This window comes from Molothrus aeneus, chromosome 2 (assembly GCF_037042795.1).
Source record: "Molothrus aeneus isolate 106 chromosome 2, BPBGC_Maene_1.0, whole genome shotgun sequence".
NCBI classification, from domain to species: domain Eukaryota; kingdom Metazoa; phylum Chordata; class Aves; order Passeriformes; family Icteridae; genus Molothrus; species Molothrus aeneus.
The window spans coordinates 24,292,695-24,436,873 of NC_089647.1; positions in this window are offsets into that span (position 1 = coordinate 24,292,695).

Consider the following 144,179-nt stretch of genomic DNA (forward strand, 5'->3'; position numbering starts at 1 on the left):
GGGAAGCCATTCTAAGCTTCCCTTGTAAGTCAGTAAAGCTCTAATCAATATAACTAATGCTGTTTAGGGTGCAGTTCATCTCATCCTAAAACAAACACCTATGTTTTATCTGCTGAGGCACTCTCCTCTGTATCCATTAACAATAATGGCATTCAGATGCCTAGCAGGGGTAAATCTAGGACATAGATACCCATCCCTCAGTGAGACAAGTCTTCCCCTGCATCCCTTTCCAAGCTATAAATGGGGCCCTGGTAGGCAGCAAGGAACAGGCTTGCATTATCTGTGCACAATTTGTTGGGGAATTTGCTTCTATATCCTCTTGTAGCTAATGGTCTGTTCCATTAATTCTTAAGGTTAAGGTGACCTTGCAAAGCTAAATAAGTGCATTTCTCAAATAGCACACAGCAAATATATGTATGCACACATTTAGATAGTCGTGAAGGAAATTAACCCTACCTCTCTAACTCATTTCCCACTTTCCTTTCAGTGGCAAGATAATCCACTTAAATAGAGTTCTCAACCTTTTTACAGGCATAAAATAACATGAAAAAGATGGAAAAGCCCAATTGGTTGGTTCCTTTCCTGTTCATGGAATTAAAAGTATAATTATTTCCTTATTAAAACAAAAATTAAATACTTTCTGAGCTTTCACCCTTTTTTTAATTCATTATGTCACCTCTTAAAATAAAAAAAAGAAACATGAAACTTAATAAAAATAAACCAAAATTGATGCAAGCAGAATAATTGGCAAGGCATGAAAATACTGCTTGTATCCTGGAGACAGACGACATTGTCGGTCGTTTCTTAATTTTCACTCTATTAAGGTAATTTCCTGTGACTGTAGCTTTTTTTCCGGCAGCCATTCTCACACACTGTCGTCTTCACATGCTGGGTGGGGGTCTGTAGTTTTGGGTTTTCTTTTCTTGGTCTGGAAAGAAAAATACACGTGTCAGATCAATTTTCCAAGAACTCTGGAGGCAGATGTGCTTGTCTCTGACTCCAGGTGCTTGGAAGGCAGCAGGGAAAGTAAATTTCCAAATGCAGCATTCACATCACTGTAATATCTGCTCAACAGCACCTTCACTGGATGTCTTCCACAAGAAAACAATGTTCAGGGCAACGCTGGACTCCAAAAACACTCTACCCAGAATAATGTGTCCACCACTGATGCACCCTAACTTGGACACGGGTCTGGTACTGAATGTACAGCGGACTGAGAGCAATTTGGAACTGGTCTAAATCTGGATGTGTATGGTCAGTCAGTGGCCACCATGACTGACAGCCACATGTTGGAGTCCTCTGTCTCTTCCCTTGCTGGTGGCACTTCTCCCATGCTCCTCCTTATGAGCAGGAGATTTTGGTATAATCCATCCAGGCTATCAGATGTACCTGCCTTAAGATATAAACACCCTAAGGAAGTTTATAACTAAATCTAAATTTTGCAGAGAGCTGTCCCAGCTTGAAATGAACAGCACGTCTTCAAACGTGTCAGGAGTAACATAAGGCCAAATTAAACTGATTTTAGAACCACAATGAAATTCTCATATTAAAAAATATTAAAACTTTGTCTAAGACTTCTCCACTATAATTTTAGTAAGCTTTGGAAGTCTGGGAGTGGAAAATGTCTTTCACCTTTTTCATTCTTCTTGCTTCCAGCCAGAACAAATACACTATTTCCAATAGTGTGGAAAAGTTTTGTCTGGAAAAAAGAATTATCAGATGCTCTCAAACTAAAATTGCTGCCTGTGATGAGAACCTGGCATAGCTGAGCAGGCAAAGTGCTTCTTCTGCTCATCCCTCCACCTGTGATACTTTCTATTCCTCTGTTTGCATTCATTTGCATGTGTGCCTAACTTTCCAATTACTTTGAAAATCCAAAATAATTTTGCTATCATTATGTAGATATCTTGTGTATATCTCACAAAAGTATGTTGGAGGCTGTACACAAAGCTCCCGGAAAATGCCATATTTTTCACAATACTTGTCTTGTGTTCATCTGTGCACAGAATTGAATCACAACCTGGTATTAAGGTGTAAACTTTGGGCCATCAAGTAAAACACACTATTCTTTCCTTTGTTCTTTGGTAATCTCTCTGAGTTTGAGTCTTGTATCAGTGACATCAATAGCTCACGTTCTTGTCTGAACCACTGGCAAGCATAAAATAGCCAGGCTGGCACTGCGAAATTTGATTTCTGTTTCAGAAGCATTTGACCATAAGAGACAGTTGTTTTACTATTTGCTGCATGTCATTAGGAGCAGGTGTGGTCTGGATGATGGCCCCAGATTCCACAAGCAGCTCTTGCCATGGGAGATGAGATCCAGCCTTGCTGAAGGTATTTCATCTCTGCCTCCTTTCTTCCCAGCATGGCCGTCCCAAGTGATAGCTCACCTGTTTCTGCATTTTCAGTTTTGTCAGAAACTGAAATACTACATGAAAAGCACATGTCTGCTTACAGTACTGCTCAGTTCTCTCTGTTCTTGATCTTCAGAGGAGACAAATCACTTCCACATTCAGGATTTTACACAAATGAGAGATTAATGCCATAGTTGTGTCTACAACATACAGAAACACAGATTTACACAGAGCAGCTTGAAAGGAATTGGTATAGGTTAGAGAAGAAAGTTTTACCTTGATAGTGAGTGGAATAAACAAACCACTGAGGAGGCAGGTTCTTTCCATTCCCAGAGTCTTAGAGGCAGCACAGAGCAGACCTCATTATCTTCAACATCCTCACCAGGGGAAACAGAGAACAGGAAGAGACCTCTTCATTCTTGTGAAGTGGCAGGTGGTCACTGGCAACCAGTGACACTTCTTGTGAAGTGGCATAAAGCTGAGTCAGGAAAAGTTTGGATTGTATACCAGGAGGAAGTTTTTCACCTAGACTGTGACTGAGCACTGGAACAGGCTCCCCAGAGAAGTGGTCTCAGCACCAAGCCTGACAGAGTTCAAGAAGGATCCTCAAGTGCATGGTGTGACTCTTGGTATATGCTGTGTAGGGCCAGGACTTGGACTCAATCACCCATATGGGCCCCTTCAAACTCAGCACATTCTATGATTCTATGATAGTATGATGTCTTTTACTGCAGGTCTATCACTTACCTTCAGCCATTCCTCCAGGGTCCCCCTCTCTGTGAGGTCCCATGTGTTTTGCTCATTTTTGGCAGTGAGGACTAAAGTCATTGGAGGGAACAAGCAAGGCTTTAGTAGGAGGACTTGTGTTAGCATCTTAATGAAGTGCAGAAGAAAGAGCAAAGGCAGAAAGATGAGGTGAAAGGAGAAGACAAGGTAGAAGGGAAGAAAACTGGCAAGCAGAATGAAGGCTAGAAATACCTCAAATGGGTTGGGGCAGACTACCATACAGCACCAAGTTTTTCAAATGTCCTAGGGCAAGAAGAAGCAGATAGGCACAGAAGACTGAAAGACTGGACCTAAAGAACTGACAAAGCTGCTGCACTCACTGCAAAGCCTGTGACAAATGGCCAGGATGGGTGGCTCCAGAGAATGTCTACTTCAGTCTCATGTCTTTCTACTGTGTTTCTGCTCCTCCAGCACCAACAGCCTCCAAACTCTCCAGAAGAATATACTAGATAGAAGACCAACCGTACCAAAGATCAAACCACACCAACTGCAGACAGTTCCAAGCTGAGAGTTGAAAAGATTGAGAGCATTACCCAAGTGGTAAATCCCAAAGGAAACTCAGCATAGAAGTCAGGAGACACTCAGATGGTTCTCAGACTGAGACCCTGACTCCTCATATTATAGGAGAACAAGAAGCATACCCAAGGGCAACTAAAAAAGCCTTTTCTTGTGTTTAGGTAGCCATAGGTCCCTAACCTTCTATAGATATATTGCCTATAGTCTGCTGATGCATTGTCTATTTTTCCTTTTTATTTTCCCTCTTCCCATTTCTGTCCCATATTTCACATTCATTCTAGCTTATTCCCAGCTGCCTGTGCACCTCACTTTTTTTTCAATAGCTGTTTTTTTCCTTCTCACCAGTCTCTCTGCTTTTCTCTTTCCTAAGGGGAGTGTGGACTGGGAAACACCTGAATTAAAATGTGTGCACATCTGACGCATGAAACAGCATAATATGAGGCATGAGAAGTTTGCCATATCCCCAGTGATTAGCTCTTTGACTGCCATCTTCCCAGTAGCAGAATTTTCTTCAAGAGGAAGTACATGGTACAATCAGCTCAGTTAAGGGAAATTAAATGAATTTGGGATTGATAAAAAACACACACAATCAAATTCTGAAAGAGTGAAAGGAGACATATCTTCGGTATCTGTCCTGACTCAAATTGTTTTTCAGCAGTGAACGTAAAACATATCCTGTTTACAAAACACAGGGGGAAAAAACTCAGAGCATGATGCATCCTGACAACTAACGTTTAAAGACACAAACATGTAACTAATGCAAATTCAAAAGAGTTCTCTTATTTCATACAAAGTTCATTGGCACTTTTAGAGAGTATACCAAACAGCACAGAAATCATCTACTTATTGAAATTAACTGAAGTGTAAGGAAAACAAAGAGTGGGAGAGAAAGAGACCCCAAAAAATATTCATTTTAATTCCTGATAATGGATGGAATGCTGTAAATTAGAGACAAAGAACCCTGTTCTGACAAGAAATACACCAGTGTGTAACAGGGGACATAGCTGGACCAAATTCTTGCTGCGGGGATTTTTGCTGACCCCCCCTGTAAAGTGGAATCACTGCCATTCATTTTGTTTTCCCCTCCCTTGTGCTCCCCTAAGGCAAAAATCCCTGAATCTGCGGGATGTGATCAAGGCACTTTGCCACTGTACAAGCAAAATGGGGAACTCTTGAACACTCTCATGGCAGACATCCCACACACTGCTAACATATTTTAACTGTCAGGTGGATTAAATGTCTCCCTTTAAACAAACTCATGAAAATGTAAAAGCCTCACCATTTTGTCTTTCTCAAGATAAGTAGACTAAAGGTGGGCAAGAGCAAAGTGATCTACAGGCTAGATATTCAGGAGTTCAGTATCCATAGTAAGGGTCTTTCCAAAGAATTCAGCCCCTAATAGTTCCTGGCAGGGAAGAGCCAGGTTTTTGGACAGTCCCTAAGTTCAGTGAACAAGAACTACAAGCACTGAGGGCTTCTGAGGATCCTGCATTAGCTTAACAATTTTTTGGACAAACAGTGTTGCCAGGAAGCTGACACTGCCCAGCAATCATGTGTCCTTCTTTAGCCAAAAATACCATAAAAGTGGATTGTTGAGTGTTGTTCTGCAGCTCGCACAGTCAGACACCGACAGCTCAAATGCAGCTGTCTCTGATTTTGGACTCAATTTAAGTCATTTAGACATGCTGCCCAGACAAGTTTCTCCATACTTGGAGGAGCTGGGGGCTGCTTTAAAAAATTGCCTCAGTACCATCTCCAACTCACCCTCTGGCCATGAGCTGACATTCTCCCCTGAGCCTGAAGAAGTCCTCAAGGACATCACGTTCACCAGTGCTGGAGAGCCCAGGAATGTGACAGCTTCCTGCCTCCTGCCACGGGCCTGCCTGACCAAACCAGACTTTGATGTTAGTCTGTGGTGAAAGGGGGTTTTCTGTGTCCTGAAGGAAAGCAAAACTTACTTGAAGTCACAGGCTTATGGTCTCAGAATCTTTTTGCTTCAGCTGATATATTGTCTAAATCTAAAACTTATTTAAAAACCTGTCTGGATGCGACGGCTTTTAATTAATCTTCTCTTAGTTTTTATACTATATAGTACCTTGAAGACGCAAGATCAATCACTGCTGTATTGTAATGTAGAGTTGGGAGACAGAAAGATAAATGAGCTATCAAGTTTAGCATTTTGATAGCTAAGTTTAATTTTAACTAGCTTGGGAACATACTGTGGATAGGTGGATAAAGTCATGAAATGGAGCTTTCATCTTTAAGACCCAATCTAAGAGTCCATCAGAAAGGAACAGAAAGAGTTCCTTAATGTCTCGCCAGTCTCACATGGACATCTCAAAAACAAAAAAAAAAAAACAAAACAAAACAAAAAAATCCTGAAAATGAGAAACATAATCAAACAGCAAAAATAAGAATCACAGAAATCTGATGGTATGTGACTATATTTAGCACTTTTCATCTGCATATTCTACAGCTTCCACCCTCCAAAGACTCATTCATAAGGCGCTGGGACCATTTCCAATGCATAATATTAGACATACATGAGAGTTGTGGCAGAAACAGGTCTGAATTCTTTATAAGGAAGGCTAAACACACTGCCATGCACATGATGGGGAAGAGAGAGGGCACTTTATCACTCAAGGGTACAAAATGAGTCAGCAGCAGAGCTGACAGCAGAACCAAGGAATCCTGACTCATCAGTTATTCCATCCATGAGGCTTCCCACAGCACTGCAGGTAATTGATATAACAGGCAGCCCTGTCATTCATCCTTTAGAAAGTACCCATTCAGGATGAGGGACATTCAGGCCCTTATGCCTTTTATGACTCACAGTCACTCAAATTCTGATGTGTTTCACAGAATCCATCACAGAAACTTTAATTCCTGTGTTTTCTGCTTGGTCCATTGCAATGATTTTCATTTTAATGCATGCCACACATCCATCACAGTGACGATTTCTAAGGTGCTCCACCCAGTCCTAGTGCAATGACTAATGCTAATGCACTGCACCAGTCTGAGAAGAATTTCCATCATGCATCATTTTAAGATCATATTGTATTCAACAGGACATTTAAATTAAGGCACTTCTTGTACATATGGTTGCTCTGAATCTTAACTCTGGCCTTTTCCCATTAGATCAGTAAAAAGGTTGAGCAGGGGAGCTAAATAAAAAGCAGCTTTCTTTCTGCCTGCATTTCCAAGGAATTTATAAGCACCCATCGCTCAGGTTTTCCACAGGCTGGATGAAAGCATCGTTTTCCCAAAGGTATACTCTGATATACTGGGGTGAGAATTACATTCACAAAAGCCAAAGAAATGCTGAAATCATTGCTTCTTGTTCCATCAGGCCTAGAGTAACAGTGGGATTTGTAGCATTTCTTGGTTAGGGAAAACAGCATTTCTGTGCTTTCTCACATAGTAAAGAAAGTAGATGCAACTGACATGACTGATAATTAAATCTCACCCAAATAATTAAGTTTCCAGTTACTCTTTGGTATGATACTGGGGCTCAGAGCACACAGTTAATAACACAGTTATTAACAGTTAATAGCATACATTATTTTACCAATGGGTTGAAAATGTTGTGGCTATGTGACACAAAGAGACAACCCAGTATTAATTCATTCAGCTGGTTGAAAATTTTACCAGAACATTTCTATGATTTAACTTTGCTCCAACTGACTCTAGTATAAGCTACCATCTGTCTTCCATTATGTGGCATAAAGGCAGCATTAAAAAAACATCCCTCTGTAGCTTCTGGTTTGCTTATTCAATCAACAGGTACATTTTTGCCCTCACCCAATCCAGATCAAAATTGTAACAGGAGCTGATGCAGGAGGGCACATGGCCTCAGAGTCGAGATGCTGTTCTCTTCCCTGCTCACTCCATATGCTTGTCAGTGCAAGATGATGTGCTGCTTTTGCATTGGTACAGGGATTTTAGCCAGTCTGTTCCATGCTGTGGTGTGTGATGTGGCTTTGGGACTGCAGACACCCTGGGAGAACATGTGCCAAAAGAGGATTTGTGTTCTGCAAGGGCAGGCTCTCGTTACCAGAGCCAAATGCATAGCAAAGACACGCAGGTCAACCATTTTTAATAGCTTAGAAATAGAATATGACTCTGGCCATTTTTATACTCTGTTTATACATGCTTTAGACAGCCCTCACACGTGCAAAGTCCCATTGGAACACAGGGAGTAAATCTCAAGCCTTTAGCTTAGAACCACTTAATCACAAAACAGACTTCATTTTTGGCAGAAGTAATTAACAAAGGTTCAGTCATCTAATCAGGGAACAAAGGCATGGCTCTGTCACCTCATTGACCAATCACACCACCCGAATATCGAATCTTGAATATTGACTACTCACAGCAGAGGGCTTGTAGTAGCTCCCACACCAAAACAGGCATAAACAGAGGCTGCAGGTCATCCAGTGCAAACCCACTGTGTAAAACAACTGCTGCTGAGCACAGAGAGCTGGACAGCACAGGAGCCAGGGGTGGGGGGTACAAAACAAAGCAAAGCAGCTAAATTTGCCATCCACTGCAGATTCTCCTCAGCTGAGTGCAAAACAAACAGCAAGAAAAAGGGAAAGAAAGGTTGGAAAAGAGGATGTTGCCTGCATGTCCTCTTGATAAATGCTGCCAGAGGAAAATTCAGAAGTATGGGAGCACAGGGCATGTCAAATAGCATGTCAAACAGTCCCGTCTAAAAGCCTGTCTTGCAGGACTCCACACCATGTACCAATCTTCACAGACAGAGCATTCCTCATTCATTTCCCTTTTCCATATGCTTGTTTTGACCAGTGCCAAGCAAAGGCATTCTGCCAAAGCTGATTTCTTCTGCCCTGCTTGGAAGCTTGCTCCTTTGCACTGTGTTCAGGCTTCCTTCTTTGTACTGAGGTGAACTCTTCTGCAGTACGAGAAAAGTCAAGTGTGGGACAGGGAGAGGGCTGAGGCTCAGCACTAGGTTGTTCTGTTAATGGCTAGGGCAGAGACTGGGAGCAGCCTGAGATAAAGTTCCTATTCAGATCATAGCATCACACCATGCTCCTGCCTCTGCAGTATAATGAATAATAGCCCCATCATCCAGACACTTTTTTTATGGGGGTTCCATCAAAAACAAAACCAAACTTAAGAGCTCAGGTTCATTCTAATTTATCATGTAAGTCTGACTCCCAGACAAACTGCCTTCCAAAAGGATTCACACCTTTGGAAAACAGCCCCAGCCCTGTTTATGAACTTTGAAAATAAAACCCAATCTAAGGAAACCCTGAAAGATTTGGAGTGCAATAGCTAGTTCAATTCAAAGGGATGTCATTTAGCAGTATCTTCCACTGCAGTGATGCCAACAGAAAACTGCTATGAAAGAGAGCAAATAGCATGTAAGGAGTTAAATAGAGAACTTAAGTTCATACATCCAAGTACAGCAGGGCAGGTAATAAGAAAGTCTAGGGCAAACCCAGTCTTGCATCAAAACACTTTGCAGAGAAGCTAGAGAGCTGGGATTTATTTCAGACCTGGCACCATTTTTATGAATGACTTGGCACCATGAGTACACCTTGTTCTAAATCTTTATTTCCTTAATTATCAGAGAGAGCAATAATGCCAATAAACGACTTCAGAAGAAGCAGGAAGGGAATATTTGCATAGTGTTCAGACACTAGTTTGACTGAGAAGACAAGAAAAGGCAGGAAGACAAGGTCTACCTAGGTCCTTTCCTGTGAGGATGCAGTCAGGCACGGTGGAAGGTGCCCAGCTGCCCACACAGAGACAGAAAATGTTTGGTCCAGACTGGCTGCTGTTGGTCGGGCAGAGTAAAAGCTGTGGGGGAATCTACCTGCCAGTCTTGGTTTGCTAAATTGCTTAGGTATTCAACCTAGGTCTAGGAGTTTATCTGAGTGAGTCGGCTGTAACATGCTGGGTTATGTTCAAGGTCAGGAAGGTTTCAATAAGAAGAATGAACAGAATGTACAAATGACTGTGCAAAGCCAAGAGACCAAGCCAAACTGAGAGGAGAACCAGGGAATCAATGCATGTCTTAAAAACAAAAAAAATCCCCCACTTCTTTTTCACCCCCACGCTGAATAATATATAGGAAGACCAAAGAAGAACGTGATGTGGAGATGATTGTGGTGGAGGTTGGTGGGCCTGTGCACCCCTCCAGCCCTTCCCAGCAATGACCAGCATCACACTGAGACAGTAAAGAGATTAGTCAAGAGCTAAAAGTTTCACATTAAAGAGGTCTGAAGAGTAAATTCACTCACCAGAGTAACCCACTAGCCTCCTGTAGGATCACAGAATCATAGAATTGTTTGGATCAGAAGAAGCCTTAAAGATCATCCAGCTCCAAACCCCTGTCATGGGCAGGGACATCTTCTACTAAATCAGGTTGCTCAAAGTCCCATCAAATCTGTCTTCCAACACTTCCAGGGAAGGGGCATCCACAACCTCTCTGAGCAACCTGTTCCATAGCTCACCACCCTGATGAGCAATCAGGGTGGTGAGCAATGATGTTGTAAACAAAGAACTTCCTCCTAATTTCTGGCCTAAACCAACTCTTTTTCTGTTTTAAGACATTCCCCTTTGATCATCCTTCTGGGGGAGGGTATCAGCATGAGTATGTGCATATAGGAAACAGTCCTCCCATGAGACTGTGAAATCAAGCAATTAAAGGGCTGTAACCGAATTCACCTGTAGGGGAAAAAAATAATTTCCTGTTTTCTACCTCACAATGATCTCTCTTCTTTTACCTCTTACAGTGCTCCTACATGTAGGTGAGAACAGTGTACTTTATTTACCACTTCTCCTCCTAGGCTCATCACTTCAACTGCCGAGGCCACATGGATGGCAATCCAGTGTCCTGTGCAGCAAAGCAGCTGGCACATGTTGGTCTCTGAATCCATGGCAAGAGATGGCCAAGAAGTGAGGATGTTCCCCAGAGCAGCTGCAACTGACCCATTGCAAAAGACACTCTGAACCCTTCACATGAGGATTTCACTATTCCCTTAAGAGTTGGGCTCAATGATCCTTGTGGATCTGTTTCAATTCAGAATATTCTGATTCTTAGTATACCTGAGTCCCTGAGGTCAGAAACAACATAGCACCTTCCTTTCCAAGTGAGAAGTGGCAATTACTTCCCCCAAGTAATTAATCAGGTAACTTCTAAGGAGCTTTAATTGCTGACAGCAGCTCAGCTTCTCCAGCATAGGGTCATGAACGTTGACAGAGTGGTTATAACCAGTTTGTTGCCTTGGAGCAACAGAGCTTTCTCCATTCAAGGTATCACAGGAAGACAAATGAGGCAAATGAGAAGGGGCACCATTTGCAAAAGAAAATGAGGAAGATTGGGATAGATGAACAATAGCAGAAAAGTCACACTGATTATCTCAAATCACCTGGCAGAGGAGATTAGACAAAAAACAAATTTAAGCATGCAGGGAGAAGGGAAAGCAAGACAGGCATTCTGCCTTGCTTTACCTCTCTGGCCTGCATCTCCTGCTTGCTTGCTGAGTGCTGCCATACTGTTGAGGACCAGAGAAATCCTGGTGCCACATGGAGAAGAGAAGCAAAGCCAAAGATGCACCCAAGGAGCTGCAGATGGGGAGCTCTATGTCCTCCTTGGGGCCAGAGAGGTGGGACAGCTCCTGCAGCAGCAGAGCTGTGTCAGCCAGGTCTCTGCCAGGGCAGTTTGGTGCCAGCCTGCTGCAGCCAGGGCGGCAGTGGGGAGCCTGCTCTCCAGCTGTGCTGCTCTCTCGTGCCCACAAGAGGAGAGGTAACCCCGTGTTAGCTGGGGTTACCCACACATCAGAGTACCCCAAAAGCACAGGAGAAGCCCTTTTTGTCAGCTGTCTGGTGCATGCCGAGGTAAGGTGGTTCAGAGGCACAGCTGGAGAGGGTGAGAAAGGGAAGGAGAAAGCTGCTATGGTTTTCAAGGATATAGCAACCTTCATAGCAAATCAAACCAACTGTCCAACTCTTGTAACACCTCCTCTTCGGCAGCAGCTAGCATCAAGGATAGATGTAAAACACTTAAAATGGGAAATAACTAACTAATATGTCCATTGGGGAAGTTTCTTTATAACCCCAGGCAGTTAGTGGTTGGATTTATGCCTTGAATCTCAAGGGCTGATATTTCTTATAAATTTTTTATTTTCTCTAATGTAACTGTGAATGTTCTCACTGTCCACAAAAATAGCTTTCTTTTTTTTCTCTTTTTTTTCTTTCACTAAGGCCATGAGCTCAGTGGGTGACACCCTGCAGCAGGGAGTTCCATAGTTTAATAGGGTACAATAAAAAAAAAAACTCCCAACACTTCGAGATCTGCATTGCTTTTTGATTCAAAGGATAACCCTTTGTACCAGTGCTGAGAACCTTTTAAAATATTATAATTTATATACTTCTGACATATCCCTTCTTATTCATCTCTTCTCCGAACAATATTTTCCTTCATCTTTTTCAGTTTCTCCTTATCTGAAAAATCCTCCCCAGCCTCCAGACCATTTTCACTGCCTATCTACAAGTTCTGCTATATTCTCTTTTTTCCTATAAAAAATAAGCTGATGAGAAATTAGCTAAGTATGAAAAGTGAGGGTTTATCAGTATAATGGTATTACATCTTTAATGTTAATTTCTGTCCTACGCTGTAGATATTTATTCTATGCATCTAGTTATGCAAGGTTCAAGGAAAGATGGGGGTTTCCAAGTGCTTTGAATAAGCATCTTTGTACAGCAGCTATCTCCTGCAGTACCTCATGCCTGTGAATGCAGCTCCCATCTTCTGTCTTAGTGCACGTTATCAGGCTGTGATTCTTGTTGGGGATTGTCATTAGGGTGGTGAGTTGCTAGGGTTATATAGCTGCCCTACTCCTATCAAAGGAGAACTTGAAACACTTTCTGTTATTTTAAATATAGCCTTGTGTCACCTCGTTTAACTTTAATGTTCTGTTTGAATGCATCTCTCTGTAGTCATCTAAGGGAATGCTCCACAAGGAAAAAAACACTGAAGAAACTTGCTGGGTTTTTTTCTCTGTTAAATTCTTCTCTGAAGTGATGTTCAGAGAGGAAGGATTGCCTGAGCGAAAGGACTAGCGCAAAGCCTGTGGCAGAAAGTCAAATCCCTGCATTGCTCTCCCTTCTGCTCCCTCATGAGATCTTGTCACTAGCAGAGGTTATGGGTAGGCAATCACAAGTGATCGAGTTTCTGATGCTTAACCAGTTACTGTTCATCAGCTGAACCACAGAAGCAAAGATGTCCATATTTCATGTCCACAGAGACAGGAAAAAAAATCTCTTCACTTAAACTACCTTCTAGGAGCACACCAAAGGGCAATTAAAGCTGGCCAGCTGTCACTCACTCGGCTATGAAAGCACATCCGTTCTCTCAAGCTTTCCACACCTGCAATGATTCCTTAACTCACAGAGAACCGGCTGGAAGCAGCAGGAAAACCGTAAGGCACATGTATAGAACAACCTGTCAGACACTGCAGCCACTTGGCTACGAGTGTATTGCACACCTGAGAATACAAACCAGCAAATGCACCACACAGAAACATGGCCTCTCTCATCTCAGGTCCTCCTTCTCCCTTCCCCTCACCACACTTCATCTGAGCTCAGCAGAAGGGTGAGTACAGCCATATGGGCCAAAAGGAGAATGTGGAGTGGCGGAGGTGTTGAAGCCAGGGCACTGCCATAGCAGGGGTAGCAGCAAGCACCTGTGGCAGGACAGGCTGGCAGCACAGCACCCACTTCTGTTGGGTAGTGCTAGCTGAAGCAGAGGCCATGATGGAGGTGAGCCCCACATCCTCCAGGAAAACCCTCAGCCAAAACAAGCAGCATGATTAAGGTCAGCACCTTAGTTAAGGTCACTATCTTGGTTAAGGTAGTGCACCAGCTCCAGAAAGAGCCTGTTTGGGCTATACTTGAAGCCAACTCTGAGCTTTCATGACACAAGTGCTTTTTTGGTGTGAAAATGAAATCAAGTTGAAAAACATTGCTAATAGGAGGAAAAAATAAAAAGAACCTTCTCCTCATTGAGATACATTGCTGTATTATTTTCAGGGTTGTTTTCTTGCAGGTTTGGAAATAAACTCTGAGCTGTTTTGCAAACCCTTCATATTCAGTACAAACATCTTATTTTATTATCTGCCTTTTTGTTGTGGGTCTTCTTTCTTTCTTCTTCCTCATCCTTTTTTTTTTTTTAATCCACTCAACCATTTATTGGAACTTCTATTCTCCAGTGTACGTTTCTTCTTTGCTACACTATCTCCTGCTTTTCACAGATAAACACCTCACACCTGGGAGACAGGCTCTTCTAATTAGTATTAAAACCTGAAGTTTTTTTTTCCCACCCTTCTTTGAAGCTTTCTAGGATGCCTTTTCATGAATAATAATGTTCTCAATTCAACATAATGCAATGCTCAATCAAAAGATGCTGTAGCAATCACTTTCCAACAAGGAACATCGGCCTTTTCTCTTCCTCTGTACAGATGATGGTGAGGCAGTAAAAAGTCCAGCCTGGAAGACATGCTCAGAAGTTGCAGTTTCCACTTGTGGCAGCCTGTGGCCCTCAGCACACTCTGTACAGAGGGTTCACTGTCTTTTGTCATCTCTGCAGCTCCCCACTGCCTTCTCCAGCACAACAGGAGTTCTGGCTGCCTGGTCCCCTGTCAAATAAATCCCTTTGAACAGCAGTTCCCTCTCAGCCAGCCAGCCTCCCTGCACAGCATGGGACACCCACAAATCTCTTCCTTCTTCCCTGCAGATCTCTTGTGGTTTAAGTCCCTGACTGCTGCCTAGGGGATGCCAACTGTGCTGCTGCCTACAGAAGACACCAAGGTCCCAGGCACTAGGAATGCACATGCCATAGACCATTTCAGTGGAGACTTCCTTTGGAAATGTACAGAATCTGCTGTCTTCTCACAGAGCATCTGGGTTTCAGAGGATGGAAACATCAGCGTTCTTTAACAAGAAGCTGCTTCCTGACAGTTTTACCGATTGCTTCCTATTCAGAAACAAGCTAGGGTCACCCCTCTGCTCCCTGAAGCCAGACAAGTAATCCCACAGACTTCATAAATGGTACTGCCAACAACAGAGAGCTACTGTAGCCACGGCTAGATAATATCTGCCAGAACAGAAGCTATCTAGTCCTACAATTTTTGGGATTATTGTTTCTTAAATTAATACTTTATTAGTGAATACCTTTATTCTGTGTTTGTATACATAAGCAAATGTACAGAGAAATGTTTGCAGGTAAATGCTAAAATGTAGAGAGTGGAACTTGAATGCTGTTGTAGCGACACCCACAACCTTGCACCCTTGCAAAGGGACCAGTGCTATTACCCTTGACCTTGTACGAATTTCAAAGGAACTTGAGGATCTTCAGCCTTCATCTTTCTGCCAAATGTCATTACAATTTCTCTTCCAGTTCCACTCAGCTCCTCCCAAAAATCCCACTTCATGAATGAGACTTTGCTGTACATACCACCTCTGAACTCCATGGGGCAAGCTGGAAAATGCTAAGAATGAAAACAGTCAACCAATAGATATGTTTTAAAACAAAATAGCTAATTGAAGGAATTGTTCCAATGTCAGTCCCAAGCAGGACAGAGACACTGAGGTTTTATGTCCACAACAGCATTCAAAGGCTCTCTTAGTTTGCAACTGCAGCTGATCTCTACCAGCCATATCAAGGTAATGCCATAAACATGAAGGACTGAAGAAAAAAAATACCTTCCCAGTGTCAGATCCCAGCTCTTGCAAGTCAAGTAAAACTTCTTAACTGTAGGATCCGTTCTTCCTTTTGTAGTCAGTCCATAAGCACATTCCTACTGATTCCAACAGATTTTGTCTAAGAGGAGAAGAAGTCACTTGGAGTCCTGGAGATCTCCATGGACAGGTCCTTCAGGACTACACAGACAGGTGGGAATTGGTGCCTGAGCAGTGCCACCCTCATGGGGGCTCTGTGACAATGAATCAGGAGTCACAAGGGGACACTGTACTGAAGGAAAACTATCAGCCAGGGATAAGGCTTGGTAAGACAAGACACTTGGGACCTTTGTTCCCTATCATCCCAATCCTGGAAAGCCTTGAGGAACTAAATTAGTCCAAGAGTAGTTGGAACTAAACAGGGATCAAAAGGGACTAGGTATTTTTCTGGACCTGGTATTCTTCTGGACCTGGAAGAACAGTAATGGATCCTGCAAACACCTGGGGAAGGATTCAAGTGCATAAACATCAGACCACAGTACTATCTGAGGTGTCCAAGGATTGCTAAGATGAGACCCCAAAAAAAATCCACAACAGGGTCCTGTCCTTCTGGAGAGGCAGCTGGAGTGGCTACATGACTGCTCATGTGTCTGTGGGTGTGTTTTGGCAGTCCATAAGGAAAGTCTGAATTTAGGCAGCCAGACCTGTGTTTCTATGGGGTTTCTTGTACCTCCTCAGGTATCTGATACTGGATTGTGACACAAGCCAAGATGCCAAGCTAGACACACTGCTGGTCTGATGCAAAAAGACAGTGCTCACAGACAATGACCCACACCCCTGGTTTAGGATGTCAAGGGAAACATGAGAATGCAGCATTGCAATTACTAGTTTGCTTGTCATTAAATATTTCTTGCCAGAGTCCCCCACATCCCATCCCCCCTGCTCGTCCCCATATGAAGAGTTAGCTAGGCTCACTGCAGTTCTGGAAATTATCTAAATGCCCACTGGGCTGAGGGGTCAGCTGGTTCACCAGCCATAACAATTAAATTCTGGTTATTACTCTTTCATTACTATACAAACTAATCCCATACATCTCATGAGCTGCTGTTGAGGTGACTTCATGCTCTTTAAAACTCATGCTATTAATTAGAGTGCAGTCAGCTCCCCTCTGATTTTCAGCCCCCCTTCTCCCCACCACCTTTGCAGACCTGTGTCCCTGCAGCCACAAGTACTCCTGGTCCCCCAGAACTGGGGTCCCCATTAACACCCCCACCTGTCTGCCTCACTTTTTCCTTGTCATTCTAGTCCTAAACTCCCCTCAAAATTCTGCCTCTTATCTTGAATTTGAAGCCTCTCTCTCTTTTCTGAGACCCTTGCCTATTAAACCAGCTTTTACTTCAACAGAATCAGCTAATCATATTGAATTATGCCAGATTTTAATGTGGTTTCCTACACAGACACATGCCCATAGGGATCCAGGCTGAGAACACCAATCCCACATCATCTTTGATCTAAGACACTACAAGATATAAACCCTTGATCATATTTCTAATGCTAATTAGTCATCACCTTCCCCTTTTCATAAGATGTATGTGTCTAAGAACACTGTTGCTGATTTGGTCAGGGCCAAATTAATGGTTGTATGTGCAGTATGTAGTGGCATTTCTAAAAGAAAGTTTAATACTAGTGAAGTGATTGCATTGAATCAAAAATTATAAACTTTTGCAGCTCTCCTGTAATTGCTATTCAGGGAGTCATTGTAAAAGCAAGACTCCAAAAGAAAATGAGCAGCAGCACTTTTGTAACGAAAGCAAAATGTCTTCTACGAAAACCATAGTCCCCATCCTTGGAAAACTCTGTATTATATCCTGAGAAATGCAGACTCTGATCTAAAATTGAGGCTCCAGCCCTAAAATATCTTATTACTTTTTGTAATTTCTACGCTCGAACTGTTATCATGTAAACCAACAATTACAAAAACAATAATGGTGCAGGTTTCCCCACTGCCATTATTTTCTCTGAACAGTAGTGGCAACATATCCCCAGCCACTATTAGGAATCACACTACAGTTCATGCTCTTGTGCTACTGCAAAATGATCTCACATAATGAACCACATACAGTGTAATTGATGGAAGCCATATAACTCATGCAAACAAATGGATGCCTAACAAATAAACATTTCCAAAATGAACAAGCACTCTTTGTGTGTTCAGCTGAGATATGAGCTGCATCTGCTGCAGGTGACAGACAGAAAGTGAGAGACTGACAAAATAAAATGAAAACCTAAATATTTACTAATTTAATCAGTTCTTTCCTCCCTCTTTATGTCTAGGGGAATGTACTTTCTAGCAGTCTTAATTTTAGTCCTAAATCTTAATTCCAGTCCTAAGGTTTTGTAGGATCTAGTATACAGGCATCAGAATTGCTCCATAGATAGCATTATGTTTGGAGATTTACACTGGCTGATGTATAATTACCGAATTCAATTTTCAAATTTGGCATCAGGGAAAAATGGATTTTTTAAATAATGGCTTCAGTTGAAGATTTAGAAACTCTTAGAAAGTAGACATTTAAAGATGCCCATTGAAATTCAGACCTGTTTTTCTTATATTTCTTTGGGTTTCACTATCTTAAATCACATATGCTGTGCACACACCACATTTCACCCAGTATCTCATCTTTACAATCTTTCAGACATAGGGCGGGTACTGGGACTTGAAACGAAGACCTTTAGAAGTTATTTCTATCATTTTTTGCTACTGGATTTAGCCTGGCAGAAGAAACCAATAGATGTGAGGGCTGTCATCAACACCATGTCCTGCTATGCATCAAGGTGAGAAAAAGACCTTTGTGTACAATGTAGTTTATGGACATAGCATTTCACTTAATGAAAGGGAGTAAAATACAGATGCTGTTTCCAAGTAGCAGGGTCTCCTCTTGCTTCCCTTTCAAGTATATTTTCAGTGTAAATGGAAATAAGCAAATCCCAACCCCAAGTGGACCATGTCTTTGTTAGGAAAAAAAAGTTAGGCTCTTAATTCATTGTAACTTCAGAGATGTAAAGGGCTTGTAAAGACAGAAGTAAAAGGAAAGTAAAGACTTGCATAAAGTGCTAACTGAGACTGGATCCCAGCTCCTTACTCATCTCAAAACAACAGCTGCTTTGGTTCTCCTAAGCTTTTCTCTCAGGTTAGCTGCTGTCTTTCCTTGCCAGGAGAAAATACTGCTGGGATGTCTGTAGGCTAAGAGCAGGAAGTGCTGTGGGAGCCTGGCTCTTTGCACATGAGCAAACAGCTGTGCTGGTCTCAAAAGTCACCTCTCCCTGGCTGCCTGCTCCCAAGTCAGTCTGCTTGCCATAGCTGCTGGCACAAGAACTTTCCTGATCTTTGCTGCTGCCATACTCAGCAGCAGCCCAAAGCCACCCTTACCAGCAGCTTCTCCTGCTTTTTTGGGCTGTCAGCTGCAGTGGCTGGACAGCAAATAGGCCATGTCTCTGTTTTTTGGTTCCAGAGGGAGATACACCCAACAGAAGAGTGTACACCAGGGGGTGCTTGTAGTAGCAATAAAGCTGCCAAACACTGAACACCAGAGCTGCCAGGAACATTTTGCTAACCACATTCAAACAAAAACCCGAAGTGTCATCCGAGGTCTCGCTTTCAAGGAAGAGCTCCAGCAGTCACATCAGTGGGGATGCAGATACAGAGTTTAGCAGAATGAATCCCAGCAGGAACACCATTATGCCCATGTGAGAAAAGAGGTCTTAGGGGCAGAGAGCTGGGGTATTGCAAACATTCTCCCAAATATTATCAGCTAACCTGATGAAATAGGCTCCCCTGATAGCCAAAAAATTGCACCCTGTACAAGGATTATACCCATAGACGTTATCAGCTTAAATCTACCTCTGAAGTCGTGCTGGAAGGATGTTCCCACACAGGCAGAGTCTAGGAAGGGATAAGGCACACACCAGGAGGACCTGCTGGTTATGCAGGTTCAAGGGGAGAAGGGCTGAAGCACAGCTTGAGAGGAAAGCTGGGAGGGCAGGTCTGACATACCAGTGTTTAGGAGTGTTAGGGAAGATAAAATGCCCTTCAGGAGGAGGTTCTTGGGGATTATAGTTCTACACCCTTGAGCACACTGCTGTACAGCAGTCGTGGTAATAATTAATAACAAGGAAATGATTCTCGCCCTGTTCTGGTCACCTTATTAAAGTGAGGATATTGTGGAAATGGAAAAATCCCAGCAGGACAGCACCTAAGAAGATAGATGGATGGGATGCATTTTTAACAGAGCTCACTACATTTCAGGAAACATATTTCTGAAGGGAAAGTGGCTGCAAAGCTTTTATCCTTGCCTACTCTGCTGCTAGCAGCTGCTTTCAGAGAAAGGACAAGACAATGCAAGGTGGACGCTTGATCTGAACAAGTTGTGGCCAATAATGCTGTGGTCTGTGGTCCTAAAATGCTTGGTTAAACCAGCAACCCTGTCTTTACTTTTTTTTGTCATTCTCCTTTGCCCTTTGTGTTCTTGCCAAGATAGGTTACAGAAGCTGTGTTTTCTTAATGGTCACATTAGAAAGTAGCATTAGAGTAGCACACAAAATCTAGGAAGAGATGCTGTTTGCCCTGAAGGACTCCTAGAATCCAGTCTTCAAGTGTCAGGCCAAGCTGTAGTTTCTGTTTTAATAAAGGATGCTCTTAAGTAGTCCCAATGAACAAGAAGTCAAAACAGGCTTTGGGTGTATGTTCTGCTATGGCAAAGCGGACTTGAACATAAATTGTGGATTTTGACCTACACAAATGCACAGGAGGGAAGAGATTTTGGCAAAGCTGTGCTAGGCTTTTAGCCACAAGCAGTCCCCCCAGCAGGGGCCCTGCAAAGCCCAGAGGTCATCTCTCTTGCACAAAAGCAAACCAGGAACCCAGCAAAGAAAAATTTCCATAAGATCTTTCAGTGCCTTTTGCTCTGCCCCTGCAAGTTCAGTCCCAGACTGCAGCTTCTCTTGCCAAGGCTTTTACATGGTGACATGGTGTGCTAACAGAATGGGACATTCACCCTTCCCTCACTGAGACACAAAGCACAGACCTTTCCCAAGGATCTGTGTTACAGTTTAAAGGGGTCAGGAAAAAAAGAAAGAAACAAAAGAAAACCTTAGCCCTCCAAAACAATTGAACAAATATTTCCCCGGTTAATAAATAACAGGCTCGGCTGGGGAACTGTAATTGTGTGTATAATGCATCTCAGATCTACGGTATAATTACACTCTGGAAACCACTGACTAATAAAAGGCACCAGCCAGGGGAAAGGATGCCTTCTTGCCATGGGTTGACAGGCAAGCAACAAACAAGGTGCACTTTTTCACCTTCTATTCAATAAAACCAGGGTATTAAATATGCAGGCAGAGCACCTCCATTAAGCAATTCACTTCCTTCCTTTTCTTTCTCTTTTTTTTTTTCCTCTTCTCCTCCTTTTGTTTCCATCAAGACAGAGAAGGTTAAAAAAAAAAAAAAAGCTATATATGAAACCCCTGGCTATACGTGAGCTGTACCTTAATGAGGCTGCATCTTAGTCCCTCTGCTATACTAAGTAAACATGTTTCTCCCCCTGCAAAGAAAGGCTTTGCTTGCCTGGGCCGAAGGGAAAAGAGCTTAGGGAATACTAGGAGGCTTTTTCTCTGCCCACACCCCTTCCTCCATTCCCACTAAAATAGAACCCTTCCTCACAAAACAGAATGAATGCTCATTCACAAACTTACTGCAATATGAGCTATTTCCATATTGCTCACAATGCATTTGAGCCTCTACAGGAAATCAGAGATCAGACAACTCACCTGAAAATAATGCTCCAGTTTCTAAAACTTATCTAAATCCAGGAATCACACCTGGATTTAAACAAAACAGCCAGGTCTTTTTCTCCAGCCTGCTCTGAACTGAAGCACTCCAGCCAGTGCATACCTCCAGCTATTCTGCCAGTGACTCTCTCAGCCATTTTTGATTTCAACCCTGGATGGAGAACTGGAAAACAAGAGTCTTACACATCTACATAACAGGACTTCTACAAGAGTATTGTGTGACTGTTTTCAGGTTCTGGGAAACATCTGATGTGGTGTTTTGCCATGGGACCCTCTACATGATACAGAAGGGTAACAGGTTCAAAATACAACATCAGTCCCTTTTTCACCCTTCACTGCAGCCCTGAGCAGGACTGGAGCCTGTGCCTGACTTTGCCTCCATGCCTGGAAGCTGAACACTCAGCTGCTGCTGACATGTCTTTGCAAAGAAGGAGGAGGCAGCTTGAGCCCTCACACTTCCAGCTGCCCTGGCGCTCAGGAAGGAGAGCACCAACAGGAATCCTTGCTTTCTTTGTCCCTGACCTACCCATCACAAGCCCTTTAGAATGACCACTTGGGTCAGAGCTGGGGGAGCACGGCTGCTTCAGCCTCCTCAGGCACTCGCTCAGCTCATGACTATGCTGAGATGTCTGTCAGTCTTTGCTTTTCAGCTCCTGAGAAAGGAAGCAGCAGTGACATGGTTCCCACAGAGTGAGGAATCAGGTATTAAACTAGAAACCTGCATCCGCACGCACCAAGTGGGTGAGGCGCTATTTGAGAAGCCCCACGGCTGATTAGCAAGCGCTCGTGGTTTCAGAGCTTCCAGCCGCTGCTCCTCATTCCCACCCAGGCGTGCCAGGAGTGCGAGCGCAGTAATGACCCCGCTGAGCTCCCGGGATGGGGAGCCTGGCCTTGAAACACTCCGGGGAGAGCAATTGAGCTGCACCCGCTGTCGCTGCCTCCCTGGCGGGCCCTAGGGAGGAGCAGGAGAGGAGAGAGCTGGGAATGTTTCCTGACTCAGCAGCGGTGCGCTCACTCGCGGAGGCGCTGCCGCTGCTAATAGGTTGTGGAAATGGAGGAGCGCCTCGCAGCAGGACGGTGGGAGGCTGAGCAGCTCCAGCAGGAGAAAGAAGTGAGGTCAGTGGTAATGAGCGACAGCGATGAGGAATGCAAATTGCAGGAGGATTTATAGAGCAGTTTCTGCTCAGCGAGCAGATTCCAGATAAGTGGACTGTTAATAACGCAGGCAAGCTTTGGCAGTGCCAGCTGTTGGAGGGGACTTTTTTGGCTGGCATTCACACCAGCCCAGTTGCAGGGGTGCCGACAGCACAGACACCACTGCACACATATCCCTCACCACACACACAGGGGTAGCACGTGTGATAGGCTGAAAGAAAGCAGAGATAGGTGGCAGAAGACTGCTTACCAGTGCACAAGGGAAAGCCAAAAAAGACCACAACTTAGCAGGCTCAAGCCCTAACCAAAGCCATTTTTATCTTCTTTTCTTTTCTCAGTCCCTTCCTTCTTCCTCAGTATACACTATGGTGTTAGATGAGTATCTCTCACTATTCCTGCCAGAGATTAAGTGACCTAAAGGCATGCACCAAAAATCCCAGCAGAGCTGGGAAGGACAAGCTTACCTTGCCCACCTCTTTCCTGCACGGGCTTGAGTCTCTCAGGATTACTGCTGCTGTGAGTTACAAATGGTAGGTGTTACAGGCTCTGCTGAAGAATGCCACTCTCAGGGCAGTCTGCAGGATGTTGGTGACATACTAGAAATCCCATTTCTTTCAGTATTATTATTTAGTATCCTTCTAAAAGCTGTGGGATTTTGTCACAATAAAGCCTCTCAGCATCAGGAGAGTAGCCAGTTTCTCAGCCACAAAGTTCCTCAGCTACTTGGTGTGGTGACACATCTGATCCTGCAAAGCTTCCATTCCCAGCAGTGGTCTTGATATTTCACTCCAAGTAATGTGCCCACCAGAAAGTTGATAGATTCAAGTCTTCAGGTTAAGAAGGTCTCACAGATGAGCTGCCATTGAGCTCTTGTTGGTAAGAGCAAGTTCTCCCTGTTATATATGATCAAATCGTGGGCCAAACTTATAAGAAAATTTAGCAAAGATTTATTAATTTGTCTGTGAGACCGAAGTTCGGTCATTGAAACCACCACAGCCAAGGGTCAGCGTCGAGCCCGGGATCAGCGCTGGGTGAACCTGGATCTGACCTCCCGAATGTCAGAGTCTCCCCCAGTTCACGAATGCTGCCTCACGCAGCGAGTTTTTATACAGTTTATTCCACCTGAGGCAGAGATGACTGAATGTTCTTTGTGTCTCTTCACATGCATAACCATGGCTTTACATGTGCAGAGGTGAACAAAGACTCAGACTCGGGGAAGTCAGCATTCACATGTATCAGGATGGCACCACCAATTATCTTGACAGATGTAATCGGCAAGGCGATAATCACTCTTAGGTGGGCCCGATCCAGGGAAGCCATCGATTATCGATTATCGGCCTGGAAACTTCAAATCTTACATTAAAACGCTGATGTTTATCTCAACAAGCATCCGGGAACTAGATGTATATGAATAAGACACTGCTCCCGGCCAGGATGGTCAAAAGACATAGTTTGGATTTTACAATATTTTATACATTAATAGCATGAATTATCTCTACCATATACTACATCCCCATCAGAGGTGGTGAGCTGGGAAGCATCACTCAGAGTTCTTGTTGTAAATCCTGAGCTGGGGCTGTCCCAGCAGGCTGTGCTGGGAAGGTCCTGCCTCAAGAAAGAGAGGTGAAGGGAACAGGCTCTTCTGGACAGGACATATTTAAGACAAAGGAATGATAATGGATCCTCTCTATCAATGGAAAAAGCAGAGCAAATTCCCAGGCTAAGGACCCTCCATTGGGATTTCCATGTTCTGAGCCAGTGGACAGAGCTCTCCCAAGCATGCACACAGCAGGTGACATGGCAAGGGACAGTGGGTGACATGGACAAGGGATACTGGATCCTGCAGCAGCCACTGCTCCGACTGTGTTATTTTTAGGACCAAAGCAGCTATGTGTGCTCCTTGGCTTCCTGACAGCACCAGAGCTCCCAGCAACATTTGGGCACGTCCTTCTGGAGCAGCAGAGGGCCAGGGCAGTGCACATCTGCATCTCAGCTACACCACAACAGGGGTGTGAGAGACAGAAACCAAATGAGCTCATTTCATCCTGGATACATGAGACTTGACAAGCCTATTAAAGGGCTGTAGCCTACTGTGTCTCATTATGAAAAATTAGTGCTGTCCTATAAAAATACTAGAGACAGTGTGTCACTTAAGGGAAGAATGTCTTGAGGATATGGTCTTTTCTTAATAGGCCCTACATCATCAGGGACATCCATACATCAGGAGTGAGCCAAGGGGATTTGGGCCTGGGAGCTAGTATTGCTCAAGTCTGACACCTTTAGGATACTCTGGTTTGCCCACCTCTTCCTGCTTGAATGAGGAGCAGCTGCAGTAGCCAGGGGTTAAATGGACCAAAGAAGAATTTTGCTTGCTTTTTGCAGTGTCTCTATGAAAAATGCAGTAAGAAAAAACAATAGGTTGGATTCAAACAGAAAGAAAACTGTGCAAAGCTTTTCAGCAAAATAAAAGTAAAGCGCAACCATTTCATCTTGGCCAAACCCAAATTGGGTCCATTCAAACACAAGGTTTTTCTTCTCTGGATTATTCAAACTGCTGCCTAATCTTTTATTTTTAGTGTAGATCAGTGTTAACGCCATTTCAAAAAACAAAGGTATTTCTCTGAAAAAAATGTCAAAATTAAATATTTGTGTGTTTCAAAAATTAAATACTTCAATCAAATCCAAGATGTTTTGACATTTACAATAATTCTTAGCTCTTTTCCCTCCAGGTTTTTTGGGGGTTTAGTGGTTTGGATTTTTTGCTCTAACTCTTTACCAGACTTGGACTAAGCATATCCACAATTTTGGCTTTTTCATTTTCTCCCCACCTCAGACCCTGCCACACCTCTTTTAGTGTTTGTTCAGGGGTTAGCTCCACTTGTCAGGTTGAAGATTCTCATGGCTCTGGGGACTGACCCAGTGTAAAAATAAGAATAAAAGTGTTTTTCACTCTGTCTCTTCCCCAGTAGTTGGGAAAGATCCAAGGAACTCAAACATCTCTGTGTCATGTAGCACCTTGCTACCTTTGCTGTGACCATGGGCAAACAAACACAGCTCCATGTAAGCGAATGACCAATGGAAAGGCAAAGGTGACTCCAACTAAGCTGTGCATCTTTACTGGAGGAATGCATAAGCCACACGGGCAAAATGAAACTACCAGTCCCTGCTGAAGCTCAGTAAAGCCCTACCAAGAAACCTACGGCTATAATGAGGAGAGGAGCAGCAGCATCTCCTGTAGTAAGAGACACTGGTCAGCACCCTCAGACATCAGACCTTCACATCTCAGGTATGTTCAAACGAGGGTTAACTCAGTGCCTTTTTCTGACCTCTATTCTTATAATTAAAGTGAAAAGATTTCTCCTGCCAGTTACTTAGGAATGTTGCCTTCCAGACAGGCAGAGGAAAGAACACACATATGACAGCTGGAAGAGAAACCAAAGAGCTTTGCCTCACAAAAGAAAATACAAATGAGCAATCTGAGTGCCATCAAACCTGCTGTGAGAGAGAAAGAGAGAGAGAGAGGTAGGATCAAATCCCTTGTTAGACCTTAAGCTCTCTGGAATTAGGCCACTTTAAGAAGTAAAAGGACTAGAGTTTAAAGGATTCTGAGAATTTCCCATTTCTTGAGATAACTATGACCTTTACAAAGAAAACGGCAAAGAACCCAGAGCATAAAGGAATGAGACTTCTGTGTCTTTCCCTTTCTTTTTCTTTCTTTCTTTCTTTTCTTTACTTTTTTTCCCCCCTCTCAGCTTTCTTTGTAGAAACAGGTAATTGTGCTGCCCTTTCTTGGAAGATGCAGTCCTCCTTCAGATGGAGCTTTATAATAAAAGAGCCAGTACTGCTGCCCTTGGCCTGAAAATTTGCATGGAGAGAATACAGCTGTGTGAGACTCATCATTAAAAAAACCTGCCTTTACAGCATGCTCTGGAGCACAGGTAGAAAAGATACAACTCCTGGGGTCAACTCCAGCCTAAGTCTGTTGAAGTCTTAGCCTAAATCCACTGATGTCCAAGTCAAGTGCCCTGATGAAAATGGACAATTGCTAGCACAGGTTATTGCCTCTATTCATATGCCTCACAGCTACACAGGCATGAAGTGGTACACAGTGCCCATTTCAGTTCCTCTGGGAGCTGGTACCTTGTGTCCACTGATGCTCCACTCAGAGATGAACCAAATCCACCTGCTGGCATGTACACTATGCCCTTCTGTCAGTCTGCCACAAAGGTTTACAGGCTTCAAAGAAAATGCTTGGAAGAAATGCCCTATAGCTGCAACCAGCTATAGAGATGTAACTACAAGCTACTAATATGTGCACCACAGAAAGCAGGAGGATGAGAAGGGAAAAGGAATTTAAAGAGTTTGCTTGCTATGGAGAGAAAGGGTAACTCTTCCACACATCCAGACACAGAGCACACTGTGTGGTCACAGGAGTATGGAGCACAACACACCCATCACATGTGGACACCAAAGGTACTTCCTGTGGCACCCCTGCACACAAGACTTTCACAGGCACACAAGGGACTGGAAACACTCAGAAGGACACCCTAAATGGAGGCAGTCAAAGTTCAGACTTGCACAGACAGCTGTTACCAGAAACTCAAGTATGAATAAAAACTCCTGTGAGCATGCAGTGATTTGCACAGACCCAGACAATTCCAGGCATGCATGTCTTCAGCCAAACACATTGTACAAGGTACCCACACTCTGTGACAGACTTCATACACCATCTCATGCTCTCAGCAACATGCACGTGTTCCAGATCCCAACAAACTTATGTATAGTGACTGATTCATACAGCAGCACAAATGTAAACCTCTTCCAAATAGTTTTCCACACAGACTCAGTAATAAACATCCACACACACCATTGAACAATTTATCTACACCCACAGGTATTCCTGGCCACAACTCATGCAGGCACAGAGAAATGGGACAGTTGCCCAGCCAGATGCAAATCAGTCATAGGCATAGGAATACCTGCTCACCAGACTGCTACCAGGAGTCACAAACCTCACTGGGCAAGGTCTGCCTAGCTCTTAGGAACTCACCCCTCCTCTTTGAGGTTCAGCTTCTTCATCCACTTGGTGTTCTTTGTCTTCAAAAGCTCTTTCCCTCTGAAGCTCTGTTCAAAGAAGAATAACACAGCTGAACTAATAGCCTAACACAGAGCTGTCTGATGGCCTCCCTTTCATGCTTGCCACTTGGCCACGTGGACAAATGCATATTTAGCTGCCAGTTGCAGCACAATCAAAAAAAAAAAACATTAGAAGGTAAATGAAAGGGAGAAAAGCTTCAGGGCTAAATCTCTCATTGGGTGCCAGGCAGCTAAAATCAACGGTATAACACTAGGGCTGAACTTGGCCCAGCATGGTGTTTTGATGAACTAAACAATTAAGAAATATCTCCCCAGCAGATCTATTCTTGTGGCAGAGTATGTGAGGAACACACAGATCCATGTAAGAGTTCTATCACCACCATTACATGCTGGAGAATAGCATATAATTAATTATAATGATGGCAAAGATTAGATCCAAATTCCTTAACACAGTGTGTACACAGCCCAAACAGACAAAATAAATCAGAGTGCCCGTACCCTAATCCAGCAGCTTCAGAGGATTAAATATGTGCATTCTAATCACAGCTCAGAGCAGCCCCACTCAGTATGCACAGAGCTGCCCTCTGTGCAGCCATGTATAAGGGATCCCAGGAAAAGTACCTTCCTTCAGACGAAAAACCTAATTTGGGTTTTGATCATCTGCCGCCATTTATGATGTCCTGGCTTGCTTTCCCTCCCTAGATTTTGGCCTAAACATCCCAGGCAAATTCCACATTCATCTCTCTTGAAGCTTTTTCCTGCAATGCTACCTGGGGAAGACACAAGTTTTCATTGCTCTACCAGCATTCTGTGTGCTATGCTTTGTTGCTTAACTGTTGATAAACCAATCTTGAGGTGGCAGCACTGAATATAGAAGGTGGGGAAGAGTGGGGTTTCTCCCCCTAAGACATTTAATTCAAAGTAAAATGCTTTCTTTTCCTTATTTTTCTTAAATATGGACTATACAAGACGGCTGAGGTTACACTGTTTATAAAGCAAGTAGGTCCTTTCTCCATCTATCACAAATGATTTTCACATTCCGATGAAAAAATTATTTCTCAGAATGAAAAAAAAAGCCTAATACAAATAAAATTACAAAGAAACACGTTTTCATGCAACAAGGGTAAAATTCATTAATTGTGTCACTAATCATTGGGTTCAATCCAGTCCAGGAGCGGCTGAGACTGAATCACTCCCATTACACCTGCTGCAAGACTGAACTCTTATGATAGGTAAGAATATTTGGGTGATCCAGCCCATTAAAAACATCACAATTTGTCAGAATGAAAAGCTTAATTAACACATACTTTTCCAAAGGAATAAAATTTTTAAAAACAAACAAACAAACAAAAAAAAAATCAAAAAAAATAAAACCCACAACAGGAAATACAGTCATTTTTCCACTTCTCTAATCCAAAAAATGTCTTTTGGCATTCCTTGAAACAAAACATTTCATCTGGGGATGTTATACTGAATGTTTCACAGCCTTGTTTCTGCCTGTGCTGGAACTCATCTGTCACAATACCTGGCTGCTCTCTGGCTTTCACCCTGCACTATTCAACCCAGTCAGTGCAGATCTGCAGTGTATTATTGGAAATGTGTCTCAGACAAGCAGATTAATCCATGAGAGCCACAGGTACCATGCATCCAAACTACAGCTCCCATGAGGCACTGCAGCCCCGTGGGCAGGCACCACCTGGTTTCAAATAAATGTACAGCAAAATGCTCTGATTCATTTCAGCAAGTGCAAATGTTTGAACTGATCCAAGTCAAAACATTCTGTTCAGAGTCTAACATTTTTAAGCTGTCGGAAGTTGCTGTATTTTATTTACAATAGTAAAGGAAACGGTGTTTTCCCTCAGAGAATCATTTCCATGGGAAAACTCATGCCCAGGGAAGATCTGGAAGATAAAAGCCTTAGTAAAGTCTCCTATGGTCTTTCACATGGGTAGCATCTTCACTGCAATTATACTGCAGGGGAACTTGCAGGAAGCATGGATATACGTGAGGTAGCTTGACCTCACATGCTGCTGCTATGGGTAGCAGTAAAGTTAAAACAAGCCTGTATAAGTTCATCTGAGAAGCTGTGTAAATAAAGTCTTGGCCCACTTTAGTATTCATGAAGTTCACCACAATTTCAGTTCAGAGAGGGTGCTTATTTGTATTCATCCTGAAATCACTCCCCTGGCTCCAACAGGGACATGTCATCCAGGGGCTAGCTCTATATCTAACAAAAAGCAAGGCACTGTGCCTAGGAATATCCCAAATTAGCAAAATGAGATCTTCCAGAGCACTTTTCCTGAGAAGGGTTACCTCACACATGGCTTTAAGGAAAGGTAGCAGGATACTAACATGGTAAAAAGAGTGTATGTATACTTAGGGCTTCATAACACACCTGAAAAACTCCATCCACTCTGAATTTAAAAAAAAAAACAAAAGATAAACTAAATCCACATGTCCTTGCCTATCTCCCCCTCTCTTTTGTCTTTCTAAGATAAAAGGTACAATATAACCTTCCATCATTTCATCACAGCTTCATGCTGTGAACCAGTCAATACTTTTTATTATCACTTATTATCACAAAAGCTGCATTACTCTCTGATCCACTGAGTACGGATCAAGGTCCTCTTCCACTTGGTGCTGAACAAGCAGAGAACAAAAATACAGTCTTTGTCTAAAGGAAAATCTAAATGTAAGGCAGGAGAGTGGCTGGCTAGAGACAGATGGATAAGAAGGAGCTGATGAGATCATTCATAGAAGCACAAAATCACAGAATGGTTTGGGTTGGAAGGGACCTTAGAGATAATTTCATTCTAAACCTTGCTGCCATGGGGAGGATTGGAGGGCAGAACACAGAGGTTTTGCAGATACTAGCAGAGAAGAAGGCAGGAAGATGCTCTTCTGCAAACCTGGCAAGTGTGTGATAGGCACCAGAGAGAGGAACTGGCCAGGATGCAGAGCTGACCCACCATGGCTGAGCAGGGAGGCATCATGGGCCCCAAATCAAAACCAACTCCTTGTGTTAGAGAGGGATAAGGAAAGCTGCACAGAGGATTATCAAAGCAGAGCAGCAGAGGGTATATTTTGCCACAGTGTCCTGCAAAGCCTTTGTAGAGGTCCAAAGAAAATGTGCTGTAACACACAGTGCAAGGGAGGGCTTAGCTCTCAACTGAGGCTCTGGCTTGGAAGTGCTGTTCTTGAGAAACAAGCTGCTGCTGTAGAGTTTGGGGAGGATGCTGGGGGGTTGTTAAATTTTGCCCTTCAACCATTATGCTGGGCCTGACTACTCGCAGTTGCCAGTTGGAAGCAAGGAGAGAAAGGCTGAAAATTCAGAGGAACCCTGATCACAGCCCAGCCTTGGGTTTTAATGATGTTGTGTGAATCAAGCAGAACCTGCATTCTGAAATCTGAAATGCATTTTAAACAGCAACTTTCTCAGAGCTTCCTCCTAAAGTGAGCAGAGAAGCATTTGGTCTTGCCTCCTTTTCCATTCATTTCCCTTTTCCTCTCTAATTTTTCCTTTGTAAAGAAACGCTGAAACCAGAAGGATCTCTGAGACACCAGACCTGATCAAGCGTGGGGCAGAATCTGCTCGTTCCAATTATCTGCCAGCCTAATCATAAAAATATCACGGTGCACACTCCATATGTCATTTTTATTGAATTCATTCAGGAGTTTCTCGATTAATCTTTTATTATTCCTTTCCAAATCCCAGGGTTCCCATAACAGGGGCTGATCAGCTAAAGCAATTCTCGCACAGAGAAGAAACAGTGAGAATTATTTTGGCTCTTGCATCCTTCAGTCACATCACGGGAATTCCCTATGGCCTTCTCTTTGAGTGCCTTCTGCCTGAAGAAGACCCTGTGCCTTCAGTGCCTCAGCCCCTTGGCCCTCATTGCTCCAGACAGGAGAGCTGATCCCACTAAGGACAGCACTCAGGTAAAACCTTAGCAATATCCCATCTGAAGGAGGAGAAATGAACATTCGGTGAATAATCCCAGGCATAAGAGGTTCACTCCCAACACTTCTGGGAAGACACCTGGCCCAGACCAGCAGCATTTTGGTGTTTATACTAAATGTACCATCAGTGGTATTAAGTAGATCCAATGCAAGGAAAAAACAGGACCCTTTTCAACCTGAAACCCTTGCCTTTCCTTCTCTGAGAAATCTGACCTTCCATGGCTCTAGCAATGGCATGCCTTCCTACATGATTTTTCACTCCACCTCTGTTTATCTCTATGCTAGCAATTCCTGTGCTGCCACATGCAGCAGAGGGGCTGTAGCACTCCTGTTCTTCCCAGCCAAAGCTTCTATACCAGCTCAACAAAAGAGGCAATAAAGGAGGTTTCCATCCCACACCTGGGATGCATCCCCCCTGTGCAATTCCCTTCACCTAGGCAGAATGAGACCTAAAGGTACTGAGGGTTTCCCCAGGCAGTTGTGTTGCCAGTGAAAAAAATACTACTGGGAGAACAGTAGCTAACTTTTTGTTATCTCCAGGGTAGGATATTCCTGTCCCAGTATCTTGTTTGCCATCTTCATCACCACCTCATTAAAGCTTCAGTTCATTAATTAAATATTTAATACATTAAATGAGATTCCTTTTGTACGGAGGAGCTGAGATCTTGTTGCTGGTGAGCGTGATGCTGTGTATCCTCCTGGGAGGCTCCAATTTGCCATACTAATTGCACGGAGACTCTTCAAAAGGCCCTGTGCTGAGTCTTCGGCTGCTGAGCAAATTGTAAGCTCCACCTCAGCAGGAGGGAAGCCTGAGCTGGGAAAGACACAGAGCAGCAAGGCACTCTTCTCCACAGTCCCTGGCAGTCTGCAGAGATCACCCGTGCGACAGGGCACAGTGCAAGGCAGCAATCCCAAGACTGAAAATAACTTCCAGTCCTCATCTACATGGGGGTGCAGGGTGAGATGCAGCAGATCCCAGCTTTGCTAAATCGAGGAGGAGCCTTGCTAATTAGGGCTGGTAGATAGGTACCAGTTAAAAGCTTTCTATTTGCGTTTTAAAAGGTCCCACTACTGCACCAGAGATTTCTACTCTCTTGGTTATATATATTGGAGCTGTACTATCACTTGACTCAGTACAGCAAAGATAGACTCTGGTAAAAGCAGAGGTGCAGAAAGGGGAAACTGGAAGAAAGGAAAGGGGGCAAGAATCTCCCAAAGCAGATGGACTGCTGGTGGAATAGAATCTTGGGGCAGCTGTAAAACCATCCTGCTGCCTTACTCTGCCCTCATCTACACTTTTTTGTCCCCAGCCTGCTGTTTGCTTCCACCCCTGTCATTGTGGTGAGAAATGAACTATTCATGTGGCTAAGCTGTGATAGAGAGGGTTGACACCTCCAGCAAGAGAGGGCGTAAAAGCTAATTATTTTTTAAACCTTTGTACAGCCCCTTTCCCTACCTTTCTCACACACACCCATCCCTGATACCCATATAGAAAAATTATTAGCCTTACTTCTATTGATATCCACATAAAGCTAATGATCCAAATTCCCAGTGGAAACTGCAATGGCCTAAACATGTGGTTTAACTTTGAGGCCCATTTCCTAGGCTGAAGGAGGGACACACCATTAGTGCATCAGTGAGAAGAAAGTTATGTTATAGTAGTGTTCGAAATCCAGTAACTAAACTGCAAAATCTGTAGACAGTAGGGATCAGGACCCCAGACTTCCAGCATCTGAAATCTGGCCTTTGTGAGATATATTAATCCTCCAGGGACAGGTGGCAGAAGGAATTGGAAGAGGCTTTGCCTCCCCATGTTAAAAGATGGCATCTACATGCGTGAACGTTTTAAGAGGAACATCTAACTTGGAGGATTAGGTAAGGAAGATTTGAAAAGAGCTTAAGGAGGTTATTGGGCACAAGTTTTGAGGTGGAAGGGCTTTCCAGGAAGGTGAAAATGTAGGTGGATTAAGGCTTTATTCTGGGAAGGTGAGGGGAGGAGGAGGGATGGCAGAGAGAACACAAATCACAAAGTAACAGGCTGAAGTACAGAACACCGATTAAGAAACAAGCAGGAGGCTTTAGGTTGTCTGTGTGTGGTTAGGATGTTCTTTATAAAATTAAATCAGGCTGCTAAACAGAGCCAACAAACCCTGTCTTACCCTATGATAGAAAAGGTTTTCCTTCCTGTGATGACCTGCAACCTCAAAACAGGTTTGTCAGAGTAGGTTTGTCTGGGCTACAAGGCGCTTAACCCAGTCTGCTTTTCCTGCTCTTTTGTTGCTTTTCCAGGCTGGTTCCCCACAGCCTGAGTGTGAGAGGTCCTCACATGCCGGGATCTTGAATAGGTCCAGCAACTTCAACCCCCTCTTTCCTGTTCCATTGACCAGGGAGTCAAGCTAATGGAGAAGAGATACGAATCAGAGGGCACAGGTCTCTGGCACAGCTCCATTGGTCACCCAAAGGGACTGGATGTCAAGAAGTTAACTTCTCAGAGCACAGGAAAGGTAGAGGACACATGTGTTTCTGCTCTGACACATTTTTTGTTCCTTTTATCTTTCCTTTTAATGCTGTGTTAAGAAAAAGAAGCCCTACAAAAATGGGGGGGGGGGGAACACTGAGAGAAGGAGAGAATATTAAAAACTGATGAAAGATTTGGGGGAAGACAGACATTTGGGGGAATGACCAGGTGGAATAGCAGTCTGTGGCAGCAGTGGGTTGCTGTGCTCAGGGGTCAGACAGAAGGGGTTGTGGCCTTCTTTCTGGACACCAGAATGGAAGCAGATTGCTCAGACACTGAGCCACACACAGGAACCACTGTGATGAACACAGCGGGTGAACAAATTCATCCATAGCCAATAAAACACCTCCGTGGCGTTAGGCACCACTTGGTGCTCAATAAACAAGATTTAGTACACTGGTGGTAGACAATACTTCAAGGGCTATTTGGCCATGGGTAAGGGCCATTAAATACAGATGCAGGAATTAAATAATGGAGACAACACGGTCTTCATCCAAGATCATGTTGCAGTTCAGTGATGAAATCAGGGATCCAGCCCAAGTGTGTTGACCTTTGATCTCCTGCTCTGTTCAGGAGATCTACATCATCTCTCACTAAAGGCAAGTGCCAGTCATGAGCAACCCTTCTGAACTCAGTGCTGTTACACTGTCATACATTTGCACGACTGAGAAGGAGTTGGAAGGACAGGAGGTCTTCCTGAGCACAAAAACCAAGATGGGGAAGAAAAAGCCTCTTGGTAGGGCTAGGTCTGGATAAAGGAAAGTTTGCTCATATGAAATTTAGAAGGAGGTAGTATCAGACCATTGGTCTTCACATTTCTCCATTTGGCCCTTTTCACAGCACTAAATTCACCTGAAACCATGCACGCCTGAAAAATCTCAGTAATCTCCAGCCAAGCATCTATCTTCTTCCAGCTTTCTTCAGAGAACATCTCCCATGATAGTCAGAGATAAATTTTCTTCATGGAGAACATTTTCTTCCTAATTATACTAGAGGGAACAGCTCTGATGGTGCAGATCTTTCTCAAGTACAGTCCCTGGTGTGGTAGAGTATAAATACCTGAACACATACCCTGGCCCTATCTATATCTCATGGATATAAATTGCAAGGCCCTCTGTAGTGGATTTAAGAACAAGACATGACTGCCCAGGATCACAGAATGAAATGAGTTTGAAAGCAGTGTCAAAATACTCCCATTACATGGAAATGAGCTTGTACCCAGAATTCTGTTTGTCAAAGTTTCTGTGACATGTACTGTCCAAAGCCATGGTTTACTGGGGAAGGGGGCAAGGGTTTACCAAAAATATGTATTTTTTTCCCACTAGTTCTTAATTTATTTTTTTTCAAAATAGATAAGTTTGATGGTTCTTACTACTCTGGATTGAAAAATTCTATTTGCCTGGATCTAATGTTTTTCAAGCCCTAGCTGCTGAAACTGCTGCTGTGCACTAAAGCTGTAATAAGTTAGGTAAATCCCAGATTACTCTAAAACAAACACAAGCTCTGAGTTATGAATTCTGTCCTTCTCAGACTTTTTGGGGCTGGGGAGCAGGATGGTAGTGTCCTTTGTTCCAGCTCTTCTTTTCTGTAACACTGAATTATTTTGGATGACACCTGTCTGTGTTTTATACTTCAAATCACAATTCCGCCTTTTGCCCCCCAAAAGACTTTTTTTTAAGGCTATTTCCTTATTAAGAACAGGAGGCAAAATTTTCCATTGTGCAACCCAATGAAAGGATACTAGTGGAGAGTTTGGTTGTACAGGATTTGAAGCCCATTAGATCCCCAGCATAAAATCTTGGCTGGGGTGAAAAGCTGTGCGGGTGCTGAGATGACAGCCATGATACTTTCCCATCACCAGTCCATGCTAGCAATTTATGGAGTTTGGATGTAATTGCTGGCAATGACTTAACTGCCAGCATGGCCACAACAAATCACTTTCAGCATCATGTCAGCTTTCTCTGATTAAATTGTGGATCTGAGAAGGCCCAGCCTCGTGGGATCTGTATATAAGGGCAGACAAAAGCAGACATGAGTGTTGCCAGAGCCATATCCAGGAGAGAAATGGATTGGGGGCATGGTTCTGCACAGTCACACAACCATTCCTGGGCCCCATGACTTGGAGCATGATGTCAGACAAAGCTAATGAGGGGGAACAGACCTGTCTGAGCCCTCTCCTTCAGCCTGTGCGAGGAATTCGTGCCTGAATGCTACACAGGGAGATGCCATCTGTTTTGTCTGGGTCAAGGATATGCTGTCCTTCAACTGGGGCAAATCTAAGAAAGGAAACTGAGGCTGCTGGAGGCTAAACCCGGAAGCAGGGAGCTAGAAGATAATGATTTTTTATGCCTGTGGGTCTAGTCCAGTTGGGATGAGGAGGATCTGCCAGCTGAAGTAAGCATGGAGATATGGAGGCTCACAGATCCTGCCCAGATGACAGGAGTGAGGAGGGGTAGGAAACTCCTGCCAAGTAGGGCTATGCCACAAGAAGAAAGATTAACTAACAGCTGAGGAGCTGACAGCAACAGCAACAGCCAGTTCAATCAAATAACTTCCAGCATACAGCAACAGCATTTATCAGGTCCTTACAGGCTACCCAAAACCATGGCACCTAAATGCTTTCTACAGATGGTGGCATATCATTAACATTAGCCCTGTGCTTGTTTGCCCAATGTACTATCTGCAGCACATTAGCTACCCCACTATATTAGTTTCCTAAAGAAAAGGTGGAGCTGTACCAAACAGCTAAAAAACACTCCAAAACATAAGACAGGTTTAAATAAGCTTAGTCTTCCCTTTTGTGTCCATAAACACTGATGTGATGCTTTTGCATGTGTCCATGAAACCTCTTGCAAATCCAGAGTGGGATACACTTTGCAAATGAACAGAAGATTTAAATTAAAGAGTAAGCAAAGGTAGTGGAAGCAGTCAAGAATGATCTGTCCCTCTCCCACAGATAAGATGCAGCAGGCAGAAAGGAGATAATTCTCATCTCAATTATACAGGCACGACTCTGAAGACAGTCCACAATTCTTCAGAGGGCATTGTTATCATTAGGACCAAAACCTGCCCAAAGGCTGCTAAAGGCGAAACTAACTTCTCTTCCTCAAATATCCCAAACCTCAAATAATATTTGCAGTAACAGCAGGACCATGGTCTCAAGTAGAGGGTCCAGGAATACCCAGATTCTTGTATCAAACCTACACTTATCAGTAGCTCTAACACTGGGTATTAAGCTAATGAGATATGTTGCATGAATAACATGCCCAAAGCCTTTTTTGCCCATTGAACTAAAAATGACAAATCCCACACACTCATCTTGATTTCATTTTCATTGCTTATAACATGAGCATTTCTCCCAAGGTCTACAAAAGACAGAGGCTGCATTCTTTGTGACTCACTGAGCTATCATCTGGTGACTGAAGGTGTAAGACAGACCAGATGTCTGCAGGGGCTACTGTCTGCAGGGCCTGCAGAGCTGCCTGGTACCAAATCACAGGGGAAGGTGCCACCCTCTCAGACCTGCCAGGGAAATTGCTTATGTGATCATTCCTTAACCCACAGCAGTTAAAATAAAATAGATTAGAGCTGAGTGGGGTCATTTTGGTGGGGACTGCATTGGCAAACTGCTCACACTGACATCTGTGTGACATAGCTGGCTGTAAAAGGGTAGGCAACCTCTTCCATTGCTCCTGCTGGATCCAGAAAGGGATATACACTCGGAATCAGACTAGGGCTAATCATCTTATTTCTGAAAAGAATCAGAAGCTTTCTTTTGGCATAATCCCTTAAATCTTTCTAGCTACTTTTCTGTCTCCTAGGGCATGCTCCTGCCAGTTTTCAGAAGAATGCTGATGCACTCTTGCAGTGAAGGGGGAGACTTGCAAGAGAAGCCACCAGATTGTCTGTCACAGTGCTGATGGCACAGAAGTCTTTCTTTCACTCTTTCTTTCCCTGGAGTTTAGGAGGTTCAATTCAGTTGCTTAAACACAGTCATCTAGAGCCATAGAACAATTCCCACATGACCGAAAGCACTCTGGAGGAGCACTGGTGTCCTGCTGGTCTCTGGTAATCTGCAGCAGTTTCATACACCCATATGCATCTTTAGCAGGGGAAAAGGCAGCTAAATTTACACAACTGAACTGAGCTATTAGGTTAGCAATTCAGAGGTTTTTTCTGACAACTACTATGGCAAGGGTCAGCCAGTGGCAAAATTTGCAGACCATATTCAATAAACACATTTGTTATGTGAAACAATGTGGGCTTGCATCTGAAAAGGTATATGATGCAACTAGACACATTTGGGTATTTTCAAAAGTACTTAGGTAGCCAGTATGCAGGATTACACTACTCAAAACTGCACCAAGGAAAATTAAAGCATCCTGTCATTTCTGATGACTTTCAAAATTCCAGTTGCTTGCACCATGTAGCAACACAGAGCTCCAAGCAGGAGCACAGTTTACAAGCCCCAGACAGAGGTGTGGCACAAATGCAGTCAAGCATTAGGCTCAGGAGCATACAACTACATCCTTTGCCTCTGGTGCTGCTCAACACTCTGCTAAAGGTGTTGAAATACGGGTGGCTATGCAAGGGCAAGGATGGAGCCACGGCTGCAATCAGTTCTGTCATAAATTCATAGAATGGTTTGCGTTGGAAGGGACCTTAAAGATTGAGTTCCAACCCTCCCTGCCACCTTCCACTAGACAAGGTTGCTCAGGCCCTCACCCAATTAGCCGTTGAACACTTCCAGGGATGGGACATGGAACTTTCTGTAAGCCTGATGAGAAGAAATTATTTCAACTCTTACCCACCATGTCAATATTTTTTTTCATAATAGTGGGGCTTCAAATTTAACTCAAAAAACTAACCCTAATTTCACTCTTCCTCCTTCCTCAAACTATTGATTCCCTCTTCCAAAGCACAATGGCTTCTGTGTGCCTTCTTCATTTTGTTAATTACTCTTACCCAGCCAGAGGTAGGGAAGGAGGAGACCAATGCTATGTGAATAGATCTGACCCATCACCTTTTACCACAGCAATACCAAGTGACAAACACACTTAGGAAATCCAATTAGTGGGGAATCCACAGGATGCAACTGTTCATAAGCAGCACTCATTGAATACATTGGCAAATACACATGCAAAATGAAGTTTGTTCAAGAGTGGATAAACATGCTGCATTGATTAGACAGGCAGCTGTTAAAAGTTTGTTTGTCTCTCTCAGATTAGTCAAACAAGAGGATAGATAGACAAGTAGATAGGCTGACAGACAAACATATAGATAGAATTGTTCCTGCTTAAGTGCAGGTTGCATTTTCAGGGAGGTGGTTTGGGTAAAATCGATAAACCAATTTCTGGAAGCCGGAGTGCTGCCCGTCATTAGAAAAAGGCCTCTGAAACCACCCCATGCTCAGCTGTGAGATCTCTCTTCATGGGTTTCAATGAGAGTGAAATTGAGTGACTTCAATAATTTCATGCCGGGTTATGGGAGGAAGGTGAGGAAGGGTGAGTTCCCAACCATCTAATAGGTCTCTAACAGCTCGATAATTGGCCCATCCTGTGGGTGATTAAGGATGAAAATAACTAATTTCCGCTCATCTTACAGACTAATCAGATCACCTCACCCCTATCATTTTCTCCTCTATTTAAAGATGCAGTCTCCCTCTTTCTGGCATCAAAGGCTAGCAGGATGCAATTATTTAAGTTAGTAAAGAAGGAGTTCAGGCCAGACTGGTGTTAGTGAGTTTAAGATACCGATTGGTTGCTCTGTAATAAACATTTTACTTCTGGTTTCTGCTACAGTGCTCCAGCCTCGTGTGCAGCATAGGAATCCTGCTACCAGAACGCAGTGCTCTGCACTAGAAATAGAGAGGGTTGGGCTCAGACATTGGACCCAAATCTGAATATGACAGCACATGGGCATCATTCCCAGCTTTGGCTTCCTAGCCATGCTTTCAAGAGTTTGTATGGCTGGTGATTTCTTGTTAGAAAGGCCAACCTTCAGTGCTATTGCTATCACAAAAAATTCCATATACAGCAGATTAGACACAAGGCACACATCCTGTGTGGTTCCACTGAGGCTTCTTGGCCACCAAGAGCAGGCAAGAGACCACAAAGAGGGAATTAAGGGCTGAACAAGTCACACTGTGGAGTGGGGAATCTCATTTTACTCCTTGCCTGGAAGCTGTGCTCCAACCTCGATTGTGTTACTTCCTGCATGGCTCAATCCCAACATTAAATGTTTTATCCCAGTTCAGGCCAGTCCTTGTCTAGATTTATGGCTGTGCCTTTACAGAGCCTTTAGGGAGGGTCACAGACATTGGTTCCTCATGCCCCACCTGTGTACATAGGTCTAAAAAGGTGTTCCGGATTATATGGGCAGGTATGTTCTGATTTAGTGCTAAACTGAGTGCTGGCAGTACTGGTGGGAAAGGCACAAGTGATGGGAAGATTGATGTGACAACTCTCCGTGACTAGTCCACACCATAAAAGAAGCAGGGAGATCCTTCTTCAGTAGAAAGATTTGGACTTTCTTTCACCAGAGGCTGCTGCTCTTGAGAGTTTTTCACAGCAACTCAGAGAAATCTCAGAGAAACACAGGGAAAGCCCTCAAGCTCATGTCTCTCTCCCCACATGAGAAGTTTGCAGTACACTTCTTTAAATCCTAAGTTTCATTCTCCAGATTCCTCTGCAGTATGCCCTGTAGTCTAAAAAGATTACAATATGGCATAACCCATGAAACTGTGGAATAAAAAAAGCAAGATTTTTCCTGAGAGAGAAGAATAGAGAAAAAATAAAATCTGGTTGGCAGAGATTTCTTCATCATGCCTGCCATTCTGGGTATCAAACACACTCTTCTATAAGTCTGGAATGGGCAGACTGTGGTTCGTACAGGAAACTCAAGCACAGCTGTTTCAATACCATGAGTCTCCCTCAGGAGACCAGAGATCAAGATGATGGAACTGAGACTGAGACCTTAGTGGTGGCCTTGGCACTGCTGTTCCTTTGCATTGAGCAATTAAGCAGTATTCACAGAGGGAGAACTCTGGTCCTGGAACTGAATTGGGTCAGTTCACTGGCATAATCCTGATTATTTCCAAAAAAGTCCAGTGTCAAGCCCTATTTCCCTGAATGTAGCAAAAACCATAATGAATGCAGTTTTCTCCCTCATTATTTTCAGGTCTACTTCTCCAGTTAGTCCTGTGTCCTACACATCTTATCTACCTGCTTGCTTTCAGTGACACATTCCCAACTTCCCTCACTTCATTTCATCCATACTTTTGCTGCTATTATCCTGGAAACCTCTTGGCCCTTACCATTTTTGCCTCATGCCTTAAGCAATAGCCTTTTCTTCATCTCCCAGAAAGGACAGCTTCATTTTGCCTGGAAGGAAAGATCCAAATCTCAGTTACTGGCTCTCATCATATCTCTGCCAAGAAAGATGTCACTGCTGTGGCTTCTTGATAGGACTTCTTTTTCACGCACATCCTTCATTGCTTCTGCTATGGAACTAAAGTCATCCTTTCCCCAGAAGAAAGCCATTGATGCACTCTTAGCACTACACACTCTCATTCAAAAAAGATGGACGAAACTGTGGGTATGACAAGCCAAAACATCCTACCACTCATCCCACTCTCATCAAAAGCACATTTTTGCTCAGGACATAATGATCCCATAGCAGAAATAGCTGCTATTACTCCCTATCATCACAGCTTCCCAATTTCTCACCAAATGTACCCCATCTCCAGCCACCATATGCAGCCTGGGCAGGTTGCCAGCTCATTTTGTGTGTGCTGCTCTGCAATGCTGGGATCTGCAATCAGGAGCAGGCCTGGTAGCTAATGGCAAGCAGGCCCATGCAAGGACATCTCCCAGAGTCTTGAATTTCAGTCTGGGCTCCTGAGTGTTTGCTAACACCCTCTGACAGCCCATCAACAAAGATGATGGAACACCAGTCGTTTGCAAGGCAGGGGTTGAAGGCCGGATTCAGCTTTACCAAGGCTTCAGTGCCCATTACAGTGTGCAAGAACATTCCTGGGTGCTCTCTGGGCAATTGTTTCAGAGGTTCAGGGAAGCATAGCTACAGGGCTGTGGAGCTGTCACAACGTGAATGAGTGAGATTTTAAACTTCTCAGCCGAAACACGTGGCAAAAGTAAACCTCAAAACTACAGCTCAGAGAAGTGAACCCTCCCACACCTCTCAAGGGCTCCCATGTCTCTCTGGCAGTGGAAAGGCCACTGCCATTAACTGCTTCACTGCTGGCTCATAGAAGGAGAAAGCAAAACACCTTATTGAGAACTACAGTGAGGATCTCATCTTGGCACCTCAGTGTGGTGTTTGCAGCTTATGGGTGAGGCTGGGTAAAACATTCCCATTTTCATTCCTTTTGGTTCCATCCTGCCTGCAACATTCACATGGGGTTGAAAGGAGACTATAAGCAAGATGAGAACCCATGAAATAATAAAATGGGGTCCCTTTGACAAATAAGGTAAACAGAGTAAATTGTAATAAGAAATATTTTACTCTATGAAATGTGAGTCTTTTTCTCCCCTTTTTCCAGCTTGTGGAAGATCCCTGTGCAAATGGCAGTTTCCTTACATCCATAAGCTATTAGAATTTATATACTGTTATATGAGAAATATACTATTTTGTCACATATTTTGGTGGTAGTGTGACTCCAAATATTCAGTTTGTGAGCTGCAGTGCTTAGTCCCTGTTGGCCACCCTTGGTAACTTCCTGCTTATCCATTATCCTGCTGATAAGCATTTCCAGTGTGAAAACCTACTTGTGGGGTTTTCAACTAAATTTTCTTGATTTCAAACTCCTTCTCAAAGTCCTCAAGTTAAGTGAGTTAGCAATTCAGTTCTATATATCAATAATACCTAACAGCCCTTGTGTTCCCAGACTGCACACTGGAAAGAAGAAGGTGTGGAGGAAGGGAAAGCAGCCACATAATAAAGGCATTATGAGAAATTTACACAGTTGTGAAATTACTTTTTTTTCGTAATGGTTTGCCAAGCTCCAGGATGGAGCCAGCAGCAAGATAAGAAGTGCAGAGTCTTACATACTTTCAGGCTTCCTTGCAAGTATCTCATATGGCTCTGGTCACCCATTCAGTATGAATGTGAGTATGTGCTTAGAATTAATTATTCCCAATGCCCAGAAGGCTATTCCAGCTTTTCCAGAGAGACCTATTCTAACAGTTTCCAGCACATACATAAAGAAACCCAGGCTTACACACATGACTGAATAAAGGCAGGCTGCTGATTGAGGTCTTCACTACTAATTATGTAATTATGTGTGTGTAGGCACAGACACATAAGCAGGATGCATGGCTCAGTTTACCTGCTCCACTGCACGTTCCCCCACCAGTTTTCACTGCAGCTGGGCTTCTGTCCCTTCTCCAGCACAACGTGCCACATTCACTCACAGAACCAATCTGCCCTCAAAACCACTTTTCTCACATTTCTAAATCTCTTGGCGTAAAACCTGTTATTCTCTTGACATTAGGCTATTCAATACCTGTCACTTCCCCCCTTCAAAAAAAATTGACTTCCAAGTGACATTATATGATAAGCAGTTATATACTGAGACTTCTAACCAGATGAAGCCCTTCCATCACTAGAGGCAACACGGAGCACATGGGATAAATGCTCACAGAGTCCCTCTGCTTGCTGCCTCACATAAGGAGCTGCTCCTCACTCACAAAGCCCTGCTATTTGAACCTGCTCTGCAGCTCTGAGGAACAGACTCTCTACATGAATATCTGCAGTCGTCCCAGTGCCAGAAAGGCTGTTGCTCTCTAGGCTACATTTGCAAACAGATTCAAACCCTCTTTTTTTCTCTGCTACCCCATTTTACCAGTTCATTGATAAAATTCCTATCTCAGCATTAATGCTTGACATAAATCTGGTCCAGAAATTTTTGGGTCTGGAGCAGCACCTCACAGACTGTTCCAAACCTGGAAATGTATCTATGGTGTATCTTACCCTGAGGAAACCCTAGTCTCTTTCCAACCAATGGGGATGTAGTCATTCAACACTGCCAAAAAATGCCTCCAGAATGCAAAGCCACACAGAACCATGGTACACAGGAGTTTGGACTGAAAGCAAAGCCAAGTTAATACTTTACTAAAAGCAAAGAGAAAACTGCAGAGGGAGACTGGCTATGGCCAAGACACCAGGACTCAACACTTATTTTTCTGGTTAGTAGGTCTAAGATGCCCCAGGATCTCAGTCATGCTTTGCAGCTGATTGCAGGTGAGCAATCTGCAATCTGTGAGCCTTGTGCCCTCTCCTGTTGTGCCAGTACAGAGCACTTCTGGCTAGGACTCACCTGAGTCACCCAAACTCACCATCTTATGTTTTCATGAGAGTTTCAGGACCCCTCAAAGGTCAATAGTAACAAATATTATTATTAATATAATAGCACTCAAAATAAGGAAAATAAACTCATACTTTCAGCATCTTAGCATTTTCTGGGTTGTAAAAACAGCCCACCCAGCCAGCAGTTTGTCATGGAGCTTAGTTCTGCTATAAAATGCTAATCAGCCTGAGCAGTCACGTCCCCCCTGCACCATATCTTTTTACGAGCACATTAACATGGTCGTTAGGAAGAGGGGACTCATATGGACACAAACACGCACCACAATAATTTATCTTCCCCTCAGACTCCATCCTGAGTGACTCTAATTCATTAGCAGGAAGCAGTTTTCCTTCCCCTCCTTCAAGGTGGTTTCTGGTTTCCGGAAACCCAGACATGCCCAGACTACCAAACTGTTGTGTCCCCATAGACCATCATTTATTCCCTATGACAGATGTCACAGGAGAAGGAAGCAGGAAGCAGGAACATCTCCTCTGCAAGGAAGAACACTCATGCTCTCTGGAATCTTCATGAGGAGTCATGTTCAATCTTCATGTTGTTGAAATAAAATACAAATGAGAAGGTTAAAAGTTATAAATTCACTGAATCACTGGAGTGTAGTACAGGACAAACAAAAGAATTTGTGAAGAATGAGAGTATAACAAAACCTGTAGGAACCAAAAGCCATGACCTGAGAAGTAAGAAGGGGAGGATGCTATGAATCAAACTACAAAGCCAAAGAACAATTTAGCTTGAATTTTGTGATCATTAACACAGTAAAATGCCCATGCATAACCTATGATGAGCCCTTACTCATATAAGCCCCTTCCTCTTAGAGCATGCATAGTAAAATAAATGTGCACTGTATCTTTAAACCAAGAAGACAGAATGAAAAGCCAATTACTCTATCTTTAGGTTGTTAGGCATACAGGAAATGGCAGGTTTTTATTGTTCAAACAGTATAAAAATGAGCACCTGGCATACTGAAGGGGTGCTAACTTTGTGGATTTAACACCACCTATCTCCCATTTCTGCATAGATATGAAATAAAATCAAATATCTCTTCTCTGTGTGTGGAGTAGCTTCTTGCACACAGGGTTAAAGAACCCTGTGCTAGGGATAACAGTGTCATGTGGATCACTAGATGCAGCTACTTTTTGTTTGGAGTAAGGGCCTGTCAAAAATTTGATAAAAGTCACCTTTTTCCTTCAGATACCAAAAACGATCCCTCTGTATGTGATATAAAGATAGAGCTGGGAATAGTTTGGTGATTCAGATAGAGAGATACAGGTCACTGCCACTCAAGCTAAGAGAGAGCTAAAGCCAATTTTAGGAGTAGATAGCCAATCTCTAGAGGGCACCTTCAAACACACAGGCAGTGTGAGATGCAGAGTAAAGGAGAGCAAAGAACACAAGGACTTCGGTCTTGTGGCTGTAACCCCCTGACTGGCAGGGAAAAGGATGACCCCCATCTCTGCATTTATGGTTCCCACACCCAAAGCATCATTGACAGGCCCAGGGTGTGACTATCCTGCCTTAGTCCCCTTCTTGCCAGATCCCATCCACTTGGGATGGATGGATATTCTTGTTGAGAATAAGGCAGTGGAAGCTTTAGTGCAAATGATTTTTTTCCCAAGTTCTTTCTTTTTCCCCTATCAGTGAATTGTCCCCTCTTTCCATCTCCTATTCATTCCCTATCTCACTGTATGCAAACCACAATCCCCCTTTTCTTCTTTCTGCTTTATTTTCCTGAACACTCATTAACTACTCACAAAGGACCGTGCCTGGCAGATCGGAGCTGCAATTATCTCCTGGTTCTGACCCGTGTTCAGCGGTCAGAGATTAGCATCAGCAATAATAATGGAGTGCGAGATGCAGGCAGCTGCATGCTGGGGATTTGACAAGTGTCCAGACTGCTGGAGCCAACGTGAGGGGAAGGGAATCCACACAGGGGACTGCGTCCTCGGGAAGGTGGATGTGGACATTTCGGTTTTTCCAACACATCCTTCATCCTATTCAGGGAAGATGATCAACTTGTCCTCCCGTATTCTAGTTATAAATCCTATCCAACTCCCACTCATTCTGATGCACCTATGAACCTAAGGGAGGCAGGAGGCCATTTCTGGTACAGTTACTGCTGACTTCAAATTTCACTTTTTTTTTTTCATTTTCAAAGTGTAAAACCTACCAAGAAAACAGAACTCCAAATCATACACGTTAGCAAGGAAGTACCTCGCAGACTGCTAAAATAAAGAACCCCGCCTTTTCCCACCCCCAATAAAGGATAGGAAAAAATATTTTACTTTCCTGACTTTCTGAATGCCTTCCCAGTGAGAGCCACCATGCAACTTTCATGCTTTCTGTCCACACACTCATCTGTTTAAGGCATCCATCCATCTCAGTCCACCATACTGCAATTAAGATTCCACAACAGGCTTCTGTTGGGTCTCCATGTCCTTTCTCTCAGCTTTTCAACAGCTTTGTTTCGAAAAACTGTGGCTTTGTTTGTATATGGGTTTATTATTTCTTGTTTTCAGTTACTGCAAACAGGCTCTGACAAACAGGTAAGCTTGGGAAAATAGCTGATCTTTGGCTCAGTCTTTTCTCCTCTATCCATCAATACTATTAGGGCTGTCTCTATGTCACATCCTTGGCTGAACCTTCAACACAGCAAGTCCAGGCTGTCACAATTTTCCAGGCAATGTTGGAATTTCCCTGTCACTTAACATCTTCTGGATATCGCCTTTGTTTTTGTCTTCCTCAAAGGGGAAAAATTGTAGACAAGAATCCTAAGTTTGGGGATGTATGAGTTCAGTACAAAACTCAGTCTGTTTATCTATTTGGCAATAATATTATAAGCTTAGCTGGTAGACAGCAAAGAAACCCCCAACCAACCAAATAAAAAAACCTCACAAACGCAACAAAAATGACAAATACAAGTACATCTGTTAATAGAATGGCTATGAACTTTGCTCATATTTTTTTCCAGTTAAGGTGCTTAAACCACTCCTGGCCTGAAATATCCAGACTTTTAGAAAGCAGGAAGAGAATTCTCATCAGTAGAAACTTTTTTCAAAAGATGACTTCAAATTCATCCTGCTTCTGGTTATCTTAGAAATAACATGAGAACAGACCCTATCAGAGCATATCAGTGCTCCCTGAATCTGGTATCTGCAGACACCTGGACATTTGGAAGTGCAGTGATAATGAAAAAGAAAAAAAATTAATTGGAAGTTTCAGAGCCTCAAAAACTGATCAACTTGAGATTTGGAGGAAGTTCAAATTTGATTTGCATTGTAGCTGATTAACCTTGTTCATCCTAAAAATATCCCTTAGTATATTTTCACAGTTATAAGAAGATGTGTGGAAAAAAATGACAGAAAGAAAGTGCTAGGAAACAATTACTTGATTTGATAAAATGTTTAGAGTTCAAGTGGCCTCACACCCACTTTTGTGGCTTAAATATAAATTTTAAATTTTTTTATTATTTTTTACTGCTACAAAAACTTTCAGCAATTAACTTTAGATTTCTATAGGTAAGTATTTACACCAGGAGCTGCTACCTGCTATTTTCCCTTAAATAGGAAACATATTATGTGTTAGATGACCAATCACAATAACAAATTGAGTGAAGACAAAAAGAGCTATGTGGGAGAAAAAAAAATTGAAGGGAGGGGGAGAGTAGTAAAGCAGCAGGATTTCACTTTTCCAAACACAAAACATGAATTGCACAATGGCAAGGTTTCATTCAATCCCAGTCCGCCTCTTTAAAAGGGAAACCAGGTTCAAGAATGAGAGAAATAGCAGATTTGTCTTTACAAACAAGCTGTGGGCTTGCTGGTAGATAAAACTAGCACTGGGAGATAAAAGAAACAATAGGAAAGATTTCACTGATTGATGAATAGAAACAGATATTTGCTTTTACAAATAAACTTTAGGTTTGCTGATAAATGAAATTAGATATTAAAAGATGAAATAATGGGGAAGAAAAATCCCCTAAATTCCATAAGAATTAAAAATTAAAAGGGAGGGTTATACGTTAGAGGGCAATCTTTGGTATCAGGTGTATTGGGAAGTCTGTACCTCTCAAGTACCTCAGCCAATGGGGAAAGAGAAGGGAAATGCAGCTGGGAAATTAGGATAAAAAGTGAGGCTGTGTCCCCATTTGAGAGATTCCAGGGAAATGCCCCATGGCCTCTCCCTTTATTCGAATAAAGTGAAAGGACTCCTCTGTCTCTTTTTTGGACATAAACCTCTGATGTTTGTGGATTAATTTTCCTAACAAAGATTTGTAGTAACCTCCACAGTTTTCACCAGGAGGACACCTGGTTCTGGCCAGCCATGGAGAGAGTTTATCACATAAACCCTTTTTAGTAGCTGTAGTGAAATCATTAATTGATCATTTATCACCTCCCTGGAAATGAATAAATTCCCACATCTGCTCTCACCCTTGCTGTTCAGAAGAGCACAGGATTTTGTCACGGAATAGACTAGGCAGATAACCCCACACTTTCACTTATATGCAACCTTCTAGTTATATTGAGTTCAAGCCATGCTGCTTCTGCTGAGTGAAAGTCTGAACTCCCACGAATTACTTATTCCCATTTAGTATGTGCACAGAAGATGCTGCTTTGCAGGGCTGTCGATCCAGCGTGAAACTCACTTTGGAAAACTGTTTTTAAAGAGAATTTCTGCATGACGGGGGGGAGAAGGTGGAGGAATAAATCTCCTGGTACTTTTGTTCATTATTTAAAGCAACTGTTATTTTCTCTCTCATTTTCGCTTTCAAATTTGATATCTAAGAGACAAGATTTCTTCTACTAGGCGTCACTGGGGGAAACAGAGTGTGCAATCCGTTTCAGAGAATGCTTTATTCCAGCATTTCAGGCAGGAGAAAGGTCCAGAGGAGATGAAAGAAGCAGCAACCAGGAAACTGAAGAGACTTTGAAATGCAGCTCTGGTCTTTGCTTGTTCAAACCCCATACAAGCCACTTCTTTGGGTGCCTCTGTATGGCATAATAATGCCACCCTGGCCTGTGTCAGCAACAGCGTGGCCAGCAGGACCAGGGCAGTGATTGTACCCCTGTGCTTGGCACTGGTGATGCTGCACCTTGAGTGCTGTGCCCAGTTCTGGGCCCCTGACTGCAAGAAGGACATTGAGGTGTTGGAGAGTGCCCAGAGAAGGGCAACAGAGCCGGGGAAGGGTCTGGAGCACAGGTCTGATGAGGAGCTAAGGGAGCTGGGGTTGTTGAGCCTGAAGAAAAGGAGGCTCAGGGGAGACCTTACTGCTCTCTGCAACTCCCTGAAAGGAGGCTGTGGTGAGGTATCAGCTGGCCTCCTCTCTGAGGCAACCAGTGACACAAGATGAGAGAAACCATTCAAGAAATGACTGGATATGGCATTTAGTGCCATGGTCTAGCTGACAAGGTGGTAGTTGGTGAAAGATTGGACTTAAAGTCCAATCTTGACTTCAATATTGATCTTGAAGGTCTTTTCCAACCTAAATTATTCTGGGCATATACCTTGTCTACCACTACCAAATACAGAATGCAAGGAAGGGAAAACTAGGAAGTGGGGTCTGTTAATGGGATAAAATCTATCAGGGTTCCTCCTACCAAGCACCACTCTGCAGAAAGTAACCCTAATGAACATTTGACCAATGCACTCAGGTCCCCACGTCTCTTAACTGGTCCCGTGGTTCATCACGAACTGCTCTGCTCTGTCAGGACTCACCAGGTTGCAAAACACAAACACTAATGAAGCTACAATGCCTGATTGTATCCACTGGTTTCTTCCAGAAGCTAACAGCCATGGGCCTCAGAGGGCTTCAGGTCATGCTGAGCAAACTGTCTTTACTGAAAAAAGTGTCTCATATCTGACCTTAAGACTCCAGAGTCAGCCTTTTTGGTACTTGATGCACTCTCATAACTGAGCTTTGCAACTTCTTCTGTCCCTAATGTCCTAGCAATTAACCAAATACCTGTATCAACATGCCACTTGGTGCATTTCCTTTTTTAAGACCAGCAGTTTGCCAAGGATAACTCACACACTATAGACAAGGCCATCAGATAAATACAGAGTGCATAAAACCTGGCATGCCTTTATGAGACCAGGAAAAAACAGTATATCATGGGATTTCAGGCAGGGAGCACAGCATCAGCAAGCTGGAGGGGAGAACATTATTAACAAAGCACTTTCTCTGAGCTCCTTGATAACTTTGGATGAGGTAAGCTGGAGGATATGTTAGCTCTGTGCATACACAGAATGGGCAAGCCTTGTGACTGTTAATGGCTTTGTTAAATCATTTCTCTCAGCAAGTCTGTCTGTAATAAAGGATTGCTGCAGCTACCCTCATTTTTTAAGCTGCTTTGAGTTTTGCACATGGAAAGTATTAAGTGCTGGCATTACATCTGTAAAATTAAGGCCCTAAAAAGGTCAAAGTCATCAGCTTAATTTTTGCAAAGAGGATTGAGCAACACTAGGATCTCAGGGTATCTGATTAGTTATACCTTACAGTTTATTCTGTTGTCTGTTCCACTGTACTTTGACTATGTTTTCTCTCTCAAAGGTTTGTGGAGGCTTTAAGTTAATTTTGTGGTAGCATAAGGTACCAGACTGCCAAACTGCAAGATTAAAATGATCCTACGTGTTTAGATCTGCAACAAATATCAGCACCAGCTACCCTATCCATTATTCCATCTCCCTTTCCCACACTCCCTTCCTACCCTAAAATAACCTCAGCAATTAAACTGAGAAAGGACTCACAGAAGGAAGAAAAACTGCAATCTCTGTGTCCCACTCTGTCCCAGCCCTCTCTGGCTCACTGCCCAACAGGAAGGCTATTTATACCAAATTTTCTTTCAGGGGGACGATGAAGGGCTCTGCTATATCTCATCTCCCCATCTGATGGGCAACTAATCAGCCACCAAATCATAATGATTTTCAGATGTGGAGCAGGCTCAGAAGGCAGAGGTGAGAAGCATTAAACATCCTGCCAACTTGGATACATGCAGTCACCTGAGCTTGAGCTGTGCAGGGTAACAGGTAACATCCACCAGAGCAAGCATGAACAGTTACAAATGTGAACCAAACAGTCTCTATTTGGATAATCATCTCTCTTTCTCCAGGCCATAAAATGGCTTGGGCTGAAAAGGACCTTAAAGACCTCTTACCTCCAACACCCCTACCACAGGCAGGGACACCTTGCACTTAATCAGGTTGCCCAACCTTTGTTTGAAGGAAGCAAAGATATTGTAGTTGACAAAGAAAGGAGATAACATTCACTCCAGCACACTGCCACTGAGCCACGTCCACCCCAGCCTCAGAGGAGAAAGCAAACAGTCAGACAAGCCTTTTTGGTGTGCTACAACTGCAAAACCAATAACTTTTTCAGAGCTTGCTAATCCTAAACTCTTCATGATTTCTATGGACTCTATCACCTTGGAAATCCCAAATTATTTTCATCAGTACAGAGACTCCTTCTGTTATTTATCACATGGAAAAACATTGCTCTGCAGAACCATCAATCCAGCCTGAAATTCAATGTGCTGGAAGAAAGGAAAATCTGCATGGTGAAAAACAAAGGCAAAACCAAAAACCTCCCAAAGACAGTTGACATCAGGGGAAGTAAAGATATGGTTATTCTGTCTCAAGGCAAGGAAAAGGATTATTTATAGTGGGCAGAGGAGGGGAGAAATAAACTTGCTGGGGAACTGGTTCTACCAAAAGTATTCAAAGGTAGGTTTCAGAGCAAAATGAAAAAAAGTCAAGTGAGCTGAAGAATGCCTCTATATAACCTTTCAGAGGTGTTTTGGGCTCTCTCCAAATGCAAGTGGGAACCACTCAGATTTGATTTACATGGGTTTAGATTTCCCTTTCCTTGCCAGCAGGAGGACTAGAAATGGACAGTGCCCTCTATTTCAGTACCAAAGTTTGTCAGAAAGCATGTTTTCAACAACCAGAGGGGCCACAGAACCAGTCCACCCACCTTCTCACTCCTTTTAGCAATGTAGAACTTCTCCCTTGGGGCCCACTGACTCTCTTCCTTCAAATCCAGTTTCAGAGTACATTTCTTCTTGAAGTTTCTTAAGTTAAAAGTCTTTCCTCTTAAGCAATTGTGACAAAAATAGCCTGATATGGAAAAAACCCACCCACACATAAACATCTAAGAGCTATTCTAATGTATATCACATTTTTCAGAGAGAAGGCAGGGTAATCATGTGTTCCCTTCACCTATCATACTGCTGGCTCCACAGGCAGCGTGTCTCTCTGCAGAAAGACTTTTCTATCCATGGCTGAGGGAGTTTACACCTCTCTCAAGGAGAAGGACACAGGAACAGGAGGCCCTCTAGATCCTGCCATCTGACAGAAGAGAACTGTCCTTTGACAAGGACAGCTACAGCAGCACTTCACAGGGTGGTTTAGGGTGAGGGGTTCAGACCCAGACATCTGAACTGCAGATGTTTAAAGTCATGGTAGATGAAGGTCAGCCTCAGTCTCCCATGAGATATGTTACCAAATTGCAAAAAAACCTAAAAGCCCACCACAACCAAAACAACAACAAAAACAGCACAAAAAAAAAATAAAATAAAGCACCCACAGAGCAAACAATGAAAAATTAAAGGAAATTTAAGTAACAAGATGGATCTTGTGGAAATTTGGAGAATCTCAGCAATTTCTAATACATTCATAGAACTTCATTCAAGAGACAAAGGAATCAGTGACCTGCAACTCACCTGTACTTGTCTCTTCTCTTGCTGTGACTTCACCTTGATAATACTGTGGAATTCTATTTTACTGATCTTCCCTTGAAGGGATCATTTGACTCCAAAGATCAAACCTGCTTCCCCACCAAAAAATAGACTCTATATTGGGACCAATGTTTTTGTCTGGTTGATGAAACAACCATCAGCTGGATCAGATTGGGGCTAATTTATTTTAATACTTTTGAAAAAGAAGAAAGAGAAAATGAGGAAAACTACTTTTGAAAAAGAGAAAGATCTCATATATGTAAGTTGCTAATTAAAGAAATCTGCTAATTAAAGTCAATTAGAACCTGACTGACCCATAATCATATTAAAATACTTACAGCAAAATCAAATTGTCCCTGCAAAAAGGGGATTTTGCTTTCCTGCATACAATTCATAGGGAGGACAGAGGAGAGTTGAGGGAAGCTCCCCACTGTGCAGATGCTTTCCTGACATGATCCAAATAGATAGGTACATCTGGGTGGCATAAAATCTGACAAGGGAATTCATCTGTATATGTCTGCAAATTCCACTGGATGGGGGATTTCACATGGGGAGCATCCCTCTCACTTACCATGTCACAAAATGACTGACAAGTGACTATGCACAACTAACAGATCTGTCTCCTAAACACCCATCTATTATTTTTAGAATTATCTACTTTTCAGTTATTGAGCAAGCCTCCACAGCTTCATTCCACCCATCCTCCTAGACAGAAGTCCCTTCACAGCAGCTCTGGACATGCACTGATCCCTGTCTTTCAGAAGCAGTAGGGCCACAAAAAGCCATGCCCTGTACTAGTGCCATCTGTACTCTGAGACAGCAAACACCAGGCTGTAGCCTCTGTTTTAGTACTGGCCAGAATGGCACACGTGCTTTTAAATACATGTCAAAATATGCTTAAATTGAGGCTCTGAAGAGATAGGGCAGGTTGCATATGCTTTTTCAGTGCAGCTAAACACCAGTCTATAGGAGAAGCAGGGCATGAACCAGGCTCTCTTAAACCCTAGGCTGATGTGATGCATGCAGGGCTTCTTTTTTCCTCTGCTGCTTACTTCAGTTTCTCCTTGTGTTGCTGCTATTCTAGTTACAGAGAAGGAAAAACAGTACCTGAAAATTTGCATCTGCATCAACATCAACCCAGCTTTCTTCTAGGGATCCATGTGCCCATATTCTTCATTTATCTTCATTTCACACTGTCGTTCCTGCCAGCTACATTGTCTCTGCCAAAAACCTTTTGGAAAGAGGAAGTGTCATGAGAACCACTGCAATTATAGATCCAAACCTACACCAGCTGGGTCAGTGCAGCCTCTTCAAAAACTTTTTTTGTGGCTAGGACCACGTGTTCATATACATACATATCTATTTTCATGTGTGTCTGTTTTTTTACTTCTCTTCATCAAGCAAAAGCCACCATGCTCTGCAAATTTACAACAGTTTGTGCCACCAAACTAAATCTTTGCAGAAATATGATGTTTGCAACAGACTTGCTGTGTAAATGCTGACTTTGTGGCACGGGCGGATTTTGGAGCAGTGAACTCTGTGCAGGGAGATCACACAAAGCAATCCTCAGTAAGCCTGTGAAATCGCACTGATTGTAACACATACAAACGTGGTGGATAAGGTAAAGGGGATCCTGGTGAGCTGTAGGAAGAGCTAAGCTTTGGCAAAGCATCATCATGGGGATGGCTGTAAGCAGCCACTTAAAACCTCGGGTTTCTGCTGTTCCTTTCTAGGAGACCCAGCTTGAAAAATAAACTATTCCCAAACTGTGTGTGTTTGACCCCACTGCCTACACAGGATGAATTGTATAGTTAACTTGCACTCTACCACCCTGTTCCTCTCCAGGTGATCCCACTAACTGCTGCTCCAGGCTGGCAGAAAGGGCAGCTCAAAGGGTGAGAAATGCTAAAAGCCCTCACGCCTGTCCGAGCACAAGGACAGCCAAACAGCCCTGGGAAGACACACCTCTGCTTTCTCCTTCCCCTGTGCCTACAGGAGCCTCACTGTGAGGACAAGGGGTGCAACAGGAAATGCAGTAGGGACAGCTCACAACCTGAGCAGAGGCCAAATGGAGCCAGTGAGGCAGAAGCAAAGGGTGGGGAAAACAGACCATGGCTACTCCAGGGTCAGCCTGTTCCCCAAACCATTCCACATCACCTAAGCAGTGAACAAACCTTGAGCTGGTTCTGGTCTGCTGACCTGGAACATCTCAGGGGCATTCTTCTGGAACTTGCTCTTGTGAGTATCCTGACTTTCTACAGCATTATGCAGGCTTGCTGTGCAAAACCCTCCTGGATTCCATGATATAATAGAAATTCAGGGATGGAAAAAAAACCAACTTCAATTCTTTCAAAAGGAGCCAGAGCTTGATTTATGTCTTTCTGTCTCACCAGTGCTAGCTCAGTTGGGAGATTCAGGATTTCTGCAAAGAAAAGGTTGTTTTGAAACCTCCTGAACTTTTCTGAGCCAGAAGGTGGTCTGAACATAAGTCTTATTTTATTTTTTATTTTTTATCTCTCTTTTATTTGGTGCACTCAGTGACAATCCCCCAGTGAGACATTTGCTAGCCAGCACAAGCAGAGATTCAGTCTCTCTGCACCAGTGCAGGATACAAACAGCAATATGTACCTGCTCAGGGGGCTAGGTCAGGGCAGGCTGGGTGGACCTGTCACAGCAAAAGCATTTTGTCAGGCATGCAATGGCTTAAGGCTGCAGCAGCCTCACCTTTGCAATAACCTGTCCCCCCTAGGAGTGCCCTGGGAGAGGAGCTGTGCTGCGCAGACTGCACAGCTGGACCTAGACCTGGCCTGTACAGACAGGACAGAGACATTCCAAGGCAGGCAAAGCAGGGCTAGAGCTCTGGCAGAGCACAAGCACTTTTTGGAGGCTGGTTTGCCCACCCATGCCAACCACTGCACTCTCCTACTGTGTGAAAGGCTGGACTGAGTGTCCAGAGCACCTAAAAACATCCATATCCGTTCTCCCACACATTAAACGCTGTGAGTTATTTTCACAGCTGCTTTTTTATTATTTTCCCTATTACTCCTCCGCCTGTCACACCTGCCTTCTTTGTTCCCCTTCTCCAAGACCTCATGCTGCCCGCTTGGAGGAGAAAGGCTGCAGTGCTCAGTGTTGCCTTCCTCATACGCTGCTAACCACAAGGAAACCTCCCCCACAAGAAGCTTTCCTCGGGACACCCAGGCATTGCAGTAGGAGATGTACACAGAGTACATACCAAGGCAGCAGTGGCTGTCCTTGTCTTGTCCTTACACTCACACTGCCCAGCCCCTCTCAGCCCCTGTGCAACATCCACACAGGTGGTCCAGTCATTCCCTTAGAAACTTTGACTAATGGAACAACAGGCAGAATGTGCCTGTTATTGTCCCTTCATTCCCACAGCCCTCCCTCTCCCTGTCCCTGCCAGACATAGGTGATGTGTGGTGGTGGCAGATGACCACTTTATATCCTCATGAGTCAAACCTTAGTATCCCTTAATATTTGCTCCCAGCATGTAAGTGGTGCCTCATGTTGTTTCCTTCTGTGACCTCAACATCCAATTCCTGTTCCCCTTGGCTGCTTTACTTGCAGAAATTATACCATCTGTGGCAAGATAATACCCTCTAGGAGCTTCTCAGTACATGTGGTCACTCTGACTCCTTCCACCAAAACCCCCCAGAATGCAGAGCAAGATGGTATGAGTAACCCACATTTTTAGCTAACACAAATCCTTTAACAGCTGCTCTTTTAAAAACTCAGGCTAATCCTATTAACTCCTAGCTGCAGGTGCAAAGGGGTTGATGCCTCCAGTCCTGTGCCTCCCACAGGCACAGGGGTGCTCCTGGGGTGCTCATGCCCACACAGGCAAACACAGAAATGTTCTCCAGCACACTGAACTCACCCCATGCAGCACTCACCCGCAGTTCTGCTCAGTGTTTTGCTGGGAGAGATAAGCTGCACATTCGTTGTTGTGGTGCAGAGAGAAAGCAGAGCTGGGGGTCTCCATCAGAGGCAGGCACAGGCTTTTCAGAGGAAGGCTTCAATGCATGACTCTGTGCCTCCGATTTTATCTCCCGTGTCCGTTTGTCGTTAGCATCAATTGCCAGCTTGGTGGCATACCGATAGCATGATGTGATCTCTGTTGTCTCTCTCCTTTCCTCTGGGGTTAGGCACAGCTTTTTCTCATTACCTTTTTGTTGAAAAGTGTTTATCCTGGCAGATAATCTGAGAGAAAGCTTCTTCTTGAAATCATTTGTCTTTTAGCCATAGGAGTAGGAAGTGTGTTATAGTTTCAGTCTCCCCTGTCATTTAAGAGAGTCATTCTTCTTTCTTATACTACTGTACTTCACACTGGCTGTCCAGCTCTAAATTGTGGTCTGTGTCTTTCCATGTGTAGCCAAAAGAACCCCGATCACACTTGGCATAAGAATTTGGGGTGCAAGAGAATCAATAGATGGGGTCGAATTCCTCAGTTCAGGCTCTCTAACTGCCTGTTGCACTAAATCTGTCTTCACCTGAAAGGTTTGGTGTTGGCAGCTGCAGGTGCCCTCAGTCCCAACAGTGGGTGTCTGCTCCATCAGCAGCCTGGTCAAGGGAGCAGGCAGAGCTTTACGGAGGACAACACTGCTTTCACTCAGATTTCAGTTTTGAACCTCCAGTGCTTTAAGACCTGACTGGCGCAAATCAAGTGCCATGAAGTACTGCAGCTTTTTCTGTGTATTGGTGAGAAGTGGAGAAGGAAAATGACTCTCTTCTATAAGTAATTTTACAGGTGTCACCTTGCCATACAGAGAAAAACAGTGACATTAATGTTATTTTTTAATCTGTTGTGAAACCTGAAGATTTTTTCCATTGTAAACTGGTGATGAAAAATTGAAACTTTTGTTCTTGTTTTTCCATTCTCCCATGGAATGGAAATTCCAATTTAGAATGTTGACATTTTTGATCAAAATAAAACTTTTTGATAATCTCAAAATCAAAAGTATTTAGTTTTACAGAAGTAGCATGAAATAGTGCATTTGAAATTGTTGCAACAAACCAAATGTCCCCCTAACACAGCTACGTCCAGGAATTGCTTCCCAGCCTGATTATGGCTCCAGGAACACAGTGAGAGAACTCACACAGGCCCTGCTTTAAGCTGACCAGACAAAACTCATTGCATCCCCATTCCCTTTTGGGTTTACAGGTCTTCCTTTGCACCTAGTGCAGAGCAGGAATGGGGGTGTTGGAAAGGCAGTCTGTGAAAGTGATGCGCCCTGTGGAAACACAGGCGGAAATCTGCTCAGAACAAATCTGCATTTTATCCTGGGGGGAAAAAAGGCATTTGTGAGGAACATTTTCACACGGGTCTAGCATGCATGGCACTGTGGAGAGAAGAGGAGCAGGAGGAGTATCTCATGCAGATGCACCATTAGAGCATCCTGCTGTTGCTGCAATGACTCACGTACTTTGTGTTTCCTTTCAAATCCAGCCCCACTGGGTGCCCACACACGGCAGAGCAGACCCACAGGACCCCTCTCATGCAGGGCTCCACAGGCAGCCCCTGCTCCTGCATGTACATGTCAGTCAGAGCTTACACTACAATAGCACAAACCCACACACAGGAGCCTCGAGGATTCTGATGTAGAAGTCAAGAGCGGGAGTAACACACCCTCCTAGATGAATATTCATACGCATAGTCTTACACACCCATGCTAAGGTGCATGCAGGACTTGCAACACATTTCCCTATGTTTTCTCAAATTTCCCTAGGACCAGACATTCTTACTCAGTGGTTTAATCACAAGCGCACATAGCATTCAGCCCTGCCACTCCCAAATCATCCTGTCTCCCTTGGGAGAGTGGATCTGGCAGCCCTGTCTCTGCTGAGACAGAGGCTGCAGTTTGTGCCAGCAAGAAAAGAAATCCCGCCAAAACTTTGAGAACAGCCCTGGGCTCATTCACACTTTCTTCTGTTCCTGAGGGAAAAGAATAATAATAATAAAAAAACCCAAACCAGCTGTGAATTTATTGACTCTCCCTTAAGAATCTCGGTGCAGTAAATTCCACCTTCATGGCGCTGGCTAATTATGCATTTATTTAACTCCGTTGCTGTGGTTTTTTTAATGATTCTCTGCTGTTGTTTGAAGTTTTCTGTCTATTATTTGCAATAAAAACCTCTGTCATATTTTTGCCTCATTATTCCTAACAAACAGTGCATTTTCTGCCACCCTCCCCTCTCTCTCTCTCTTCCCTGCTCTGCCTTGCTCCCTACCACCCTCACCTCTCGACTAGCACTCCCTGAGTTTCAAAGACCAGCTGTTAGCATTTTGTCAACGGAGTGTTTTTGAGAAACTTCTGTCACGGGCTCCGGCACAGCAGGGACTGCTGAATAAAATATCAGTCCTTCAAAAGGGAATTAAGGCAGGGAACAAAAGCAGCGGGGAGAACAAGGAGGGGAGAGGCCGGCTCTGCGGTCCCCTCCCGCCCAGCAGTTTGGAAGAGGGGGTGTCACCCTGAGACAGATGCCCGGGACAGATGTGGTGTCCAGTACTCAATGAGAATTGCCTTTGGGATGAGAAAGAGAAGTGAAATACTCTTCCTAGGGAGGAAGTAGTGCCACACTTAGTTCAGTGACACTGAACTCTAGTGCAAGTGTCATCCACTCCCAGCTACAACTTGCAGAAACTGACTCCACTGCCTGACTTCCTTACACTTGCCCAAGCTTCACTATTTAAGTTTTTCTTCCAGCCCAAAAAAAAGCTTTAAGACTTGCTAATATTTTTTTCCAGGTAAAACACAAATTTTCTGAAACCAAGTTAAAAAAAGGAAAGTGGGTTAATGCACTTGGTTTCCAATGATAATTTCTAAATCAGCAACCACTCATTCCCATCTTCAAAAAGGAGACTTGGGCAATTACAGGCCCATCAGCCTTATCTTGATTTCTGGGAAAGTGATGGAACAAATGCTCCTGGAAACCATTTCCAAATATATTAAGGATAAAAAAGAGAGTAATTGGGAGTAGTCAGCATGGATATATAAAATAGCACCCCTGGCCAACCTGTCACCCTACACAATGAAATGACCAGTTTAGAAAAGGAGGGAAGGGATGTGATAACTCTGTGATTCAGGAATGACCTGGACAGTGGTGAGGAGAGCAAATTCAGCAAATTTGCAGAAGGTACAGTACTGGAGGAATGGCTGGTGCACCAGAAGGCTGCGCTGCCACTCAGAGGGACTGTGCCAGGCTAAAGAACTGAGATGACAGGAATCTCAAGATGTTCCAAGGGAAGCACAAAGTCCTGCACCCAGGAAAGAAAACCTCATGAACCATTATGCGCTGAGGTTCAACTGGTTGGAAAGCCACTCCACAAGAGGCTTTTGGAGTTCTATTGCATAGATAATTGACAAGGAGCCATCAGTGTGTGTGGCAGTCAGCAGACTCTTGTGAAGAAACACTGACAGTGGGTCAAGGAATGTGATCCCCTCTCCTAGTACTGAAGGTACAGGGTTTGGGGTGCTGTGTCCCAATCTGGGCTCCCCGAAGCAATAGTGACATGGACATGCTGTAGGGTGGTCCAGCAAGGAGTAACTAAGGTCATCAAGGACTTGGAGCATACCACACACAAGAGGCTGACAGAGTTGGGATTGTCTGGACTCAATTAAAAATGGTCTTGGGTGAATCTCACGAATATAAATAAGTGATGGCAGGCAGCAAAGACACAGTAGGACTCTAGTTAACGGTGTCAGTGAAAGAGTAAGAGGCACAGGGTGCAAAATAAAATACAGGAAATTCCCTTCAAGGATAAGGAAAACAAAGTTCTTGTGGTTTTGGTTTTGGGGTTTTTTTGCTTTGTTTGGTTTTGGTTTGGCTTTTTTCCTACAGTGAAGGTGGTCAAACACTAGAACAAGTTGCCCAGAGAGGCTGTGGGGTCTCTAGCCTGGCAGCTATTCTGACCCCATCTGGACCCAGTCAGAGCAATGTGCTCTATTTGACCTTACATTCAGTAGAGGAGTTAGACTAGAGAAGCTCCTTCCAGCCTTAATAATTCTGTGACTGGAGATTCTCTGGTCCCTAAACACATTTCAGATAGATTTCAGAACAGTCTGATAGGAACCAGGAATCCAATGATGTACATTTAACCTAAAAACGGGTTGTCTCAACAAATTCAGGATGATTCCAAGTAGAATAACCATCAAAACTCATGCCTTTAACCACAGTTTGCCTTTGTAACATTTTGTAGCAGATAAATGACTCAGCTTGCTGTGCTTATGTTCTGCCATTATGCAGCATCTCTATCTGGAAGAAGAAATGTTGGCCCACGTGGAACCCTTGGCCAGTACAGGAGAGTTTCCACAGGCAGGGATGCCTACATTTACTGCTTCTCTTTTTCAGGTTCATTGCAAAAACCCCACACCACACGATGCCCTCAAGGAAACCTGTTGGCAAATGAAAACATTTCATCCTCATGCAATTTTCTGCCATCTATTGTGAAATTTTAGCTTAGGTGGTTATTAAGATGACTTAACCAGGCCTGTGCTCTCCAGCTCTCCAAATATCTAAACTATTAGTGCATATATCCTTTCTTCATAACTTAACCAAGCTATACATATTTAAATCTGTCCTTGTAAATAAAGTCAGTCCAACCTTTGACTACATTCTTGCTCTGCACTCAATGCAACCTGCCAAATATTTTGGAAGTCAGGTATCCAAACTGCAATATTGTATTTCAAAAGCAGCTTCAAAAGCAGTGGAGCTGTGTGAAGAGGATGTTCCTCCCACCTCCATGCCATGATACTTTCACACTTGAAGTTCCTAACTGGAGAATAAATCTTGGGTTTATCCTTTATTTAGCAGCTGCCTTAGATGCTTACAGCATCACCAGCTGCTGCTTTTCTTTTCCTTGGCCAAAATAAATGCCTGTTTTGGATGGGATAAGTAAACTTTATATACATAAACCTGTTCCATACACCTATGCATGTTTACGTACATATATTCCTCCTATCCTTGAAAGCCAGTCACTTGGAGCAGGACATTTCCTGAACTTATGTCCAGCTCACCCAAGTGTACCAGTTAAAAAGCACTTTCAAATTTCACCGCATGTACTTTGATGTATTAAAAGCAGAATAACTTACTTTGAAACAACATGTTACTTAGAATTGTAGCAAATTTTCTCAGAACTTTAAATGCAAAACAAGTAATTTTACAAAAAAACAAAGAATGTGATCCCTTCTAAAACCACTGAAATTTTTGTCCATTTCTCTCATTTTTCTTATTTTAAGGGAAAAACATGGACCTTTTTGTAGATCCATTTCTGTATTCAGCCTTAATCAATTACAATGGCATGTACTTACTCATTAAATGTCATCTCACTAGTTTTTGTTTTCTCTAATGATTTGGCTCCTCACTAATGAGTGAGTTTATACTAACTTTTCCACCATATTTGGTGATCTCAAATTGTTACTTGAGGTACCACACTTAGTTTGGTGACATCCTGTCTTAAGACAGGCACTCCTCAATTACAACTATTGCAGTGGAAAACAGGCATGACTGGAGTGCTAGAAAATATAACAATGAATAAAGATCAAGGGTGGTGCTCATTCAACAAAAGAGAAGTGACAGGGCAAGATATCATGTAAAACTTCCTTAAACAATTGAGTTATTGAATGCTCTGTATGTCTGTGGTAAACCAAGCAAGAACCTCCAGGATATAATAACCCCTTCTCCTGGTCCTTCAGGTCCGTCCCATTACTTCTTTATTTATACCACCTTTGGCACGTCTGTTAATTCTCTTTCATCCCTCTCAGTTATGCTACCTTTAATGCACTTTTATTTATTTATCCCATTCTAATGTAAGAAATGCACATTATTAACCTTCCTCTTTCCAATCTCCCCAAGTTCCCTCAAAAGAGCCAGGGAAGTGCACAGTGAGGACATTAACAGCCAAGTGTCATATTAAGGGATGGACTGAGAATTTCCCAGAAAGCAGTGAGGAACCAGTTCCTTGGGTAGCAAAGAAACCAAAAAACAATCTAAGGGTCTCTCTCCTACTATTAATAATCTGCAACATATCAGAGGCCAAAGGCATTTTCACACCATTGCTTCTGATTTGCTAACAAACACCCGAGCTGAAGGGTATTTTCCTTCCAAGAGGGCCAGCTAAAGCATGCCTGGGAATACCATGCTGTGAGATATGCCATAGTCACCAAAGTGGCTGGATGGGCATGTAGTGAATTCAGGCATGAAGTTCTGCTCTTGGACCAAGCAGACACCATGGGCACAGAGCATTAGCACACACAGCTCTGTAGCTAGATTTACAGGCCTGCTCTCTATGAAGAGATGAGCTAAAAAATTGGGAGGTGAAGCTGGATTTGGGACAGGTAAATAAACAGGAAGCTGCATTTCTGCCTTAAAGAGATAAGCCTGGCACTAGGGGATGTATAAACATCAAGGCAATCCACACCACTGTGAATAGATCTTTTTGTTGCAGAGCTTTAACACCCTGATGGGAAACACAAGACTGAAAATACCATATATTACCTCTGCCTATGGTCTAACAGTAGTTTTCAGCTGGATCCTTGGAGTTCTGGTATAAACTGTTTCAGGGGGAAATCTGAAATAGGTGATTTTGAGAATGAGGTTTATTACCAGTGGTGCCCAATTCACCCCATCAGAGTCTATACCACTTCTGGCATGAACATATCCACTGTGCCCACAAAGGGAAAGAGCCTCAAAATTGCCACTCTAATTGCCACACTTAAATTGCTGATCAGGTTGGGATTCAGAAAGCTAAAATTTCAATTCCAAAACATAGCCTGGGGCCACAGCATGTCTGAAGCACAGGTTTGACAGAAGGGGCTCTCATAGTGCTTCACTGACTAATGAGATTAAAGGGTTTTCATTAAATCAGTTGTAGTTGTAAGGCTCTCCCCTTATTGCACTTGCATCTTAAAAAGGTAAGTGGTACTGTACGATTTGATACATTTGACTTGGAAAAGATTAGCAGCCAGTTTGAAGTTTTCCATTCAAAGTAATCCAGTATCAAAAGCCTCACTTGAGCCCCAAGAGTTTGGGAGCGATACTGTTTTGAATTTTAGTATTCGGACAGGGACAGAGATTTTTCTTTCTGGTTTCTGATCAAAGTATTTTTCAAATGAAAACAGCCCATATTTAAAATTCTTATATGTCTATCTATGAAGACATTTCATTTAGATGTGTAACTATCTCAAATTACACAAGCAGTGACAATTAAAGAGTGCCAAGGTCACAGACAGGGATCTGGACAAAAGTCTATCACAAAAGTTGATAGAAGGCAACTGATGCAAACCCCTCACTGATCAGTCAAATGCTGGTTTCCCCCATTTCTGCTATGCTAGACTTTTCATTATGTCAGAGAGTTCACCTACTGCCTGTTGGTAGTCCACCACTGGCAAAACTAATACTGAAATTTCACAAAGGATTTTATGATCTAAATCTTAGCAAAACACTGAGTGCAAGGAAAAAGTACCTTGACTCGTGGCTAACACAGATGAAATCAGAGGATGCAAATGCAGACCTCAGAGTCAGTTCCATCACAAATCTGTATCTTCATATATGTATCACATGTATTTTCATATATATATATATATATATATATATATATATATATATATATTCATTTCTCCACTGAAGCAGAAGGGGGCAAACTCACTGTGTACATTAATAGAAAAGCTTCCACTGTTGAAAAAATGGGAGGAAGACCAGGAAGCAGGGGAAGCATTTTATTAACATATACATGCACATTTTCCCAGCTGTATTTCCTCAGGTGGGAGGAGGACTCTGTGGCATCCCATCACATGAAGTTAAGGCCCTGCAATGGGAAAGAAAGCATGGCAGCTGCAGCCTGTCTACACATATCACACAGGAGCTACTCACATCAACAGCAGATGATACCTTTTCCACTGCAGTCTCTGCCTACTGGAGCATTTGTGAGACGTTAGAATGCAGCAAGATGTACATGGAGAAGGCTTAATGTTACATTAGAAAGTGCCAAGATCTCCTCAGGCAGTCATATCAGCAACTGTGTATTATCACTATACATTTAGGGAACAACAGTACGTACCTTTTGCCACAGTATTGGCTGTAGCTGCCAGTCAGAAACCACTCAGACTCTAAACTACCAACAATTCTAACCCTACCACCATCCTCCTTTACCCCATCCACCCTTGGGCAGCTACAGTCCAGATTTTATGATCATCTGGGTAGCAGGGCAATAGACTTAAACCACTTCCTAAGAGCACAACTTGGAAAGAGTCAGCAGATGCTTTACTGAGCATCTTGAGCTAATTTCACAGTACATCACTGTTACAATTAGAACAATATTAAAATAGAAAATGGAAGTATTTGGAAAAAAACTTATTATATACTACAAGAGTACTTCCTGCTAGAGTTCCAACTTAGTGATCCAGTAAAGCAGCTCTGCTCCCTGCTCTGAAGAAGACCCCTATAACCTATTTAGCTTCTGGTGATTGCTATATGAAGGGTAGCCAAAGAATGGGTCCATGAAAATTCATTCACCACAGAAGGAGTTGGAGATCACTTCTAGAAAAGCATCAGTATTTGATGCTGCAGCTAAAAGTTAGTCAGGATACTCCTAGAGATAATTTTACAAAAGAGAAGAGTGCCACCTCTGTGTCCTGCCGATTTTTTTGTTGTCTCAGCATTACCCTTTCTCTCTGTTCACAGGGAAAAGGTTGCCCACATTACCTCCATATTCACTGAACCAAGAGTGTAACTGTGATATATACCATGCTCCCAGACCTCACAGAGGAAAGCAACTTCAGCAGCCTCTACTGCCTGGGCCATGCCTTTCCTTCTAACCAGAACATTTCTGAAGCATTACTCCAAACACCTCCATGCAGCCACTCAGTATTTCCATTGAACTACTGTGGCCTTTTGGCTACTGCCCAGTTTCTCTGTGAAAACAGCCTTTGTTGCATCTCAGAGTGAAAGACTGACCAAGTTAAAGGAGAGAGGAAAGGCAAGAAAATAATCTTCAGATTCTTTGAGACGTACAACCACTCCTTTTGGAAAGATAACTGAAAGCAAGGCATTGACAGCAGAGGTTAGAGAGAAGGAAAGCATATTTCAGTGTAGAGATTTATTAAGACCTGTCTTTTCTTTAACTGCAGCTGTACACAAGATTGACATATCCTGTAAGCTACCTTTTCATAAAGTCCCTAGACTTGCTGCAGGAATGCAAGAAAGGCCATTTCATCTGCCGTGCATTTACAACTGTAGTTTACAGGATTTTCTACTTTCATATCCCAGCCTCAGTTGGTAGATGTCTCTCAGGTCAGTGTTTTATAGCTTAAGGTTTGTCAGCTGGTACCTGCAGTGCACTACTAGTGCCACTTCCTAACAACTCTTCCAAAATAAAAAAAACAAAGTAACAGAGGGCAGAGTTCAGAAAGTAGATGGCCCTTGATCCCCGACCCTGAATGGGAGACTTACAAGTAAGTTTGATGTACACTGATCCTGGAGACAAGCAGAAAGATGGGCAGAGACTGTAAATTCTGGTCACATCTCCAGTAGTGACACCCCAGAGGACAGTCTTGGCACCACAGCCACTCTGCAGTCCCTACCAGGTGAACACAACTTGCACACAGAAAGGAATAAATGAGGAGCTGGTGCAGGAAGGTCCCAAAGCCACTACTCATTTTTCTTGAATGGCAGTTTTGATTTAGAAATTAAGCATGTCTTCTCTTGAGGTCAAATGAAGTAGTCATAATCTGATTAATCATTGATAGATCATTTAGAAGTAGGGCCAGAAAGCCCCTCCTATCCCTTCCTTAAGGAAATGAAGACAGCCCAACCTTGGCTATTTCTGAAGATCCTTATCCAATTACTTAAAGAGTAAGAATGATTCTAATGCCTTCTTCATGCATCTGTTATAGTAAATGGACTGCCCTAACTTCATACTCTCCTCACCCACACAGAGGGTAAGTTATTTTACATTGCCCCCTCCACCAAGTCTTCAGTAAAGCAGCCCTCTCCAATTTCCATTTCTCTGGTTTTTAGTGAGGATAGCCTCTCAGAGGAAGCATAATGCCCCTTTTTCCTAAAGCCCTTTTCTCCAAAGCTGTTACTAAGGTTGAACAAGATGCTCCCACTGAAGTCTCCTTAGAAGTACTCCCCTCTTTCCCTACATACAGAGACTGCTTCTCTCCTCCTCCATTTATTTTCCTTTGGAGATGGAATAAGACTCTTGCCTCTTGCAGGTCATTTAATCCAACAGGTCTTCCTTAAAACTGCTGCTGAGATCACCATCCCCCATTTGTATTCACAAATTTGATTTCTCATTCCTAAGGGCAAATCTCTACACTTGTCTTGAATTCCATCTGGTTCATTTTGGATGGCACATCCTCTTGATCAAAATCCTTTTGAATTCCAAATCAATTTTTCGTCGCCTTTGCAGTCAGTCTCAGCTAGCCAAAGCAGTGCTAGAGCCCAAAACCATCAAGGAAGGAATAGAGGAGGATTGTGCTTCAGTGGAACGAGGGTCACTTAGCTGCAGGATAATCTCACACAGTCACCCTAACTAGACACGTGTGCCTTGACTCGTGACATGAAAGAATCATGCTCAGCTGCTAGCACATATATAGTTACAGGTTTTATTGCTATTATAGGCAGAGTTTCTGAATATTAGTGCTACTTTGTTTTCAAATTGAGGTTGGCCTTGCGTGAGAAACAGGACTTGGACTTTCCAAGTTGAAGCAAACACAGGGCTCAGAGGCTGCAAACAATTGTAGGGGCTGTGTACACACTCACAGACACGTGTCACCTGCTCATACAAAAATGCTGCTCAGCTGCCTTCAAACAACAAAAAAAAAAACCCCAAAAAACAAAACAAAAAAAAAAATCAGCAAAAACAGAAAAAGAAAAAGAAAAGCATTGCTTTTATTTCTCCCGCCTGTTTCCTACTCAGGAGCAGTGAGATTTCATATTTTCCAACTCCCCTTCAGCAGTTCTGGGACCTGCCTTTTCTCTATCACATTTCTTTAAGTGTCTGTAGTATATTCCATACATTTATGATGACACAGGGAACAGTTAAAATTCAACTGCCCCCTGTAAGTACCTTGACTTATACATTGGGAAATAACACTGGCTACAAGCATAACACTGTCCTGCCATCCTGCCTTTGATTTCAAGTTCCAGGTTAGTACCTTCAGCTTTTCCACTTTTCAGTGCTTGTTTCAAAGCTACATTTTGAGCTAATTTCCTGAGAACTAGGCTTGGACAGGTAAGGAAAGGTGAAATGAAAGAAAAGGTTTAAGTGTCTCTCTCAAAAAAAAAAAAAAATCCTACTCCATAAAAATTGTGTCCTATTTTATAAGCAAGGGTCAGTATTCAAAGCGTGCAAATAGGCTTCATGCTGAGTCTTAAATTCTTCAGACACAAGTAAATGGTATCATGCCCTGAAGACAGTTGTGGACTTAACCAGGCCTCAGAAGAAATACGTAATGATCACAGCAGGCAAGACTTTTCTCCTTGTCTTGACCAAAGAACAGGTTGGTGGTAAGAGACTGGAGCCCTTTCTGCTTATGTTCATGAATATTAAATTAATAGACCAGCAAGAATCTTAGACTGTCAGAGGAGATGAGGGTTAGAGTCTCTGTAGAATGAAAATGTACTTAAAATATGTATGAGAGAAGAAGTTTTGAAACATGGGGGAAGAGAGGAGGAAGGCTACAGAATTAGGGCCAAAAATATCTGGGTACAGGAGAGGCAGGAAAAAAAAAAACCAACAGATTTTCTTTTATATTCATACAGATCAAATGAACATACTTTGTTTACAGAATCATCATGACGCCTAAAAATGTTCTAAGCACTTTAACACCTCACATTCAAGGTAGCAAGAGCAATTCAAAGATTGGCAGAGCTTTAGTAATTCAGAGATGGGGATCCAGGTGCCACAAGTATCAGAACTAAAACCATTGCTTCAGACAATCCAGAAGCAAAGCTCTACCTAAATACTTGTCTCTGGAGCAACATAAGCCACTACCAGAGCTGCTAAGAGAAGCCTTCTGGTGAAATGCAGAACTGCAACAGGAGACAGAAGATAATTCTTCTACTCCTCAGATGGCACTGCTGTTACAAACATTGGTTATTCTCTCTCAAGGTCAACCCTTTGCAAATATTCACTGTGAAGTCAGATTAAGGCAGTCATTCTACCCTGGGAGGTGTCCTAGTTCTGGGTGTGACCCAGATGTTATTCTGTATCACCTCAGGTCATTGCTGGGGCTGCAGGTGAGGAATCCTCTGGTTTCCAAGAAAAAGGACATGGCTTCCACTGGAAAGGCATGGCAGCATTGTCCTCATTGTTCATTATCTTGGATTCCCTGGTGAGCATTTTTGCATGTGAATCCCCCTCTCTTTCATGTACTTTTGTTATTAATATTGTTGCTGTTGCTGTTCATCTTCGTATCTCACTGCTGCTTCCAGTAAATTGTTCTTATCTCAACCCATGATCTTCAACTTTTGTGCCTCCAATTCTCAACTCTGTCCCTCTGGAACAGAAAGGGTGAGGGGGAGGGGGAAGCAAGGCAGCAGTGTGTGGTTTGGGAGAGTCTCAGTGAGGGCACTGAACCAGGCAGTACAATTCCTAAACCACAACAGAAGACCCCTGGTTACTTTACACACTTGACTCTACAGAAGGAGAGTTCATGTAACAACAGCCCATGTGGTTTATCCATAGGAATTTGGAAGTTAATCCCAGCTATAATGCCTTTCCAAACTCCATAGCTTGCTGCAGCTCTAGGAGGAACACAAGAATTTGAAGGCAGCATGAAGCGATCCTGTGTTGAGTGTTAGGATAGGCCAGAGTACCTACAAGATAGGCCTGGATCCTGATGAGAAATTGGAAGTAGAACACAAATGGGCTCAGCCTTTCCCTCTCTCTCCAGTCAGTTGGTTAGGAGAAACTGTCCTCAAAAAGAACCAACTAAATCCACAGATTAGTTAAGCTCTCCTATTTAGATATGGACCTTTGCAAATGCTCATGGCTTTCCATGCCATCTCTCATTTTAGACTGAATAATCTTTAATGCCATTTCATTCTCAAACTATAGAGTGCCTAGAAATCAGTGCAACCCCATATCTTGTGTTCAACCATATAGGCTCCAGAAAACTCAGAAACTTCCTGGATGGCTAGTACAAACACACAGATACATAGGTAACCTTCAGCTTTTGACACTCTTTGACTTCAGAAATCCCTGCACAGTCTAAGCTGGTAGTCTAAGTATCAAGGCATTTGAAATCACACCTTCAATACAGCAAACAGCCTTGGTGCCTCCTATTTTTGTAATGACTTAAAAAAACCAGCAAGCTTTTCCCTCTCAGAAGGTCAGTGAGGTATGCAAGATTTCATAGCATCTGCGACACAGGCTGATGCACTACTAGTGAAAGTAAACCTAGGAGGAAAGAAGCAGAAGGAACTGAAGTGAATCCACATGGGCTATTAGCCCCACATTAACACTTAAATAGAGTACTATTTCATCATTTGCCGAAGTTCAGATGAGCCCTAACCTTTAGCAGATAGCTCAGGAGGTACTGAAATGTGGGGATAGCTGGGGCAGTTTTAGCCCTTTAAATGACATGAAAACAGCAAAGTCTGGATCAATAGAGAGAAATCAAATGATAGACTTAAAGAACCAATTTTAAAATCAGGATCTTCCTGAGGCTGTTTTCAACCCAGATCTCCACAGAATTTCTGCAGAGGAGTTTGTGATATCTCAATGATATCATAAAAGTGGCACAAAAGCAGAGCTTAAGCCTACAGCACTGCCAATAACCTCTCCCTCCTCAAAAAAACAGAAGTGTTACTACAGAAATATCAGATGGATTCTACCAAACACTATCAGTTTGTTTTATAATCAGAGCAGCTGGCCTGATGTGGGGGTAGAGGAGCTTCAAAGTAGGTGAAGCTTACCAGTCCATTAAGAGCCTGCTGCAAGGTAGAATCCACCAAAGAAAAAGTGCTAGCAATTAAACGCTTTTCAGAAGAAACTTGCAAAGAAAAGGGTTTGTCAAGTCACCTTTACTCTTTACATCCCCAGAAGGACAGGATCATCTATCCTTAACACCTCTCCTGTACAAGTTTTCCAATAAATTATCTGAAAATGCTACACTGTGCAATAGTCCCAATATTTTGGCTTCTCACATCGCTATCTGCCACCAGCTGATCCTCATATCCTGTGCTCCACAGCCTTCTGTGCTGGAGAAAAGAGGAAAAAAAAAGCATTGCAGAAGTGTCAAAAAGGCATTACTTCAGAAGGAAATTCAAACCCCCTCATGAGCATGCATCCCTGCATGTGTAGGGACACGGGGAGGCTGTGGGGAGAAAGATGAAAGGAGACACTTTCATGACAATCTCACTAGAGGAGACCAAGGCACATAAGGAAAATATTTCATTCCAATTTAAGTTAAGAAGTAGAGCTGAAAAAGATACAGCTGCAGTTGATTCTACTGCACTCTTTTCACTCATTTGATTTCTTTTATCTTAAATATCCAAAAAAGGCATGGAGCTGTCTTAGTGCCTTTCTCAGGGGAGACTGATCATATTTTATATGATTTACCCCAATCCTAGATTATCTTGCATATAAAAAAATAAGATTTTATAGAAAAACCTTCATCAATCCCTTCCTATCTGAATATGGTTCCACCAGAGAGAGTGGGAATTGTTACTGAACAAAGGCATTATTTTGGTTTGGTGGTCAGCAGCTCTCAATGCCTCCTGATCAGATGAAACAAGTCCAGGTTAGTGGTGGTATGTTGATCCCTGTAGAGGCCGTACAGAAGTGAGCATCAGGGCTACTCTGGGTTGTTACAGAAGGACAGCAGGCAGTCCTTGTAAGTTATAATTTGAGAGTTGTCACCTGTCCCCTCCTCATACTTCCTTTTGTTCAGGAAGAAAGACAGCAGAGCCAGCTCTGGCTTCTCTCTTTCTCATGGACCTGCTTTACACAAATGCCCCTTCCCTGCAGACAGCTAAGTGTTTCCTACTACTACTGATCAACAAGTAATCAGGGTACATTGCCACAGTGGGCTCCAGGAGAAGGAGGGTTAATGACTGCAGCTCTTTGGGGCAGACATTGTGTTCTGTCAGGATAAGTTTTACAACACAGGACTAGCAGCTAAACCAGCAGCTGTAGCCAACAACACACCGAGTCTGCCAAGTCTTGTCGGGTTCGGCTCTCTGTCTCTGCCCCGACACGGGTAGGGTGGTTCTTGGGTGGCACGCGTTTCAAAGGACGAGTCTGGACTCTTCAGCTTTTCGGTCTTCAGATTGTTTATTGTTTCTTATCTACAAAATTTTCTGTCTGCCCAACAGAGGTCTGACCTGCAAGGCAGCCAAGGGCACTCTGACCACCCACGGGGCGGTCATGTCTTTTTATACTAAAATCTACGTACATGATATTTACCTTTATTTTCCAATACATTTCATCCTTGTTAGCAAGTGTACCTTCACCATAAACCAATCCCCAAGTGCCAACATCACCACAGGAGATGGAGGACAAGAAGAAGAAAGAAGAAGGACGAGACACGCCCTGATCCCTCCATCTTGTCTCCATAACCCCCCTGTACCAAAAACCTTGACGTTTATATTTCACCCTCTAAATGTGTCCCTTTTACACCCTTCACTCTAAAGTGATTCTCATGTCCTCAAATTCTTGTCACTTCTGTGGATGGATCAAAATCAAGCCACCAAACACTCTTGGCAACATTCCAGGATTTTCAAGACCCCCAAGGGTTCTCCTGGCATCTCTGGACATCGGGAACGATGTGCTGAGATCCCACAAGTCTGATAAAGCAACCTCTTGCTCATCATCCCTGAAGTCTGCAGGTGCTTCAATGCCCAGTAGTAAAGGGTGAGGTGACATCAGGAAGTTGTCTCACTTAGTGACACCCAGCATTGCCTTGTGGCAAAGGCAAGCCCAGAGGTCTCCTCTCTGGACTGCTTCATTACAGAGTCAGCACGAAGGAGATACCTCAGCTGCTTATCTGATCTTTCCTGAAATGGCCACAGCCTGCAGGTGACTTAAGGACAGGTTTTGTTTTCTTGGGGTTTTCTGAAAGCCAACAGTTTATTCTATTACTTTCCCAATTTAGAGACCTGAAATTACTCCACTCGATGGAGTGGGAATAGCAGAGTGATTCCTTGCACAGTTGGAATCACTAGATATTATGTTTAATACTGCCTCTGTCCCAGGAGGATATTGAACCAGGTACTTCCTGAATCAACATGAAATTCACAGGAAAGGAGTGCTCTGCATTTCAAATCCTAGCTGCAAGCCTGCTTAGGGCAGAAGGGGAAAGAACATATGAATAGCTGAAGTTTTTTTTTTTTCAACAGACAACATGCCTTTTAGGAATTAATTCTGAAGGCTTTGTTTGTTTGTTTATTTAAATTACATCCCTCACAGCATTTGCAATTTGTTCTCTGTTACAGATTGTTCTAGTTGACATGGCACAGGGTAAGCTCAGAAAGCCTAGGCGTCCCCACCCACCTCCATTTAAACGCTAAGAAGGCACCTCTCTCCATCAGAACTTTCCCCTTGCAGGAGCCATCAAAGCCATCTCTTCAATTTAGGAGTTGGCAGCTTTTCTCTGAGGCAGTACCTTGTCTTCACACACCAGGAATCACACTGAAGATAGTCAGTCACGCTGCTACCATGCTGATCTCCACTTCTCAGAGGAGGAAGCAGCAAATCTGCTCTTCCAGAACAGGGAGCACAGGAAAAGCTAGAATTACTCACTACAAGTATTTGTGTTGATCAGGGAGCTGCCAAACACTTTTTATTGCTGCCATCAATTCCATTCCTCCAGGACAGGGGTACACATAGCTCTTTTGACTCCCAGTGATCACAGCTGGTTTCTGTGCCCTCATTCTGGGCTATTGAGTTCTTATCTTCAGAAAAACAGTGAGGTACTTAACAGCAGCTGAGACCACCTTTAATTTTATTTTATTTTTTGGATTCTCAGGAGTCCCAATGTCCAGGAAACATTATATAATAACATTCATCATGTTTCTAAGGGGAAAAAAAAAAGACACAGCCAAAGCCATCATTCCATGTTTTATAGGCTTTCATTTTCAATGTAAATGAGCCTGGAGCTAAACTGTGACCAAGCAACACAGTCAGCCAAAAGATTAAGAGCCAGACCCATCAAAGAGACCCCTGCCACCTGTTTTCTCCATGCCATAAGGGGTCGGGTTTGATTTGTGTCTCCTTTTGATCCAACTGCTCAGGGAAGATGCAATGGGCACCTACAGAACTAGCCCAAGCAGCTCCTGTGCCACTCACCTTGATCACCTACCCTCCCCATCCCCAGGCTGAGGATGGCAAAGCAGCACACACCATTCCAGTCAGCATTGCCATCCAGCCGTCCACAATGGATTCATAGCATTTGAGGTCGTTAACAAGCGAGGAAGAGGTTATAATTTTCTCTACCTTAAAAAGCAGGAAAGATGAAAAACACTTTGATAGATGCTTGAAGCTTTGCTTCAGTTCCAGAAGCTGCCACCTCTCCTTTCAATCTCACAGTTTAATACCTAACAAGTCATGTGTCATGTCACACCAGGCAGTGGCAGGAGGGCTTTTAGCTCAAGGAAACATCCACCTTCTATGGCAATTAACACACAGGAAGGGGAGCAGCAGCCACTGCAGTCCTGTGGCTGCTGAGATCAGACCACAGCAGCATTAGGCAAAGCATGGGGCTCCTCTAGAACCTCGGGGCAGGGAAGTTGCAGTTGAAGTGTCTCAGGCTCCCAGGTGATGACTACAGGCCAACAGCCAAGTTATCCACCCTCCCAGACTTTCCCAGGGGGAGCATATACAAAACCACTACTAAAAATCTTTTTATTAAGAAATTACTATTTTTCACTGAGGTTTTTGCAATCAGCTGGTTGTAGGCAGAGAGAAGGTTCTTTGCCATTGACTTCAGGTTTCACTTGTAGCATTTCTGCCATGTGAGCTCAGAAGAGACAGCTGCAGGAGAATCCCAAAGCCTGCACATACAAAGGCTGTGCAGACACACAGGAAGGATGGTTTTGGAAACTTGTGCTTGTCCCAGACCTTTCTTCTTTTTACCTGGAAAGGTCACAAGCTGCTGCCCTCTGCCATGACAGTTTGAACAGCTCTCACAGCGTGCTTGAAAACTGACCTCTGGGGTGAGGGTGAGAGTTTTCAGGAGAGCTTTCACAAACAGACTAAAGATCAGTCCTGGATTGGAAAGAGGTCATTTTTCTGACCCCCATGGTTAGGCTGGTTTTACTGCTGAAGCCTCTATAACACAGAAACTTGTTACAAACCTTCACTTACCTACAAAGGAAGCAGAGGCTTAGTTTAGTGAGCTAGCACACTGCACCAGAGCCCAAAGCTCCTTGTATTTACTCCTGCCTCCAGCCACACAGCAATCACAGGCACTTTCCTTACAAGCTTTAGCTCATCCATTTCTAATGCTGGTTCAATGACCTCTAGAGTAACTGGGTGAGAGATAACCAGCTTTTATTCTTAGCTGCTAATGTGATGTATAGCCCAACTATTGTCCTTCTCTTAGGAGAAGGATCAGGCCTTAGGAGGAGGCAGGTTCAGGTCTTAGAGAAGCTTACAGCAATCAGAAGATTAGCTGCTTTAACCAGAGAGGGGCTGTTTGCTGACATGAAGCCTGAATACAGCTGTGCTGTGGGTACAAAGAGCCCATGGACTTTGCAGAAGGAGCCAGACACTTCACAGCTTTCCCTGTGTGCATCACAGCCTCAGCCTTCCTCTTACAGTAAGCATTAGGAGACTTGTTGCACCAGTGAAACAGAAAGAACAACAAGGGGAGGAAAAGCCTGCAGCCCCTTGGGCCACAGCTTTAGCAAGCTACAGCCACCTCGCTGGGACAGACAATTCACACTCAGGAGCCAGCAGCCTCTCTGTTACACTGACTTCACACCATGGTAAACTCCAGTGAGTCAGGCCCCACAGGTGAGCAACAGAGAGGGCTAAGGGAGGGCAGTGATAGAGTGGGAAAGCAAAATTCTCTCAATTTTACACTCGGTCACCCAGCGTTATCTAGAGACAAGGGGAAATCTCATTCCATGTAATTCACTTACCCACAGCAGTCAGAAGGGAAATCACTGTAGTGCTGTTTGTGAGAAGGGTGAGAGGCATGCTTTTCCAGCAGCAGCAAAGGACACCACGGTGTCCCAGCATAATCACATCTCTAAAGCCATTAAGAGCCCCAAGGAGCAAAGAAAAGAAGCACCAGAGCATCCAAAGCATACTTCCCTAAGGAGTCACTTTCCACTTTACCAGCTACGTCCTGATCTTACTGTCTAACAGTTCATTAAAAAATCCCACCTGCTTGTAGGAGAATGTTTTTGTACTCTTACTTGAACTGCAGCTGGACAGAACTAAGGACACCAACCTTCAGGTAAGGCTAATACTGCCTCCATGGGGTAGGCAGAGAAAAAGTCTATTCTCACCTTGCAGGCACTCCTCCCTGATTAAATTGTCAGCACCTGCTCCACATTTATCTATTTTTATTTGTTCCAAAATTAGTTCCCCGAACCCATCATTATTTCCTAAATAAAAATAAATGAATTTCAGAACGTAAATAGAGGAGGCAGCATCTGAAAAATACTCTCCACTACCATTACTGGGTAAGAATAGTGTTAAATGTTATGCCCTCTTCTGAAAAATAAATAGATGAATGTGTACAGAGGGAAGTGAAAGGCCTGAATCACACAAAAGACAAACTTCTTTATTGCCTGCTCACACAATGCTGAACAATAAAACATACTACTTGTCAAACAATGCAAATGCTTCCTATAATCTTATAGCATGTATGTGCAGCATTTTTAGGTTTCTTTGTAAACAGAACAAGTTGTGATCACATTTCAGAAAGAACTTATTGCAGTGTACGTGTGAATACATAGACACATGCACGAAGCAAAATGTGTGAGGAAATCATTCACAAGACATGTTCATCCTAAGAATTTGGGAAGAAATTCCACTATCACAGCCATGCAGGCAAATGTCTGTAGTCCCTCTGAGCCTCTGCAGCTCCAGGGTCAAAGGTGTGCACAGAAAGAGAGGAAGTTCCTGCATTGGGACTTTAGATGCTTTCACTTTGAGACTCAGGCTTACCAAAACAGCAGTGGAGTGTAGGATTAAAACTTTAAACACTTTAAACAGAAGAAAAGTTCCATACAAAAAAAAAAAGACTCAACTGAAATAGAAAAAGCCCGAGATAAAACAAAAGCTTGAGGAAGATAAAGAAAGCCTGTAAATACTGCCTTCATGCCTAAAAATTTTGCTTTGCTTCTCCACCCTTCCCCATCCAATGGGCAGCTGGTCTGTCTACCTGGAGTGGGTTAATTCTGCAGTACCTAATCCATGGTGACCACACAAATGCACACTCTCACCTCAGTTTCAGGACCTACAAGAAGTCAAGTGCAAGCACAAAAAAGAGCTGCCACAGAGCATTTAGCATTTAAATGCATGGTGCACCTTACCACAGTCTGATCCAGTTCTGTTAATCAACTTCATAGCCAGCTCAACCAGATGCAAGAATTAAAAATATAAGAGGGTGCTTGCTTAGATGGCCAGCTTAGGAAATTTTCTTTCTCATGGTATGCTTTGGGTTTCCAAGGCATCTCTCTGCCCACAGAGCCACAGTCATTGCATGAGGCAGAGCCATGTCGATGTCACAGAGGGCACATGTTTTGATCTCTTCAACCAAGATCTTTTTAGGATTTTTTTTCTCTATTTCAATGTTAAACAGAGACATTTTAGATTGAAAGGGCATGGAAAAGTCAAAAAATCACTAGTTTAGTTATATTGTTTGAAGGAGGGAAATGCTGCAAATAAACAAATGACAGACAGGGAACAGTGGGAATTGATTTAAAAACCCCACAACTTTCTAGATTTAGTTATGTGAGATACCTTTTGTTTATTTCAATAGTTCATTTTGTCTGAACTGCTTGTCTTGTGTGACTAAAATCTTCACCTTGGGGATCTACTACTACAGATTTTTTGCAGTGTGAGTGGTATTTTCAAAACACCTTAACATTAACTCAGTTCTGTTTCCCCCTGAAGTCAAGTGGCATTTTATCATCAATGGCAATGAAAAGAAAATAAAGCTGATCTAGAGTGCTTCACCTTCCTGCACGTAATTTTCCTCTTCTCATGGTTTGTGCCTGTGTGCATGCATGTACCAAACACACTGAGGTGCTTAAGAATCTGGGACATAAAAATAACATTGGTGGCTCAGGTCCATATAGAAGAAAAAAATAGAAAAATTTTGCATAAACCTAAAAGAAATGAATAAGTTTTTTCAGAACTACATAAAGCATCTCTATATAAAAAGCTAAAGTAACAATAGTCTGATCCAAAACAGACTAGCTGAGGATAATGGGATAAAAAGAAATCAGAAAACATTTAGCCTGAATCAAGGCAGACTTGCCCTCACATACATTTTTAAGCTAGTTTTTTTTTTTCACATGAGGGAATGAAACAAATACAGTTCTGTCCAGTTTGACTGTTGCATCTAAAGGAGTGACACAACATTTATTATCTGTAGTTACAATTCTGAATCACAACACAAGCCATTGTAGTGTGCAGGAGTCTCAGAGTTGCTTTAAACTGTGCCAACTGCTTGCAGAGGAGATATACAATGCTCAGCAGCACAAAATAAAGGAATATTATGAATGATGGCAAATTCCTTATTGTATGGCTGAGCAAGCTGGTATGGAAAAGGGAAATGATGTGTCCAGCAGTCTAAATTAGATCCCAGATCCACAGGTTTTTTTGCATCCAGTAATGAGCAGGACATTTGGTCCTGTCAGACTTGAGCGGATGGACTGGTACTGGAGTACTGAGATTTTTAATTGCTGCATTTGTGTGCCTGGCATGGAGGAGGAGAGGTAAGGGACAGGATAAAGCAGTTTACATGCTTGTGCCTGAGAAGAAGGAACATTTTGGTTGCAGTGTATTCCTGCTCCAATCCCCCATGGCTCTGCTTATACAGAAAGCATTCCTGAGGAGATGGTTTCTTCTCACTGTGAGCTCTCATTAAGCTGACCGAGCACTGGGGGCTGTGGTGTGACAGAGAGTTGCACTTGTCATCAACACTGACACAGGACAAGGAAAAGCCCCTGATGCTGTGTCCACAGGAATCTGAAGCAGCAGAGACCCAGCCCTACCATCCTGAGAGGCTGTTCTGTGTTAGCAGTGGCTGTGTCTGCAGCAGTGACCAAGTCAAGCCACAGCCCAGGTGCTTGTTTGAAAATTTGTCCTTGTGGTACAAGCTCTGCACTGGAATAGGGCACCTCTAAAGCAAAGGGGATGAGCTGCACACACATCTCATCTCACTCCTTGGAGATCTAAGCCCAGGAATGACAGTGGGGAAAAGCAGGGAGCATTTCCTGAATTCCCAAAAGGAAAACCCTGGTGTCCAGTGAGCCGTGGTCAGCAGTGCAGAGTAGTGGGATGTGCTGTTAGGTGGTGAGATAAAAGAGGGGAGAAAAGGGCCAAAGAGACATTTGCTGATGGGCATAAGTATGCTGTGAGGCCACTGCCTGTGTCTGTCCCTCCCTCTGATCATGCAATATTCAGTCAGCTTCCTTTCCCCTTCTCTCTGGGGGAATGCTGGGCTATGCTGGCAGCAGCACAACCACCACTGTAGGCTGTCTCACATGGAAGTGAGACAAAAACTGGGGTGACTGGAAAAAGATCAAACTTGGAGAGCATCCTTTATTTGAAGGACAAAGCATCATCTTCTGCTTTGGGACTCCTGGAGCATCTTTCCTCCCTGGCCTTGTGCCAGGGTCAAGGCAAGGGCTTCTTCTCTGATGTGTCACTCTGGCTGGGTGCAGACCATGGGTGTGCAAAGTTGCCCTGGTGATCTCTGCCAGCACTGCTGGAATTGTTCAGAGCTCTCCTTCAGCTGCCTGAGGCTGTAGGCAGCAGTGGTAGGAAAGGGCATAGCTCTCAACTCACTGGTTCCACACCTCTAGGGAGAAAGGCAGAGCTTTTCAGGACTGCCAACGTGTGTGCTTCCTCTCAGTACAGCAAAGGCAGAGGCCTCTTGTTTTGCCATGGACCAAAGCTATTTGTGCTAGACTGATGCTTTCGCCTGGGGCAAAAGCACAGCATACTTATGCCCCACTGAGGCACAGTGAAAGTTCTGTGTTTTCATTGCTTTCCTGTTTGGCATACTCACAGGTATTATTACAATGGGGTTTTAAAACTCTCTTGAAAAGCTATTTTTGACTCCGTGTGTGTGTGTGCATGTGTGTAGGCACACAAACTTAAACTTAGAGCTGCTCATCCTCTCCTATTTCCTCCCTCCCTATGGCATCTGTTTTCCCTCTTACCAAGGCAGGAAGATATTAATTTTTTGCTCTGCTAGTCAGAAGATTAGAAATATTAAGATGTATGCAGCATAACCGTGTTTATTTAGTTTGGTTTGTTGTGTTTTTTTTTTTAATCTGAAGGCCAAAGAGAACTTAATTTAATTGGTGGGAAGATAAAATAGGACTGCATTTACAAACAGGTTATCTTTCTACTGTCAACTCATCTCCTCTGCTCTGTCAATTGGTTGAATTTAATTGTTCCAGGCCTCCTAGTTTTATTAAGCTCTTCCTCTACTCTCATTCCTGGTTACCCTGCTTCTGCATAATATATTCTCTTCACAGGTTACTGCAGAACTGTAGGAAAGCCTTGAAGGAGTGCATGATTTTAAAAAAGACATCCTAAGCAAATCTAGAAAAGCCCAAAGCCAAATACTTGCATGTACTATACTAATATATTATTTAGAAGGTATAGCAAACTCTTCATCTGCAGCTATCATATCTTGAGACTGGTTGTTTTCCAAGAGCTGCCTCTCAAACAATTTTAAATGTTTGAGGGGAGAGGTGACAGGACTTAAATTTGCCTACTATTGAACATGGCTTATGGATAATTGAGGTGGACCACAATTGTCCATTCTGGCCCTGATTCACTGATGCTGTGGGTAGAAAAGTGTGGACAAGACATAAGCAGTTGGTTTTTCAGAAAAAAAACCCCAAACCGTTCTGGCATGACTAGATGACAGCAGTGCCAAAACCTCTTGTTATTCAAAATTCCCTTGGGTATTTGATTCTGCATTAGTTTTGCATGGCCTGATTTTGGTAGTTGGAGGGGCTGCAGGAGTGCCTTCTGTGAGAAGCTGCTGGAAGTTTCTTCCATGTCCAGCAAAGCCAATCCCTGGTGGCTCCAAAGATGAGCATGCCACTGGCCAAGGCTGGGCCAATCAGAAATGGTGATAATGCCTTGTGATAACAGATTTAAGAAAAAAGGAAACAAAAAAGTTGTAACTGCAGAGAAGAGTAGAGTGAGAACATGTGAGAAGAACAGCTCTGTAGACACCAAGGTCAGTAGAGAAGGAAGGGGGAGGATGTGCTCCAGGCCCTGGGGCTGGGATTGCCCTGCAGTCCCAGGTGCAGACTGTGGTGAGGCAGCTGTGCCCCTGCACTCCATGGAGGTTCACAGGCATGCAGAGATCCACCTGCAGCCCATGGAGAAAACCCAAACCAGAGTGCGTGGATGCCTGGAGGAGGCTGTGACCCCATGGGGAGAGGAGTCCTGTTCCCAGGCTGGAGCAGCCTGTCCTTGAAGGACTGCACCCCATGGAAGAGTGACCCATGCCGCAGTAATTTTGGGAGGGTGTTTGCCTGTGGGATGGATGTTGCAGCAGTTCACAGAGAGCTGCTGCTTGTGGGATGAAGCCACATCAGAGAACTGTCTTCCACAGGAGGGACCCCACAGTGCAGCAGGGGAAGGACTGCTCTCCCTGAGCAGCAGGAGAAGCCACAGTGATGAACTGACCATAACCCCACTCCCTGTCTCCTTGTGCCACTGGGGGAGGAGGTAGAACAGGGAGGGAGGGGTGGCCAGAAGGTGTTTTGAAGTTTCTATTTTACTTCTCATCATCCTGCTCTGATTTGTTAGTAATAAATTCTCTTCACATCTCCAAGGTGAGGCTGTTTTGCCTGTGGTGGTAGTTAATGAGGGATCTCTCCTGGTCCTCATCTCAACCCATGAACCCTTTGTTAAATTTTCTCTCCCCTGGCGGCAGAGGGGAGTAGGTGAGCAGCTTTTGTGGGTGCCTGGCATCTGGCCAGCATCAACCCACAACAGATACAACCTGCCCAGGGGATTGAATTCTGTCCACTTCCTGCGGCAGAGTATGGCAGAGCAGAGCTGAGCACGTGGGAGGTTTTGCAGGCTGGCCCAACCTCTGTGTTGCAGCAGCCACAGGACAGCAGTATGTGAGCTGGCAACTGCATGTCTAATTCAGGTACAGCTGTAGGAGCTACGGCCATATCTCGATTAAAATTAGATTAGCCTACCCTACATTAGGTAGGCTTCAGCCAACTCACATATGCTTCAGAAAGCTATTTCCCCAGTCCCTCTGCAAGCCAGCAGCACAACCATTATCAGGTTTGTCAGCATTTTTCAAAGATTTTTCTACATTATTAATGACTGTACCCACACTGTCCAAGGAAAGATGCAGCCTGGGCTGGCAAGTGATTACTTCAAGTCTTCAGAGGAAATATAATAACTCTTCAAAAAACTTTCTAAGGCCTGGATGGGCTCATACATATTAGTAAGGGAAACTGAAGCTTGGAGCTGTATTCTAAATGTTCTATAGTCACAGTATAAGACAGAATAGCAGCACACTGCGACTTTTTATCTGCTCTCTATTCTGTATTTGCACTAAAAATAATGGTATTAGTCTGCTTTCCAAATCTTCTGTGGGCACTGGAATACATCCACAATCATATAAGCAATTACAACTTAGGCTGAGTCTAAACATTAGGGGCTGATTTCACCACTCTGTGCTCCTGATCAGTACAATCCTCATACGCAAAGCTTGAAGCTCAAGCAATTTTCCTGCTCCTTCCCTTCTTCTATTGTTCCTTTACTACCACAAAGAGAAGAGATGTTCACAAACAGGTCTTGCCTCACAACCAGTAGTGGAGGAAATGTTGGGACTGGTGACTGAGAGACATGAAAGCTGAAAAAATCTTGTGTTAGTGAATGTCAAATGTGATAGATAGACCTTGAACTAGTCAAAGCAATTCTCAAGAGTTCAGCAATACTCTGCTTATGAGCGTGCAATATCTTGATCTCTGTCTCTCAAACTGAAATGAAGATGTATGTTCTCTGCCTCTCTGATCCACTTGACTCGCCTTACCTGGCAGTATCTACCACAAGAATTGCACCTGGAATCTGCTATGACAGTTAAATTCCTCTTTGTCTTCGTTTCATCTTTTTCCTTCTCTTCCTAATTCAAATTATCCTAAATGGGATTAGAGGAGCCTTGCCTAGATTCCCCTGGTGAGTCAGCCACATTGTAAGCATAATGCAGAGACCAGTGAGTCAGCAGGAAATGAGAAGGAACAATTCACTTACCATCCCTGTCCCCTAATCCTTCTTTGCCTGTGAAGAAGCTACAACTCTCTAAAGAAATCTATTAAATGGCAGAGTTGTTCCTTCCATTGTCAAAAAAAAAAAAAAAGAAAAAGATTAAATCCAGCTCAGAGGTTAAACGGGGGATAAAGGAGGAATGATAGAAGTAAATACATCCCTCCAAAACATAGCTACTTTTATCATGCAACGTCACCTTTGTTGTAATAAAGTCGCAATGTAAATTAAGAGAGAAATATTTGTTCCCATCCTAGACAAGTAAAATACTTTGGAACATCATAGTACAGAGGTACAGAAGCCAATCCTCTCTCACTGCACAACCCATGATAGATAAACACCCTTTTCTCCAGGTCAAATGACACCCCAAACACAGATACAGCATTTGTCTGCACAGCAGCAAGAGGAGTCAGTCATAATAGGGTAGGGGCAGAGAGAAAGGGGAAGTCTCGTACTCTCTCTTGAGAGAGGAGAAGTCTGAAGCACAGTCTTAAGCTGTGGGAGTGCTCACCTGCGGCTGCGCTGGCTGCTGTTGAGTTGGTGGAAGCCCGGCGGATTCACAGCCCAGACCGCAGTGTGGAGCGCTTGCCTGACACGAAGTCAGTTCCGCGCTTGTGGGTCCAAACCGCACGCAGGTGGCCGCCAAGGAGAGCGCGAAGAAATAAAGGAGGGACTCTAGCGCCAGTAAACAGGGTTGGGTTTATTTCAGCCCAACCAGGGCGAGGACAGGAACGGGGAACAGGAGCAACGAGGAGGGAAGGCACTGGAGCACTAGAGCTAGAGCCAGGAATAATGGGACGAAATGAGCTTATAAAGACAGGGGGGTGGGAGTGGGTGGATACAGCTGACAACCAATTGGGGAATAAAAAATTGATACATAGAAAACTGACACACCAGGCTAGCAAACCAGGCAAACCTTGAGGAGGGGCCCCAGCTCCTGCCCAATCACCCGATGCCCTGGTGGGAAGATTCTGGAGAAATAGGATGGGCTGCTGGGTGACGGACAAGGAGCCTGGGGTGGGGAAAACAGAGATACATTTACGAAACCAGGGCAACTGGGGAGGGGCAGGAAGATTGACACGTAACAGTCAGGGGTAGGGGAATTCCAGAGCAGAACTACCCTAATTGAACAAGGGAGAACTGGGATAAACCAAAACTGAGACACCACACTCACCCATCACTAATGGGGGGCATAGACACTGTTCATGCCTCCCTCTACCTCTGTAATTGTATGCTTCACCCATACGAGTTGTCTAGGCTGCTCTAGAGCCTGCTTCCTCTGGTGGTTAGTCATTCTCCTCCAATTTTCTGCCTGTTTTTATTCATGGCCAGTTTATACCCACTTGCTCTTGTGCCAAAATTTTAGCTTAAACAGCTTTTCTTCTTCCTTGACGTTTATCCCCTTAAGGTGTTTATAGAGAATAATCACATCACTTCTCAGCCTTTGTTTCATTAGACAAGTAGAACACTTTGTAGTTCTCCATTCTCCTGGATGGCCTCATAGCCTTCCTCAGCAGCCTTCCTGTTCTGCTCCTGCTGCAGCTCAGCCAGACACGTGGCTGACTGGTGCTCAAAATGATCTTCCAGGTAGTGCCTCAGCAGAGCCTCAAACAATGATATTAAAAATTCCCTGTCTGTCTCAGAAATATTCATCCTAAAATCGCATTTGCTTGTTTCTCACCTGCATCCCAGAGGTGGCTCACAGTTGTACTAGCTGATCACAGGATGAATAAATTCTTGGTCCTTTCTCCCTGCTGTCATTTGCAATTTATGGAATTTATGAATTTATTTATTCTGGCACATAGAAGAAATTCTCATGTTAATCCCAAGAATGCAACTTTTTACTCTGCACTATATGATTTGATTCTGTTTCTGTAACTTTCAAGTTCACCCAATGCTTCCTTCACTATCTCACTTTTGTCTTGAAACTGACACAGTTTTGTTTCATCAGCTAATTACATTGACACACTCCTTTCTTGCAGGTTTATTCCTAATCCCTGTCCTCTCCAGATTTAGGCAGTAATTTCCCACGTAGGGTATCACCTTTCCATATAGGTATCACCTTTTCATATAGGTATCACCTTCCTAAAGTCCAAAACAAATTAGATTTGACACAGGTTTTTATCTCTAGAAAGATGGTTCTCCTTCTCAAGGAAAGTATCTAGTTACTATGTATTGGTTCCACTTTGACAAACCTGGACTGTATTCAGCCTGCTTATCTCCCTGTCTGTAATTATTTTTACTTTCAAAACTTTATTTTGTTGTTTTTAGAATGGGTCTGCACAGATAAAGACATCTGCACGTCATTAAGAGGGAGAACAATTTAAACACCAAACAGCTGAAAACAAACCAAAAACCAGTTTCAAGATGGATCAGGGTATTATTATTATTATTTTTATTCTTTTCCTTTTCTTGGCTATTTTTTCACCTCTCCTCCCCATCCTCTTAAATCTGAGAAATTCTTATTGTCATTCAACTCAGATGAGTAACTTCCCATTCACGTCTAAATTATACTACACACTGTTAGCCTGATATTGCTGCAAAACCTCAGGAGTTTCACAAAGGGGCCCTTGAGCAAATACACATTGCTCATCAAGAGGGCTGCTGGAGAGGGCCAGGTTGGAGTCGTGGGTGTTGATGGTTCAGAGCAGGCAGAGGGGGCTGGGTTATCTGCCCATAGCAGTTATTTCCATCTCCTTTGAATCAGTGGGAACCCACACACTTCATATGAGCCAGCGCGTTTTCACACAAATAATGACTTGCATTAATAATGTTGTCGGCCCCCAAGTGCTGGTGGCCTCTTTCCAGGTGCTACTGGCTGAATTCAAAAGGGCTGATTCACATAAGGCTTGGAAAACAAAAATAAAAATCAAGAGGCTTATCAGAAGCTTAATCAACCCTTTTCAGCAGCCTCATTAAGTTGGCCAAAGGAAAATGTTTAAAATCCTAGCCACCAGTGGAGACATGTAAAATCAGCTGGACAACACAGGGGTGAACAGGCTCCAAACACCAAATGTATGTAGCCTCGTAGGGAGCAACAGGATGAAACAGCTTAGCCCTAAAACTACTGCTCCCTAACTAATTAATTACATTAATTAATTAAACACATCCTACCTTCCAGATCTGCATCAGCCAGTGGTGAACATTCACCATTGTGAGAGGCCATGCTCTCTGTGCAATGAGGACTTCAGGACAGATCCTCAGTATACACTCTAGGCTCTTGTGTGTCCTACCAGCACAACCTCTGTCCTCACTGCCATCCCAAAGATCCCAAGGGATTCCACACCAGAGGAGGTGACTGACAAAAAATGATCCTCCTCACCTGCAAGCAGAACCTACTTCTGTTTAATTTATCCTGCTTTCTTTGGGTTATGTGATCATACTGTTTGTCTGTACATCTGTTCTAATAGCCATTGAGTCAGTAGGCCAGTTTCAACTCAGTTTGACAGAGAGCACAAGTCTGAAACATATTATTAAGCTCTGAACTGTTTTGTGGAAAAAAACATACAGGTAGAAGTTTCGTTTCAGAGACCTTTTGGGTCTCATCCATCCTGGAAGAAGTAGATGATGTAATTTTTAGATGAGAAAATAAAACAAAATTCAAGTGATGGCAATAAGAATTTTTGGGCAAGCGTGAATCTCTGAATGAACCCCAAGACATTGCTTCTGTCCTTGTATACCCATCTATAGGTATAGTTCTATGCTGGATGCTAGAAGACTGGAAAGATAGCAATAGGAACTATATCACAGACATTAAATTTTCTTTCATTGAGCCCTCATACAAAAGGTGCATTTGTTTATCCCAGACTTTACTGTTGAGACACTGTATGGGAAAGTGCTAAAGGCACTTCCTCAACTTTGGTCTCCAGGCTACAACCTTCATGACATAGACTTCTCTCAATCTGAAGCAAAGTCTGCTGTTACCCTCCAGCTTTGATTTCTGTCCTCTGCACAGCCAGGAGGTGCTTGAGAGATCTTATGAAAGGAAGAAAGAAAGCAAGAAGGAAGGAAGGAAGGAAGGAAGGAAGGAAGGAAGGAAGGAAGGAAGGAAGGAAGGAAGGAAGGAAGGAAGGAAGGAAGGAAGGAAGGAAGGAAGGAAGGAAGGAAGGAAGGAAGGAAGGAAGGAAGGAAGGAGAGAGAGAGAGAGAGAGAGAGAGAAGAGAGAGAGAAGAAAGAAAGAAAGAAAGAAAGAAAGAAAGAAAGAAAGAAAGAAAGAAAGAAAGAAAGAAAGAAAGAAAGAAAGAAAGAAAGAAAGAAAGAAAGAAAGAAAGAAAGAAAGAAAGAAAGAAAGAGAAAGAAAGAAAGAAAGAAAGAAAGAAGAAAGAAAGAAAGAAAGAAAGAAAAAGAAAGAAAGAAGAAAGAAAAGGAAGAAGAAGGAAGAGGAAGGGAAGGGAAGGGAGGGAAGGGAAGGGAAGGGAAGGGAAGGGAAGGGAAGGGAAGGAAGGGAAGGAAGGGAAGGGAAGGGAAGGGAAGGGAAGGGAAGGGAAGGGAAGGGAAGGGAAGGGAGGGAAGGGAAGGGAAGGGAAGGGAAGGAAGGGAAGGGAAGGGAAGGAAGGGAAGGGAAGGGAAGGGAAGGGAAGGGAAGGGAAGGGAAGGGAGTCCCTATACCAATGCTGTGAGTTATCTGGTTAACTCCTGGAGTCAAATGAAAACAAATGGGCCTTGATTTACCTAAGCAGTACCCTGTGCTCTGCTAGTTCTTCTCAGCTTCATACAGACATCTTGCTATTTCTACCTGCCCTTTTTTCTACCCAAATATTGATAAAAATCACATTTAAGTTCAGGAGCTAGTTAACATCTTGGTAAAAGGAAAAGCTTCCTTAAAGGATTCGCATCCACACCCTGCAATGCTTACAGGAAATATCCTTGAGGTTTTTCTCTACTGAAATAGCTCAATACTTTACAGAGCAGCTCTGACATTTCTAAATATTTGTTCACACTAGAATATACATTGCTTTAATGCTGGAAAAAAAAACAGAACAGTCCCTTAAGGCACCCTCATTTCTATTTGCATACAAGTAATAGTCCAGTTTGACTTAACAACACAGCTTTCCAGCACTTTTACGTTTGTGTGACCGCATCCACACTAAGGGTGGCTGATAAAACAACATAAAATCACTTTCCTAAATGAACAATTAAGAATGGACACAACATTTGCATAGAGATAGCAAGCTAGGGAGAGATGAAACCCTCGTCCCCTTTGGCTTATCTTTGTACAGCAAGAAAATGAAAATTGGTGCTAATGCTCCTACAATTCTATGGGCATGTGAAATGGTGTTACCAGAAAGACAGATATCAGTGTTTATATTATGGCACAAAAGTTAAAAAATAACATTGTACTTTCAGGTGTAGTGAAAAGCAAGAGGGTTGACATGAGAGCCAAAGTAGAGAGGCATTCATTAGAGTGAAGCTGGATTCTGTCTCTACTCTGACAATTCCCTTCTTTATTCAAAGCAATTGTTTCTGCCTCTCATTTGCATAAGCACTTTGCTCATTAACAGGCTGTAAAAGGAAAAATGAGATGGGGGTGGGGAGAAGGAATGGACCACTGATAGAAGAAAAAAATGTTTTAAACCAGGGATGCAATAAGGTCACATCAACACCAGGCTGATAAGAGCTGAGGTCAGTGAAGGCCATGGCACCTTGTTGTCAAAATCAGTCAGAAAAAGGAGATTGAGCTGATGCTCATTCCTCACTCTTCTATTTACACAACTATCTCCCCTCTCCAGTTCTTCTCCCCTCTTCTGCTCCCTCCCACCACTTTCTCTCCATGTTGCTGGCTCTTTTAAGCCAGAGCTGTTGGGGCCAATTCTGCCTTCATCCCAGATGGTTTCCTTGCACTGAGTCCATTTTCATCTCCCCCAGCAGGAAAAGAACCAGACTTCCACATTTATTGGTATCTGTCCTTGAGGGACAAACCCACAGCTGGTGTAGAGAGGAGCTGAGGATCTACACCCCCAAATCAGCCCCTGGGGGAGACACAGAAAACGCAGCTTGGTCCGGAACAGCCGCTCTGCCGTGGCGTGCATTAAGATTTGCGCTGGATTTGTGACAACTGTGGCAAGCACGCCCACGGGGGCAGAAGACAACAGAAGCTTCTGCCTGATGCTGCAGGCAGGACACATGGATGGCTCACAATCTCAGCCAGTGGATATTGGCTCATGTCACTGGCTTGAGACAACATCTGGCTTCCTCACTCTTGCTCCTTCCCACTGGCTCTCTCCTATTACAAGGACAGTTTGTGCTGACATGGCTTCGGCCCAGGAAATAACTCCATTTTCAGAGCTGGCCAGACGCAGGCTGCACAGCAAGGAAGCAGTAGAAGGAAAGGAAAACAAAAGAATAGGAATAAAGAGAGAAATTCAGTGAAGCGCTATGCAGTGCTATGCATAATGAGGCTGAAGGGAACATCACAAGACCATAGTCCCTTCTTTCATCATCCTTTCCTTTCCTTCTGATCATAACCAATCTCACTGTATTTGTCAGACCATGCTCTTATGGTGGAGGAGAATGCTCCCTCCCTACATGATCAGCTACAGGGAGTCTCTGCACTTACCAATGGAGAATCTATCCCAGCAAATCGCTCTTGTAATTAGTCTGATAATTTTTGTCCTTATAAACAGGACAACAAGAAGATGGTTGCCCTTGATTTTACAACATCTATTACCATTTTGGAGCCTCTTTTCCCTGGTGTTCATTGGCAGGAAAGAAAAGGAATTAAAGGAAAAGATTGCTAACTGTAGCACAGATAGGACTCAGTCATAATTTGTTATGTAAGAGCAACTGACAGCAAATGTTTGAGACAGGAACACATACTAATATATTATTTATACCAGACTAAGGAAAAAAAAAGTGAGAACCTAAAAATCCTGTGCTTTCTTCTGCTTCCTACATATTTGGGGTTCATTATTCTGCTGCTGGTAACACAACTTAGGTGAAGGCTCTTGGCCAGCAGTCTTCTAGTCAGAATAGGAATGAAAAATAAATCCTCTCCAACCAACATCAGTGTCCACAGAAGGAGTATTTTCTAGAGACCAGCAAAAGTGTCCAATACAGAGTGACTTCCAAACTGCATGAATGGAGGCTTCTTGTCACTCTCAGAAACATACCATTCCACTGTATGAGTTTGGAAAGGATGGAGGGAACGTGGCCCCCATCTTCATGACTGACTCTCTCTGTTTGGCTAAACACAGCAGTGACAGTTCCCACCTCTAGGAACTTTATATGCTTGACCAAAACTTAATGGGTTTAGTGATCAGAATGATCACAAAATCATTCAGTTTACAAAAAACCTCTGATATCATAAAGCACTACCCAGCACTGCCTAGTTCACCACAAAAACCATGTCTCTAAGTGTCACAGCTACGTGACTTTTAAATACCTCTAAGGATGGTGATTCTTCCACTTCCCCAGACAGCCTGTTCCAATAATGGATGATCTTTTCTGTGAATAAATTTTTCCTAATATCCAATACAATCTTTTGGATACAAGGCTACAAGGCTTTGGGCATAAGGACAGTTTGGTAATGTTCAGAGTTAAGCATGCATTTGTCAGATCTCTTTGGAGATGCAGTGACCCTCTAACTTTCAGTTCTCATGGTCTTGGGACCAATGTCCACATTGCTTAGTTCAGCCAAGCTCCACTGCACTCAATCAAGTTATGCTACTCACAGAACAAACCCACAAACCTCCACTCTGTGCTGGAGAACCAAAGCCAGATATTTATTGAAAAATAAGATAGAAGAGTAACATTCTACAGGAGTCAGAGAATTACTCCATTTCTATAGGTCACATTATTATGCAAATAATCATCTTTGCAGACATAAAAATTGATAGATCAGGAAATCAAATTTAGGAGGTGATGAGCTTAGCATGCTGTTCTTGGTAGGTGCAGGCGTAGCTAGTGTGCCTGTGGTTTGCCTGGGCCATAGGAACTGTGCTACTCATGCCTGCACAAGAGATTTGTGGCCCTGCCCTGCAGCTTTCCAGGCAGTCTCTTTGTTTAGTTTTGCACAGGGTCAGCAGCACACTGTGCTCACTACAGCAGCCTTTAGACAGCCCATCACAAGGTGCTGCTGACTTTTCAGAGCTGTGTGCTTTAAAGCTAAGAAAGTATCTTTATGGGGTGTTAATAGTCCCACAGAGTTAACTCCCCCAGTGACCCAGGCAAGGTGCAGCAAATGAACTGAGTTGTTTTACTAGACACCACCAATTGTGATAGAGACAGTGCCTAAATCTTCAGAAGTGTTCGATTGGAGAGAAATCTTATTTGGCATGTAGTCAATAGCCCAGAGAAAGAATAGAATCTTGTCCAGCAACATCCCCAGAGGTATGTGGTACATGTAACAGTGGCTGGGGATAATACAAAAAAAAATAAATAAAGAAAAAAAACCAAACCAAACAAAACCCCAACCTGGCTTCTCAGAATGCTAATCAGGCTTATATTTCACCAAAGGAAAACAATCCTTTCTGGTTTTGTCTATTCCCCAAGGCTGCTGAGACACCCAGAATTTGTCAAGTAGCCACAGCAAATAAATTGAGAAGTGTGATGTTACAGAGGGAGGATCTTATTCTATGTTGGGCAGAAAAGCCACTATAAAAGCAATTAGACAAACTCTTCCTGGCTCACTGGTGAGGTTCCGGATGACTGGAAGCTGGCCAATGTGATACCCATTCACAAAAAGGGTGCAAAGGAAGATCCTGGCAATTATAGACCAGTCAGACTGACCTCAGTACCTGGCAAGATAATGGAACAGTTTATATTAAGTGCCATCACACAGAATTTACAGGATGGCCAGGGTATCAGACCCAGTCAGCATGGGTTTATGAGGGGTAGGTCATGTTTGACCAACCTGGTCCCCTTTTATGACCAGGTAACCCGCCTAGTGGATGCAGGGAAGGCTGTAGATGTTGTTTATTTGGATTTCAGCAAGGCCTTTAACACTGTCTCCCACAGCATACTCCTAGACAAGCTGGCAGCCCGTGGCTTGGACAGGAGCACTCTTTGCTGGGTTAGGAACTGGCTGGATGGCCAGGCCCAGAGAGTGGTGGTGAATGGTGCTGCATCCAGCTGGCGGCCAGTCACCAGTGGTGTCCCTCAGGGGTCTGCACTGGGGCCAGTTCTGTTTAATATTTTTATTGATGACATGGATGAGGGTTTAGAGTCTTTCATTAGCAAATTTGCAGCTGACACTAAGCTGGGAGCGTGTGTTGATCTGTTAGAGGGACAGAGGGCTTTGCAGAGGGACTTGGAACAGTTGGATGGATGGGTAGAATCTAATGGGATGAAGTTCAATAATTCCAAGTGCCGAGTCCTGCACTTTGGCCACAATAACCCCCTGCAGCGTTATAGGCTGGGGACGGTGTGGCTGGACAGTGCTCAGGAGGAAAGGGACCTGGGGGTGCTGGTTGACAGTCGACTGAACATGAGCCAGCAGTGTGCCCAGGTGGCCAAGAAGGCCAATGGCATCCTGGCTAGTATCAGGAATAGTGTGGTCAGCAGGAGCAGGGAGGTCATTCTTCCCCTGTACTCGGCACTGGTGAGGCCACACCTTGAGTATTGTGTCCAGTTCTGGGCCCCTCAGTTTAGGAGGGACGTTGAGATGCTTGAGCGTGTCCAAAGGAGAGCAACGAGGCTGGTGAGGGGCTTGGAACACAAGCTGTATGAAGAATGACTGAGGGAGCTGGGGTTGTTTTGCCTGGAGAAAAGGAGACTCAGAGGTGACCTTATCACTCTCTTCAACTTCCTGAAGGGTGACTGTGGTGAGCTGGGGGTCGGTCTCTTTCTCTGGAAAACAACAGACAGAACAAGAGGACACAGTCTCAAGCTGCGCCAAGGGAGATACAGGATAGAATTAAGGAGGAAGTTTTTCACAGAAAGAGTGTTCAAATACTGGAATCATCTACCCAGGGAGGTGGTGGAGTCACCATCCCTCGATGTGTTTAAAAAAAGACTGGATGTGGCACTTGGTGCCATGATCTAGTTGAGGTGTTAGAACATGGGTTGGACTCGATGATCTTAAAGGTCTCTTCCAACCTAGAAATTCTGTGATTCTGTGATTCTGTGATTCAGGTGCAGCTAAACAATACAGAGTATTTTTAGTGGGCTGAACAATGTCTGATGCAGGTAGTCCATAAATTGTCAGTCTCTGGAGACTGGAAGCACATCCCAAAAAAGTAATTTCTCTGTACTTGCTCATGTTTCATACACTTCCTGGAAAATCTTGGTACCTTGGTTAGAGGCTTATTTATTTGAGGTTTTTTCTGTTTTAAAGTATTTTATTTTAAGATGACATGTTTCAAGTTGCTCCATTTCAGGCCCTTAGCTGTGCCTAAATGAATGATAGTTGCTCTTCCCTGAAGTTTCCTCACCAATCTCTGTTTTATTGATAGATTAGTTGTGGCTCCAAAATAATAGCATTACTCTCCTTTCTGAAATACCTGGATCAAACCACAATAGCATTCCCAGTGGTGTTCCCCAGTGAGAGCAGCTTTAAAGTTTGTAGACTTGGTACCAGCTTCCAAGGAGCATTGTACACATACACATAAACTCTTGCCTAGGCCATATCTCTCCTTTCCCCCGTGTCCTCTTCACCCTCAGGTTGGAGGCTGGCTGTAGCAAAAGCGGAGTGAAGATTTGCTTCTGCTCTCCAATGCATCCCAATTGCAGCCACGAGGAAAAGGCAGGCAGGTGCCTACGACAGCAGGGAGCAGATTTGCAATAAGCAAAACATTACTAACAGAGCTTATAGGCAGAGCCATGGGAGCATTTTACTATTTGATGGACTGGCAGTGCTTCAGTGTTTCAACCATTAAAAAATTCACCATGAAAGCTTGGAGGGAAAGAGAGAGGCCATGAGCCAGCCAGAACAGGGTGATGTGTGCATAGGAGCTGTAAAGAAAGGAGTGGAGAAGCTAGAGAGTACGCCCAGAGGGAGTGCAGGCAGTAAAATAACATGTTAAAGGAAAGACTCCTTTAATATCTAAATATGGTGTGCCATCCTCTTAATCTGAGGGTTAAAATAACAGGCATGGGTGCAATTTTGTATGTTACTTCCTAAGCAGTGTACAGTACAAAAATGGAGGCAAGAGTGAAGGAATTTGAGGCAATTTCCTGGAATCCCTCAGGAGAAACTGAATTTAGCCTGGCTGACTTGCCCCCTGCTGAGAAAAAATTATTCTTCACTCAGAATAAAAATACTAATTATTATTATTATGACTGCTTATAATAGCATTACCTTTCATTTACCACTGAAATCCAAAACTTGTCATGCTGCACATTTTACATGCAGTGAAAATCATTTTCCCGTGTCCATGAGACAAGATGGGATAGGGGAAAATTTACAATGACTCGTGATTCAAGAGAGGTGGTAGAGCCAGTTGTGGAAATCTCTTCCTTTGATATCTCCCAGTGCAATTATCTATCCTGTTGGGTCTTCTGGCTGAGCAAACTCTGAACTGCATTGAATTATTTTCCAGCTCTTTATTCACTGAGCCATGAAGCTGAAGGAAATACATAAGGCTATGGCAAGCCTTCAGCTTATCCCTCCATTAATTCCACTCTTCCATTACCCTGCACCATGAAGTCAACAGTGGTGGGTTTAGTTTTGGCCAAATGTGAAGAGGACATCATGTGGTAGAGAAGGTGCAAATAGAGAAGGTGCAAATATCCACTATGAAATCCAGTAGAGTGGTTAAAGTTACCAGGTTTACCTCTGGGTATTTTTGTTAGCAGGGGATACAGTCCCCAGCTTGGACATGGGAACTGCCCATTGGTGTTTCCCCTGTCCAAATCCTGCACAGCAAAGGCTTTGTTTAAGCTGCCTGACTTTGCACTGGAGCAGATAAGGAGCGCACAGGAGCTCTGCTGCACAAACTCTGTATAACAGCTGAAAGCTCTTTATCTCCAACCTCCCACAGCAGGCACAGTAGAGATCTTCCTCTCACCTGTGAAACACCTGGACTTTCAGCTGAGCAGTCCTGAATCTTGATGCTATGGGTTTAGCAGGAAAAGTCTGTGGGAGCTCCCTATATTAACTGAGCCTGATTGCTTACCCACAGTGTATGATGTGCATTACATATGACAGACAGCAGGGCCTGAAGACATAGAGCTATAAGAACCACTAACAGTCCAGACATTGAAAAAGTGTGCAGACCCCAAAGCAGTTAAAAAAAATCCCAGTGGTTCCATTTCCTTCCCCCCTGGGAGCATCCTCTCTGTTTTTAATTTGTTGTATGCTTTGTTGCTGGTCAGCGGGTGCCAAAAGGCATCCAAGACACTAATCTTTCTAATAAAATATTTCCTTCAGGATACTGAAAGTGCCAGAAGTTTGGAAAAAAAAGAGAGAAAGAGAGCAATCTCAGAATCAACTTGCAACTGATAAGAACAGAAAGGTCAAGTTTTTCTCAGCATAGCCAATATTTACTTTCATATTCACATCTCATTGCCTCACATCAAGAATAAGAAGTGAAAAACTAGTCTCACGGATCAGCAAGCATCACCTGCCATGAAAGAAGGTTCTGGAATGAGAGTCCAAGTCTGTGAGCCAAGACAATTGGATTGCCCAACTGCATCTGTCACTTACTTGTAAATCACCTTCCCTAGCAATGTCGTGAGTTTTCAAACTCCGAGACAGAGCCAGCAGTGCTTAGCAAGTTCAGATGCAAGTTGTCGGGAGTGGCTCAAAAAACTTCAGCTGGCCTCAGCATCCAATACCATCAGGCAATGCACAGTGAAAATCTCAGTGGCCTTTTCCAGACCTCTGGAAAGGTGTGGTAAAATGAAACAAAAGAGATGGGAGGAGCAGCAAACTGGTTAAAGCATGAGTCCCTGCAGGTCCTGAGGAAGTAGCTCTGTGAGTTATCTTCTTAATTTTGCCCAAGGCCTCCAATTTAAAATGGAAACTACAGAGAGAAACTTTTCTGGAAGTCAGATCTAGAGTGGCTCAAATTAGAGATGCACTGCCTCCACCCAGCTGTCACCTCTAAATGAAAATGTCAGCCTTAATTCATGGACTTTTTAAAATCCTTTGATGGAAAGGACTTGAAAAGCAGTGGTTATTATCACAAGCGCTCAGCACTGCTATCAGGCACACGGCTATTTTATGAGCAGGCAGTGCTCTACCCATCCTCCTACTCTGGAAAGTTATAATGTATCTCTGGGGTAGGTTGATATTTGCACTTTGTGGACACCCAATAAATAATAATCCAAATATTTGCACACATGGAATATTTTGTGACATTATAGAGCTGACGGACTGTGATTATTCGGGAGTTGCTTTGTGCACAGAGCTCCCATTGGTTTCAAAGTGAGTGAGGAGTTCAGAAGCGCTGCAGAATAAGACCTGTGACATTTATGTTTATGAAATAGGAGAGACCTTATCATTTACTGTTTCTGTAGTCACAAAGCCAGAATAGCTGATGAGGGGCCTTTGCTGCTATCTTCAGTATAATCACAATGTACACAACAGAGGTGTCTTGGCAAGTAGTAAGTGAGCTAAGGAAAACAAAGGGAGATTAGCAAGGGATGCTGCAGGGCACGAGGGGGCACGGGCAGAGCCTGGCGGGGGAAGCCCTGGCCTGGGAGATATGAGGTGGCTGGGGGACCACTGGGATCACTGGCAGCATTGGCATGAAGATCCATGGGCTGGGAGACACCAGGAGGCTACAGAGTAGAGTGGGCACTGGAAGAGCTCGGTGCCGAGCACTGGATGGGAACAGCAGGGCTGCTTTGTGGGGGGCACTGGCGCAGCCAGCGGAGAAGCGAGCAGAGCTCGTATGCCATCTGCTGCTGCACTATTAACTGCTATTAGTCACTGAGCTTCATGAGCATGAAATTCCCTTAGTTGCTGAAAAGCAAGGAGAAAAGCCTAGGATGTGGCTTAACTTTGATTAAGCACCAACAAATTTGGGACAATTTAAACAAGAGGGATTTCAGACATCTCATTGAAGCATGTTGCAAAATTCCTTCTTTGCCTGAGGGAGGTACACACACAGAGTATGCCCCATTGTACTTCTCTTTCCACAGCACTTTTGCCAGCAAGATAAGAAGAGAGAATTTGCAAGTGGTTAGGAAAGGAGCTCTGGATTCGCTAAATGGATTTGTATCCTGTTCAGTTAGAGTGATATGGTTCAGCACGTTCCAAAAAAAGATGGAAGCAGACAGTAGTATGAATAGAAACAGCTTTCTCAATTATGCTAGTTAAGATAAATGTTGGTAGACTTATTAATCCTTATGCTTCAGGGCTTTTGCCGATCAGCAGCTTGGGTCAGGAAGAAACATCCCACGCCTTGTCATGGCATAATGCAATTAGAATTGATGTCTCCTTCTGTTGTGGTTCTGGCTGAGATAGAGTTAATTTTCTTCATAGTAGCTGTGGGACTGTATTTTGGATTTGTGCTGAAAACAATATTAATAATACAGAGACGATTTTATTTCCAACCATGTCATGTACAACATCAAATGACTTTTCTGCTTCCTACACCTGGGAGTGCACAAGAAGTTGGGAGGGGATGCAGCTGGGACAGTTGGCCCTGGCTGACCACAGGGATATTCCATACAACAAAACCTCATGTTTGGCATATAAAGCTGGAGGAAGAAGGAGAAAGAAGGGAGGAACAATTAGAGTGACGGTGTTTGGCTTTTCAAGGAACCATTACACATGATGGAGCCATGCTCTCCTGGGGATGGCTGAACACCTCCCTGCCCACGGGAAATGGTGAATGAATTCCTTGTTTAGCTTTGCTTGTACAGGCAGCTTTTGCTTTACCTATTAAACTGCCTTTACTTCAACTCACATTTTGTTTCACTTTTACCTTTTCAGTTCTCATCCCACCAGGACAGAATGAGCAAGTAGCTCTGTGGGGCTTAGTTGCCAGCTGGGATTAAACCATGACACATTGTCTGCCAGATTTGGCTATTTGATAGGGTAGGACATGGGGCATCTTGTGACCACACGGGGCTCTGCTCCCAGAACTGCCCTTAATACACAGGCTAACTTAATGGATAGAAAGACTGTTGATTTTCTTCCTGCGAACACTCCTCCTGGAAGCCAGACTTGCACTCCTATAGCTGAATGGGAAGTGAGATGGAGGGAGAGAGCAGAGGCAACCTAATGTGACTGTCACCCGTTGACACAGCTTGATTTAAACAGCAGGCTGGAGAACTAATGCATTTGCAGATAAAGGCTGAAGGCACTGCTTTGAAAAAATTATAATTTCCTTTCTCAGACAGAGGGAAAAGTGAAATACATCTGCCAGATTACGAGCTGTGAACGATTTTCTTAATCTTACTGAGAAGACAGTACATAAAGCAAGATTTGGTCACAACATGGAAACAGCCAGAACCCAGCAATCCTATACATCTAGCAGGGTGGAATGTGGCGACAGCCACACCAGCCCAACTGGTTGCTAGGCAGAAAAAAACAGGTTATTTTGTGCTTGTGGGAGTCATAGGGAATGGTTGGACTATGCAGTAAATCTGATCCTGGGGCTATTAGGACTGGATCAAAAGCTCTGCAGCCGTGTGAGGCCACTGCTGAGCTGGTATAAGCTCACTCTCTTAGAACAAATTTGTCCAAAGCGTTTTGCCAAGGTAAGTTGTGCTCAGCCCGCACTCACCAGGCCTGTCCCACAAGAGACCCTGTGCTTCCCAGCCTGCTGGCATCTCTCTCACCCATTCCATTCAGGATGGGGCTCTCCTTGGGAAGTAGTCAGGCACCCGTGAGTTTTGGCACGGGTGAGGAGAGTGGGAATTCAGGCTTTCCCAGCAAGCCACATCCTAGCTGAGGCACTAAAGGAAGCTGTTGTCTCTTCAAGACCATACATTACAGCCATTGTTAGTCAGTCATTGTAAAGTGCTCTTAGAGCAGTGGCAGATGTCCTATTACACTGAGAGAAGTAAGACACCTGGGTTCGTTACCACCTAATTAGGTTCTCCATGTGATTAACTACTTGTGTTGCAGACAAAGAAGCAAACTACCCAAATGAATGCCAACAGAAGACAAGCTGGCATGGCAGCAGGCACCTGACAGGCACACACAGATCTGTAACTCATCTGGCTTCCTGACGGAGACTGAAGGACTTTTAGTAAAAGTTATAAAACTATAATCAGAAACTCTGAGAGCATATGTTTTGCCTGAGTCATAGTCCTTTGAGACTCCCACAAACTTTTATCATCTCACAAAGAGAATCCATCTTGATCCCTGGTGGATCTGACCTACCTAAACCTTTACGTTTCCTCTGCAGAGCCCTCAGCATCTTCCAGTCACCTCAGTATCTTCTCCTTAGAGACACCTCCACCTTCTCAGGAGGAGATATTTCTCTTTACCTTTCTGTACTCCTCAAAGCCTACACTATCCATCTGCAGAAGGCCGTTTTTGTACCTTTGTCGTGTAAGAAAATCTTCTCTTGGGGAAGTCCTTTTGTATAGTCCCGAGATTTTCTGCCTTCCAGTTCCCTCCCTCCATTGCCTAAACCCAACAAGGTAACAAAGCACATCTCTGCAAAACTGTCTCTCTTCCCTGAGAGCTTCCCAGCCTGCTAGAGCTGAGACTGCAGTGCTCCTGCCTGAGCCTGAAGGCTGCAGGCTGGGTTTCCTCAGGAGCGCCTGATCCAGCCCAAACACAGATCCACATTCAAACCATCTGAAGCCTCTAATCAATCAGTGAATTGCACTGAACGCCCTGAGGAAAAAAAGATCTTTGATGAGGCTTTGCTGCTAGCAACCAATCCAAATCCATTAGCTTTCACATCTGGAGTTCCAACGAACAATAAAAATGAGCTTGATGGCCTCAATCTTGTCCTCATTTTTCAGCATCACAATAACCTGGCTCCACTATACACAATTCAGCATGATTGCCTGACTGCTCAGACTTCAGGGATACCCAGAACCACTACAGCTGCCAGAGAAGAAGGGCAGGACAGAGGGTGCTTTGGCAAAACTCTGTGTGTCTGTGTGTGTACATATGCATATTAGGGCAAGATAAAAAGAACTGGAATTGGGCAGGATGCTGCAGGGTAGGATCAGGGGTATTGGAAGAGCTTTACGATATAAATCCACTTGGCATTTTCCCAGTCAAATGTGAGTATCTGGGCAGGACTATTGCTTTTACAATATGGCCAGCTTTTACCTTATTTTTACCATTTTTTTGAAATTTGTTACTTCCCCCTTGTAGACTCTTCTGTGTCCCTTCTCAAGCCCATCCAACCCTGCATCTCCACCCTGTAAGAAATGGAGGGCCTTCCTTTGGAGCTGGGCTGTAAGGAAGGAGAGTTTGCTCTGCTGCCCAGGGCACCCACAGGCAGGACTCAACTGATTCCAGGAGATCTGAAATGCAAAGAGGTAGCAGTGCACAGTGGCAGACAGAGGCTGGGATAATTGCATGATTTGTGCTCATGATGAAAGCTGTGCTGATGCCAGCCTGGGACATGCGTGCTTGGACTCGTCCCAGAGCTGCAAAGGGTCCAGCACAGCCCTGCAGCTGCCAAGCCAGTTGCCTGGCAGGTGGGCAGAGCCTGTGTAGCTGGATCGGGAGTACCAGATTTTAGATGCTTCTCCTGATTTGTCCAGCAGCTTCCTATACCACAAACAGTTATTCTGGTTTACTTCTTTCTGGATCTCTGAAGTGATCTTGGTATCAAAATGATGTGGAGAACCTGACTGCATGAGGGACTCTGGTCTTTCCACTGCTGTGTGAGCAACCAGCCCTGGCCTAGGATTTACAGGTCTAGTTTATTTCAACTACCTTTCCCCATACACAATACCCTCCAAGAACCCTCTCCCTCTCGTGTGAAGAGCAGTTGGTAGTGGCAGTGACTTTTCTCTTTCTCCCTTTTCCTTCACAAGTAGCCCACGGCCCACTTCCTGACCTCACCTCTCTCTCTCCTTGCCTTTTACAAACAAGGAGCCCATGGTGAGACCTCCGTGTGAAGCCATCTAGAGCATCTGCTAACGGGCAGCCTAATAGCTATTTAATGGGCCTGATAAAGCTAATAGATTTGTAAAGAAAATATGAGCAACAATAGCCAAAGGGGAGCGCTCAAAAGTGTTCAAAACTGGCAAGGTCTTTCCCACTTGGATTTAAGTAGCTGAAGCTGTGCCTGAAGCCAGGCAGCAGCTTTGCTGGCTTTCCAAAACTGTCACATTCCCGGGAAGGAACTTGATCTGAGAATGACACTACCACAAGGTCATAGGAAGGATCTGCAGGCGGCTGCTAAACGGCTTTGCCAAGTGCTGCCAGCTCTGGGGTGGAGGAGTGCTGGTGGACAGGAGGTCAGCCTTCTCCAGATTGAGGAGCAGGTCACTGCTGGAGTTACTGCTGTTAATATCCTCACAGTGGAGAGAAAGGTCTGTTAAGGCCGCATCCCACAGATTTCTCTTCCCCAAACACAGCAGAGTCTACCTGTCAGAAGCAGATGGATTTATTTGATCTTGACAGAATTTATACCTAAATCTCTTAATACTTATTTTCCTTATGTGTAGACAAAAGTTTTATGAGACACATAACCCCTGCTAAAGAAACAGACAATATATTTTGAAGGATATTGTATCTACAATATATTTTGAAGGATATTGTATCTAGCTGACAAATCATAAATTCCCTTTCTCACCCTGGTGCCCACCTCTAGTTATACAGCCACTGTGGAGTGAACACTAGTCCATATCTCTCTGGGGCTCCTCTAAAGGCCCTTATCACTCTGCACATATGTTGCCTGAGCAGGATGCCCAGGCCTGGAAATAAAAGCTGAGCTGAAACGAGTCAGGTTGTTGTCAGATGATCAGTTCAGGTGTCAGTGATAGTGGTACTAACCAGGATAGGATATACACACTCTTGACAGACTTATGTACACCTCTGGAAGATGTATGGGGTCAGTGGGGGAGACATGGTCAGCTTGGGAAGTGAGATGGGATGTCTTGGCACTGCAGCTGCCTGGGCTGTTCTTCAAGCTGTATATACAGTGGGAGGAAATATGCTCCCAACAGCATGTCCACTTGAAGCATACCCCTGTGTTTACCAAAAATGTCAAGTACTCTCTTTGTACAGCATCATGATATCAGTATCGTGCACAACCCAGACTCTCCACCTGCTCTCTTATCCCAGCCCAACCCTGCGCCATCTCTGTCTCATAATGAGACAGCTGAAATGCAGGCTATGTTTCTGCCACATTTCCCCATCCAGCAACTCTCCATCCTCTCTCCAGGCAAGTCCAGCAGCCCAGCACAGCTGTGTGTCTGGGGATGGAGCAGGTAAGGGTAACAGGTATGGGATAAGGATATCAACCCTCACAGTACAAGAAGCAAAAACCCTTTTTCCACTCCTATTCTGAAAGAATAGGTCTGAAAGATAGGTCCTGGCCCTCAGCAAGATCAAATTGATTGCCACATGGGGAATTATTGACAGGAGAGGAAAAAGAATATAATTTTCCTGTGGCTGCATTCTAAAAGCTCACCAAGTCCTTATCTAAGTGCAAACACACAGCAGTGGTGTGATATGTGACAGTTTGGCCCTCATCATTGAGGATGATTACATTTCCTTTTGTAGCTGAATTTAGCAAAGTGTAGCTACCCTCTGGTTAAAATAATGCTTCACTGTTTTAAGGGGCAAAAACGATATGTTTAGCTCTTGTTACACCAAATCTGGGATTTGGAGTTTCCTTGTGACTTTAGCAGCCTGCTTGGAACTGATTGTGCCTTGGTAGTCCCAGAGGAGGGGTTTTGAGTTGACATTAGAAATACTACAGATAGTGAGCAAAGCAGATCCTGCGGAGGAAAGACAGGAGGATGCTTGCACATGGATGCTTGAGGGATCCTTGCCCTGTACACCTGTACTGCCCAGCTGGCTCTTGGCCTCAGGGAGCCTCTGCTGCTGCTGGCCAGGGTGGCATTGATACCTGGCGGACAGGGAGTCAGCAGGCAGGGAGCTGCCCTTCAGCATCAAGGGGCAACACAACACTGAGGGTGCCCTTTTCCCATGGAGAACCAGAGGCTACCTTTGCCTTGGCAACACCACAAAGACAAACAGGATTCATAACTGTAGGAGCTCCCTGCAGCCAGGAGTTTGAATAATTCACTTCCCAGCAAGAGACATCAATCCTTTCTCCACAACCCCTTCTACCACCTCATGAGATGTATGAGGGGAAGGCAGGAGGCATTTTTATTATTTTTATTTAGGTTGCAGATGTTTAGTGTTCCTCACTATGGGCTATACTCAGTCCTCACGTGTATGATATTCTCAAGACCTTTATCAGTTGACTATCCCTGCTTTAATTTTCCTCCTGTTCTTACCCTTACTTTTCCCTCTTTATAAATTACAACATTCAGGCCTTTGCTGGCAGTAGAGAGCACTACATTGTTCTGGAATAAAATGGACTTTATTCCATTATAATGACTCTGCTTCCAAAGGGGAGTAGTTATACTGGAATAAAAGTATTTTTTATGCTCCAGTCTGGAGCATAATTCAATCATAAATTACATCAGAAAAAAATAAACCATAATAATAAAATGGCAGTTTGTGCATTGATTAAAGTGAAAACACTCTTCATTCTGGAATATTCCATGTATAAAGTAAAGTTAGTGTGCAATAAGTAAGGGTGTGATTTTTTATAGCACACTAACTACCCTTCATTCATTCCCTAATGGATACCCTGCCAGAAAACACAAGTGCCTTTAGGTGAGGCAGGTTTGAAAGCGGAATAAACTATTGTGCATTAATGTGCACTAGGAACATTCATAAAGGAGTGTAGGGAAGTAAGTAGAGAGGCAAAAATCCACCACTAACTACTCCCACAGTGGCACCCCCAGGGAGGTTCAGGCAGGTCCAGGCTGGGAGAACTCTGGGGGGAGAATCCTTCACATTCTCCTGTAATAGGAAGATTTTCCAGGCCCACTGGTCCTCATGGTCTGGGTCTTCAAACCAGTTGTGTGACCTTGATGAAAGAGGAAGCAGCCCTGTTTTGGGAATGGGGATATGCCACCAGGAAACGTACACTATGAAACTATCCCTTCCAATCTTGCATGAGAATATATCTCAGATCCCTCTGAGCAGCTGACCAGCCAACTCAATGAAGGCAGGCTTTGTACCTGTGCAGGTACCCCAAAGGATCCAGCAGCCAACATCACACACATTCAGCCAGGGGCTATACTTAGGGCATTTTCTGTTCACTTCTCTTGTCACACATTAATACAGCATTTGTACCCAACATCAGTTTATATCAGCCAAGAGCTCTTGATCAGACTTCAATGCACCCCATAAAGCAATCGTTTGCAGGGAGCAAGGGAAGTGATCTCCTGGCTAGGAGACTTCCCAGGGAATCTGTCATTCTCTTTGATTCTGCTTTATATTTTTCTTTGTGAGAATTTACAGGCTAAGAGAGTTAAACAGTATTCACATTTGCTAGTTTTACCTAAAGAGCAGAAATATGCTATAAATGCTCCTCAGCTGTTTTTTACCACGATATGCTAGACAATTATATCAAGGTATACCCAGCAGCCATTTATGTGCCAAGCTCAGCTCTGCCAGGGAGCCACTGCCTGTTGTCCCCACTGATGAGAAAGGATGGGTGCAAGTACAGTGAGAAATCTGGTGGCCTCCCAAAAATAGCACTCAGGTCCTTGACAACATCCAAGTAAAATTTACACATGGCTCAAGACAAATAAGGCTTGCCATTTGGGAAAGCTGAACCTTCAAGACATCCATATTTCAATACCCAAGACCTGGTATGGCCAAAATCAGCCCTGCCAATGGCCCTGTCTTGCAGCCCCCTGCTCTGCCAGCCCAGGGCTCCCCACACCAGCTCTGAGTTTCTTGCTAAGAAGCCACATCACTGCCACACTGAAAGCTGGGCTCAGGTATGACTTCACCAGTAAAAAAATACCCTCAAAGCCTCATTATTTAACACATAACACTTAACTCAAGGCCTCATATGAAAAATGATATTTTGACACTTTAGCTACTCATGGCTAACGCTAAGGTGCCTTAACAAAAATGGCACATTCAGAAATATCACTGCCTGTATGCGTGTGAAAATGAGCATTTTCTTGGGCATTGTGTTAGTTACAACCAAAGTTCAACTTCTGTGGACTTCATGGTATTACACCCGCAGGCTTCTGAGCAATCTGAACTTCAGAGCATGGTTAAGTCTTGTGAGTCCACTAATTTCTGCACTATTGTCCTCTATGCTGAAAAGTAATTTAAGCTTAGCTAATTTCTTTTGCGCTGAATAGGGTCAGGAGAGCTCACACAATCTCCTGCCAAAGCTCAGCTGTCAGAGTGGTGACATTTAATGAGGGGAACAAAATTAAGGCAGGAGGGAGAAGATGGTTAACATGTTCAGCTACCAAATTGGATTCTTGAAAGCTCATGATCTTAGAAGTCTTTTCCAGCCTAAATGATTCTGTGATCTCCCTTCCCAGCATGTGATTTCTAGTGCAGGGCAGAGAGAAACGAGCCTGTGGAAATGACACAGGGCTCCACAGCCAGACCAGCCTGAGGCCATCAAATGAGTTTCTTTGTGCTCAGATCAAGAGCTGATTCCTGGTCTGTGCACTGATTCACTCATTACACTCCTTGGGCCCCTTGCTGAAAGGTTAGGGTGAAGCACAAAGGAAACATGGAATTAGAGATGTGGATTATATCAACAATTACAATCTGGAGCATAATTAAATTATAAATTAAATTGGAGTTAAAAAAACCCCGACCATAATAATAAAAGGCGATTTGTGTGTTGATTAAAGTGAAAACATGCAGTCATTAGCCTGTGTATAAATCTTGTTAGCTGTGAGCAGAGCTGTATGTTGCCATTAACCTGGTGAGTGCCTGTGGGGAACTGGCACTTCTCTGGGTGTTTAAAACATGGATGTACATCAAGGCAGCTGCTGCCCTCTGGGACCCCAGTGCTGGAGGTCAGGCAGGAGAGTGGTACACATTTGCTGGTAATAAAAATCACTCACAGTAGATGCTTTGCAATGCCTCATACACATCTGTTTCCATGGGACAAAACCTGCCAAAAAGTGGCCATTTTTAAGTGTGAGACATGGGCAGATGATGGGAGATGCCTTCTCCAGAGACCACAGGCCAGCCTTACTGTGACTATGGGGCTACACACAGAAAAGGGAGGGAAGTGAAGTCATTGTGTGGGGGAAAAACAAGAGCCTTCACCAATCCTTGATAAATCTCAAGAGGATAATGGTGACCCCAAATGAAAGGGGTATCCTCTGACAGTGTTTCTGCATCCCAGAGAAATGCTTAGAAGACCAAAGCTAGAAAATTCTGCTCTTTTGCTTGTGTCTCAAAGGCTTTCAGAGAGCTTTGAGGGTTGCCAAAAGCCAGATGCTCCTGGCCCTTGCTTCACATACCTGGGAACTTCTTGCCCCATCTGATCTTTGTTGTGGACAGGGCAGAGACCTCAAGCAGATCTGGGGCATCCTAGATCTTCTTCGTGTTCCAAATTTAAAGGTCAACACACAGTGCTCTGTATCCTTCCTCTCACTTCCATTTTGCCCTGCTGGGCTCAGGAGTTTGTGTCTTCCCAACACATTCAGAATAACCTTCCTGAGTAACCCTGCTGGGATGCATAAAGGCTCCTCCTTACAGCCCCTTCTTTCTCCTGTATTTCATACCTCTCCTGAGCCAAGCACACTGTGTTCCCATATTATGAGAGAATAATTGCTTTTCCACAGCTCACATCCATGCTGGTTTTTTTCTCTTTTGCTTTACAAACTCCTCTCCTAGAGAAATATGTCCCTGCACGAGAGCTTTAGATCGGATTTTTAGATCAAATTATCCTTCTGTTCTATAGTACCATCCATAATTACTCCCTGTAACTTTGCTTTTGCAAGTGATCGCAACCATCAGGCAATTTTCACACATCTCGCCAATAGAACTCAAGAACAAGCAAATATTAGAGTGAGTGTGAATTTATTTTTATTTATAAATTACTTAACATAGAAAAAAAAAAGCGACAAGTTCCGAGCACTTAGCAAATTACTGACTTGAAATAGCTTTTGCAAAATTTGCCTGTGTTGTTTTCTCCTGTGCCTTGCAAAAAGGGGAGGGAAGGGGCACAGAGGGAAAGGCATACGTGCTTAGATACTGGAAAGACTGGAGAGGAGCTGAACAAACCATGGCATATTTCACAGTGTAAAGATGCATACAAAAGTCTTGAGCTTTCAATACAGTGAGATTTCTCAGTCACTCCTAAGTTTAGGCACTGACTCAAGTTATCAACGTGAGGAACACAAGCTTAGTATTTCACCTGTTCATGTATGCCTGAATGGAGTCTCCTCTAGCCTCTCAGTAGCTTCACCTAGCATCTACTCAGTTACATCCAACTTTGATTCGGTTTGGAAATGATTTTTCCCCAGATTTCCTGTGAAATTTCAGCCAGAGATCTGGCCAACAGGGAGCTCAGCTCTGAATTAGCCCAACTTCAGTTGCAAGTGTAGCAGAAGAGAAGGAGAAAGATCCAATAAAAAAGCTCTGCATTTGACTCCATCTCAAACTGTTCAGTTCCAGAACTGAATCCAAAACCAAACTTTGCATTCAGACCCATCTGCCATGAGCCCTTGGCTCACAGGTTGAAGCCTGTAACCTGCTGCCAACGAGGGCATGTTTCATGAGACTGCTGTGGGAAGACTTGGCTGGCAGAAAATATCAGTGGCTGCATTGTCCAGAGGCAACAAACACCAGCTTGCTCATATGGAAAGTGGACATTGGAACAAGTACAAAAAAATCAAGATCATCACAAAAGACTGCAGCACATGGGTTTTGTCAGTTTGGCCAGGCTTTTCAAGGGGAAGAGGGAGCAAGAGCCTGTCTGTCTTAAATGGACTTTTCTTGATATCACCAGCATGGATTATAAAGACTTATCTTAGATTTGAACTGGGAAGTCACAGGGAAGTTGCAGGAAGGATGGCTTTTGGCTAAGAGCAGGGTCTCAATAGTGAACTATGTTCATGTTAAATGTCAAAAAGAGAGCCTAGTGACTTCTGGCAAGCTTTCTTTCAGCTACCAAGCTGCAGAGCAGATCAGATATTGAGATCTCTCTTCCTGGACACTTTCAAGATTCAGCTCAACAAAACTGTGGCCGATCTGATCTCATGTTGATGATGGTCCCAGAGAAGCTGGATTATGTGATTCCCAGAGAGCCCTTCCAGTCAGATTTTCTATGATTTTGTAGTGCAGATATGCCCTCCTCAGTTTGGTTCTCTGTATAAATATAAGGGGTACAGCTGAATCTGCATCATCACTCAGAATTCCCAGCAGCAAAGTGAATCAAAGGCTCATAGGATAACTTGGGATGGACAAGACCATCACAGGTCATTTGGTCGAACAGGTTGCTCAAAGTAGGGTAAGCTCAGATCAGGTACCAGTAGAGCAGTGAGGAGAGATCACAGGCTACTTCTGAAGGGCCAGTGAAGGTCACCTTTATTCACTTATGGTCCACTTATGCTGCAGAGAATCCTGACAAACACGTGGTTCCTAAAGTATCTCACACTTCCTCTTAAAATATTTTAGAATTCCACAAATCAAAAGAGAGATTGAAATACCATTTACTTCTTAGTTTCACTTCTAGAGAAAACCTCCATAGTAATCAGGAATTTAGAAAATCTGAAGGGCACCCAGATGATATTGAGTCTCTCCCCCATCCAAGAGCATAATCTCTTACAACCAAGGCAGTCAAATACAAATTTCCCTTAAAGCCCTGCAGAAGGAAGCCCCATCATACCTCCAAGCAGCCTTTTAAATGGCTTCATTCTCCTTCTTATCATGATGCTTCTCTGTGTTTTAACTTAGTCTCACCTCCTATGGAACAAAGGAGTGGTACCTTTTCCTCTTTTCACAAATCTTTGCTAGGTTACCATCACGTTCATCTGCAAGCTCTGCAAGGCAGGGGCACAGCCTCATGGAGGCCTGTACAGTGTCTAACACAACTGGGCACAAATCAGAGACTTTCCCTTTGTATCATATTTGTAAGACCCAACCTGCACCAATGAATGCACTGACCCTGTAAAGCAGGGAAGTGTCATTTCAGAGATGAGAAAATGAAGCAGAAAGACAGGCAGCATAGCAACATGCCAAAGTTCACACAGAAAGTCCATGCCAGGCCTGGGAATCAGGCCTTATTCGAGCATCTTAATGTTGTCTCCTCTCCTTTTGGCACTGCTGAGATATAAAATAATAATAACCATGAAATGTGCCTGGATACAAAGAAGATCATCACCTTAATTCAAATAATAGAAATAGCCAGCATCTGTGTAATGCAGAGTCAAAATGGTACATAATGGGGAGAACAAGATGTAGCTTAGAGTTAAAAGTAATTAAAATTTCCTGCCTAAGTTTCTTTTGCTTAATGTACTTCCAAAAAAACGTTCATCTGCTTGCAAATGCCCGACCCTAGGAGTGCAGGTTTGAATGCAATGGAAAGGCATACATTGGCAGAATGACAGCAACTGAACAGCATCTCATCTGGATCCAAAAATGTAAAGAAAAGGAAATACTCATTATTCTAGAGGCTCAAAGACAATTTCAATCCATTTTAGCTCTAACAGGTCCCCCTGTGGCCTCTTAAAACCTACTGAATTGTAGCAAAGTAGTGTAAGCGGCAGAATTTCATCTTCAAAGGTGCAGAGAAAATATCCAGGTTGACAAGAGGGCTCAGTTCAGGAGGTTTTGTGGGGTGTCACTGTGGACTTTTAACAATGCTCTTCCGCAGCACCTTTTATCTGTGGATCTGACTGCACTTTAAAGATACTGACTGATCTCTCACCACGTTTCTACTGGGAGAGGTGTATTATGATCTCCATTTAATTAGCAGGGAAACTGAGGCATAGCAAAAGGAAGTTCTTTGCTTGGGCCTGCAGAGCACACTGGTGGAGGAAAGGGAAGAGCTGGGATTAGATTTAAGCTCTCTTGATGATTTAGGTGTCCCACTCATTTTTATCTTCTCTGCTCCTGCTGGTCTCTTCAGCTGCAGTGTCCCCAGCTCTGAGTTGTCAGGAGCCTTGGCGGATGTGAGGGGTGTGCTGAGCCAGGCAGTCATCACAGCAAAACAAGAGCAACCCTGCCTGTTCATTCAGAGCCGTTCTGAGCATGTGAAGAGATATCTCAGTAGCCCAGACAAGACCTTATAGCTCCAACAGCCCTATTCCTAGGCTACTAGCTGTAATTTGCAAAGGTATAAAGCAAAAATGAGAGGAAAGCCTTCTCCTTCCTCCTCATTTCTCTAGCATTGCACAGTGCAACTGCTGTGCTAGAGAAGGATATGAATTTCTCTCAAATCAAGAAAAGAATTTGAGTCCCAGACTGGAAACTGTAGCTGTACTGGAAGCTCTTGGCATTCATGGTGCACCTGCCCAGAACCTCTTTCTCATCCCAGAGTCACACCTGTCTTTTTAATCTGCATGTGCTGATTTTCCACATACATACATAGACATGCATAAATTAATGCTTATGTGACTCTCCAGAAAACAGTAAGAAGAAGCCCTGAGAGGAGAGAATTGCTACTGTCACCATAGCAAGGTCTTCTGTTTAGCTCCCCTTCATGGTTATTTAAATATCAGCATTGTAAACTGTAGTAAGGTCAGCAATATTGAAGCCCACATATTCCCCTGCCTTCTGAGGAAGCCCTGACAGGAGCCAGCAGTACTCCAGGCATGTTAAAACATATTAACTCATGCTTGGTGCCCCACTTGTACAGAAGTGATGGTTGCTAGCTCAGATCCAAGCACTTCAGAGAGTGTTCTCTGATTGCACTTGAACACAGACATGTGCGTTCATGGGAAAAAGGGAGTGGAAGGAACATCCCCTCAATTTACTTTTATTCCATTGTTCTCCTCATAGCTTTCAAGGGTTTTAACTATATTTAGGCTGGCAAGGACAGGCAGCAGAGCCTACGCTGTGCTCGCAATGTGGGGGTTGATACAATTTGATGGTGTCCTTTTGAAGACAGTCCCACTGTAGAAGCCAGGCAGCTGTAGCAGAAGAGAAATGGGATCTAAGCTGAGGGGAAGCAGGAGGCTGGGGTAGGGGGAGTCTTTGACTGAAGTATGTGTTGTCAAGTAGAGCATCAGGGAGACAGTCACACAGCCTTAACAGAGTTCCCAACATAGATGTGACTTAGAGCACCAAAATTAGGAATCTACTTGCTCAATTTTGTTACGGGGGAAAAGCAGGCGCCCCCAAAAAGGAGTTCAGGATTCCTGAGGTAACCACATAAATATTTTGTAAATCACTAATAACAGCCACAACCTGAGCATTCATGTTTTAAAGACACAGAGGTATCTTTGGTTTTCTTCTTTAAGAGCAGCCAAACTTAATGAGGCCTTGACCCTATTCCAGACAACAAGAAGTCTCTCCTCTCTCCCACACAGGGCTGCCTCCAAGGTTGTGCAAGTCCAGTTCCCACACAGAGCTGCAATGGAGATGATGCTGGTGGACACGGGAGGTTGCTAAGACACTCCAGCTTCAGCTGGAAACTGCCACATCCTGCCTGTTGGTTGGGCTCACAGTTTGCTAAATGGAATGCAGAGTCCCCATGCTGATGACAATTAATGGAGATGCTCTGGGATTTTAAGAGGCTAGTGCCTCTTCTTTTGGAACCAGAGGACCTGAGATTTATCACTGGTGCTGCAATGAAGAGGGAAGTCAACATGATGTACAGTGTAAAGACCATCAAAAATTATTCCTATGGACATGGATTCATTGAATTACTTAACATCCTCACACGGAACTCTGGAGTTTAATAATGCTAATGGGGTACTTTGAGATCCATAAACAGAAGAAGTGAAGGAGGAAAATGATCATTATGTTCTCCCACTGTCATCTGCAGGTTTCAAAATATATTACAGTCCTTCAGTAATTGTCACAATGCCCCACTAAGTCAACATTATTCTAATAGTTTCATAAGTGCTGAGAGACTGGTTTTGATCTCACTCACAAGGATCCGATCATGACATCCTATCCCAGACAGAGGGTCGTCTCTTGCATTTCAGGGCTATAGGAGCATTGTGGGCTAGAAACATCTTCTACAGAAAATAAATGAGCTTTGACCACAAAGGACCAGATTAGAGAACTGTAATGGTGCCTCCCTAGCTGGCAAGTCTGGCCCACTAGCTCCATTGCATTTATGGTGCTTTACAGCACAGGTCCTGTCCCACAGGAGAACTTTGGCAATTCTGGGGGTAATCCTGGGCTTCTTTCAGAAGTGGGCCTGGGGGCTGACCCAGTGGCTCACACCTCAAACAGAACTTGCTATTTACATCACTGTGAATGACAAGGAAACCTAAACAACTCATTCAAGAGTGAACACTGGTTCACTCAGTAAAACTGCTCAGAGTGAAAGCTGTGTCGTCACCTTTGACCAGCACATAACCCTTCGCTGTCTGTGGTTTTGGACTGATGACAATGCATTAGGCAACAGGGTACATAGCTGCAGGTGGGATAGGGGAGATAAGAATTTGATTTCTGAGAGTTACGGGAAGTCCCTTGTCAAAAGTTTCACCTCAGTGGATGACCTCAGTATTCATCTCCATAAAATGGGGAGAAGAAAGCAATCTTGCTTTATACATTGCTTTGAGATTCACAGATAAAACACAGCTTCTAGAGCTCTGATGCTTTGTTTAAAAATTCATAGCATCATTTTCCCTTCTGCCTTCCATACCACTAACCAAAATTCAGGGGGTTGTGAATTGTTGCAGGGGAATCAGGAACTGGAAAGAAGTCTTTTCATATCTTATTTATTTACAAAGAATGCATGGACTAATATTTTCTCCCATGTAGGAGAAATCAAAAAAGCCGGAGAGTTTCTTTGCTTACAGCATCAAACTCAAGGCTTTTCCTTAGGGTCAGGCTACCAGCTGCTTGAGCAGGCTGTGCTTCATCTCCCTTCTTTTTCCATACTTGTGCTGACGTTACATTCACTCTCTCACATGCATACACACCATCCCAATTTTTTCATAGCCCAATGAAGTTGTCTTTCCTGAGTGGCTAAAGTGTGCTTGTATGACCTCTGGCTTGGACAGAAGCCTGCTATCATTTCATAAGAGACTTTAACCATTACACTAGAGTGAAAAATGAAACTTAGCTGAAGCTACAATGGCACAGGTGATTCTCAAGCCCTAAAGTAGTGGTCAAAGCTAGCCAGTACTCTGCTTCTGAGAGCATATACCCAACAACATGAATTTTGCACTTGAATTGCTGCAAGCCTTCTTGGGAGAATTTCTTCACAGCAGTTGCAGTTCAAATGTTTCTCTCTGTGGCTCTGGCAGATACAGAGGGAATTTTCCTGAGGTGTTCTCTGTCTGAGTCTTCTCTGTTAATTTGCAGGGCATGCTTTTGCTCCCAACAGCACCACTAGCAAGGCAACCATGGGAGAAGAAAGGATGCAGAAAAGAGGATAGTTTGGAGTTGTTTTGGTTTCTTTAATGCAAGGTGACAGGATGCAGCAGAAGCAGAGAGAGGCAAGATCTGGGAATTTCAGAGGCAAGAAGAAGAGGATGATATTGAGGGTGTCTTATGACTTACTGGGACTTTGCACCTCAGATTGTGAACTCTAGGGAGAGCATCACAGGAGAAAAGGGGAGGGAGGAAGGAAAAGCAGATAAAAGCTAACAGAAGCAGGAAAATACATTTGGGAGGTGTGGGAAGGGCACTGGGGGAAAAGCATAGGTGAAAGCAACATGGAGGAAACAGAACCTGAGAGGGGAAACAAAAGAGGAAAAGGAAAAAAAGAATGTAGGAAATGGAAAAAACCAGTTTGACCAAACAGGGAGGAAATAAGCTAGTCAAGATAACAGGGAATACAGAACAGGAAAAGGAGCAAGCAGGCTTTTACCCAAACAGGTAAAAATTTAGGATGCTGCTTCCTGCATTAAAAAGAAAAAAAAAAAAAAAGCACATTGTTTAGAGATGGGAACGTAGCTACGGATTAGAATTGAGCTCTGGGATAACCTCGCTCCTCAGAGCTAGTGGCCGATTTGGCAGACCCTGGCTGCACTGGCCCCTCTTGCAGCACAGTGAAGAATTGCTGTGTCCAAGAGCACCATCAAGCGGCGAAGGGAAAGCTGTATTGGAGCAGCCCATTTTGGCGCATAAGGGAAAACAGCACAGAGCAATCCATCTCGGAGCGTATCACTGGCACAGAGAGCCCTGCGTCTCACCACGGAGCAGGTTAAAGGAGGAGAGAAAGCTCGACACAGGCAGCTGCTGCACCCCCAGCACATTCAAGGGGCTTCTGGTTGTGGGTGGGGACAGGGGGGAAACAAAGGGGGAATGAGAGGAAACAGAAGGATCAGTGACAGAGCAGGGAAGCCGTGATGCTACAGAATGGAGTAGGAAGGAACAGCCTGGAGAAGGTGCCTGGGATCAAGTGTGACAGCAGGGGGGAAGGGTGGGAAGAAGCAGCAGCTGTGGGGGTCACTAGCTGAAACCAGCGTGATCACACACGTCACAGGTATTTGCAGAGGGCACAGGAAAATCAGAGAAGAAGCTCAGATCTGGGCACCTAACTGGGGAATTACCTCTCCACAGTACTAATCAGCCTTCCCTAAAATTGCAGTATTCATGGCTGCTGGTGCTGAGCCCAGCATGGCTTTGGGAAGAACCACATAAGGGATAATTGGGAATAGGTCTGAGTGTAACAAGTCAGTGATGATGGATTTTAACGAAGGAGTGGATGTGGCAAAAGCAGCTTTTGTGTGTATCTGGGGTGCTGGAGCAGGAACCTGACACAGATATCAATAAGGAAATCGTGACTAATATAAATGTGAGAACTCGGTAAAAGCTGGTGCTGGAAGAAGCATATTGACCAGTGCTACTCATCTGCAAGTTTTCACTCACAGATCTCAAATACTAACAATTTTTTTTAAAAGGGGACATCAGCATCACCTTCTTTATTTTACACCTTGAAAAACAGAGACATGGAGAAACAAGTCATTTGCCCAGAAAGCATAAACAAGAGCAAAATTTCAACCTAATGCCTTGGGTTCTGTGTTGAGTATTCTGCAAAACAGTCCATGCTGCCTCCACACAAGGAGGAAGAATTTCACCCAGGCTCATACACTTCCCTTTGGGAAGGTTTCAGAAGTAGGAAGGAGAGCAAGGGAGAGATGTGGTAGGGTCCAGGCAGACAAACAAGAGCTGAAAGGATGGACTGAAGGAGATGGGAGAGTTGAGTGTGGTCCACACAGGAGGACACCACCAGGATTACAGTGAGCACTGGCAGCAGAAAAGGGAGCAGTGATAATGATGGAACTTGTTTGAAAGGCAGAGAGAAGAGGAAAAAGGGCTCAAACAGCAGTGAACACAGTGAAAGAGCAGCAGATGATGAGGCACAATTCACACCAGGAGGCAAAAGAGAGAGAGAACACCCAGGGAAAACTTCCTTGATTAATAGTGCTGAGAACCATGGGGAGGGCACAGAACATAAGGGAGGAAAAAGAAGAGTTTACTCCTACAAGAAAGAAAGAAAGAAAGAAAAAAAAGGAACTGGACAGCTTGCTACTGAAGCATCAATATGACCATTACAAGAGAGAGACTGATTTCTCCTGAGCAAGACCTGTCTTGTATCAACACCAAGCATAACTATATCAGTCAAGTATGAACTCCAAGAAAGACACTGGCACTTTGTCTAATTTTGTGGCCCCTGTAAATTCACTGTGTGTTCTTTTTTGGGATTTGTTGATTTGGGTTATTGTGTATGTGTGTGCTTTGTTTTTTGGTTTGTTTTGGTTTTTTATTGGTATTATTATTTTTGTAGCCATTATTTTCTATAAATGGCTCCCTTTAGAATGTCTCTTCCTAGACTCTGCCTTTGGGCCTATCCTTTACTTTGGCAAGGCAGAATCAAAGGCCCTGGGGAGGTCTGCCATCTGAGCCACAGAGGAATTCTGCCATGGTGACCTGTGGGATAATGCAGACTTCTCTGGAGCACTGAGGGACACACAGAGGTCTTTTTGCCTGTCTCATTAACCAGAATGCCTTTGTAGCTTCCAGCTGCTTCATAGCAGTGCTGGGGTCAGAAAGGGGGGCAAGCAGAGATTTCCAACATGTGGTTGCACATGGCAGGCAAAGGAAGGAGAGAAATATGTTCTCCAGTGGGTTTCAGAGCCTATTTAGAATGCAATAATTAATGAGTCAAATATTTCCTCAAATCAGACTCCAGAGTCCCAACTTCCCATCATGTCTATTCCACACTGCACCAGTAATTTTCCTTTCCTCCCTCTTCTGTTGAGGTGATTAATAATTGATTATTATTAAAAGAAAATGGCTGAGGGAACCCATTTCCAGTTTTGCAACCAAAAGACTCAAACGGACACTAATTATAATCCTCGTCATATTTCATCCAGCTAGGCAAAATCTGGGTTTATGGCAGAAGGCTGTGCCTCTGCTCCTCACTGTATCTAAAGCTAATGGCATGGGGAGGGATGAAGAAATGCATCAGATTCTCATGAGCTTTGGAAGAAGCTCATATGAGGCAAGGCAGAAATGAAGAGGTCTCGGCTCTTGGAAAGCCCTTTTGAAAGCTCGTTGGAGGAACCACGGCAGAACTGACTGCTTCTGACTTCTGCTAATACCCCACGCTGAATATTAATGATAAACATAATAAAATATGTATACAGTGTAATAGGAATAAAAACGCACATGTAGCACCACAGATTTATAATACTGCTTTACATACACATTCAGACAGCTGAGTGGCTGTGGTGAGCACGGAGCCTGCTGCAAGGAATAAAAACAAGCTCCCTGCTCCAGATACTTATTCATGCTTGTGCCAGGCTTTTTTCACGTCTGCTGCATAGCTTTCAGGTCCCTTTGCTTCCCAGTTCCCAGTGTGATTACACTGTCTGGACAAACTTAATAGCTTAATCTGTATCATTGTCCTAGCACCTGGAAGTATTTAAAGCCAAGGAAAAGGGAGCGGATAAGAACTTGGTTTGCTGGTGTTTCACAGTCCTATCCCATAAGAGATTTCACTATCAACAAACCAATGAATTGGAATGGCTTAAGTCTCTCCAGAAGATGACCTACCTCCATTCCTGCCCTATAGCTGGATTTATTCCATCTTTTTCACCACCCTGGATGAGAAGTTCCTGACAGCTAGGGATTCTCAACAGCATCAGCTAGACATTCCCTATTCATAACATGGCAAATGGGAATATGTCCTGTTCTAAACCCTTAATAGACAACAATAGTCAATGTTGCAGAAGCCTGAAAAGTCTGAAAAGAGCCCAAAGTTCATAGAGACAAGATGACAGAAGAGAGATGGTCAACAGAGCCACCTTTTATGGTCTCCAACAGAGACTACATCAAGTGTTCTGCTGATGTTCTGCTGACCAAAAATCCACACTATTTTCCCCCCTCTGTATCATTTGGTCTAACAAAAGGATTTGCAACTCCCTCTAATCTACCTTGCTTACTTTACATAGCAACTTTTCTTCTCTTCCAGCTCCAGTCCCTTTCTGCCATTCTTTTTCTGCCTCTTTCATGCTTTGCCCATTCTGTTTCATCCTCTCACTAATTTGAGCTGCCAGGACTGAAGACCACTGTCTATTTGTGTGGCCTAGAAGTATATAGAATATCACTGATATTTTCCAATTAGAATTTTCAAGAGAACTTGGGTTTTGTTGGTATAGGATTGTTTGCCCTGAGAAGGGCACAGAGCCAGGCAGTAGGTTTGAAGATTCTTATGAGAGCAGATGTGACTACCACCACAAGCCTGCTGGACACATTTTCCACTCTGTTTTAATCTTATCTCATGATTTCTTGAAGCAGAAGTGGCCTTGATATGTATAAATGAAACTGTTAGGCAAAACCCACAGAGTGGCAGTAAAAGTAATGATTATGGTAATAACATAATGCAGGCAAAATATCATAACATGTGTTTACAAATAACAACACTCTCCTTTAAGGCACTTGAGACATTCCCTGCTCCATAGGGTGCACCTGTTCATCAGATAGCCATCTCTCAGGGGTCTGACCTGAACCACTGAGCAGCTTCAGCTGGGAATTAGACCCCCTTCTGGGACTTAAAGCTCTGGAAATTATTTAAAGTGCTTGCAAGCAAATCCATGGTGCCTATCAAACAGTTCCCCAGAGAAAGCAGAAACAGGGGAAAAATTCTTCCTGTGGAGTCTCTGACAGTGATCTTGAGAAAGCACCACAGGAAACAAACAAGCCCTCACCTAAACGCAGCTAGAGTCGTCTATTTCCTTTTCCTGCTCTGATATTCAGCACCTTTCCTTCCTACCTGTCAAAAGAGCTGTCAGCAGAGGTAGCTCACGAGGGAGATGCTTTTCTGACTGGGTCTGTTCACAGACTCAGCACTTTTACAGAGTCATTTCATTCTGAATGACTCCCAGGTTGTTTATGCCAGACGAATACGGTACCACCTCCAAAGCATTTCAATTACTGGAGCTCAGGGAGTAACCAAACATCTTGCCCAAGTACAAGATTAAGACTGCAGGACCTTCTGCTATACCAAGCAAGTCAAGGAAAGAGAAGCCTGCTGTGAACTGTCCTCCACCAGAGGTTACTGCCTTGTCTCAACTTTGAGACTTGCTACTTTTAGTCTTTAAGACAAATTTGCCCATTCAGACTGAAATAGAGAGGAGCAATGAAAGAAGCAGCTCAGCTGGCAACTCTTTGAGGGATGGCATCACCAGCACCATGAGGGCAGCAGCTGGCAGCAGCTGCAGTATTTTCCACTGACTCAGCTGTTTGCAGGACCATCCATTTCTCTGTGCCCTCAGCTCAACCACCAAGTAAAATGTGTCTACTGAATCAAGTGTCAGAGCAATAACTTGATCACTTCACACTGAGGGCCTGTGAGTGGCACTCATTAAAATTAGATTTTAAAATTGCTTTAGCTACCTCTAAGTTGACTCAGGACAAGTCTCTCCTTGTCTTGTGTAGACTATCTCTCTCAGCCCCCCTAATGGCAAGGTCACCCAAGAGCACATGTAAAGCAGTTTCCACAAGGGAGGGAAAAGAAGTAGTTTACACAACCAGCCTGTAAATCACTTGCACTCAACTGGTACAAGTTTCTCGTGTAAACCAGGTGTTAGAAAAACAACCCTTGCCCTTAATTAACAAAGATGAATTCAGACTGCAGGAGCGGGTGAGTTTGGCACCTAAGCTGGTAAGATCAGACAAGCTCAATAGAAAAATCTATGCACACAACGTACACCCAGCGGGATACACACAGAGAGCCCTGAGAACACAAGATGGAAGAATTTCCATCATCAAAGCAGAACATCACAGGCAGCTGCAGGCAGCCTGAGGGCAGGACACAGTTGCTAAGCAACTCTTCCCTAGGTTGGATGTCACACACACCCCCAACCCCAACCACGCTGGGCATATACGGGATATTTTGCACTGGGGTTTCATTAAGAAGACAGCTAATAAGTGGGTTGTTTTCCAATGCTCTCCTCAAGCAATGCCAAGTACCTTGATTCTGTGATTCTAACAGTCCCCTTTCAAAAGCATCCTGGCCTTCTGTAGTTGGAAGTGGGATTTGACTGGACCGGTTAGCTGCTCATGGCGTAAATACAGACATCAGGGTGGAACATGTGCAACATAGACACTGGTGCAGACAATTAGATGTTTTAGCCTGATAGTGTTTGACATGTGTGCCTAACAATAAGTTCAGAAATAAATAGATAGGCAAATAATAGAGAGCATTGTTAAAGGAAGACAGAAAAGCAGTTCTCCTCCCTACTCATTGCCCCAAGAAACTGTAAGCTTTATTTTTTCTTCTCCTTTTTGTAAGAAATCTTTCTTACAATGAAACAGTAAAACCAGGAGAGGATCAATATTTTGAAGAAAGCAGAAATACTTTAGGACATTCCACCCTCTCCCTCAAGTATCTGGATCCTGGGGGAGTATCCATCTGCCCAGGAAGCCAAGGGTAGATGGGTATCTTGAAGAGAACAGTTCTTGAAGAGCTGAGAACATTGAAGGGCTGGTGACCTCACAAAGCAGAAATCTGAAAGGAAAATCTGCCCACAAAAAACTTGAGAGTCTCAGCTCAGCTGGGCCTGGAAAGCCAGAACCACCCAGCTCAGCAGAAGAACTTCAGTAAAATGAGGAAAGAGAAGTGGTTAGGGACAGTGACAGCAGGTCATGGCTGGGTGCTGACCTGGCAGCAGATCTGTGCCTCATCTCTGCCGTGAGCTTCAGCAAAGCTCATGCCCCACTGCAGAACATTTCTGTTCCGGTTATACAAGGTTGCCTGAACATGAGATGAGAATTTCTTGAGAACTTTTCAAAACAGGTCTTACCATAGGTGCACATCTGTAGTGCTGCCCCAGCCTAAGTCATGGAAGGTTTCTTATGGCTACAACAGCTTTGGGCTAAACCAACACATCACGAGGTGCTTAAAAGTGCCTTCTCACTTTGGGGAGTAACTAAGACACAAGTGACCAGATTTCTGACAGCACTGACAGCAACTTGGCTCTTTCAGGGATAAGGCAAAGAAATTTGCATGCAAGCTGCAAATATCAGCATTCATTCCTCGCATCCTGGCAGAACTGAGATGTCTTATCTGAAAGGTATTTATACTTGTATAGAGCAAGCTTATCTAGTGCTCTGTAGCCGTCATAAATTCTTCCACTCCATCCTAACCTACTTTTGCTGGAATGTGTCTCTGTAATTATTCACCTGTGCTCACAGGTCCGTTGTGCCAGGCATGGGACAAGCACAGACTGAGAGACATCCCTGGGCCTTCAAAACCAGATATACAAGTACTTGGTGTTATTGGCCTCATTCTATAGATGAGCAGCTGAGGGTCTGAGACCCTTAATCAAATGCTTATGTCCTTTTGGAGTGCTCATGGAAGAGCTGGACACATTCCCCACACTATCTGAATGCCAGAGAAGCTTTTTTTTTGTCATGCAGGTTCAGGTTAGATTATTCTTCCTAAACTGAGTTTCTGGGAAGCTCCAGAAATGTTACTAATGAAGTTTTATTCATTAAAAACTATCTGCCCTTTTGTTTCATATTCAGTGGGCCAAAGAGAAAGTCAGGAACTACTCTCTGTACCAGAATCCAAGAGAATGACAAACCCTCTCCTGTATTCTCTTTTGTTGTAGCTTGAGCCTTGAACAAGAGGAACATATCTCAGCAAGGCTTTCCTTCACAGCCTCTTGCAGTTGCCCATCAGGGTGTGATGTGAGCCTGGGCCTTTGAGAGATTTCCCCAGGTGGCAGGGCTTTTGTTAAGCTCCATCTTTGTGAAAAGGAACTTAGGGCTCTGCTCAACTCCAAAAGTTTTGGGTTTTCCCCACAAAGATTTATTCTTCCCTTTGGGACAAAATAGCAATATATGTGGACAGCAGGCAGACAGCTTGGAGATAAACAAATAGCAGTTTTCAGCTGAGGCTTTTTTCCCTCCTTTTCATTTTTACACAGAAGACTCTGGAGGGGAAAGAGAGAAAGTGAACAGAAAAGTCCACAGGGAGAGGAACATGTGTGGGGGGAGGAGAGTGAAAGGAAACAAATTAAAATGACAGATAGAAGTTGTGTGTAATAGTGCATTATTTATAAAGACAAGTTCAGCTGAAAAACATTCCTATCCAGGCAGGAAGAAAGGAAATAAATCTTTTTCTTTCACCATGTTCATTAGTTGCTATCATCCCAATCCAAGTGCCAGATGCATCATCCACAAACCAACCAAGGATTGTGGCCACAGCCAACTGTGCTTTGCATGGAACATCTGTGATTTGCAGGTCAAGATCATGAAAGAAAGTCAAAACATTCAAAATCCTGATATGGGAGCAGCCTTCAGAGCACAGGGCTTGTTACATGAGCCTGCTCTAGGGCAGCACAGCAAGGGCAGCATTGTCATACTTAGCAAGACTGATTCTGGGACCTCTTCAGTGATATTCCAGGGCTACTTTTCCAGGAGTGAAACAGAGGGAGAAAGTTGCCAGGTAACACTGGGGAACTTCCAAAGAGTCTAGCCCCAAGTTTTTGTTTGTATTTTGAGCAGAAATAGGCAAAATCCCCAAAGATATTGTCAGGCCAGGAAAAGGATACATCCCTTGGAGCTGCATGAGCTGTCAGTTTAATAAAGCCATGTTTTCAGGCTCCCAAGGGCAGTTCTCATTCTCCAATATTCCTCTCTGAATTCCTGTAAGTTAATACAGAATTTAAAGCTATCCAATATTTTGCAACAATCCACGTGTGTTATAAATCCCCTTTGTCTTCCAAATTTGCGCTCTTTACAAAAATCACATGCCTTAGTTTGGCCATGGAGTTTCTCTGTACACTTTCTATTGCTTATGGTTTCATTGTCTATGGACTTCAACTTTCCAAATATTTTATTATTTTGCTGGAGATAGAAATTAGACTGAAAAGATAGTTACAGGATCACTTATTTTCTGAAGGTCACTGACTTTTCTTGAAAAGAAAGCCTTTTAAGTATCTCCTCAAATCTGCCTGCCTTTTCAGAAATAATTGCCACTATTGCAGCAAAGTTAACAACAGTAAGTATCCTAGCACACGTGTTGTGCAGCTGTTTGCCTGTGTGTAAGGCAGCTGGTCAGTCCCTCCACTCTTGAGAGGACCTGCCAATAACTCCGCTCTCTGTCACTGCACACTCTCATCTTTTTCCCATTTTAGCTGGAAGCATTCTGCTATGGCCCCTGCCTGCTCCTTTCAAATCTCTTAGGAGCTGGGATTCCTCCAAAAATTGATCATCTCCTAAACACATCTGCCAGCTCTGTTCTGAGCCTTTTATGGAGACTGCCTAATGATCCCAGCTGGGTCTGACTGGGACTGGATGGGTCCTGTAGAGCCAAAATATCCTGGTAGACTATCTTGCCCAGAAGAGCTGACCTACAACATTATCTTGTTGCAAGCTTCCCATACTTACTCTTTAACAACTATTTTACAGATTGTCCTTTACATTTTCAAACTGTTCTTTTAATTTTTTCATCTCGTTCATGATGCTTTAGGGTGAAAGAGAACCAGCTTCTCAATCTCAGCCATTTGCGAGCCATCATTAATTTCTTTCCCACCTTCATTTGCTAATAGACCTACTTTCTCCCTACTGTTACTTTTTGCTCTGATCTCTTTGCAAAAGCCCTTCTTATTCTACTTTAGCCCATTGATTTCATTCTGTTTCTCATCTGCCAAGCCCTCAGATGGCATGTTTTATCAGCTAGGAATTCATCTCATTTCTTTCTATTATGCAATATTATCTCAGCTGCCTCACTGAAACTGAAGCATAACAGATCTCCTGCACTCACTTTTATCATCTAAGGCCCTTATTCAGCAAGGTAATGCCACCAGGCTCACCTGAATTGTCTCTCTGAGGTCAGGCACTGAAAGTTAGGAGGATAGTCTTAGGGCCCTTGTTCATCACTGGGAGGTAAAAGCTCCCTTGCTGCCATTTTGTGAAAAAAAATTAATATATACATTGTGGGGATATATATTGATATCTACTATATATTGATACATGTTGAGGATAGAGGAAAATGCTCCAATTAGAGTTTCCTCTGTATTCCTAATCAAGAGGTAGTGTGCTTGTCACCCACTTTCTTCCCCACCTGCTTCCAGAAGAAATAAAGGATCCACCCAGAAGCCCTGTCGATCCTTTAACAACGTCCATCCCAGAGGAATGGAATAAACCACAGAGGACTGGCACAAGGACTATTAGCAGGTGTCAGCTCCAACCTTCTGGCATTTCTCCTTGTGACTGCTGCTCCTAAAACCCAACAAATGCTCCATGGCTCAAACGGGGCACCCTCTCAGGAGGTGCTAATCCGCAAGATGCTCTCCGTGGGTGGTAGGGAGAGAGGGGATTGAGAGGGTGCACATGTCTTCAGCAGTCAATGGTATTGAAAAGTAGCCCTGCAGGAGGATTAATTATGTCATCTGAAGCAAAGAAAATTGAGCAAAAGTGTTTGAAAATCTCTGCCACTCTCCTGTCTTCCCCACCGCCTCACTTTCTCATTTGGAAACTCTCTGATGCCTCTCCCTCTCTGGATGTTTTGATAAGGCCTTTTCTTGTTTCTGTGCCGCCTCGAGCAAGTGTGATTTGATTTTGCTTCTCTTTCCTCCCATCCCTGGTTTGAGGTGTGCACTGCTGGCTATCTGTTAAATTCCATCTCCCTTGCTTGTTCATTTTCTATACAATTCCTTTACACACCCTCCCTTCAGCCAAATGGATTTTTTTTAATCTACCTTGTATTTTAAGTTGTCTTGATATTGTTAGCCTTTGGGCTTATGAGACTGTGTTTTTAATACTTTCCCACCCTCCCTATGCCCCATCTCCAGCTCATACTAGAGGACAGCTTTGCATTTATTTCTATCAACTCCATAATTGGTTTGCAGAAAGTTCCAGCATCCTTATTAGAGTTATGTCAGAACCAATACCATGGGCCTGATTCCCCAGCAATAGAAAGTGAAGAACTACCAGGGCAATGAGAACCATTCATCACCTGCAAGGGCAGATTGACGTCACTGCAGCCAAAAAAACCTCTTTGAAATTATGGGATTGGCCTCCCCTCTAAGATGAACTGAACTGAAAGTCCAGACAGCAGAAATTCCTCCAGATCTGGGCAACATTGGATTGGGATATGAATTTGCATATGGCAATAGCTCCAGAAGTTCTCACACTCCTGAAAAGTGGACTCTTGAGTTATACAGGCAGTGCTTGCCTGATCATGTAAAATTCTACCACAGCTTTCATCCCACCACAGACATTGCTCCTCCCCAACCCTTCTTGCATTCAACTGACCACCAGCTCAGAAGCCCCTGGTTTAGAGTATTATTTTTTAAATCTCTTCCAAAATAAAAAAAATTAACTGCTGGGTACTCAAAGTATGAAAATTTCTGGTAGATATTTCTTTGCCAGCAGTGAAGACTTTTTCCCCAGTATATTTTTCAGTAATAATAACAAAAAAGTCCTCATGCTTAGATGTTAAAATACCTGAAAGCTTTTCCATATTTTCTACTTTGATCTGGCATCACAGTTTTGAACTTTTTTTTTTTTTTTTATAGTGTGTGACCACTTCATAAAACATCTTCCTCTTTATTTTTGCAACACTTCGGTATTGAAAGTTCATTGGTTTTCTGCAGGTGCAATTGTTATATTCCTGTCACAGTGGCCTGTTTCTTTGCCTCATTTAACTCCAACATATTCTAGTAGGGGTAAACCAGAGTATGTAATGTCATTTTCCCAAAAATAACACTTTAGTTTCTCAATAAATCCAAGCCAACCTCATTGTGGGGATATATTCAAAGACATTTACTTTGAACATCAACTGTGGAAATAGTTGGAATGAAATGTTGGAATCTGCCAGGGCAGCTCAGTGCCTTTCATTTTGACACTTTCACACAGATATAAGAACAGGTCAGTTTCTTTCTCCGTGGCTAGTTTTGGCTCTCAGGGTGCTAATGGAAATAAAAGCTCTGTGTGCCTTACTCAGGCATCACCACAGTGAGCCAATCTCACTGTGATGATGCCTGGAGAGAAGTCAGTTAGATGGAGGAATACCTCTCATCATTTTTATTCCTCCATTTTTTTCCCTTTCTTTTTCAAGGAAAGACTACAGCAACAGGAAAAGAAGACAAGACTGTGTTGCCATACCTTCAAAGACGTCTAACATTTTAACTCACTGCTTTGTTTCTGTTTGGAAACTTCTTGTTACAGAGACCATTCTGAATTAAAGTCTGTCGCAATGCTTGGATCTTTAATCCCTCAATAATTCAAATTCCAAGTTCTCTGGACACAGGAATTGACCCCATAACACACACACTATTTAAATAGGATAAAATTTAAAGTGTCTACCATGCCATGATAATTGCAGAATGTCAAAGAATTTTCAAAACATTTCCTCATGAATCCTCAGAGCGTGCAGTAAATCTTATCAGCAACATTTGAACCACCCAATCATGATAAAAGCAGCAGTGACGTGACCAGCTCACATAGAGAGTGGAACAGGTAGAAGCATCCCAATTCCTACCCAGTCCCACAGTCTTGAGCTGCATGAGGAGAAACTTAGGTTGGATATTAGGAAAATGTTTTTTATGGAAGAAGTGATAAAGTACTGGAATAGTAGAGGTGGGGTAGTACTGGGGAGGTGGTGGATGTGTTTAAAAAAACATTGGATGTAGCACTGAGTGCCATGGTTTAGCTGAGGTGTCAGAGTATGGGTTGGACTTGGTGACCTTAAAGGTCTATTCCAACCTTGTGATTCTGTGATCAGTCTGCAGAGGACGGGATAAACAGGACTGTTTATCCTGTCCTGGTTGTTTCAAAAGGTTAGAGGGAGCCCCAACGCACTGTTTCAGAGGATGACAAACTTTTTTGCTCTATATCTGCTGAAGTCACACTGACCCTCTGTTCATCATGCTGTAACTATGAGATCATGCTTACAGGATCACTTAAAAAGGAAACATGTTTCTAATGAATATCTCATTTAAAAAGAAAAAAACATAAAGCTTTCTTTTTATGGCTTAACTTTTCATCTTAAAATATAGTGGGCCTGATTCATGTGGGAATGTCAGGTCAAAAGTTCTACACAAAGGAAAAAAATTGCTTCAGAAAAAAATCTGAATTACCTTTTTGAATCCATCATTATACAACCTCATTTTCTTCTGCCCTAGTTTTTTTTCCTTCCCTCTGCTGTTGATCGTATCTTCCTTTATTGATATTCCAATCACATGCATTATCCTACCCGCTTTCTGTAATGCCAACTAAATCATCATTGTTTTCATGCATGAGATCTTCCTGCTTAGTCATTTCCTATATTTCTTGTGTTGAGACACTGAGGAAAGACTTTAGTCCATTTTCTATCGCACCCTTTAACCTCACTTTCTTTTTTTGGTTGCATTCCCTCTTTCTTAGTCCTAATCAAACCTAGAGACATAGACCATACCTCCTGCTCACTTTTGGGTTCTTCAACAGCAATTACACTGCTTTGTGTCTGACTGCTGCTTAGTTCAGTCCCTGTGGACAACACGATCCAATCTTCCCTGCAGAGAAATCCCAAGTGACCTCCTGCTCCCCCTCAGTTCTCCTCATAGATGGCTCTCCAACATCTCCTCTCCTGTCAGCCAGCCCAGTGCTCTCAGCAGGGGTGGCAACAGCACTCTCACATCCCTTCCCCTTTCTCTGGCAACACCACCACTGAGAAACAGAAAGCAGCATGCAGCCCTACAAGTGTTAATCTACAAGTAAAAAAAAACAGAATCATTTAGGCTTTGGAAAAGACTTTTAAAATCATTGAGTCCAAGCGCAAGAACCTTCATGCTCCCTGCTCTTGGCCACCTTCCTCACCAAATACTTTTCCCACCTGACCCCAAACTGTTCCTCTGGTTCTCTCATTTGCTTTACTTTTCTGTGTGGCCTCATCCCAAAAGGCTTGGTTTTAAACAACCTGTTAGAGCAAGCAAGACTTTACATTCTCCATTCCCCTGTTCCCTGTTGAGTCAGTAAAGAAACTCAGAGGAGACTGGAGATGGCCTAAAAGGATAAACCTTGACACCAAACCCTCCAGAGACTTCCCCAGCTCTTTCTGCAATCACACTAGAAGAACATTCCTGATCCATTGATGCTCCATGCTTGGCATGTTGCCCAGTTTTGGCTGTTACCCTACCAAAAATGTGATTATTCTCCCCACCATGAATATGACCTTATGCTACACAGCCACTGCCATTTCTTGTGATTCCCTTGTGACACTTTCAGGCCCTGCCTTGCAGTTACCCTTCTTTTTCCACTGCTTCCATCTACCCATAAGCTCCTCCACCCACAGTAAAAGGAATTGCATCTCTATGAAACTGGCTATTGGAATTTTTAATAGTACTAAAATAATTTAGTCCATACTACAGGTAATTTTATTAACAGTCAATATTTTCTGCCCTAAATGACAGATTTATTACAGCACATTATTTTTATTATTGAGTGTAATCATATCCCCATGCTACTGAAATCCCCTGGGAACCCACAGTGCTCTGGCAGTAATAAATAACCAATGCACACAGAGAAACTTTGCTAAGGTGAATTTAAGGTTGCAGGCACATAGCAGTGGTTTGAGTGCATATTGCTCCTCAAGAACATTGGAGTTAACAAGTCGTTTGCAGGCAACAGCAAAAGCAATTCTCGTTTCTCATGTTTCCAGTCCAACGTCCCACATAACCCAAAGTCATGAGGTTCTCCTCCAGCTCTCCTCCTTTGGACATACCTTACTTGTGCTCTCTCCCTGTGTTTCCTTCTAGCAGCTTGCATAAGTTAGGCCTAGCTGACAGTGATGTTAGCATATGAACATGAGTTAACCTGGTGGGATAAGGGAATAACATCCACTTGAGAAGAGGAACTTAAGCAAGATTGTGTCAAAAACCACTTGTCCAGATGAGCAGATTGGTGGCTCCAGCAAGTGGCAATAGACAGGGTACATTTAGGGAATTTGTATGGACTAATCAAGCATTGGTTAATCTCTACCAAAACTTACACCTGACAGCACCTGGAGACACCCATGGACAGAGCCCAAGGAGTCTCACCACTCACCACCAGGAATATGCAGGGCACAGCTGAAGCTGCTATGCTGACCCATCCAAATTCTCTCCTCTGACCCATCTTGTCATCTCTCCCACTGAACAGAGAAGTTGTGTAACTCATAAAAATGTGTATACCTGTGACTAAAATGTTCTGGTATCTAAGTCCATTGAGTCTCTGCAATATCTCTTGGTCCTACATGGCAGCAGCCCCCGCTTCCTGCATGCACACCTCTGCAGCATCCCCGTGGTTACCTGACCAAAGCCAGGACAAGAGGCAGCTCGTGCTGGGTTTGCTCTCAGCTGGGCACGTGCTCATCAGCCAGCTGACAGGCCACACTGGGCAAGTTACACTCCAGCTCTCACCACTGTCTTTCCTCCCAGTGAGGGCACTCATTTAAGTCTGTTTCCCTAGCCCAGCCACTAATCTCCTTGGTACTTACAGGAACCTTGGTTTGTTGTTTTTTTTAAATCACTATCCTGTTAGGAAATGTGGCTGAAAGTAGCCAGCTGATACCAGAGAAGATCAGGACTGACAGGTTGACAAGCAGGCAGACAGAATGATTGCCTGTCTCATGCTTGTTTGAGAATCCAGGATATAGAAAACCACAGGAAATGTAAAAATTTTGATTCAGATGAACCACTCAAACTCAAACTGCATTCCAACAGAAGACCATTTCACTATTTCCCCTTCATTGAAGATTTTTAAAGCAATTCACCAGAGGGCAGAGAACTATTTGTTATCTACTCCAAATAACAACCATTCTGCTTTGTTACCACATTAACCTTTGGTCTTTTCTAGGTAAAAACTTGAATCTCACAATCAGGGAAGATGAGGTATATCCGTGGAGACAGGCAAGTGCAGCGTGCAGGAGCACTCAGACAGCAGGGCACGAGGTGCAATTGTCAAACTTAACCTTGTAGGCTGCTAAATACCTGCTAGAGCAGCTGCATGACCTCAGCATCTGGCAAGGTCACAGCCTATGCTGCACAGGGAAGGATTGCCTTCATCATGCTGCTGGTGTAAATGAGGATTTGTGCGCTGCGCACGACTGCAAATAAAGCAGCAAAGCTCCTCACTAAGATTTGGAATACTCTGATTCTTTGTAGCCACACAACGGACTAAAACTAATTGCAGTTACATTCAGTCGAGTTTGCCCTGTGCCAAGGCATTTCACACAGTGGAAAAGTGACAAGGAACTTAAATGTTTATGCTAAGACACTCAGTCTTGTCTCTTCATTTTCCTAGCTCACTATTTGTACTGCTTTTAAAAACACTTGCATGTTACATGCTCAAATCACCCAGAGCTTGCTAAAGGACCTGGGCTAGAGATGACATGTCTACAAGTGTGAAGAAGACTATTTTCCCTGCCTTCAGCCTTACTAAAAGTCAAAGCCCTGATGTTACCAACAAGAAGAAATTCAAAGGGAGAGGATAAAAGATGTTGTTTAACAGAAAAGGAAAAAATAAAACATTTCCTTTGAAGCCAAGTCTGGAGCAAACACAACAATTGTGTCAAGTGCTGTACATCTGGGGTTCAAGGCGACTGTTCTTCCCACTGGGTCATACTCTTTGGCTGGCCTACCTCTGCTGTGATGCATGATAGCTTGTGAGAGCACTCCTATCACCTTGCTTCCACTGTAGGACACATCATGCTCCTCCAACATGCAATGCATTATGAAGTAACATGGAAATAACCCAAATCCAGCATCTTTCCCTTTCTAAATAAGAACAAACACATTCTGGACCCCTGATTCTCCGTGTGTTATTAGCCCCCCCCATGCTGTTATGAGGGGGAATAATGCAATTTTAAACTTATTTGTTAATACACTTTGGCTGGAATTCTTCAAATATTTGCTATTTTACAGTATCTACCATGAGTTAAGCACTCCGTTAGTGGGATTTGGAAGTCTAAGCAAATAGGGTCCTTTAAAGAGCTAAGGCATAAAGAGCTTTAAGATCCTTGAATGAAAGGATCTATAAGTAGTACAAAGAATCATTGGCTACACAGACAGAAATTGTCATTATCATCTTATTTTGTGATAGCAAAACCCTGTATAACAATTCAACACATTAGGCATTAACAGAGAGATAAAATACTCCCTTAAATAGGAAACCTCCTCTAGTACAATTCTGAAAACTGCTGAGTTGATGGATAAATTCCTATCTTCTTAATGCTTTCTGTGTTGGATCTTTGGCCCACTGGTGTATTATTCCTCAGAATGGAATCAAAAAAAAGGTTCCTCAATAATGGGTGCTCAGCTTTGTGTAATGTTGGTGCTCAAAAGTACTGCACAATCCAGCAGAATGCCGCCCATATTGAAGGGGCTGGGTTTGGCCTGGGACTGTCAAGGGCAGACATCTCCCTCTCAGCCCTCTGGAATCTTCTGCAAGCTTAGCCCAGTCCATGAAGCCAGCAGAGAGTTGGGAGGAAAAGAAAGAAGTGTTACAAGGCAGAAAGCAAGAGGAGGACATTTGAATTTCATAAGACAGGTTAACCCCGCAGGGCTGAGAGAAGCAAAAACAACTTATTCTGAATAAACATGATATGGAAATTGCAGAGATAGGATTGAGCATGAATTTATCTAGGAAGCTACAGCGCAAGTTGGTGCAAGATGCCATCAGGAAAACCTTAAGAGAACTGAAGACAAGAAAAGTGATCTTGCCAGCCACATCCATCCAAAACCCCAGACTCCTTACTCCCACAAGGCAAGGTTTTGGAAGGAGAGATGATGCGATAGTGGTGCCCACCCTCCAGAGGCAGCTCCCACTACAGCTCCTTTGCTCAGCCACCAGACTGAAACTCATCCTCAAGGAGCACGTTTCAGGCTCTGTGTTTGCCATCTCCTGGATCACGGCCTGGCATTGCAGTGGGAATGCCAGCTCACACATTCTGAAACCATGGTGGGGAAATGTTAACTGCTGGGCAGCAGGGACTGCTGTGGGCCAGGGCTTGACTCCACACCCCAGCCTTCACTCACTGGTGAGCAGGGATGCAGCAAATCACCAAACCTAGGGACCTCAGTCCCTGCCAAGGACAGGAAAGGCGGTAAGGAATAACACACATACTACATGGAAGCAGACATACTCCATGATGAAGCTTCATATCCTTGTCCCAGGCTGTCCTTAATATGACTGACGGTCCCAGGCAAAACAGAGTCAATTTTCACCCATTCTAAGTGTGCAAATGTATTTGACAGACAAGCTCCAAAGAGACTAGCTGATGTGATTTAAGATGTTACCTCTCCCCAGCTGTCTACTCTATTCCTCTGCCAGAAGTTACTTCCCCAGCAGCAGGGAAAGCAGAAAAAACATTGGAAAAAACATGTGTCTGCACCTTGAGTGCTCTAGCTTGGGCTGTTGTATTAGCATAAAGTGCCAGTGAAGGGTGGGTTTGTGCTAATACATCAGATGAGAGCTGCAACCACTGGAGCACAGGCACATGTCTCATTCTGCCAACGCTCCAGTCATCTCCAACAAGGGTGCAGAAAGGACAGCTGAGAGTATTAAAGTCATGTGTGCTGGGTACAGCTAGTACACATACACACACACACACACACACACACACACACACACACACACACACACACATATTATAAATATATATGTATATGTGTGTATTTATATATATATATGTGTGTGTGTGTGTGTGTGTGTGTGTGTGTGTGTGTGCCCAGTACTCTGATGAACACACATGATTTTCCAGCCCATTTTCCCAAAGCCTGGTGATCTGCAGACTCAATAATGCACAGCCTGGGCCATGACTATCAAGCAAGACAAGCAATCAGCACTAAGGAGAGCACTGAGAAGGGCACAGCTACAAGCCTGCATAGGGCACAGAGGGAAGGGGGACTTCAGCTTCCTCCTCCTCTTAAACCACCTGGGAGAGTGCCAGCTCATACCTTGGCTCAGCATCATCAAGAAGGTTGAAAGTCACCACCCAAAAACTTCTTTAGGCAGAATTACAGAACCACAAGCTAACAAGTTACTGGAAGAATTCCACGGGTATGAAAATAGGCAGAAAAATTTGGTCAGCTCATTCTAACATCCATTTCTGCTATCAGTGTCAGTGATGCACATTTATGCTAAACATTTCTTTATCTCATACAGCATAGGACTTGCTTTTTACATGAAAATCATTTGTGCTTTGGAAAATCCTGTAATGTGATGATTTGCTTAGCTTTCTGTTGTATGCTCTCACTTTATTGTTTGTTTTTTGCTTGTATCTCTTGCTTATGATCTCTCTGTATGCTGAAAATCCAGTACAAATATTTAGTAAACAATAAGAAGCTTATTGCTGCTTTCAGGCAGAAAATTTGCCTCTGCCTCGCAGAACATCTATTTTGGCTTGTATTTAATTTTTTAAACAATGCATGAATATATATCTATAGATCAGATCTTTCCTTGCTTGGATTCTACAGTGGTAGGTGCTTTATAAAAGTCAATATAGATGGAATCAGCTGTAATTCATTTACTGCAAACTCATCTTTGATCAGAAGACATAGCAATTGGTTTTTTTCACATGTGACAGGCACAGAGTTCCTTTTTCAGTAAATTATTTTGAAAGCTTTTTTTTTTTTTTAAACTAAAGAACCCCTGGACAATCTTCTGTTTTGACATTTCTAGAACACTTGAAGCAGCCCAGAATCTGAGACCACAAAGAGATCCATGACATGGGAAAGGTAACTAGCATATTCCCTCGAAACTCTTGTTCTAGGCCTAGACTTAATGAGTAATGTGCAGGATGGAGTCCTGGAGCTCTCCCTTCTCAGAGTGAATTTATCCCAGCCAGAGCTTGTGCAGGTAATTTACTCACCTCCTGACTTTTCCTTACAATTTCAGATAAAGCCCAAATGCTTTTGAACTGCCACATTGACACATTTCTCTCTGTGAAATCTCAGGCTAGTCTTTATTTTTTTTTTCATAGTAACCTGATTTTGAGTGTCCAGCTAGATACCGGAGGCAACAATGACTTCACTGATTATGGTATCTAAATTCAAGAGGCTGATGTGAATCTCCAACTGTCTAGGATACACAGCTGTCAGACCCAGGATCTATCTACAGCCAAGGGAAAGAAAAAGTTGTCCAAGAAAAAAAAAAAATTAGAGCACTGAGGCATATGACACTTCCACAGACAGACTTTGGTAGCCCTGGAAAAGACTTAGTCCATTTGTTGATCCACTACCCATCACCACTTTTAAAATTAGTTCCCATAACATCAGGCACATTTCTTCCTTTTAGTAATTTTAATAGTTGGCCTGAATGTAGTCACTGTGTACCTTGGCCAGTGCAGGCAGAAACTAAAATATGTAAAAAAGCAGGAGCCTTGGTTGAAAATGTTGATGCTTGTTGATGCTTGCTGTAGTTCCGGAGCTGTTATGAAGGCTCCAACAAATGAAATTAAGAAGCCTCAACAGGCAGAGAATAGATGTTTCCTGCCTCTCTCCAGTTTTAAGGATACCCATTATAACCAATTTAATCATTTTTTGCTTAGGTGATCACTGAAGGATGGGAGACCCTCCCTAACTGAGCCTTTCCTGGGAAGAATTCTGATGCTCCTGTGTTTAACTTGGATATGTGAGAAATCTGTTGTTACATGAAGCAAACTGGGGAGGGATGTTGAATGACAGAAGCACCATGGCATCACCAGCTTGGATTAGAAGCAGAGGACTTTGAGGCCACCCTGGGGGTTTTCAGGCAGAGCAACTGTGAAGCTACAGCTATAAATTTAATCACTGTATATCGATGTGGTGATGTTGGGTGTATTGATGTATTTTATTGCTAAGCAGTGCATTCTCCCCCCGTTTTTTCCCCCTTGAGCAGATTAACTGTATATTCCAAGATACTGTCCAACAGAAACATGAGTGGCATACTATTTTCACTTTGCTTGCCTCCCACATAAAAGAACAGCTGTGAATGTCAGCTGAGGCTGATTTCTCCTGCACAATGGCCTATCATTTTTTGTAAAAATAAATAAGTGGCAATCATTCTTTTTTTTTTTCATGGATATAAACATTTTGGGTCAAACTCAAAGTGACTGAAATGATATTGCATTTTACCTCTGGTTGATAAGTAGTTGTAATTTACAGGCCAATAAAACTGGGTAGATAGAAAAGCAGCAACCAAGTAGAATTAAGATAAAGAACCTCCTACTCTCACTTTGTCTTACACCTTTCACTGAGCTGCCTTTGCTCCTGCATCATTTATTCCCTGACTGTACATTCCTGTAAGTTACACTAAGTTGCTGCCAGGTAACATAGAGCATCATTTATATCACCTCTGAGCACTGCCCAATGGCAGAGCAAGCTGCTGGAATCATTGGTTCAGCCCCAAACACACCATCAGAGCACCTTCTGCAGTGAGACCAGGCACAAGATTCAGTCTTTACACAAAGCTGCAGAAACTGAAAGCACAATTGCAGGGTGAAGTGCCACCCACACACAGCCCTCCCTTAGTGACAAAGGCTGATTGTCATAAGAAAGGCTCTAGACATCTAATGGTATCTCTTACCCTTATCCTCTGCAAGGGCATTTTGGGCTTTCACAGGTAATCTCCAGCTGATGTGGCACTTCAGCTTGGCACAGTGTTGTGCAGTTGTTACAACAGGGCCCCAGAACAATAAAGCCTGTATCCATGGGATACACTATTTTCCAGTCCAGGGAGAACTTGGTTAGTACCCAGCCAAGCATCTCTGCAATGCTCTTCTGCACATCACAGAGGAGCCCTAAGGATCAGGCCATACCAGGTTTGAATAGCAAGGACTTTCTACAATGCATAGTGCATTCCAGTGGTTTGGATCTTGTCCTTCCTTGCAGTCTACATGTAAGAGTGATTTGGGGCAAGTAATTTCCCATTTTTATCCCTCTGCTGTTCCTCATAGCACAGCAGTACCGCAGAACCTCAGGAAGCACTTTTGGGCCATGTCAGTACCAGCCAGGACTGGGAGTCATGCATGTAATTGCCACATTGCAATTGATATTGATTATATGTATCCTTTGGAATCAATACAGGCCTTTTTCCACTGGAAATTAGCATTCTTCTGAATATGGCACACAATGGAAAAAGCTCCCAAGTGTGCATGCATATCTCCAAAAACCCAGCTTGGCACTGGCAGCAGTATGTTAGCATATAGAAGACACATTTCGGTTTATGTTCTGAAAGGATAAGACTAAACCCTCTTGCATCAATACCTGCTGCAATGGTTTCACCATCCCTCCTACTGGAGACTGGGAAGATTGTAATTTGTGAAAAACCCATTAAAAATACAGATCTCCCCATTCACCATGGTGGAAAGTATTAATAATTTTTTCACTGAAAGCCTGGAGACCAATGTATATTCTTCTTCACTATATCCTTCACCTTAACAGACCTCAGTCTAGGGATAAATCTTCAGGACTTACACCATACAAATGGCAGAACAACATTAAGAGCTATATCCAGAGTATGTCTAATACTTCCCATTTTTCAGATGAGTGGTTTTCAAACCATGGTCTGCAAACCCATAGGGCCTTGCTTTATTTCTGTATCTGATGTGCATTGTAAGGATCTAGGCATGGGGATTTCCTAAAGGTGACTGGACATCTTTCAAAACTATAAGGGATCAGCAAATTAAGAGGCGAAAAAAAATGTACATAAAAAGCCTTGAGGTCAAGTGCATCCATGATGAGAATGGAGAGGAAAAGTTGGGCATCTGAACACCCTCTTTCCATGTGACACCAGGCACTCCCATACACCAGGTATTGCTATCAGCAAGGGCTAGGACCCCATCAGCCTCCTCTGTTCCCTTTCCTCCTGTAAATCCACAACTGATTAAAAACATTAATTAACTGTCAAACCCTCCTCTGCTCTCCATCAATTAAATCTGGTTTATGTCCATTTTATCTATCCATCCAGATGCTTTAATTAGTCTCCATGATTGCAATTCATCAGCACTTCCACAGAGTAAAGCACATCAGCAGTCTTCTCTCTCTCTGCAAAATTTACCCAACACCTCACCTAATGGGGCTCTGAGCCCAACTGATATTTTGGGCTCAACTACAATGCAAATAACAGTAATAACTAGCAAAAAGGGAGCTTTCTTTCCATTCCCAGCTAAAAAGTTAATATTGTGTCTTCATAATACATAATCTAATTATTTAGTAGTGTTTCCTGATTCCCTAATGTAGTGATATGCACACTATGTTCTGTTTGTAAATTTTTAGCGGGTTTATAAATACAACATGGCCTTACTGTGCAACCTCACAATCTCTCTGAACCCAAAAAAGGAAGTTTAAAATTAATAATAAATGATAAAACTTGGAAAAAAAATGAATCTGGCTTCATTAAATGATAAAATCCATCAGGAGCCAGGGGCAAGGACAGGGGCAGGCACTCAGTTAATTTGTGAGAGTAACGTAATTTTGAATTGTTGAAAAGATATAACAGTGGAAATACGTAATGCAGTTTAATCTTGGAGGTCACTCCAAGGAGAAAAGGCCAAGTAGCTATCTGACCTTATCCAGAAGAAGGAGAATATATTCTGTTGCCTTGGCAAAATTCAAATACTTATGTGATCTTGAGCTGTAATGACTAACAAATCAAAGAGTTCAACTAGCCAAGCTGTGATCATTCCCACTGCAAAAGACCTCCATGCAGGCCTCCAGCTGTAAAGAAATTTGGGCAGCCAGTCCAGGAAAACCCTTGCCATTCCCTACCTTATTTTGTCATCTGCACAGGAAACAGCCCTATCACAACTTCAATCTTAAGATTAATTCCACAGCAGTAAGACATTTTTTACCATAAAAGCTTGGCTGGTAACTTCACTTATACTCCATGTCTCCACAATGATGCCTGGGAGCAGTTTTAATCTGCTCATCAGCATTGTGCTGTCAGAGTGGGACACTAGGCCATTAATTGTTAGCATGGACTCCCTTCCTTACACAGACATCTGAATTTCAGACAGTATCAGTGGTGAGGGGACATTACCTTCCTCTACTATCACATGCAATCAAGTTCAAGATGAGGATTTGTAGAAAATATCTGTTGGAAAGACACCCAAACTCAAGAGAATGATCCCAGAGGAAGATGGGATCTCCCATCAGTAAAATTCAATGGCCAATGCACTGCCACTGTAAAAAAACTGCCTCATTTCCAGTCTAATTGTTTTTACATTTCAACATGCAGCCTTTAGCATTTCTTAGGACTTTGTCCCTTAAGTTACAGGGTGTCACATTTTGAGACAGTAGAATGGCATTAAAAAGTAAGAATAGGTGTCATATTAAAGAAAAACTTAAAATAGCCTAATTTTGAGCTGGTAAGTATGCTATTGGAATGCTAAATCCTTTCCTTTTGTAACATGTTTATTATTCCTTTTCTCAAGGGAGCAGGAGCTTTATATTCCTCAGCAGAAATCTTAAAATCAGCACAGTCTTCTATCAGAAAAGCTGGTCTGACAGAACTGAGTTGTGCAGTGTCTGCATGAATATACTGGCTGCATAAAAAGTCACTTTGTGTTATCAAAATACTTTTTATTGTAAATACATATTTCACATAGTATTTCAGATATCTTTAAAATATTTATGCTGCAATTAAACAAAAAATACTGAATGTGTGTTGCACAAATTAAGCCAGTAACCCAACTGGGGCTTTCATCCCAGTTTGACAACATAAAATTTTGAAATGTCAACACTGCCTTCAGGACAAAATTTCCATTTCTGTTGCCATCTGTCATGATGTCCCTCAAAAGCTGCAGACCATACTCTGATCTCTCCAGGCCAGGAGTTTTCAATTGCTACTTCCTACCTGCTGTTTCCACTTTCACATGGGAATGGAGAACTCACTCAAGACCAAGACATGTCAAAGACTTATTTAGCAGGCAGAGGGAAAACAAAAACAACAACCAAAAAAACCCAAAAAACCAAACCCAAAAAAAAACCCAAAAGCCACCCACAAAATAGCAAAACTATGTTCAGCTGGATTGTTCAACCCACACATCTTAAAGTAGGCTGCAGCCAGGGAGTAAAGTCACTAAGACCAACAACTGCAGCATTTATTGTTGCAATTGTCATCTCAGATGTCCTGACACATACACATGAATAATCACACCCCAGCTACCAGGTTTGCCAAGGGTAGCTGTGCCAACACAGGGGCATCTTTTGGTGATGAGCAGCTGAGATCACTGACCTTCAGCCAAGACTGGCTGCTGCTTTGCTCTAACTCTGCTGTTGAAGGTAAAGTCTAGCCTGACACTCAGTCTAGAGTCTGTAAAAAAATGCAGGCAAATTCAGGTTGCTCTCAATATGCATTGAGCTCTTTATACAAAGCAAGGCTTTCCAACACTGGAAGAGTTGCACTTGAAAATCCACAAAATAGTAATTGCATCACAATATAGCTAAGTAAAATTGCCTTACAAACATCTATCACAGCTGAATACAACCCAGATATCTTCCTGCCAGAATTTTCACATTCTGATTTTGGTCCCTTAGAGGCCCACAAGATATATTTACAGTTTCCATAAAAATAAAGAAGAGACACTGTTATGTTAATTCACCATTCAGGGGTCCTCAATCTCAGGATATTTGGTAGGGATTTGCAAACTAAAAGAGATTGAAAACCACTGTTGCCTATCAACTCCCCAAGAATCTACATGGTGCTCATACTAAATACCTTCATATATTACTTGCATACTCTGCAGATGTTTGCATGCTGTGATCATGTAGAATAACAATGCCTTGAACTGTAAAACACTGGTCTTATTTATATACAATGCCATACTTGCTATTTTATGTTTATCTGTTCTCATAAGCCACCATCATATATTGCATTGGTGGGAAACTATCAAAACAGCTCTGAAAACAGCAAACACTCAATCACCAGTCAATTCTTTTGCCAATTCATTTTCACATTTATCTGGGGAGGGAATCTTGGCTTTGGTTGTGTCAGAACAAATTTCCTCACTGACTTGAGTGGTCCTAGAATTTCAGACAGTGTGCTATAGCATTTTTACTGCATCCCAGGCAAAGTAACTCCTAGCCTTTCCTTTTGGAAACTATTTAATAGCTCAATGAGCTCACCATAAGGGTTTCCTCATATGTATTTCTTCCCATCACTGCTAGCTCTGCCCAACACACATTAACTAATTCCTTCTCCACTTGGTGTTTACACACTTTAAATATTCATAAAGGGCTGCATTTTCCCACATTCCCATCACTGCCAGGTGCATTAACTTTCATTTTTGCCAAGTTGACTCTTCACTTGTTTTCGTACCAAATCTCTAATCTCTCTAGGTATCTTTGTATTACTACTATTTAATTTCTGTTAAGTACTGACAGTGTGCCTGGTGCCTTCAGTTTGCCAGATGCAGCACAGAGTGGAAAGGCACAGTTCTACTGTGGACCATGCAGTCTAAAAGACAAAGCCAAGATGGGACAAAGTGTCCCCACAGCTCAGAACATATGGGTAGGCTCAGAACATGTGAAACCAGACTGAGGGATAAAACCAGGCAGGTCCCTTCTACAGTCCTAGTGAAAAAAAAAAAGACTGCTTCCCCAACATCACTGGATGGAAAGGTTGTGCTAACATTTTGGAAATTTGGAGGAAAGTAGGTGGTATAGGCTGTAAGGATGCATTTAGGAAGCAAGACAGGATCAAAACAAAAAAAGCATTGCAGGCCACTGCAGCCAAACCAGTGTCTGTCTTTGATGAACATCACTCTAGCAAAGGGAGAGCTGGAATGCCTGAGGGAAGTACCCCAGATCCCTTCCTCAGCACTGAAGGCATTGGAATCAAAGGTTGGAACCACCAACACCAAACCAGTGAAGGGGAGCTCAAGCAGACAGACAGCCTGAAAACAAATACAGAAAAAAGCAAATACAAGAGCAGTGTGAGAGAATCACAGATGAGACTGGGGAAGCAGACACAGCCCCAAAGATGCCAGCAAGGGGGATGACAGCTTTACTGGCCTGCCCTGCAACCTGGTTGTTGTTTTACCTGTCTTGCTAACATCCATGTAAGAGACATGAATGTGCTACTTAATCTGTCTTCTAACTATAGCTGTAGCACACTTTGGAGGACTGAACATCATTTTTCTCACACCAATCCCCATAGATCTATGGTCTACCCCTCCCATTCCCCAAATCTCAAAAAAGCAGATGAAATTATTCAACAAGACTCTCCTTTCAAGGTGATGAACATTAAAAAAAAAAACAGTTCCCAGCTCTTTAACCACAAGGCAAGAAAGTACACTAAAGGAAACTGGAAATTTCCCTACTGAGAACAAGCTGGAGGCTCTCCCAACTTGCTTTCCACAGTCTGAGGAATAAGGGATAAATGAAGGGAAAGCCAGGGACCAACTGCACTTCCTCTCAATGATGTCAAATTCTGGCAAGGGCTCCTGAAAGTATCAAAGATTTTATCTGTCACCAGGAAATGGCCAGCATTGTTTCCAACACACAGACTTACAGAACTAATACAAAATTTTGCTGGTTACAGCAGTTCTCATGGCTGCTCCTTGGGTCACTTAGTCTTGCCCCAAAACAGTGTCAAATGTTTTCTCCAGCTTTAGTGATGAGATCTAGTTGGCAATGCAGCACTGCTTTAAGTCCCCTTCCCCACACGCACCTTCTCCAAACAAGCAAGCTTCCCGATAATGCTTCAGGCTCCTCAGTCCTCTGCTTATCAACTAAATCTCAAATCTTCTCCCTTCATACCCAGTAGGAAAGAATACTGAGCATAAACCATGATCTTCCATCCTCCTGCTTCACCCTCCAAGGGATGAGACGGAGACAGTGCCAAGCATGTCCCATCAGAGGAGTGAGAGAGACATGTAACACTAAAGTTATATTTATTCAAGCCTTTAAGAAGTTCTTGAGCTTCTAAAAGCCACCTTAAGCCTTCTTCATACATACAGATACCAAAGTACTAGATCTCAAGAAAATGGAATAATACATACAGTACTGCACAGGTGAGTTGAGAATTGTGACTTGAGTCCAGAGCAGAAACATCCCTGACTTTATGAAAGCCAGAATAGCCTTTTCTATTTCATTTCTAGCAGAAACAGCACTTTTTGCAAAAAAAAAGCAAGCCTCTCCTTTCATATATCCCTCCCAGAAACCTTCAGGCAAGTAGATAAACTGTTTGTAAATAGAGGTTTCACACCAATTAGGTCCATGTTCTGCAAACAGCATCACAGACTCAGTGTGGTGTTTCCAAGGGCTTGTTATTTCAGAGCAATACATATATATTTCCATATAATTGATCTGTTCTGCTTTAAAGAGGCCATCAGGAAGATATGTGGGCAATTTATTCTAGAGGTAAGAGAAGGAGAGGCAAAGGGAGTTAACCTCAGATTAGCTGTGTTTACACAAGAGTGTTTTACACTGTGGGCTCCTGGAATGAGACCAGAGCCCACACTGTTCTCTCCTGCTTCTTGAGCACCCTGTTTGTCCCTGGAAGGGAAGGGCAGCCACAGCAGTATAAACTCAGGGGGCTCAACTTCACAGCCATGACAGGGCAAATATAATATAAACACAGAAAAAATTCTGCCCCATAGCATGGCTGCCACCATCTGGGCACAGGTACCTGGTGCTGGATGACTGAAGGGCTAAGGACACCTGGATCTGGTCTAAATTGGGTACCATTTGGCTATTGCAACTTGGCACACCTGACCAGCAAGAAAGCTGGCAAATTCTCAAGGCAAATATTCAAAGTACTGTAGTATCACAACACACCAAGGCCCATGGCCTCAGAAATCTCTGTGCCCTTTTGTTCCCATATTGTGCCAGCTATCATAATTTTTTTATCCAAATACAGACTACAGAAGCAACCAGAGCTACTCTGTCCTCCTGCAGAGCACAGGTCATAATCTCCACCAGTAGTTCTTGTATCAGACTCACAACTTCTCTTCACACCATGCAGCCCATGTAGAAGGCTGACAGGATTGGACTGAAGACTTGAGTCCTGATGAAATTCCCTGCTTCTGACAGATCTCTTCCAAACAGCTCATTACTCTGCTGTGCTTTATTACCATCCCCAGTTTGTCTAGCTTCCATCTCCTGTTCTCAGTTCCCTTCACATGTTTCAGCACTAAAGAGCTGTCTTAGATCAGACAAATTTTTTCCCTGTTGGCTTTATTCCACAATCAAGATCCTTTGCTTTGATAAGCTAAATAGATAAAAATGTCAATGCCTTTTCTGCAGATGAGAATATTCCCAGCCCGGAATCTTTCTTGTAGCTGAAACCACAATTTTCAGCTTTTGATCTGTGGACCCCAAAACTGAAACAAGACCTGGAATAAGTACACCAATGTCCATCTCCTTAGTCCATTTTGCTGAGAGCTCTGCATCAAGACACAATCTACCATGTTCAGCTCTGCCAAGCCAGCCAGGAAACATATGCAAGCATCACACCTTGAAACAGAGTGAGAGACCAAAAACCAGATAAGAAATAGACTTATCCAAAGAATGTGAGAAATATATCTTTGATCTTGCAGGGGACCACAGGATGGGCTTGTAGCCAAGGTCCAGACAGGATTTTCCATTTGAAGGGTTCTACAAGAGTTCTCCTAATGTGACCCAGCTCCCTACAATCAGCAGCAAAACTTTACAAGGGGACCATGGTACTGAGAGTACCAAGGGCAGCTTTTGCAAACATGGCTATCCATCCACAGAGACGAAACACCTCTCAAAACAAAAGACACTGGGCAAATCTTCTACCTGATTCTTACTCTGAAGTCCCTGTGCAATATCCCAAATCCTCATGTCCAGCCCATTAATATCAGTCACCCAAAGTAATTTACCAAATCAGTGTGGCACAGCTCTCCAGCCAGTGCCTGTCCCACAGTCTCTATTTTGTGTGTTACCCCTGTGAAGTCAGGCAGCACGCCTTGCTAACACACTGCTCCATGGAACCAGCCTCATCCCGCCTGGAGTCACCCAGCAGCATCTGTCACGTGTAAGCTTTACAAGGAATGATTTTATCATCTCTTCCCCACAGAAACATATGTTTTGTTATTGTAGCAAGTGAACTTTTGTATTTCTTTTTGGAGGACGGGGAGGAGGTCTGCTACTTTTAGAATAAAAGAGCAGCTTGATTAACAGACCTTATAGCAAGGTACTGAAAGCACATGAGGGTGACAGGTAAGAAGACAAACCCATCAGTGAAGGAAGAAGTTGACAGAAG